We start from the raw sequence: 144,179 nt of genomic DNA on the forward strand, positions 1-144,179 counted from the left end.
AAAGAAGTTGTGTCATGGGCTGGATTAAGCCCACAGATCTTAAGGGGTATATTTTTCTGTGAAAGAGATTAAGTCAATTATACTGATTGCCAGCTATTGTAATTATCAGAAATCAGTGATAGTACAAAACAGATGTGAATTATGTCCTTTTCCTTGACACGTTAAGGATGCCAGCTCTTCTCAGAGCTTGTATTACATACCAACAGTTAATTGTTGCACAAAAATGACAGCAAAACAAGGCCCATAAGCTTTAGCATGTACCACTGAATAAAACTTAGAGAATGAATAAAAACCTGGAAGAACTCATTATTTCTCCACTTGCAAGCAAAATAATAAAAGAAAATAAACAGGAAGATAGGAAGAATATGTTTTATTCCATCAAGTTTTAACAGCACTGTTATTTTGCTTGGCCCTTTATGGGCCAACATAAAATATTTTTAGGTGCTTATGTCAGGTAAGATCAATCATTAATTTATAATATGTGCTTTGTAAACATGCTCTCTTTTCCTAGCTATCAGTTACCTAAATTACTCCACAGTGATAAATCTATAAATATTATATGCCATCTCTTCAGGGTTCCAATGATGTTTTTAACTATTAATCAAGCTGCCCCATTTCTTGAGTTTTCTTGTCTGGCAATTAATTGTTTGTTTGGCATTAGGATATAAATACTAGGAATCACCAAATGACATCGATGCTAGCACTAATGCCTGGTTAGTACTAAACATGCATATCTAAACATGATAAACTTCGATTTTGACATGATAGAAGCTACAGAAATAATTTTGAAAACTAAATAAATACAATTAACTGTGAAGATGGCAATTAAAAAGATAAAAGCAAAGGGATCACAGCTCAGTAACATGTCAGAGGTCTGTCGGATTATTCCACACAAACCATGAAGGGACCTTTCTTCAGGGCTTTAAACTACAGAGGCAGCAAAAAGTCTGCAATTACTGTGTGTAAAAAAACATGAGTTCTCATATTGCAGGTGGAAACCCATGAGATCTCAGGTGGCTTCTATTTTTTTTCCTGCATAAAGCACATCTTTGCTGCTCAGCACTGATGAGTCCACCTGGGAAGACTGTGATGGCTTCTCTGGCCAGCTCTTCATGGCTTTATTTGGCAAGTATTTGTCTGCAGTTTTATTATCCACTCTTAAATGATCTGCTTTTCCAGATTTCTGATGGCAGTGTCCCAAATTTGTAGGAAGCAGCATCACACTTCTCTTAATATTTATTATGTCTTAAGCCATAAGAATGGCTATACTAATTGAAACAAAAGTTCAATCCAGACTTCTATACTGTTTCTGACAGTAAATGTTTAGGTTGGGATAAAATAACAGGTCAAGCAAGAAATCTTTCCCAGCCTCCAGTGATTTCTGTCTCATAAACTTTCTGAGCAAGGGTATTGTTTTCAGATACCTTCACTGTTTTATTATTCAGGTATATTGCCCAATACCACTTTAACCTACACAAATTCCCACAATATTTCTGTTGATATTTATAGTTCTTGTATCAGGAGAGAGAATTGATAATAATCTTTCCATATTCATTTTCTCTATTCCACTCATGATTTAAAGATCTCTAGCTCATCCCATTTCCTAAGCTTGAAATGCCATTCTGTGACTTCAGTGATCTTTCCTGCTCCTGCCATTCTGTGTTCCTTTTCTAGCTTCCTTTTTTTTTTTTTTTTTTTTTTTGATGTGGGGTATCAGAAAAACAAATAATATTCAAGATACAAGAACATTCTACATGTATTCAGCGCTATAACTACTCTTCCTGTATGCTTTTTTTTTTCTCACTGTCTGTTCATTTCATAAAAATTCTTAACATGATTTGATTTTTACTTTAATGAAGAAATTATATGAAGTTTTGATAAAGGTATATATTATAGCGTCTAAGTAGAAATATTTTAGAGTCCAATATTGAAGCTAGCACTCTTTTCTTAGTATGCTTCACATAATATTCATCAACGTTGAATTTCATAATTTCATCTACTATTTTATTATCTGTTAAGTTATTGTTCCTTCTGCAGCTTTTTTTTTTTTTTCTGAATAATTTAATATTACCAGCAAACTCCATCACATTACTGGTCAGTCTGTCCTCCAAATCACTAGCAACCATCTAAACAACACTCAGGTGTCTGAGGGACTCTGTTGATGACCTTCCTCCATTCAGAAATCTGGCCTTGTAAATCAGTCCTTCTTTCTTACTTTTTAAGCTACTGATAATAACCCATGTCAGGGCTTTTATCTACTGTCACTGGCAGCTGTTTCCTGAAGAGATTTGTGGAAGGGACTGAATTAGATGGGAAGATAGGACAGCAATGCCATATTTGATAAGTTCATCTGGAGAGGTGGCCTGTCTTCAGCAGCAGCCAACAGCGGAGGCCAAGGGCACACAGGGCAGACATGTAGCACTGCTTTCCTAGAGAATTTGTCTCCAGCCTCCAGCAGTCTATACATGTAGATAAGTTACTTGTTTTGTTGATGAAACCAGCCAGGAGACCTTGTCCATGCATTCAGTTGCACCTTCACAGAAATGTAGCACATCTCTCAAGTACAACATAGCTCTATTAAGCCATTTTGAGTATTCTATAACATTTTAGATTTACCCATGAAGTCACTCATTTTTTTTTCTTTGTTAGAGAGAGACAAGAAGTTGAATTCTAGGAAACAGTCATGGAGTTAACTATTAATTGTCGTCCTCACTAGCGTTCCCACTATTATTTCAGCATAACAATTAATTAAAAAAAAAAAAAAAGAAAGAATCAGGAAAAATCTCTTAAGTACAAATTGCAAATCTTTTTATTTTCCAAAATGGAGCTGCTAGAATTAATAGTTTTTCTATTAGTCTATCTCTGACATGCAGTGTTCACATTTAGTTAAGATTGCTGTTCAGAAATCACTATTTAGAGAACTTTAAAAACATTATAGCGAATGATCCAAAGCACTCTACTTGCTTCTTAAACATCTGAGTAATACTGTATAACAGCTGTACATTTCCCCAGACACTTCATTTCCTATTAAGACATTAAAAATATATTTTAAATGGGCATGAAATAGTGAATTGCTGAATTCTCATTTCACTTAATTTCAACAGAGCTTTGAAAGTAATGTACAGATCGTGTTTGCATGAATAACTGAAAGGCTGTGAAAATAACAGAGGTATCTGGAGAACCAATTAAACCTGCCATAAGATTATTATGCTGAAAGGAAACATTGTTATACACATTTTTTTTGCAAATTTACAAAAACTGAGGAGAGATACTGAAAGGGCTTAATGCCACCTGCTGAGTAACATCAATTGTAAAGCAGAAGATTGAAATGAGCGTCCTGCCATTTTCTGAAACTGTTTGATATTTAAAAGAAGAGAGAGATATTTACTTTTTTTTTTTTTTTTTTTCCCCTATCAGGATAAATGTAACAAAGTCAATTGCTTCAAATGAAAAATCTGTCACTATCTTTACAGGTATGAAAAAGCCACAGACAAAAAGTTTTACAAGGAAAACACAAGTCTGGTAACTGAAACTATCCACCTTTTGTGCTCTTCTCTTTAAAAATGCTTTGCTTTCTCTCTAGTACCTCTGGGGGTACATTTATGTTGCTCTGTAGATTGCACCCTTGTCTTTGGGGTGAAAGGAGATGCCTGCAGCTAGCCCATGGAGTGCATCATTTCATCTAAGATGTAATCAAGTGCCTGAATCTGGAGTATTTGTTGAGGTTTCCTGTGCTGAGGATGCTCTGCCTCTACCAGTTCCACCACATCAGGAGAAGGGGAAGGCAGGAGATCCTGCAAAATCCTTCAGAAGGTCCTTCAAAAGAAATCACAACTTCCTTTCAGATACAGCTGATCACCAATGCTAACATGATTCATCAGCTCTATCTTCCAAATACTTTTGTTCTTGGCCTGCCTCAGGGACCAGAATGGCTACTGTAGATTGCAGGGCACCATTACAAGCCCCAGCAGTATCCCATTTTCCTTTTTTCACCCTGAATATAATTCCAGGATCAGCTGCTAAAGTTACTGTTGCAGCATTTCACCAACTCTATCCTGCAGTCCTCTCAGCTGCCTGCCTTTGCACTGGGATCATGTTATTATTGCATGTCCATACCAGCCTGGGGAAAAAATAAATAAATAAATAAATAACTGATTCTTGATCTTAAGGGTTGGCTTGGGGAAACATATTTGTTTCATTTATTACAGTAGCTTAGTAAAGAACAGGAGAGAGAGATCTGCACCAGAAATGGAAAGAAGCCCAACACACTAGCATAGACTTTAATGAGAGTATTCCTTTCTTTACTGCAGGGACAAGTGTTAAAGCTGAAATGGGAATGCCTTGTGACTTTCAAGTCACAAATCCAGCTAGCATGAAGATATATACTGTGAGTTACAACAAAGCACTAGTGCTCTAAAGGAAACTTTGACACTTTGCAGATCCAATTAAAAATTTAAAAATAGATACATACCCACTTGCTTGTGGTATGATAATAACCTCCAAGGCAAGACCTCTGCTACCTTGCTCCCTAGCAAGGTAAGTCATGTCATAGTAGGTTATATGTTGTAACATCAAGAAAAACATCAGGATGCGTACCAGGTTGTTAATGAAAAGCTACCTTAGGTATTTGTACGTTATACTGAAGTAATGCTGGCTAATCTCTGGTAGTTACTGGTATTAGAAGCACTGCAAAGCTTTTTTACTTCAGGACTGTTGTTTCATACAACAATATAACTTTTGAATATAACTTTTTTAAGGTGTGGTCTCCAGTGTGAATATGCGAATATATTCATAATATAAAAGATTAAAGTGCCCTTTTTTTCTTTTTTTTTTTTTTTTTTTTTTCTCTCAGAATTTCCTTTGGGGGGAGAAGAAGAGGAACAAAAAATTTAATCACTGAGTCTCATTGTGGTGGGAAAGCTCCTTATCCCTGTAGAATTCAAGATATTGTTAAGAGCAATGACCGTACCACAGTTACTGCTTTGACCTAAGAGGGAACTAATGTCCAAAGCCTCAAAAATTCTCCTTCTGCAGTCATCACCTTTGCAGTTAGTCGCATTATATTAACATTGTGGTCTCATTTTAAGCAGCAGAGAATATGAACAATCTGATTACAACATAAGGGAATAAGTAATACCCACACAATAACATTGTAAATCTCTTTTCTACTTTATGCTAGTTGGACATATTCTAAACACTAGGGTAACTACTGCAGGCACACAGTATGCCTCATATAAAATACATGTAGCAAATGCTGTAGATAAATGTCTTTGGTGGCTTGCAAATTTCTCTACAATTATCTAAATTAAGATTTTAAGACAAGGTAAATTGCTGCATTAACCTTTCAAAAATACAATTTAATTATTCTCTACATGGTTTGCATTTATGCAAGCTTTTGGTCAGTATTAATATGTCATTCCTTTTAATTGCTTTAAATGTCACTAGGAGATCTGATTTCCACCTGCTCATCAACGTGTCAGTTGATTATTTTAAATATCATTTTTAAAAGGCTTTCCCATCACTACAATGCTTATGTCGATATTTTAAAGAAAATGTATCTAGAGTTGGAAGAGCATCACCTCTTGTAGTAACTACTGTTGGGAACAAAATGCTTACCAGTGCTGTATTTCTACTTTTCTTCGTGTTTATTTATTTGTCAATTCAGTGTCTCTGATCTTGCTCCCATTTCAGCAAACAATGACTTGTATGCCAGAAAGGAGTATATCTGCTCTTTGATAGGTATGACAGCAGATATGTGACATAAGACAGTCTTTCAATTGCATGTAAAATGCCTCCAGTTCTGTCTGCTACTAGTCCATAGACAACACCATAGACAACATTTTCCTCTAAATCATATCCTTTCTGATGTCTGCTTTTCTTTCCTTTTTTTAACTCTTTTTTTTTTTTTTTTTTTTTTTTTTTTCTGGTTATACTGAGAGTTCTTAGAGAATATACAAAAATACATCAAATACCATGTATGATAGTTATACAGTTAGTCAATAGAGTAAGTACAGGACTCAGGGGATGTGATCTCTTTTGTTGTTATCATTTTCAGATCAGACTATTTTCTATAAGAGAGCTACAGCTACAGAAGTATAATGACCATAAACACACAGAGATGATAGGTCAAAAACATCTGTTCATTCATTTTCACCACCAGTCTATAAACCAGTGCAACATTTTTCCTCTCCATTTCCCATCCTCAAGAATTTTAATATTACTTAGTGAAGAATCCCAAAAGACTGCCTAAAATATCTATCTTACAGTTAGGTCAGTTCTACCAGTATGTTATAACTTACTGTAAATGAGAAAGGTATCCCTTTGAGGATCTGATATATTGAAGTGTTTTCTCTCAGGCTTATTTTAGCCAAATATAATTCAATAGTTTTCTCTGACTGACTGGTCTTAATCCAGCAGAATGAAAAAGCACATCTTATTGTAAACATATTAGCCCTCTGCTGAGCACAAGATGCACTGTTTGGAGGATTTTGTCTGAATAAAAAATGCTGACCAAAACCTTTATTTAGTTTGTACCTGTCACAGTAACTCTATAATGTCAGGTCCATGAAAGAGCAGTTCTAGCCATTTTCTTGCAGTGAGAAGAAGTTTTAGGACAATGAGACATTGAAAAGAGTTATTCATGTTATTCACTGGTTTACATCCCTCCATTCTGCTGAGTAAATCTAGTGACAGGTGTATTTTCCCCTGTACAAAGTGTGCAGCTCATTTAAAATCTCCTACACTGTGATTCTCCTATCAGCTAAGAGAGGATAACAAGCCCATGTTTCTCCATTCAGCCTGCCTTCAGCAAGACCTGCAAGCAGTCCATCATGTATCAGAAAGGTGAAGGGCCTATACACATGGCTGCTTCTTCTGACATGCAGCTGGGTGATAAGGATTGGGTGTGGGTCAGCTCAACCAGCTAGGGCAAGCTGCTCCTTGTGCATAAGGTGCTCCTCCCTTAGCGAAGCAGCAGAGACCATCACAATCTCCATTCCCACTGCTGGAAACAAACAAAGCAGGAAGAACTTTTGCAAGGGTTGTTGCTGACCCAGCTCTAACCATCTGCTCCCATGAGCTGGATCTGCCTTTTTCCCTTGTGTCCTTCAATCTCAAGAGGTCAAAAGATTGGGGAGTGCTGCTGGCACAGGGTCCTGCACTGATGAGCCCAAGAGGTGAATAAAAGAGAAACTGTGGATGGGAAACAGATAAACTGGCCATGTCCCATTCCATTATCAAATCCCATTGTCTTCATGGAGTCATAGAATGGCTTGGGTTGGAAGGGACCATAAGGATGATCTGGTCCCAAGCCCCTTGTCATGAACAGGGACATCTCCCAATACATCAAGTTGCCCAGGGCCCCATCCAGCCTGGCCTTCTACACTCCCAGGGATGGGTCTTCTCCCTAAACTATTCTATCACTTTGGGTGGAATTTGCATAGTTCATTTACCTGCCACCAGCCAGTTCTGCCACTTCCCCTCCGTGGACTTTGCCTACTAAGGTGGCACTAAGGCTAAAGTAATAGCTAAAGTAATTGTCTTCAAAGAATGTGATGAATTATTTAATCTTGAAATCACCACCAAATTATCTTTTAAAGTCCTAACATAGTAGTTCTTGAAAAGTGTTGCTTCTGCAATATATATTTCATGGATGAACACTAAATTTTTTACTATTATCGGTTTCTTTATTTTGTCCCTTCCTCCTGTTTGCAGTTGTTTCTCATTTTAAAGAATTCATCCTGCAGTGCTACAGGGATTTTCATTCTACAAAAATATGTAGATGTTCATCTACATGTCATCGACATCCTTTTCCTCAATTATATGTATTCTTCTTGTACATGTGCCATGTACATGTGCCATGCTAAGATCCAACAATATTTGGCTATTAAACTCCTGATAGAAATTTCCAGCCCACTCTTGGAATGGTTATTCTGACTCCAGCCCCAGAAATGGTTGAGTTTAAAGTCAGGAAGAACAGTAAAATTACTCCATGTCTGACAATGATGATTCTTATTTTCAGGCTTCCCAAATCATAAGTTTTCTTCTGTTCAAAATGCCAGGCTGCCCTCTGGGAAGATGGCACATCTCTGAGATGCTGAACAGAGAGCCAAACAGCAAAGCTGAATCATGCCAGTGTTGGTTCTTTCTTGGGCATATTTAAAAATGAAAGGAAGCATTGGGTTGATTTAGCACTAGCAAAACCTTACAGGGTATACAGCAAAGTGACAAACAGAATAAGGTAGGAAATGACAGCTCCAGGAAAGCACAAGGTTTCCACACTAGATTGCTCTAATTATTACAGAAACCAGTTATCTTAATCTTCTGCAACAAACAGACATGACCATCTATCCACATTGATTGTGGTCACACAGCTTACATAATAAAATATATATTAGCACTTTTTGAACACTGTCAACACACCTTCAGGGTAGGAGAGGGGAGTGAAAAAAAATGAAAAAGGGGAAGTAAAGAAAAAGGGAGACAAGAGACCTTGGAATTCTGTTAGCTATAGAAAAACAGAATAAAAACTGACTGTGTATGACAAAATTGAAAGTCACTATTCTGCCATCTGGGGGAAAAGTCCTCCTATATCCTGACTGCTGATATCATGAGGTCATTAAATATCCTGCATCAGCTCACTGCCAGACATTATAGGTATCCTCTCTACAAAGCAATGAAGTTGCCTTTAAAACTTTTCTCAGAATTCCTTCTAGAGAACTATAGAAAAAAAAAAAAAAAAAAAAAAAGACTTTTCATACTCCTTACCTGACACTTTTTAAAGTGCTATCATAAAGGAACACTTTTTCATTTCTAACATGATTTAAAATGGGTGACCAATAATGAAAGAGCACACACAGGCACATATGCACATCTTTTATATTGACAAGTCTGTGTTTAAACCACTGCTCTTAACAACCATTGATCAAGGGAGCATTTCCTTCATGGAAGGGCACAATAGGCTTGACAAGGTGTCCTTAGGCTGGCACATCTTGTCATGCTTCAGATTAAACTGCAACAAGACATAATGATACCTTATGTGTAAAGTAACGTTTTTATGGTACTTTGCTTAGCTCAAGGCATGTCCTTGAAAAATTGATTTATCTATCAAAAAATATTCTCAGTAGCTCACAAGTCTGTCCTGTTGAGATAAGACATCACTGAATGGAGTTTAACCTATACATTATATAGCCCTCTATGACACATACATTAAACACACATAGAGAATTAATTCTGCCCTTCTGTGCAATTTCCAACCTAAATGCATTTTATCTCTCCAGCTTGCAGAGGACAGTAATAACTTTAATATATCAGCATCTTACTCAGAGGACTGAATAGTGGACATTGCTGGACTTTATAAATATAGGAACTTCTAGAGAGGCACATCGGTTTATGGTAAAAAGCTACAAAGATTTGCATTTGATTTGTTAGTTGTTTGTGCACCAGAATGTTAAGATTGCTGAAAGCCATATTTTCAAGAACTCAGCAACCTCCCTGTGCAGTGCAACACTTCTGTAAAAAATTCCCAGTATGCAATAGTTCTTATGGTAACCTGAAGTGCCAATTTCAACATAAATAATTTGTGGAGCAGTTTTATAAGCTTGTGACACAAAGAGTACAAGCATCTAATGAAGCTGCTTCTGTTGTTAGGGCTGCATAAGTTGTCTGTGGATTTTCTGGCATCTAATAAGGGCTGAGGTCACATTCTGCCTTTCATTCATGAAATTCTCACTTCTAGCTGTCACTGACTTTCACAAGACTTACAGAAAGTCAGTATTTTGGGGGTCTGTGCCCTGCTGTTGAATATGGTGGCACAAGAGCATTGGGTCTGAAGTTGACATTCTTCCTTAATGTAACGAGATGTGTGTGCTCATGTGGCCATGCATAGTGCAATCACATGTTGCTTTCTTAGGGTAAAAAAAAACTCTTATCAGAGTTGTAAACAACACTCCTTCTCAAATGCCCTCCCTGTGGGCAATCCCAGAATCATACAGCTTCCTTCAATTTTCAAAACACTTTCAGATTAAACAAACTTTCCTGCTGATACTCATCTTTTAAAAATAAATCAATAAATGACACTTTTTGAAATGGGAAGCATAAGTTCCGGTTGAGCAAGAAAATTGTTAGTTGGTTTCAAATTACTTAACAACAATACTTTCAGACTCTCATTTTTCTTGTTCAAGATGAGCAAACACAGATTTACAATAACATGTCATAGTATCTCAGTCTAATGAAAAGAGAGCAATATCAGCTGAATATAAAATAGATAGTCTTCTGATCCAGCTCACCTGGGTATGGCATGGAATAGAATTCCTCACCAGTTGTTTTTAAGACAGAAACTTTGAACAAGAAAATATGTGTTGTTTTTACTGGAATAGTACTTTATTTTAAATGGTGTATTCTTTGCAATGTAATGAAACCCAAGCTGTATTTCACTGGAATAGAAAGCCATCCTGCAGAAGAAATAGCAAAGTAGATATGTGAATCAACCCTATGTTTAAATAGAGTTGGAACTGTAATTAAACAAAAGAGTATCCAAGCAAGGGGAAATGTCTGCACTATAGATAACATTTTGCAGTCTTAAATACCTTTCTTGTAAATTTACTTTTTTTTCACGACACAGGAGAAACCAAAGCTATAAAAACATAATTTAACACTACGGTAAAAATAAATTGTAACACATTTACTCTCTATCATATTTATTATGAATGTTTCTGCTCAGCTGGATAGTTACAAATTAACATACTATAAGTCACTGAGTGAAACTTTAGAAGGCAAGAGGTGAATGTGTCGCTTGCCAATAGATCTAAATTTTAAGGGAAACCAGGCATGCTACTGTGATGTCTTACTACCAAAAATAGAAAAAATGTGGAAGTGCCAAATAGCTCCAACTCCTACCACTAAAGTCTATACAAACTTGGTTCTTCAATGCATACACCGTAGTTTTGGCTGATAGTGATAAATAAAACTGTCCTAGGAACTAACCCATACAAAGGACTTACTGACATAATCTGTTGTCTATCCTGAAGAAGACTGAAGCTGTTGAGCAGGACGTCAGAGCCCCAGGGGTCAGTGGTGTCAAGATTTCACCCATAACCTCCACCAAGATGGAAGGAAAATACAGAAATATCAACATCTGCAATTTGGGCTGTTAATGATGCTGACAGTAGAGCTAATGGAGAGGAATCAAAAATGAGAAATTTATTCTGTTGCATCACTTCTTTATCCTTGTGATATCATGAGAAATTAACTTCTTTTGGAGGGGATTATGTTTATCTTTCAGTCAGAAAAATTATTAGTTGGGTGTTTCATCTTGCTTGACTGACTTCTTTTTTCCCCAATTCTGTCAACATGGACCTCCACAGAAAGACTTTCAAGCACCCATGTCTAAGCTGACAAATTCTTTTGTCTCTTCACATATGTACAGAGATTCACATTTATGTACAGAAAAGAGAGTTGAATTCACATATAGGACATTTATGTACAGAGAGTTTAATTCTCTTGTGTTTGTTTGTTTGTTTTTCTCCTTCTGTAAAAAGGAAAACACATGAATACCCTCAGTAATGCTGCACCTAAAGAGTCTGCATAGTCCTTGGTTACTAAGGTCACTAAAGTTACTAAAGAGTTTAAGTGGTGCTCCTGCAAAGCAATGTTTTCCCATCTCTTAGTGCTGCAGATGTAAAATGAAGCCTCGGGATTGTAATCAAGTGTAATGGTCCCATACCCCACCTCTTGTAATAATCTTTGTTTCTAATCTTATATAGCCTTCAGGGAGCTCTTAGATGGATGAAAGCAGCTGTCCTCGCAAAACAGAGGAGCAGGGCCCCATATATGCTGTGGCTCCAGAAGCTGGTGCAACAGGGGCATCAGACAGCTCCAATCCAAGTTCACAGAGCTGCTCCCAGACCCAACAGTAGTGAGAAGTGCTGGGGAGCAACTCCAGGAGCTGCTAAGGAAGTAGTATTTTTGACAAAGAACAGGCTGAACAGGCAGGAGCAGTCCCTGCAGCCATCCCTTTGTGCACCCAGGGAAGTCTCTACTAGCTAATGGCATTCAGCTCATGGCTCCCTGAGGCATGCTGAGATGAACACAATAAATTCCATCCCAGAATTGCATTAAATATCATAAGCAATAGTGTACTGTTTGTGATGCTCACGCCTACAGGAAATAAATAAATAAAGATTTTATATATATATATATATATTTATATATATTTCCAGCTTGTTTTTACCATCCAATTCTTTTCATTTCACTAGAAATGTGAGCTTATGCCAGTTAGATATTTGCTTATAATAGAACATTAAAAAAAGTAGGGAAGTATTTTTATGAAAAAGATTTTGATTTCCCTTGAGAAAGAACAAAGTTATTTTAAATCACCTTCTTTGGCTATCTTTCTGGGAGGATGCTGGAGAAAGTATCAATCATTTACAAACTATATTGCTCAGAGCATTTAGTTTCTCCTACCTTCTTCTGACTTGCTGGGAAGAAAAAATACCTTCGAGTGCCTTCTGTCTTTCTTCAGTTCCAGGCACATCTTTTGTGCCTCTTCCATTTCTGCTTTTATTCATGAGCTGTCACTAAAGGAAGAAAACAAGTAGAAAGCAAAGCAAAACAAAACAACAGATACCTCACAGCACTTGACAGTAGGTTTTGCCTGAAGGCCACCAGTTCAAGCCCATCATAAATAAGCAGTAGTTCAAGTATCTGATGTCTAATGGTAGTCTGATGACCTTAGTGAAGTGTTTAGCCTGTTGGTTTCATATAGCAGATCTAGGCTGTCACAGCAAAGAAGCCTCTGCAGAAAGTGTGGAGTATACTCTTGCTGGGTAGGCGAACCTTCGGGTCAGTAATGAAGTTTATGATGCAGGTTGCAGGTTAGAAAACTTGGTATTGCCCTACAGATAAACAAGAAACCACTGTGTAGAGTTATTAATGAAAAGCCTTTATCAGAGCTAGATTTAACCTAAAAGAGAATAATTGCTTATGGAGTAAGGTTGGATATACAAATTAAAGAAAAATTAGACTCCTAAATGTTTTTTAATCGTAATTCAAGTGCTGTTGCTCTAAATGCCAGAAAATTATGCTATGAGTGGGGGAAAAAAATCAAACTGCTACTAGTAATTGGATAGAAGCTTTTAAATTAATGCTTCTGACTGCTCTTATGAACTAATATAAGACAGACTAAGTAGCATCCAGGAAAATGTAAGGAGTTAAAAGAGAAGGTGACCTAGTCCTTTTCTTCTGTACTGAAGTTGCTTCCTCTTTTTCTTAAGGAATAAAGAAATATTTTTTACTGAAGAAGTCTCTAGAATTGTATATAATTTTATTGAAAATCAGTTATCTTCCTTTCAAAAGATCCCTTATTGGAATTATTAAATTACTCTCATTGACATAGACTTAATTTATGCAAGAGGAAAATCCAGCTTCAGTACTGGTGCTCAGGGACAGGACAGGAAGACAACCTCCCTCCCTAAAGACACATGCAGCCCTTGTGCAGCTCACATAAAGATAAAGCACAGCATCACCTGGTGTGCGTTTTCAAGCTACAGTACTGTGTTCAGTCTGGGAGATTTTCTAGTTCTGAATGTAAATGCCCCTAATATTTGCACTGGATTGCTGCAGCTCAGCAGAGCTTTCCAGGCTTCTAAATTAGATACTCCATCTCCAACCAAATTAGATGCTTGACAGAAGAATTATATGAACTTTTCTGGCCGGGGTTATCTGGAGTGCAGATTAGACTGTCATAAAAAGTTCTTTCTGGTCTTGAAATCTATGGCAATATAAGGAGCACAATTAAGCTGCTTTACTGCTGTTTTGCTAGTAAGTTGATTACCAGGGCAACATTTGTTGATGATGTGCTTGCAAGGAGGAGATTTTTATTATAATTTCTGATTTAAATAATCTGACCATTTACAGTCATTAAAGAAAACGCCTGTACCCTCATTAAATCAATATTTTTGTTTTAAATGTATTTTTCTGTCAAATGCCATTATGGAGTACTGATAAAAGTGTATCTGATTATTAATTAACCACAAATGAACCCAGGGACACCTACATCTCATTTCTAATGGTTGCTTCAGAGGGCAGCAGTAATCAAACACACAAGTTATAAATCAATTAAATAACATTGTCATCATCATAAATAGTCCCATAGAATCAGTGACATGAGAACGCCTTCACAGTACTAAGGTTAAGTGTGGACACAGCAGTACTTTCTCCTGGCCATGACAATTTATTCATCAGCTTCTAGGAATCTCAGTGTGATTCACACAGTGGCATTTTCCCTACATCTCTCAAGGAGGGAAGTTTCTAGCATATAGGTCCTTGGTGCTATAAAGGGCTAATCTTTCAATCTTTGAGGCATAGTATGTGCTCATGAAAATACTGTTGCTGTGTTACAGTAGCACGACTGATCCCCTTAGCATCTTTTGACAGTATTCCTGTTACTGTTGGTATTATTCTGGAGGGAACTAAAGGGATGCTGGATCCCTGGTTTGAGACAGGAGAGAAATAAGCAAAAGTGGCCCAGATATCTTACTATTCAAAACAGGCAACCAACACATATGAGGTAGGAAACAGTATTGCTGCTGCTTAATGAAAAATGAGAAGCTACTGCATAGGAAGATGCAGCAATTTTGCCAAATCCATAAGAATGAAGAAATGAAGCAGGAACAAGGAATGAACTTGAATTTAACACGTTGCAATGCTTTACCACAGAGCTTTCACCTCCATCAAGTCACATCATATACAGGAAATGAATGAAAAATTGGCTCTCTAGCATTATTCTTGCCACAGGCTGGCTGGTGTGCCCCACTGAAGGGGGCTGAGTGCCCTGCTGAAGTCCCAGCTAAGGAAAGGATTCAGTGTTAATTTAAACTTTATTAAACGTCAGCAAACTCATACAGCTGCATGAGTGCTTACTTATCTGAAGTTCAGTTAGCGTTGCATACATGCTTAGGAGCCACTGAAGAAATCATTCTTCATGGGAAAAAAAAATAATAATTAAAAATAGTTAATTTCCTAGTTTCACTTCCCATCCATTTGAAAATAACCACCTGATGATGCAGATTTTAATCGTGTCAACTTTTTGTTGTGTTTTCTTTTGTTTATACCTGTTCTGGGAACCATGATCTTTAACATGCAGCAGGTTAATCTGTGAATGCATCCTAGGAAAGGCTGATGGTGTTCATCTGCTAATGGGATAATACCATAACTCAAGAACGGAAATTAACAGCAAGTTCACTACCTGCACATTCCGTAACATTATTACAGGTGATATGTAGCAGTAGCTCTGGATAAATAAGCATGCATTCCTTTTTTTCCAGGATAATTGGCTTTATCTTTTGCCTACCAGCTATAAGCCCTGCTTTTAATTTACTCTTTTTCTTATTCACTTTTTGATATAACAGTTCAACAAGGGTTTAAATTCCTTTTCCCATGCATCCTTTTTATCATGCTTCTAATTACCTAGCCTAATTGCTCCAAACTTGTATGAGTCCATGCATTTTTAAATGATTTTCTTTAATTACATTTCTCTACTGAAGAAAGTGTCACTGAAATACATCTCATTAAGCAAACAAAAAAAGAACAACCCACAAACAAACAAAAACAAACAACAAAAAAAATAAAACCACCACTAAAACACATCTTCCAACCTCTTGAAAACACAAACACATGATATTGAAGTTTAACATATGACAACTTCAGTCTCACCTTGTTCACAAAATCATGCAGCACAACATACATGTACAAAAGGCAGGCAAAAATAACCCAATTAAAATAAGATCAGAGTAAAAAGTAAATGGCAACATAAATATGTGAGTTGAGCATAAAGAGGATTAAACTAGCAGAAATACAAAATTCTGTGTCTGTTTGTAGAATATTCTCCAAATCTGTCAATTTTCTCACATGTTTATGGGATTGTCATTCCCTGGTAGGGGAACATTTTTTTTATTGTACCACAATATGTTCTAGAAAATGTATTAGAATCTATGGATGTCAGTTGGTGGTGAACAAAATATTCCACATTTCCAAAATGGGTACTAGAGATGAAAATTAATAACTGATTATTTTATGTATTTTAGATGAGCATAAGACATGTTTTTGTTTTGTTTTGCTTTGTTTTGTTTTTTTGAAATATTGTAAGAATTCTGAAACCAAATGGAAGCAAATAGAAATTCACAAACAGGAATAAGAAAACACAAATGTAATTTAAGCTGATGTTATAGAACTTGCCAGTAAGATATAGTTTACTGAGAAAAAAGATAATTTAAAAAATAAAAATAAAAAAAATTGAGTGTATGGCATTCAATAGAGTGCTTCAAAGACATAATCTTTTTCAAAATTTCCATAATTGCTAGATGTGTCCTGGAAATCTGATAATGCAAAACTGTTCACATTGACATTTTTATTATCTAAACACTTCTAAATAAATATATTATTTATTTAAATTTGGGAGCATACCAAAGTACTTTCTTTTTAAGCGACACATCATATTATCTGAGATTATTCCAATACAGATCACCAAAAGGGAACACTAATTTATTTGTTTAATGGTACAAGAAAGCAAAACTCTGACAACCAGTGCATCTTTATGTACATTTATTGGGTCATTTATTGCCTTGCAAGGCTTAGCTTCAAATTTTCTCTGTATTGTTTTCCATTAGCCACCAACACAACAAATAAAATAATTTCTATTTTCTAGGATATTTTTTTCTATCGGTGATCTGTATCACAGCTGCTGTATGACAGATGAATGCTACCCCTCATTGATACTCTTTACAATTTAATTAATTTCTCAGCAGTATGTTAGGCAACAAAAGTGGCATAGAACTCCAGTACATGTAAATGAGATTAAGAATTGATATTAACCAGCTTAACTCAGCAAAACAAAGTCATATATAAGAGGATATTGCCTGTTTATTATAAGAAACATCTGTTGTCTAGCTCTGAATTGCAAAAGGTAGCTCTGCAAATAGTACGTGGCCATCACTTGCAAGGTCACATTTCAAGTAACATCATCTTCAGTCTTCTGTAATGACCAGATCACATCCTGTTAATGGATGAATCTGAAAACTGTTGCTAGATGAGGATAGCCATAGACATGCTGAGAAGGAGTCTAATGGCTTCAGCGCTGCCATCCTTGCGAAGAATAGAAGTCACATCTTCCATAAAAGACAAACTCAGTCCAACTCAATCCACTCTGATGGAGATGGAGACTAAAATTATCCATTATCCATTGACAGGAATAACTCTTTCAAAGCAGTCCTGTTTTATTTTTAGGGAAAGAACAGGCTGAAAGGGGGTACAAGTCATTCCTGCCATGGCCATACATTCTGTGGAAATGTCTATTGACTCTGCTTTTATTGGCTCTTATTGAGACAGCGGCTGCAAACTGGACCTGGAACATCAAAATCCAGTTTGGAAAGGGACTCAACATGGAGCTACCAGAGAGATTCCTATGAAGGGCAATGAAGATGGTGAGAAGACTGCAGCATCTCTTCTGTGAGGAAAGGCTGACAAATCTGGGACAGTTCATCCTGGGGATGGCTGAGGAAGATCTCATCAATAGGTCTATAAATACCTAAAGGGAGGGTGTAAATAGGATGGAGCCAGGCTCTTTTCAGTTATGTGTGGTGCCAAGACAAGAGGCAATGGGCACAATTTGGAACACAGAATCTTCTCTCATACACTGCCTTGCTAAAACAATAAGCAACATAAAGATAAGTGGCTGAAGATATATCTGTTGTTAAACTTATAGTAGAACTGCAGAATAACTGAAGTTAAAAGTGACCATTGTCTGAACTTTCAAGACCTGGAAATTTAAGCCAGTCAAACAGAAAAGTACAATAATTAAATCTATAAGATGAAACAGCAATAATTAGGAAATTATCCTGATTCATAATGATTCAGAGTTATTTCCTAATTAGTCCCGGTGGTTTTGTCAGGTTCATTGGAATACTAGAAGTTTCAAGACTGTAAAAAAAAGCTAAAGAAAAAACTTAGTAGTACTCTTGGCATATGTGCAGTAAACACAGGTCATGAACACCTATTTTCAGCTAGTAATAAACTGTTTTGGTGGTTTATTCATCTTTAAAAGAAGCCTATGATGATATCTGATAATAAACCAAACCCAGACTTGATATCTGGGAATTAGTATAATAATGGTCAGAACTAGAACTAGTGACAGTAGTGTTTACAATGTACTCATAATGCTTCAATACTTCATTGAGGACATTGTCTGGCTAAGTGATGTACTTTTCAAAAAATAACAGAGAAGGCAGTCTTTGTTTCCAAAAGTTTCCAATCTAAGCAACAGCACATGTTGCCATGAGGACAAACCCACGTGGCTTCTCTAAACCCATGTGGCTTCTCTGAAAAATCAGAGCCCTATATTCTCTTAGGATTTTTTGAGAATAGCAACAAATAATGAATAAAGTTAGTCAGAATAATTTATGTGGATTTTCAAAAGCCTTTTGTCAAGTCCTCTAGAGAACATTAAACTAAGCAGTCTTGCAAGAAGTAAAATAGTAGAAATGAATGATTTACTTTAATCATTGAAAAAAGATAACACTTGGGAGCTGCATGATTTCCCTACTCAGGCAGAAATGTATAGACTTAATTTTTTTGACTAGGGGAGGAGCAGTAATGTGGCAAAGTTTGCCAGTTACTTGGATAAATTTAGATGAAAGGAGACACTGTGAAACAGTTGAAAGGAATCCAACAAAGCCCAAAGCTGGGTGAACTGGAGGAACAGTAGCACATACACAGTTACTGAATGATGGAATAAAGAGTTTGAACTATCCAAGCACACTCCTGATCCTACTTCTTTAAACACCACCAAAAAAAAGAACAGTGCTTTAGGGAAGGAACATTAAGAGACTGTTTTTGTGTGTTTTGTGTTTTTTTTTTTAAAAGGTGGATGTTGAGACTGAAAAGAAGAAGAAAAGGAGGAGGAGGAGGAGAAAGAGGAGGAGAAGGAGGAGAAAGAGGAGGAGAAGGAGGAGAAAGAGGAGGAGAAGGAGGAGAAAGAGGAGGAGAAGGAGGAGAAAGAGGAGGAGAAGGAGGAGAAAGAGGAAGAGGAGGAGGAGGAGAAAACTTGCCAGAATCATCACAAAAACACAGTTGTTTTATAGACCTAACAATATCATAAGAACTTTTGCTTTCAAAGTATGTATAGATTAATGATACCAGTCAAAATGCCTACAAAATAATAACAATTAAAAAAAAAAGTCATATGCAAAATTTGGTCCAGATCTAGGAGATGAGTATGACTAGTTCTCCTAATTCTCAGCAGTGAGTCACCCCTTCTCTTAGAATTGAATTTATTTATATATTTTTCCTGCCAGGGGTGGTTATATCTGAATTTGCTTTGGCAAGAACAGACCATTTAGATTTTCACTGTGGTGGAAAACTACCCTGAGCAGTTTGTCCAGTTGTCTTTGCTGTTCAACTCACTTGCTTGTTCACGTAACTGAGGTGTCATTCTGCACTCTTTATTCTGATGGTCAATATTTTAAAACATAATTTCTCTTATTGGCTGCCTTTAAATATATCATGATAACCTTTATACTGAAGATTCATAATGAATAATTTGATTTAACTCCAATATCCATGCATCTATCCGAGGGATGTGTTTGTTCCTAATCATAACCTCTCAAGGTTAGTGAAGCAGCAATACAAACAAGCATCTTTTGTGCAGCAAGGGGAAGTAATTTGTCTTTGCAGACCATTCAAGAGTGTGGTCTGAGCTCATAGCAGCACATAATTGATGGTTGCATTAAAGGAGCACAAAAATCATCACAATCATGTTTACCACTGAATTGATATTATGCTTTGTTAAATAAAATGCATTGAACTAATTATTTTAAACCAAGTTAGCAGAACCACGATTGATACATGATATCAAAACACACAGAGTACATACAGAGCTATTAAGCCACAGCCTTCTACTATTTCTGAACAATCAAGGTCCCTACTTTTCAAGGTTTAGTGTTTTGCATTTTTTCATCAAAATAGGCAGCCTTGATGGAGGTGTTTTCTAAGTTGAATGCTTGAAAAAATGTTTGCCATTCCTCTGCTGCCACCTGCCCTCAAAAATGTATATATGCAGACAGATTTGTTCTACATTTAGAATCTTTGAAAGGCACTGAGCCATAGGCTTAAAACCAAGAAACAAAATGTCTGAACAAGTCATAGCTGTGTTCATTCCCATATTCTAAAAGACTTAAAAAAAAAAAAAAAAAAAAAAAAAAAAAAAAAAGTTAATCTGTAACTAGAAAATAAAATGATGATATCTGAGAGAACCTTAATTTGGCACAACAGTTCTGACCATGCTCCGTCATTTTCCTCTAACACTTAGCCCCGTTCTCATTCCTTTTAAAAAGTGGGGAGAATTAGAGAATTACAAGGGGATACATTTTTTCCCCCTGTTTCTGCTTTCAAATTTTGACAAAGTATCAGTAGAGTTTTTCAAGCAAGCATGACATTTAGCTATTCATTAGTCCAAGTAGCAGCCAAGTGATTGGGGCAAAAAAAAGTGTTACAGTCTTGACATAAATCTAAACTCTAGGTCATGACCCCTCTATGTCTCCAGGCTCAGATCACTGAAAACTGGTGAGAGCAGGGTTTGCCAATATGCCCCACGCAAGAGTTTCTTGCCTTAAACTGAAAAGGGTAATCCCAGAGCAATGATTGCACTGGGATAAATACTGGGAGTTCAGTATGGAGAAAAATTATATAAAGATCTTAAAACCAGACATCACTGATCCTTTTCCTCGATGGCAGGTTGCACTCTGAGTAAAAGAGTCAGTTTATGTTCAATTACCAACTTTAATCCTCTCCTTATCACATGGTCCTTTGAAGCCATGTTCTAAACCAAGATCAATGAAAATAAGATCAATAGAAATAAAATCAATAAAAACTCCAAAGCATTTAAAAACCAATATAGAGTAATTCTTAATAGATACATTATTATTATACATATACAGCACAGAGCATTCAGGCCTCTGAAGGGCTGCAGCACTGGGCAATATGAAGTGCAGAATGCCTACATATGTATCTAACATCCTGAAAGCACCTGGCTAAGACTTTCCTTAGGACTACTTTTCTCCTTTTGTGCACTCAGTCACACTGACTTTGAATAAAAATAATTAGCAGTAATTAGAAATAATTAGTAATATCATTTAACACTGCATTCCCTGTTCACAAATCCCTGAAATCCCTGAAAAGTCCAATGTGTTTTCCACCAATGTCTCTTATTCCATACTTTTCTGAGTTTGAATTTTAAAAAATGCCTTACAACTTTATGAGAGTCAATATCAGTGTCAGAAATACAGTTTGAATACTACTTTTCAAGGTCTAATGGAAAAAAAAAAAAAAACACTAGTCCACAACAGTCCTCTTTGAGTTATTTCTCTAATAGTTATTTTCTTGTCTCTCCATATTTCACAGAACAAGAAACACAAAATAATGATATGGTGGATTAACTGACACATCAAAAATATTTATACTTTTTTTTTATTTTCCTGGTTATTTCTCTCCTCCATGAGCTCCTAGCATTGCAGCATGTTGCCAAAGAAATAAGAAAGAGGATTAGATATAATTCAGTTCACAGCTACCCTGATAAAAATCCAACAAACAAATCTAACTTATTTTTGATACTTTGTCACTCCTCATCCACCTATTGCTGCCAAAATCTACATTGCCAAAAGACTGATGGAAGATAAAAAAAAATAAAAATTAAAAAAAAAAAATCTGATCCAGAGAATACATGTCAGTGTTTGCACCATCTGTCATGCAGGTTCAGACATGCCCAGCTGAAGATGGGCTGCTGTTGATCCATCTGCAAAACATGCCCTAGACCAATTGTTTGACTTATGGTGAATTTGGATGGCTGTTCAGCAAAAGATATCTGAAAAAGCAGCTTCATATTTTCTCCAACCCATCCAATGCTTTTCTTTTTCTCTGTTTTTACAAGCATTGATCCTCCATTCATATGTACTAGTTCATGACCAACCCTGGTTCTGCATATAGTCTTGCCTATCCTTGATGCAGAACTGGATGAAATGATGAATTGGACAGTTTTGTTTAAACTGTTTTTTCATATTTTCCTCCCTTCAATTATTTTCCACAATACCTTGTTTTGTCTTCCATCTGAATAGACTAATGCAATTTCACTTTATTTTGGTAGTGGATGTGGGAAAAGAAATGGGAAGGAAGAATTGAAGGTCTTCAATGTTTACGCTTATTAGAGACTTCTCAAACACCCCAATGAATTGCTTTAAATCATATTAAAAAGCAATTATACATAATGATAAGCTACTTCCTTAGATGGGTTGCAGGTGTCACATCTGATACACAGTGGAGAAACATACAGTACATCTGTTATTTCCCCTGTCCAGAAATTACCTTCAAACAAAGTGATCAGAAGTATCATTGCTGTCACTGATCTCCTCTCTACATCTCTGGTTAATGGACATTGAAAATTTCCATTGCTAGAAAGACATTGATTTAAAAAAAAAAAAAAAAAAAAAAAAAAAGTAAAAACATTTAGAGTCATGCATTTTCAGAGAGATCTACAAGACGTTAAGTAAGTTTTTAAGTAATAGACAAGTTAAATTGAAAATGTAGGCTCTATTCCTATATAAAGCTGCTTCAGCAGCAGACTGACCTTACTGGATAATAACAGATTTTTATTATTATTTTTATTAGAATAAGGTACCAGATGGTAAAACCAAACAATATTCATCATCATGTGCAAATCCAGAACTGGTGTATCTATAATACAAAAAGATAACATACCATATGTGCTCCAAAAATTAACTAAAATAAAATGTAGCTAATTCATTTTATTTTCATTTAAATGGTTTCATCCTCTAAGCTTTAATTTGCAGGCAGTGAAGGTGAAACTCAAGCTGCTGATCTTAATCATTATGTACATACAAAGATTTATGGTTAAGAAAACCTGTTTCATAGAAACACAGGTGATCATTTAAAAAAAAAAAAAAAAAAAAAAACAATGAGTATAGCATTGACAATTACGCATAGGGAAATATTATAGCTAGAACAAGGAATAGAAAATCATTAGTCCTTGCTTTTGCCATTTGTACTGTGTTTGCAACAGGGTTTGGGGAAAAATACAAACAAATCTGCTGAAGACCTGACAGTTACTTAATTCTGTTGTGAAGCTATGGCTTGCAAAGGTATAGATACTATAATGACAATAATTAATATGGAACTAGCCGTTGTTATAAATGAAGTCTCAACTCAATCTGAATTTTGTAATATTTATAAAAGGAATATTTATAAAAGATATAAAAAGCAAGTAAACAGCGCTGGGTGTGCGGGGAGTCTAAGCTCCACCAACACGCACACACGAACATCAAACATTCTAAATATACAGAACATTGCTTTTACATACTTATGTATCCCGTTCTTCCCGGATCGAAGAAAAACATATCTATCCCCTTTTCAAGGCCAATAGGGCCTGGGTCAAAAGGCACGTCCAGGTCACCAGGGGGCAGAACAGCAAAAGCCTTCGATGGCTGTAGCAGCAGAGGGGCCCATGGCGTAGCAGTCGGATCAGTAAAGGAGCCCGCAGCTCCCTCACTGTCTGGCAAACCACACGTTTGTGACTGCGGTCCCACAGGGCTCTTTAAGGCCTCAGAGACTGCTTGTCAGATACCGAGCAATCCCACTGCAACCTTGTCGGTTTTAGTTGCAGAGTCCCACACCTTGACCTCAACTTGGTTCCATATTTCAGGATCATAAACTGTCTGATTGTTAACAAGGAGAATAAGCTGTAAGGTTAGCAGGACAATCTTTGTTCCTAAGGACATATGATTCCCCATAATGCGCAACTGCTTACCAGCGAGGGGCAGTTGTGTGCGCGGGTCCGCTTCTCTCAGCTTGAGCTTCTCTCCAGCTCCGGTGCGCCTGTTTCCAGTGACTTTCAGTACGAGCTTCTCTAAGCAGTTTGCTGAGTCTGGCCGAACCTATCTTCATGAGGCGATCAACGTGCCTGTTCCTGTCCTGGTCTCCATTCTGCCAGCCTGTTCCTCTTCACTCCTTTTTCCTGCTTCTTTATTGATGACATAACTTCATCGTGTTGCCTTTTTTTATCTTGAGGAAAGGCTCCCCTCTTACACCCTTCTCCCTACAGCAGTTCTTTTCAAAACAACTTTTTATTGGTCAAACAATTTTGCACATAACAACAGCAGCAAACACCCAGAAACTTCTATGCCTTAACGGCTGGAGAACAAACAACCCGAGGCTGCAAGGAGTCTCCTGAATCACCCTTCTTTGTTCCCCCTAAACTCTTTTACATTGCTGATGGCCTCATCGTTAAGAGTCTGATGCTATCATCAGCCACGGGGCTTTCCAACCCCCATGGCCACACTCCCAAATCTCCCCTTTCTTTATTAATATAAACCATTTTCTCGACACGAATTACCACTCCATATATAACACCGTGAATACAGTCAGAGTGAAAATTAGAGCAACAGAAAGAATAAGGTTTTCAAAGACTCTCCCAGAGTGCAGGACTGAACCAGGCTCACATTCGGCAGCATCATTTCCCTCACTGCCCCTTGCCTGCTTGCCATTCCCTGCTTGTGCCATCTTGCCAGGGCTGAGCTGCCAGAGTACCGGAGAACCTGCAGCCCAGAGCACACATGAGGGCGGAGCCCGAGGACTGGAGCCTCGTCCATGGGCTCATTTCTGCCTGTTCCAGTCCCGCAAAAGAGCAGCAGCGATTAAACTTCTCAGCTGCTTGCTCGTGAACAGATTTCCCCGATGTGAGTCAGTTGTATCAGACACCAAACCTGAGATTGCAGAGACAGAGTGGCTTAGTTAGAGCAACTTAACAGGAGACACCTGGCTCTCCTCTACCTGCCTGCCATTTCAATAAGGAGTTAGATCATGCCTGCATGTTAGCAAGTTTCCTGGGGATTATATAAAGAGGCTAGCAAATTGACCATCCCAGACAGACAGGGAGAGGGACTTGCTGTTCTTAAGTTCCAATGAGCTGTGGTTAATGCAGCATCTGCCTTGTCTGTCTTCTGACTGCCCATGTATTAATGCACAGCTCTCTGCCATTCTGTGTGGCTCTCAAGCATATAATAAATAGAGTTCCAACTCACTGGAACCTCCTGCAATAGCTGATATTATAAGTTGTTTTGCTGTGACTGCTCATTTGGAAGTTCCTGGTCTTGGCAGAGTGGCAGAAGTGCCCACAGTTGAAAACACACACTTTGGAAGGCACCGGCATTCAAACAATCTCCTATTAAATCCACAAACAGAAGCAATGGCCTCAGGACTGGCATGAGCTGCCCACACGAACCCTTCTGGAAGAGGAGATGTGCTGGAGGAGAGTCTCACATCCAAGTAAAAAGACTGGAAGACATAAGTACACACACAGGAAAAGGGTTATTTTTCTAGTAGTTTGCAATTTTCTGCCACTTAGAAGTGTAAAAGAACAAGGGAAAGTTCTTTTATTTCTTCTTCTCTTCACTACAATCAGAGGTTGCCTTTCTTTTGTTTCCCATTAATTCAGAAATCTTTTAGTAACATATTTTCCATGAAATAAAGAAAGTTTATGAAGCTCGTTATCAGTATTCCTGAAGCAAACTGCTCTAACCCCAGTCAGAAGGAAGCTGTAAATGACGCTGTTCCAACAGCAAGGCCATTTCTAGAGTTAATCTCTCAGGTTTTTTATTCATTATCCAGTAAAGAAAAAAAAGGAGAGAAAAAAGAAAAAAAAAAAAAGAGAGAGAGGAGAGAGAGACTGAACTGAATTTATGCTATATCTTCTGCTTAATGAAGAGACTAACATCTCATGTCTTTATCTAGTCACATGTTTCAAGGAGCTCTAAAGAAAGGCTACTGTGTTAATGATCTCTTAACCACTTTGCTGTGATTGAAATTGGCCCCTGGACTCTGAAGATACAGGAGGAGAAAGGGGAGACAGTCTGACAAACAGACAGACAGAGGATTCTGCCATCAGCTTTTTTTGTTAGGGCAACCAAAGCCAAAAAACTGAGAAACACACCCACCATAACAGGAAAAATAAAAAATAAATAAAAATAAAATAAAAATAAAAATGGTGCTAGTTTTTGTTTTGTTTTGTTTTTTAGCTAGTTCAAACTTGGATCATAGACAACATAATGTATGAATGCCAGATGCAACCTCCAGTGTCTACCAAGTATAGGATTAGACAAAAATAGAGGCTCCTTGATAAGAACGGGTAGCATTGCCACCTCCTCTCTGACTGCATATTTTAAGGTAAAAGAAAGAGCTTCATTGTGTTCTCCTGGGGAAAAACATGCCTGAAGCCTGCCCTATGGCCACTTCAGGGCTTTTCTCCCAGCACACTGATTGCCTTGGTATCTGCTATGAGGTTCGTTTAGACTCTCAGAGTGAATCATACTGAAGCTCAGCACTAGGAGTCGGGACCCTAAAAGCCAGGTCCTTCCATGCCTGACTTTCTAGTATCTAAATCCCTCATGGTCTTTAGAGCCCAGAGTTGAGGTTAAAAAGTCCGTTCCATCCAATCAGCCGCTGCCACGTGTCTCAGGAGGAAGAGAGATGGATACCTTCTCATATTGATCCCAAAGTTACTAAATACTGTAAAGGTTATGTTTAGCACATACACATTTTGGAAATTAGTCATGAACCTGATTGTGGGGTGATTACTCTTTGTAAAACTAACTCTTGCAATCACTGCTGGTGCTGTTTCTCTTCCTCTCTAGCAAGATAAACAGATCTGCTCTCTATGCAGTCAAACAAATACAAACGGCAAGACTATTCCCCCCACACTATAATCTACCATCTCGTTTTCAGCATCCTATGAGAGTTAAAGTAAAAATCCATAAGAGTAAATTCAGTGCAAATAAACCAAAGCTAAAAATCCATAAAAGTAAGTGTGACACCCAGAAGCCAAATGCAGTTGGCAGGCAGAAATGGCTGTACTCTGTCATTTTAACAATCCAAGTCATTCACTCCAAATCCGTGCTATGACAGGTAATCTCCTCTTTTACTCACTCCTCCTCTCCTCCAGAAAGAGACAATGAACAGAGTGGAAAACAGAGAGCTCCTGGCAATGTTCAACTTTTTTTTTTTTTTTTTTTTGGAGTGCAATTAATAGAAATATTCCTTCTGCAAAGAGTAACGCTGGTAAAAATACATGGCTCTGCTTTTAAACGCCATATATGACTTAAGTGCTTATTCAAGTGTTTCCTGCTGCGTTCTCCACTTCATATGTGTCTGGATCAGTGCACAGTATTGTGTGGCTGAGCTATGGTTTCCAGAGCTGTTTATTTTGGGATCTAGCATGCACAGTGTAGGAATAGAAATGTTGTTTTTGCAGAGTTACATTGTTTAGAAGGAAGGAATGTGGTACTGAGATATGCTTACAGTGATAAGAAAGCTTAAGTAGGTGACCTTGTAAAATGCAGACAACCAGACTCCTTAGGACAATTAGGTGAAAATCACGGTGTTAAGTCAGATAAGTGAAGAAACATTACCACTTCAAACAGTAAAAATGGCAAAAGGAAATTTAAATTTGACAGGCCGGCTACTGAAGGCCATGCATTGTTTGTGAAGCATCAGATAGATTGTGAACCTGGATTACCCACTCAATGGGGAAACAGGGGAGGGTCCTGCCATCAAAAGGTATATAAACTGTATTTTGGAACTAGTAGATGCGCTCTCTCCTGCTTGTGGGGCACCCGCCATTGCAATCGCGAATAAATTACTACTTCACTGAGATCCTCGCCTGAGCCTAAGTTATTGGCTATGGATTGTTTCTCACACACAATAGGCACAGCAAGAGCTGCCATTTCCCCAGTGAGTGAGAAAACCTCCAGGTAGCTTTTGATTCTTATGTATGATCACAGCAAAATGCATCTGGGATCCAGTGTTTGTATTTGACAAATTTCCTCATATCAACAATCTTTGCATTGCAAATACAATATATGTGTAGATACGTCAAAGATCAAAGTTTCTAAAGCAGAGGCTTAAATTTGAGACCTGCTATATTTTCCTACCTCAGGCCTTTTAACAAGGGCTCAGAGAATATAGTCAGGGGCTCCTTGCACAGTTTAAAGGAAAGTGAACATCACTGAAGCCATTGTAAAGTCTGTTATCTCCTTCTCAACCAGGGCTATCATCACCTAAAAGCTTTTCAAGCTAAAATAAAAGTAGCTTGGAAGAAGTTGCGAGACTGCTGTGAGAAAGCAGCTTGAAAATAGATTCTAGCTGAAAGAAAAATCTCTCCCGGGAAACTTTCATCTGCTGATCTCAAACAAATCCAGAGAGTTTGCTTTCAATACCTGCTGAGATCTTAAAGGCATTGCAGGTGCTAATGACTCTGTCACACAAACATGCTGATGTTGCAAAATAAACCCGGACCACTCCCCTACTACCATCTTTTCAGCAGCAGAAAAGATGACAGGTGAGGACAGCCCCGCACTACAACTAAATCCCAGTGGCAGGTGCCCAAGTGGGGAGGTGTCTTTTCATAACCCCCTCCTCCTGCCACCAGTCTCACAGTGTTTGAGGGCTTACGAGCCCCAAATTCCTATTTACTGCCATAAAACTCAGTTGAGCCAAGCCCAGTTCTCCCCTCTAATCTTTCTACCCTAGGGCTGCTTTTTGGGATCTGTGTTTCCTTCTCCTCACACATTGTGGTCAAATTATCCCCCCATATATAACCCATTAACCCCCACCTGTCAGCTTCATCTCAAGCTCCTTCACTGGCTGCTACTCCTTATCTCCTCCAAACCTAGCCACACCAAACCAGCTGCTGTTCCATCTTCTCTCCGTGCTTCTGCTGGCCACCAGCTTGTGCTTAAAACCTTCAGGTGTATCTTGAAGGTTGAAAAAAAAAAAAAAAAAAAAAAAAGAGGTACCAACTTAATCTGTTAGAAACCTGCATGGATGGGGGGGCCTGAAATGATACATAGGAAGCCTTTTGCAAGTAACTACCAGCAGCACTCACAGTGCTTTCACGTGAAGATCACATTAAGTTAAAACAACATCACAACTATCGCACTTGGAGCAGTGCAGAGGTAAAAAGCCAGACAGGCCCATACTTTTTGCCCATTTGCTTCTCTTCCCTATTCTTCAGCCCTGCTGTATATCGAACGGCACTGAGATGAGTTTTACTGGAGGAAAATTAGAGCTTCTCAAGGAGCTCATGTCGGAGCAAAAGCCACCAAGCTCTGAAAGAGCACAGAAGTTTGAGCAAGAAAAGCACTTACTTCTCAAGCAATTTATTTCCCTGTCCCTTCAATGTTACCTTATTTCATATGTGTTTGACACCTCCTATTCCTCTGCAGAAGGTGCAAAAAGTGTCAGGGCAGAAAAAAAAGAAACAATTTGTTCCAACTTAGAGCCTGTAAGTGTCACTTACTGCATGGAAAATAATTGAAACAGGACTGTGTTAGAAATGTGGACGTGGGATTCATTGCTTAGCTACAAGTTCACATGTCATTGCTGCCATGCATATAGTGCCCTTCTGCTACTTCAGGTAACGTATCACTTCTGCAGTCATTTGTACAGCACTTTCTTTTTTTTTTAATATTCTCTTACAAACAAGGCTCTGCAAAACATGAAAGCAAAATAACTGTGATTCAATTCTTCTTACATTTTTGCCATGTGAAAATCTATATGTGGCTTAATTACTGAACCTGGCAGCATTATGTTTTTTGTCAATACATATGAAATCAATTACACAACTATGTTGCTTCACCAGGCACAACACCATCAGCTTAACAACAGATCTTCCAAGTTCAGCCTACAAATAAGCTGAGTTTCATTAATTAGCCCCAAAGTCAATGTAAGATCACACGTAGGCACTGCAGATTGAAGAGCAAAGTCATGCAACTCCCTCCAGCAATAAAAGGTCTGCCAATCAAACCTATGTGAACAAATCATATGAACCTATGTGTGTTGTTTTTTGTTGCTGTTGTTTTTCTTGGACAAGGGTTGTTGTCCCTTCCTTCAGACAATCTGCATTCACACCACTACTCTGGCAGCTATCCATCAAAAAAAAACACATCTCTTGCCACTACCCAAGACCCACCGGCTTCTGCAGCCCAGCCAGTCAGGCAGAACAAATGCAGTTATTTCCCAAAGGACTCTCATCCCTGCAACCTGTGTGGATAAGGGTGGGTAATTTCAACCATGGGCTCCCATGGGAATGGCAGAGCCCAGTAAGCCTGATTACTTCCTGCTCTAAGTGAAAGTCCTGTTTCTTTAATTCCCTGAAAAAGAGCCTTTCCTTGAATGTGTTCTTTTCCATTGAGAAAGTGTCAAGGATGACACCTATGGCAGCTATTGCTCATATTGCTCGGTGCATAAGCAAGTGCCTGCTCTGCAGGCACTTGAATAAACAGTGTGGCAAACAAAGAGTTACAAAGTGCTGGCACGTGATGTTTTGGAGGACTAACATGTTCAGCAGAAATTTGTCCAGCACATTGTCTGTAGTAATCTGCAAAAAAAATATGAAGGAGGTTCTGCAGCGTGATCAGTGTTTATGTATAGAAAGAGGAAAGATACTTTAAAAATATTCCCCCTCCCCAACCCCTTCCCAATTTTTTAACTTTTCAACCTGAAAAGGAAAATATATTTCTTAAAAAAAAAAAAAAAAAAAAAAAAAAAAAGGTCAAAATTTCATGTGGGAGGGATATTATTCCCATAGGACATATCTGTTAATTAAATATCATGTTTTCCTCTCAGAAAATCTAAGTTTTGACCACTGATTTCTTAACAGTATCTAATGGTCTCTGACCATGAAATGACTGTCATGGGATGGCTGCAAGTACAGAGGGACAAGAGTTTGAAAGGTGGTCCCTTCCCTCTTCACTGCATAAAAGGGAAAAATTGATGCTGAGAACGATTGCATTGTCTCTTGTTTTCTGTCTGTTTGCGTTTGCGGTGTGTACACACAAAACAAACCCTGACAAAAGGGTCTCAAGAAGTCTTTGGACAGCAAATGAACCAACAGGGCATATTAGAGGCTTTCCAATGAGCTCGGGAGGCCAGGGCTTGCTGCATGAGCTTCTCATTGACCATCTCTCCCCAGTTCCACTGGGGCAGCATCACCCCAAGCTGCAGGAGCCCTGGCTGTAAGGTACAGCCTGCCAAGTGCTGGATCCTGCTCCAGATCCACTGTGATCCTATGAGTTACACCAGATCCTATGAGATCTTCTGTGGAGCAGGAGGAGACATCACTATGGACTTTTCTCAACCTTGTTTTATTGTTTACTTCAGGATTTTTTTTTTCTTTTTCTTTTTCTTCCTCTTCCCACCTCTCCCCTCCCCTTTCCTTCTCTCCCTCCCCCTCCCCAGAAAATCTTTCTTTTTGGAGTGATTTAAAAGTATTTATAATAACTTCACACAAAGTCCAGGGCCAAATTTCATTTATCTTTGAGATATAAAAAGAGGTTGTTTATTCTTTCACTTGAATCAAATATGCACAGTTTCTATAGCAACTCCAACACTTCATAGCTCTAACTGTTGCACAGACAGAAAGTGTTTAACCCTTTGAAGTGCACAATCTGAATTTTTCAGAATCAATACCAAAATAATTGCCCTTCATGACATTGACAGACTGCATCTCTTAGCAAAGGATGGGACAGATTTTTTGATTTATTTTGTGAAAAATAACCTGCCTAAGTATGTAGCTTATTAACTCATGTGAACAAGAAAAGCAAAGAGCCATGACTAATGGCTGAATTCAGGTAATGACTGAATTTATGACCAGTGTGGTGCATCAGTGAAAAAGAACGTTTCAGCATTGAGAGTTTGCTGTGATAAGCCTCTAAATATAAGAATTTCATGTTTATGTGTGGGATTCTTAGCAATAGATATAAAACCCATCAGGATAACTTCTTTTTTAGAATACCTTGATATAACACAAATTCCAGGTTTGATACTGCAATATGTGGAAATGCTGACCCAGCACTTTATTCATCCTTTACCAAGTATTTATACTACAATAACATCTTCTTAAAACAACACTCCTTTCTTATTTCTCCTATCTTCATCTGCATAACCCCATTCTTCCAAAGCAGGATCAGAAGCACTTCATGGCAAATTCCATTTCCCTCTGGTTAAACCTTTCCTTATAACCCCAGCTGGGTAGTACAGGTGTAAATAACTTCCAAAAAAGATATTTAAATTTTCTTACCTTTTAGGATAGTTGTGTTCTGGATTTAAATGCTGTGATTAAAGAAATGGCTCAAATGTGCAGTATCATACAATATGTAGTGATGAGAAATTCAAGGCCAATCAATCTGAGACTTATGATGCTGTCTTCATAGTCAGAATTACCTGCTCTAGAAATCAACCTCATTACTATCCTTGATTTAAAACTGAAGGTCTGATGAAGTGGGAAATTTGCAATGTTTCTGTATATACCACTTTATAATTTCAAGAGCAAGGGTTTCCGTCTACTCAGACTTTACTTTGCATGAATTGGGAACATTTTTTTGTGAGACATTACTAGAAAAATGCTTTAGTAAGAGCATGAAGTGAAAAAAGAATAAAGAAAATCATTTAAAAAAAAAAAAGTTAAAGCAAGCTGTTATATATAACATAACAGCAAGAGTGAGTCATGAAGAGCCCTTTTGTTTCTGAGCTAGGCTAAATGTGTGTGTAAATACACTTGAAAATAGTTTCTCCCATAAAAGATGTGTGTTTCACAGGATATTTTGTACAAAACAGATTTTTTTTTAAAAAATATTAATATCTTGTCACTCATGTATTATTATTATTATTATTATTATTATTATTATTATTATTATTATTATTATTATTATTATTATTATTATTATTATTATTATTATTATTATTATTATTATTATTATTTAATTGCATCCAGATCTAGGACTCAGAAAAGTTGTTGAAGTTACTAACAGTCCAATTCAATTCATGGCTAATATGTGAGATGCCAGAAAAGAAAGTATCAGTAAAAACCTATGTGGATTATAAATGTTATGTCCACATCTTCTGCTATGTTCATACATACAATACAACTACAGTTCGCTCCACAAGATGTTCACAGAATCACACAGAATTTCTAGGTTGGAAGAGACCTCAAGATCATCGAGTCCAACCTCTGACCTAACGCTAACAGTCCCCACTAGACAAGTTCTCACCAAAGCAAACTCAAAATGGTCCTCAGCACAGATTTATCAAGGACTCGTGCCACAGGCAAGAGACTATGTAGTCATATCATCAGTCTTGTTCAAGATACAATCCTGTTTGGTCTCCAGTACTCATTGGTTTAAAGCTAAACAAATACGGATGGGTCCACCTGGCAGGCTCCACTTTTGCTTCTGTCAGCCACATGCCCATACCCCAGTAACTGTCCTACTCAGGTCCAGGAGACTATGTTGCTGCCTTCCCACATCAATAGGCACGTTTTGGAGACTGATCAAATCATAATCTGAAGGTGAAAATAATAATAATAAAAATGACAACAACAACAAAAACAGAACAACATGTTTGCTGCAAAGAAAAAAACATTATGATGAAAGTGAATGGGTTTTGGTTCAGCCTTTCCCAACTCTTTAGTCACAGTTTGAAGCTTCTAGTGTAAGCTGTTGTGCAGAGGGAGAAAATGCTGCAGAAACCACCAAGGACATGGCCTCTCTTATACTGATTTATAGCAGGAGCTATGAAAGGCAGCTTACGGATCTTTTCTATGAGGTTTGCAGAGGTTTCCATGATATTTTTTTCTACAGGTCTATAGGTAGATGGCCAGAAGCCATAATATTCATTGACCTAGTTTTCCCTTGTGTAAAACATGCCATACGCTGTACCTCACTAATTTCAGCTTAATTTCAGTTACTGCTCTGCTAAGGAAAATATAATTTTCTCAAAGCTAGACATATTTGGGGACATATGACTTGGGGAAATGATTTGCTTCCTTCAAAATTACTGGGAAAAAAAACTTCATTGAGAGGGTCAAGGAAGAAAAAAAAAAAAAAACAAACATGAAATAGTGACAGTACGCTCGATAGGAGCTTTGCGATCTGCTCTTTCAGCTCAGTTGTGTAATTTCTTACTCTTTATGCTCATAACTGGACTGATTTCAAACATATATATGTATATTTTACATGGCAACTGTGATGTTTTAAATACCTTATATTTCAGAAATAAAGTAACCAAGACAATGAGAACAGACATTCAATACATAAAAAACAAGCACTTCATGTCACAACATCCTGAATATATGTTCACATCATGAATATACCACAGAGCATAATTTTGATTATTAATTTTAATTAGCAGAGAAATCTCCCACTGAGAATCACAGCACCAGTTGTCAGGTATCCCTGTGGCTTTCTTTTCCAGCATTCAGGCTGAGAAAGAGTTGAAACATATAAATTACACTTAGCAGGCCTAGCAGAAGGGTTCAGTACATCAGTGAGTGACCCTTCTTCAGATTGCAATGCAGAGTTCGTGGCCAAGCACTGCCATGAATGTGAGGATTCAATCAACGTGCAGAACAGAATGATTCTGGATTTTGATTGCACCAGGCAGGGGTCATGATGAGAAACAGTGGTTGTTCACCCATGAGAAATTTGAGAAAAGCATCCTGTCCACACACCATATCTGAACCCATCTTATTAGCATTCACAGGAAAGCTTACAGGGAAAAGGGGAGAAAATGAAAGTAAAATGAATGTGTAAGTAGCTGCAAAGCCCAACAATGTATGCCTTTTTATGTAGTAAAAGTGAAACTGCATGTGGGTGCAGAGGTATTCATGAAGCATCCTTCACTTTCCTTGCCAGCAAAGAAATCAATGTGAGACAAATAAGGTGTCAGAGATTTAAATAAAGAAGATATTACTACCAGGCATCCTTAAAAGCTAACTAACTAAATAGATAAACAAATAAATGAAAAGCAATACACATACAAGCAGTAAAGTCACAATGCTAACACCCAAACAACAAAACAAAATTGCTTTCATCAGTAAAAGTAGACTTGAATGTTGTGATCCTTAAGGATAATAAGATACATATAAAATGAAGCTGGCAAGTCATAGTCATATTAATATAGCATACCTATCTTTAAACAGTTTTCTGTATGAAAGTTTATCTCAACCAAAACCTGTGCAAAATATTAGATATATTGGTTCTCAGATAGGATCTATGCAAAATTTAGATATATTGGTTCTCAGATGTGATCCTTAAGATAGATTTGATTGTAATATTTATTTCTGTCAAGTTTAAAAAATAAATGGTTGTGTGCTAAGCACAGAGGTTTTATATTCTACCTCTGGGTTCATAAAAAAAAAAAAAAAAAAAGTCAATTTAATAAATAAATAAATAATGGTGTGTGACTAAAACATGTTGCTGCACTGCAATCTTTTCACTGAAACCAGACTTATTGAGCTTAACTATCTATATGCTAATTAAAGCATCCCTCATCCTGTCCATCTTATTCAGAATTACACTGCGAACTTAAAATGGGTTTCACAAGGCTAAGGCAGTGATATGCCTTAATATCATTTTATTATTTCTCAGGTATGAAGAAGATATTTCTTTGGCTGCTGCTGAGCAGCTCTAGGGACAAAGAATGCATTAAGAGTGGGAACATATCCTTGTAGCATCACTGCATCACTGTTTTTGCTCTGAAGTCTAACTGCAAAGCTTTTGACTATCACTCATGCAATGGAAAGATGTCCATAAATTTGTCTAGAAGCTGCCTTTATGCATTGTATCAATCTGCAGTGTATTTTGAGAGTTATGCAAGCAGCTAAGTGAATTACTGAAAGATCATACAAAGTGACATAAAAGAATGGTCAATTAAGTTTATTCATTACATGATCACTTGGAGCACAAATAGCAAACATGGTAATTTTTTATATCAATAGGAGCTTTCAGAAGGAGGTGGTGGTGACTCAAGCAGATCTACATGAATGACCCCTTCTGGCTATGGAAAGGTGGCTGTCAGTGGAGCCTCAGTAACAATACTCAAAGAGAGGAAGGAGAAACTCAGATAGAACAAAAAGAGCTTTGACATTTTCCTTTCAACTTCATCGTATTTTCACATTTGGCTGGTCTGCATTGTGGTAGCACCTCTACTCTGCACAGGATCTGAGCTGCTGGAGGAGGCAGAGGCCAGATTACATTGTTCCCAGTTCGGACTTTCTGGCATCTGTGGAGACCTTGCTTCATTTTCCACCACCTTGCTTCTCTTGTATCTGCAATAAGGAAGCAAGATTCAGTTTCTGTACGATCAGCTGAGAATATTGTTATATAAACACTAGACACTGACTATTAGAAATTTCATAAAGAATCACATTAAAAAAAAAAAAAAAAAAAAGTCTCATCAACTCCACTTCAGCTCCAAGTAAAGAATTGGAATATGACAACATCATATTATTTTCCACAATAATTTTGAAATTTGTTTTAATTAAAGCGTATGTTCTAGCTAGATTATCAAACAAGCACCTGGCAGTTACAGGGATAAGTAATTTCTGTCCATCTATATATATGAGATAAAAGTCCTGTGTTGATATTTATACAGTGTTGCATATAAGACACAATTTGGGTTCAGACAGTTGCTACTGGGATTTAATTGTTTTCTCTGCCAGGCCACTAGTTAAATCCAGATCAGTTCCCAGGGGACTCTAAGCAAGCTGTATAAAAGGAGTGATATTCAGAGACCAAAGCCTGATGCTTATAGAGTGATCCAAGACTGGATGGGTCTACAGAAATATTTCCCTTGAGGCTCTGCAAACCTGAACACATTTTTTTGGGGCCTGACATTAGTAAATACCAGAGTTTCTGAGATCCCTCTGTTTTTTCACTCTTTATGCTATTTTAATAACATTTCACCTATGAGTTTGTAAAGAGACATGTAAATGGTAGACCTGGACCTTCTGCATATTCTGCAAAATCCATTATAAGCGGTACTACAGTACAAGTGTCCAAACAACACAGCTCAACATCTTCAAAATTAGATGCCTCAGTTCTGTTGCATGAAGAGCAGCCTCAGGCCCTACTGCTGTATTTTTCCATAGGTATCCATCATGTTCCATAGCTGGTCTTTGTAGAGGAATGCTTACCAACTTCATGTGCACAAAACCATGCTCCAGTCATGCAGTTTGTTTGCTGGCACAAGTCATGCATTAAATTCACCCACCCCAGCAGTGAGCTACATGCAGCCAGGTGAAATCCATTTCCCCAAGAGCCCTCCAAGTGCTCTACACACACCTCTGATACACAGACATAATCTACAATCAGCCTTGCTCTGTCAGACTCAACACTACTGTGAATTGCAGAGATTTGCAGGAAAGAGAGGTCATCTTAAGCTGTACAGGCTTAATGCCAAACTAATCGTCTACAAAGAACTGTATTATAATTCCTGTGCAAGACAAAAGCCATACCTTTGTAACAGAGCCAGAAACAGACTGGCTCTCCCACGCTCTAGCTGAGCACTTCACCTATCTAGTCGTTTTCCCATCACATCCTGGAAATAAAACGGACGTTGGTATTTGACTCCAGATAAACACATATTATTATTATTCCCATAAAAGTAAATGAGGCAAAGGAATAACCACAGTTCTGTTGCCTATGGCATATGAATCACATTTTAAAATCCTTCCAGCTCATACTAAAGGCTCATCATGACTTAAAATGGTAGAAGATGCAGTCTTTAAAACTTTTAAATATTTGATTTGCATCTTTTTAAGTCCAATGCAAAGTTTGGATTGCAAGGTAGGATGAGGAAAGGGAATATTTTTGTTCTGGTAAACAGAAATCTAGCCTGTTTCTAATGAGTAGCAATCAAGAGGCACTGCAGGGACACAGAACATAAAATAAAACAGCGAGAGAATCCAATATGCTGCTATTCCTGGCAGTTCTAAAAATTAATTCAGAACTGCATCCATTACAAGAGTAATGGAAAAGTAGAGTCCCATGCCTGAAAATATTAGAACCATGGTTGATAGCTTCATTTCCTTCCCCATCCCAGTTAAATACAGCAGCTTATAGCTAAATTACACAATGTGGCCACAGTTTGTAAACAGAACAATCAACATTATAAATGTATCTACCTAATAAACAGATATACTGTTAAAATTATGCCCTTACAATAGCTGTTCACTTCCAAATAGGTATATCTCTCGTTTGATTATTAATTTCTCCATTCCCAGTGCAAAATGGTATAACAGAAAGAAGCCTTCTGCTGTAATGTCTTTTGCAAATCACACCCAAAATCTTAATAAAGTAGCTCCCAATGTGTTTCAAATCTAATCCTCTCAGACAATAGTATTTTGTCAGCCTGACCTGGATGCTTAAAATGCATTAATGTTTATGCTTTAAACTGGAAAAAATAATAATTGAGTACGATAATCCTGGAGTCAGCCTGTGCCCCATTGCACCTCAGTGGATTTGACTGCCTGATCTTTTCTCATCCTTGTGTAACCCCAGCATCCCTGGCTCATTTAATTCCTTAATCTTTAATTAAAAAATAGCAATGAAAGACAGCAAGACAAAGCAGCTGAAAATTCCTTTATAGCTTGCAGAACAACTAATATCACTTCAAGAAAATACAGCAAACACCACATTCAAATACAAAGGTAGCTTACTGAAATTTAATCTCTTCTGTTTTTTTTTTTTTTTGTTTGTTTGTTTGTTTTCCTGCTGAGGAATACTTTACAGAGCTGGTCTTTTTATTCATATTCTTGTAACAGGGGAAGAAATTTGTGCATCACATTTGCTTTTTTTTTTTTTTTTTTACCTTTTGCCTTCTCCTATCTTTGAATGGTGATGCAGCAGTCCATTTAATTTAGCACAGGAGAATAAGAACAAAATACTGCTAAGGATAAACATTTATAAAGCATGACGCCCCTGCCTCACTGAAGGCTGCAGGGAGACTGTCATAAAGCAGGAGAGAAAGGGTGCTGCAAGAAGTGGAAATGGAAGAACCATGCCAGGGGAAAGTTTCCAGAGTGACCAATGCTAGGAGAGCACAGCTGGCTATCATAATATAGGTGTATAAAGAGCAATGTGGATCAGCCAATAAACACCACCAGCAAATCTGGTGGTAGAGACTAAGACACCATGACCTAGGCATGTTACAAAGCCCTGTCTGCTACGGCCCCTTGTGCAAGAATCTCCTTTGACAAACCACTCATTAAGCCATTGCTAATGTGAGCTGGCCACAGAGGTTCGATGCCAAGAGGGTGATTTTGCTGAGAAAATTCAATGCTCCAGTCTCTCTGCAGCTTATTGTGAAAGACATGTGAAAGACATGCTTCCTTGTCTGAACAAAGCTGTCAGAGCCTGGAAGGACCAAAGCACAGCACTTGCTCTTTCAATAATCATCAGACCAAAGACGTTCACACACCCCTCATGAAACAGCAGCATACTCAGGTGCCAACCATTCCACCTGACACAAAGATGAACATCGGCACTTACATTGTATGCTCCAGTTCAGCTGTTGTATACCTTTATTTAAAGCTCCAGGAGCCGGAGGAGACACTTTGATCATGCTCTCAGGGGTTTTCATTGTTTCAGCTGAAGCAGTGATCTCTAAAGGTGGGCAAGGAATGTTTTTCTCCATTTCAGGAGCCTTTTGATGATTTTAGAATTTGTCTTTTTATCTAATCAGACAGATATATTTTTATCATCTGTAAGTTCTCTTTCCAACTAACTTTAGGCCAAGTGAAAGGTTTTGTTTTAGTGTGAACCTTCTTTCATATACTTCTCGTACATGAACTAAAATGAGCTTATACTTTAGAACAAAAGCATAAGTGAATCAGGAAGATGTGTGTTATTTTTTTCAAATATTTTCAAGTGATTCTGAAATGTAAAACAATATCATTAAAGATATTCAAAAGCAGATTTTGCCACAGAAAGTCTATTTTGATGAACTGGCATATTTGGATGAGAATATATAATATAAATAGCACCAAACAATTTCAGGATCTTTTTTTAAACATATATGATATTACTCAGTGTGATCCTGAATTTCAAATAAATAAATAAATAAATAAATTGTATTGTAAGCCTTTTTGGAAGCCATGATCTCCTTACCCACTAGGACCATTAGGACTAATCCTGTCTAATACATTAGAATCATAGAATCATTGAATCATCTGGTCCAACCATCACCCTACCACCAATGTCAACCTTTACACCATGTCCCTAAGCACAACATCCAACCTTTCCTTGAACACCCCCAGATCCACCACCTCCCTGGGCAACCTGTTCTGATGCCTGACTTTTCTTTCTGAAAAGAAATGTCTCCTCATTTCTAACCTAAACCTCTCCTGGCACAACTTGAGGCCATTTCCTCTAATCCTATCACTAGTTATCTGTGAGAAGAGGCTGACCTCCATCTCCCCACACCTTCCTTTCAGGCAGTTGTAGAAAGCAATTACGTCTTCTCTGAGCCTCCTCTTCTCCAGACTAAACAACCCCAGTTCCCTCAGCCACTCCTCAGAGGACTTGTGTTCCAGGCCCTTCACCTGCTTCATAGCCCTTCTCTGGACACGTTCCAGGGCTTCGATGTCCTTGTTGTAGTGAGGGGCCCAAAACTGAACACAGTACTCGAGGTGCAGCACCACCAGAGCTGAGTACAGGGGAACAATCACCTCCCTCATCCTGCTGGCTGCACTATTCCTGATACAAGCCAGGATGCTGTTGGCCTTCTTGACCACCTGGGCAGGTGAGCATCAACCAGCACCCCCAGATCCTTTTCCTCTGCACAGCTTTCCAGCCTCTCTACCTCAAGCCTGTAGCACTGCTGCATGGAGTTGTTGTGACCAAAGTGCAGGAGCTGGCACTTAGCCATGTTGAACCTCATCCCACTGGCCTCTGCCCATTGACCCATCCTGTCCAGGCCCCTCTGCAGGGCCTTCCTACCCTCCGGCAGATCAACACGTCCCCCCATCTTAGTGTTGTCTGCAAACTTACTGAGGGTGCACTCAATTCCCTCACCCAAGTCATCAATAAAGATATTAAAGAGAATGGGCCCCAACACTGACCGCTAGTGAATACCACTGGTGACCAGTAGCCAGCTGGATTTCACTCCATTCACCACTAGTCTCTGGGCCTAGCCATCCAGCCATTTTTTAACCCAGCAAAGAGTGGTTTAGGTAATAAACATCTTTTGCACAATTAGAATTAAGATCACCAAAGCCAGAACTACACATGAAGACACAGTCTTCACTGAAAAGTGAATAATATTTAATGTCAAAATAAGAGCCAAATAGAGGAGAAGACCCCAATGTCTTAAATATTGTCATGCAAGCACAACTATGGATTACATTGGTAGATTCTGACCTTTGACCTTCATTCCATTCAAATGTTAGCCTTTCCCAGAAATTGGTGGCCATGCCTTAGATCTCCTCTTCTGGTGGGATTTTAGCTTTAATGTGCTGACGTTGAAGTAAAGTATATTTCTGCATTGCATTTTTATAGAGTTGACTTCTTTAGTTCAGTAGTTTTACAGCTTTCAATTTGACTTTTTAAATACAAGTTTATAGTGTTTCACCTTTCTCTCAAATGGGTAAGCCTATAAGAACTTTGCTGTTTGATTAAGTTATCATGCATGAAGAACCAGAAAAATTTAAGACAATTGTTCATTTAAATGGCTGTTAATTACATCCTCCTGACATAGTTATTGTACTATAAGCACACTTTGGATAAAACTGCTATACTATCTAATTGAACTCAAAAATATTTCTGACATTTTAATGAACACACCAATTAGTTGTATTTTACAAGACTTTCAAATGAACCACAAAGGATTAGAAAATGACATTCAAGGTCTGCATATAATTAAATTGCATAACACAGAAGGGAGAAAAGTAGTGTAGAGAAAAAAAAAAAAAAGAAAGAAAAAAAAGAGGAAGAAGAGGGAAGCATTAGCATTCAGGATATGTTAGAGTAAATAAGGTCTTTGAGAAACAAAAGCAATTCACTCTTATTACCAAAGCTCAGAGAAGTCAATGTAATGACACAATGTTGTTGTCACCAGCCACAGAGTATGAGCCTGGGAACTCCAGGGCAGTTACCCTTTTCCTTCTCTGAGAGCCCATTTTGATTTCAGTTTTATTAAATATCAGATAATTATTTGCATAAGCCAAGTGGAACATCAAAATCCAGTAGAGTTACACTGTAATGAACTAGGCATGAAAAGACAAATAGCTGTCTGGACTTCAAAAATAATCATGAGAGGTGCGAGGGAGTATTTCTACATGAGACACTAACTGGATAGAAACAGAAATTGAAGACAGATAAACCAGTTAAATCAGACATATATTTCACAATTTTCCAAACCTCTGGATGCATTTGACTAATCCACTAAAGAGAAGGGCTAGATCACACATTTTCCATGGAAATAAAAAATTTGATATCAGGACCTCTCTCTACAGAAGTAAAATCACGTAAAAGGAAGGAGTAGATGTGCTTGAGCAGCTTGTTTTCTAATGATCAATAGCTCTGTAAAATAATAATAGGAATGAGGAAAGTAAATGTACTCAAGTGGATGTACACAATTTAGTATGCAGCAAATTCTGCACATATAAATCTTTCTTTTCTATAGTCAGCAGTTCTTCAAACTCTTTAAGCTTTCTGCTAAGCCTCTAGTCTCCCTAAGTGCTTTCCATGTCACAGACACTAACACCAAATGCATTACTCCAGATACACTCTGAATAAGTGAGACAGGAAAAAAAAAAAAAAAAAAGCATTGCTTTCCTGATCATAGAAGACATTCTTTGAATTTATCACAGACTGACTGGCATTTGCTTCCTTTATATGAGAATAACTAGCATGCTAATATGGAGTTCCATAGAGTTCCTTCACTGTATTAGTCTTGCTTTCACCATGACAGGTAGAGACAAAATAGGGAAGGGAAGGGAAGGGAAGGGAAGGGAAGGGAAGGGAAGGGAAGGGAAGGGAAGGGAAGGGAAGGGAAGGGAAGGGAAGGGAAGGGAAGGGAAGGGAAGGGAAGGGAAGGGAAGGGAAGGGAAGGGAAGGGAAGGGAAGGGAAGGGAAGGGAAGGGAAGGGAAGGGAAGGGAAGGGAAGGGAAGGGAAGGGAAGGGAAGGGAAGGGAAGGGAAGGGAAGGGAAGGGAAGGGAAGGGATATCTGTCCAAACAAAATTGTTTTCAGCAGCTTTTGTTTTGCATATTATAGGAAAAGAGATGAATGTTAAGTGATCTTTTAAAACTGTTTATCTACATAAAATTGGGATTAGAAAAATGAAAATTCAAATGGGGAAATATTGCCAATGTCAAAAAAAAGTCTTTTCACTTGAAGACAGAACTTCCAACTTTTGCCCAGTGAAAAATACAAGCTTTTGTTCATGAAGATATGATTTGTTTGCTTTAGACAGTGCCTCTTCACTTCCATCCCTGAAAATACAAAAGAAAGGGGAAAAATAAAAAACACAGCACTGCTATAATTTTATCTAATGGATGGATGGTTAATATTGTCTCTCTTTCAGGTCTCTTTTTCAGGTTTTAGGGCAATATCATAGCCCTTGAAAAATCTTAAAACTCTCACTCTCATCTGTCTGAACAAGAATTTAAAAATTAATAGAAATTTGTCCTTGAGGTAGTAGAGAGAATTTGGTATAAACCAGATAAGGTAAAATAAATCAATAGTTGAGTAATCAGAGAAACACAACTGATTTGATTTATCCAGAAATTAGGCATCTACTATCATCTTTAATTTCCCAAATCTGATACAAAAACAAAATAAAATTCAATAAAGCAAATTCATATCCTAATTCTGATAATTTTACATCATTATAACTATTGAGTTTTGTATCATTGCTCCCAGTCTCCCTCAAAAATTGGAAAACTAGATCCTCTATTTTAATAGTTATCTGCATTTACTTTCCTAAGTTGTTTGGTCATTTCCTGTGTGTGAAGGCAACTGTGTAAATTTAGAACTGAATCCTTATTCAATGTCAATCAAAATAGCACCACTGGGGGAGAAAAATTAAAAGTGTAAGACACCTTACTAAGGAAATCTCTCTCAGTAGGTGCATCGTAATGTCAAAGACTGCCAACAATGTACTTATTAACACCTAAAACAATTCAGAACTTAGTAAATATAACTGGTGCATGGAAAACTGCCTATAACTTTCAAGATTCAGCAAACCAAATATAAGTTTTCACTTTGGAAAAACCTAGCTGCAGCCAGAAACAACAGCATTTCTAAAAACATTTCCTAAACTTTAAAAGTTTCATTCTTTATGTGTGATGAAGAGATCAATATAGATTTTAAAGAATATTTGGAATTCACTGTACAGAACAAAGAAACACTAAAATTAGATAATGTCTTACCTATATCAGCATATGCATATTTAACTTTATTTGGTTGTGCTTTGGCATATTTTGTCATTTTATATGCAATGCAACATCAGTTGCCTAAAACTTAATGTCCCAAATACATTTGTGTTTATTTCTTACGGTTATTTCAACATCTGCAATGGAGTAGCAGAACATTTAGTCTACTAGCAACTTAACTGGACAATATGTATTTACCATATAAAGTCTATAAAATATTTCTTGACCCTTCTTACTCACTGCATAAAAGATGCTTATACCTTCCAAGAAAAGTCTATCTACAATCATATTCTTTTTACTTGGTTACCATGTAACTCTATATTGATTATAGAATTACCATGTAACTCTGTGTAACTCATCACCAGAGATCTACAAATGCAATCTTCTCTCACTCTTTTCTCTTTATGCTGAAGACAGTCTCTGAGAATAATCCCACCCCACCAGGTTGAATACTGCTGTCTTCATTTTCATCCTGAGAGGAAAAGTATGGGAGTGTCTGTACCATGTCATTACTCCAGACCCCTGCCCAGCTTCCACTGCCATTTAGGGTTCCTTTGCAGGCTATATTTCACAGATGCAGAACCTGAGGTCTTGCACGAGCTCCTCTTGCTCTGCACTTCAGGTGTTTAACAGTTCACACTGAGAAGGCTGACTTCACGTCTCACAGTAATGAAATCTGAGACTGACAGATTTTAGTTGGGTTCCATAGGGAAACAAGAGCAATTGCAAATTGCCAGAGGCTGCAAAAGTATCTTGGGAAATTGTCATTAAATGCTCTTTCTATTCTTACCTCCTTCCCCAGACGCCTGTTTTTGGCAGCAGTTGGAGGCAGGACACTGGGATAATTGAATCACTGATTTGATTGGAGTTAGCTGTTCTTATGAGATGGTCATGTTGTGCCTTGTGCCTTCCACTGCACCCGATTAGTGCTTGAACACTTTGCCTGACTTACTCTGGTTTTGATGGAAGGTTCTCAAGGTGAAGTTTCCAGTCATGTTTCATGCAGAACAAAAATAGGATTCTGAGGGAAAACAGCACATAAGTATGGTTATATGATATCGAAGACAACCAGACTCACACAGGGCACAGGCACACACCAAGCTGCCATTTTCCACACAGGTATTGGACTAACAAAGACACTCAAAAACCCAGCCATCACCAAGCTCCTGATCATTCTGCCTATGCTAGTGGTCATGAGATCTTACTGAGTCAAAAATGCCACTTGACATAGAATCATTGAATGGTTTGGGTTGGAAGGGACATTAAGGATCATCTGGGTACAAGCTCCCTGCCATGGGCAAGGACACCTCCCACCAGACCAGGTCGCACAAAGTCCCATCCAGCCTGGCCTTGAAAACTTCCAGGGATGGGGCATCAACAGCTTCTCTGGGCAGCCTGTGCCAGTGCCTCAGCATCCTCCTAACGAAGAATGTTTTCTGAATAGCTAATTGAAATCTAGTCTTTCTTAGATTAAAGCTGTTACCCCTTGTCCTGTCTCTACCCTTCCTGAGAAAAAATCCCTCCCCAACTTTCCTGTAAGTCCCCTTCAGGTATTGGAAGGCTGCTATAAGGTTTCCCTGGAGCATTCTCTTCTCCAGGCTGAACAACCCCAACTCCCTCAGCCTGTCTTTGTAGGAGAGGTGCTCCAGCTCTTTGATCATCCTTGTGGCCCTCCTCTGGACTTGCTCTAATACTTCCGTGTCCTTCTTCTGCTGAGGGCCCCAGGGATGAACACAGTGCTCCAGGTGGTGTCTGATGAGAGCAGAGCAGAGGGGGACAATCCCCTCCCTCACCCTGCTGGCTGTGCTGCTTCTGGTGCAGAACAGTATGTAGTTGGCTTTCTGGGCTGCAGGCACACCTTGCTGGCTCTTGTTGAGTTTCTTGTCAACCAACACCCTCAGGTCTTTCTCCTCAGGGCTTCTGTCAATCCATTTTCCACCAAGCCTGTTTCTGTCTTTGGGATTGCTCTGGTCCAGGTGCAAGGCCTTGTACTTGCCCTTGTTGAACCTCACGAGATTCATGCCATCCCCCCTCCCAAGCCTGTCCAGGTCCCTCTGGATTGCATCCCTTCTCTCCAGTGTGTCAGCCGCACCAGACAGCTTGGAGTCATCAGTAAATTTGCTGATGGTGCACTTGATCTCACTGTCCAGTTCACTGACAAAGATGCTGAACAGCGCCCAGCGCCCTATGACCCCAGAGGAACACCCATCGTCACTGATCGCCTGGACAGTGAGTTGCTGACTGCAACTCTTTGAGTGTGACCATTCAGATAATGGTTTACCCACCAAGTGGTTCACCCATTAAATAAATGTCTCTCCAATTTAGAGACAAGATATCATGGGGGGCATGGGGACAGTATCAAATGCTTTGTAAAAGTCCAGGCAGATGATATCAGTTGCTCTTCCCCCATTGACCAATCAGTATTGGCCCCTCTGTTGAAGGCCACCAGATTTATCAGGGATGATCTGCCCTTAGTGAAGCCATGTTGGCTGTCACCAATCACCTCCTTGTTTTCTGTGGGCCTTAGCAGAGTTTCAGGAGGATCTGCTCCATGATCTTGCCAGGTACAGAGATGAGACTGACTGACCTAACAGATGCACCCCACCTCCAGCTCATGGAGATGATCTTGGCCTCGGCACTTTCCCTCCTGACACATGGGAAGGGTCATGGCTGTGGACACAGACCGCTGCCCCTGAGGCCAAAGCTGTCAGCAAGAGCTAGAACAGCAAATTTGATTCACATATCTTCCAGGCACTCTGCCACAAGCCTGTTTCTTACCTTGTATAGCAACAGCCCAAGCTTTTGTAGAGAGGAAGGAGAAGCTGTGATGAGGACAAGCAAAAAAAAATATCAGAGAGGAGGAGGCAGCTATGCAATGCAGAAGCAGTGAAGGAAGGAATGGAGTCCTTCCAAAGGAATGTGTAATGTGCTCTATCTAGGTAATCTTGCTCAGCAGGCAGTTTGGACTAGATGATCTTCAGAGGTCCCTTCCAACCTCATCTATTCTGTGACTCTGTGATTCTATGAAAATTAGGCTGAATAGCTGGAGATTAGAAGGGTCAGGGAATAGGCTTCACCCATTTTCCTCCAACATCATCAGACCTTGGACACCTCCACACTCACCACTCACCACTTGTATACCATTTTCTCTCCCTTCTTGGCATTTTCCTAAGCTCCAGTGCTTTTTTTCCCAGCTTGATTCCCCTGTTCTGATGTGGCAGAGCCACAGTGACGTCACCCTTCCTGAAATCTGTCTCTCCTTCTCTGATATGCTGTAAAATTTAATTTTGACTATACTGCCAAGCAGCATTAAACTGTTGCTTCTAACAAGGCAATAAACCATCAGAAAGCAAGCCTCTTTTCTGATGCTCATAAAGCTATACATTCAGTAGAGAGCAGGAACAGAAGACAACAGCATGAAAAAATCTTGGCTCATTCAGTCCTCCTGAGTCAATCTCACAATTTTGAAGGGCTATGTCCATATAAAGATACCCAACTGTTACAGAGCAAAAAATCCAGAGACACACTGCTGTGAAACCTTGATAAGGAAAATAAAAATTGCCATAAAACTAAGTCACTGAATGCACACACAGCAATGTTGTAGCAACTCTGGCACTAAGGTTCAAAATAGCAAAAGACAATTTATGCACTCAGGCGATCCTCAAGGGACATTGTAAGAGATGGAGTATCATTAATATGATATGATATGGGTAATTTCCTGTTCCACACTCTCATCCTGCAAGATAGTAAGGTCCTCGAGATTTGCTGCCAACTGAAGATTAGATGAGTCTGAGTTTTGGAAGATAGCACTCACATTGGTGAAAAGAAAGGTTTTATTTAAATAAGTGATCAGTGGTATCTCTCTTCCTGCTAACCCACAAGAGAAGTCAGTTTAGCTTTAACTTCAGGCCAGAACATGATGGATATTAGTACCTGTGCTGAGCCCATGAATAGATGAATAAAAATACATATAAAAGGTCAACAGATGTATACTTGTCAAACACTCAAATTAATAATACAAGAAGAACCAGGAAAAAAATCCTAAACCATACAGTGTACATTGGCAAAGGGTGGGAGGATATCTGATTCTTGTCAAACAATCCCACAAAAAAAAGATTTATTTAAGAGACAAAATTTGGAGGGGAGAAGGGAGTGTGATTCAATTGCAAATGTACTGAAAATGGCAGTTTTTGAATACAGCCTTTAGTTAATGTTTAAGAAATCAAAGTTACTGTATTATTAATATGCCTTAAACAGCAGGTAAAATAGCAATTTATTCCTCTACAAGTACCTGGTTGTCCTCACAAAATAACATTCTATTTTGACGTCTTTGTTATTTGGCACAGGCTGTCAAGAAGAGGAGCTGACAACAAAGGGATTCTGGTGTGTCTTGCACAGCTGTTGTTGTGCAAAACAAAAAAACAACAACAACAACAACAAAACCTTCATCTTCATGGATGCTGCCACCTTTGTTGCAGCAGCTACGTGGGCTGTGGTTAGCACCACCCTCTGTTCTGTCTCTCTTTCAAAGGTACAAAGACCCCAAGTTAGCTACAGGAGTTGAAGAGGAGGGCAGGACCTTAAACCCTTAATCCCTGGCTGTGCATGTGTTCAGCAAAAAATAAAACACAGAAGCAGTGCACAGAGCAAGGACAACATCTCCTAACACAATAAAAGAGAATTTTAAAAACTAGGATGCAGACATGCAATATTTTTTTCATCCCCTCCAGCACACTGGTATATCAAGAGACCTCGGTTTTACAGGAATAAAGTACCTGGTACTGGTACTCTCCAGTTTGCAGAACATATATGTTTGCACCTTATCAATACCAGGAGATCCCTCAAGTCAGACAATCACCTGAGCACTTAAGTTCAGCACAGAGATTGCACCAACAACCACTGTCTTTGTGAGTCCAGATCAGCATCTTCAAAAATGAACTTTCTACTCTCAAGAATAATTCAGGATGCCATCTGAAAAAAATAAATAAATAAATAAGTATAGTAGTCTTTCTCAGAAAAAAAAAAAACCTCTTTATTATTTTTTCAAACAAATTTGCAGAAACCAGTGAGTTTCCCTAAATACTTCTCTGCTGGACAATACTGGATTCTCTATGAAAAGATTGTTCCTTCTGAGGATGTTAACCTAACCTTTCAAAGGCACATGAAAACATTTTCAGATACTATTGTATCTTCACCTTCTTTAAGCATCTAACTACACTTTGAAATCATAATTTTCTTCTTAAATAAAATAAAATAAAATAAAATCTACATACAATTACTTTTGTTTATATAAAAGCCTTTCAGAAATGGCTTCAGATGGGCATGTCAACTCACTAAGTGACAGCAAATTAGGCAATACAAATAACTGTCATGATGAAAGTTTTCCTTCCTTAGTGCTGAGAAATGCAACTATTAAATTAACAGGGGCTTTAACAAGGATACTTTTCAAATGCACCTGCATTTAATTCTATTAATGCATTACAAAAGTATAGTCAGGCTAAACTAATATGAATTGTGCAGTGAATTGCTCACTGTCCTCTGGCACAGAAGTAGTTACAATAATAAGAAAATTCAGAGGAGTTTTCAATTAAAGACACAAAAAAATAATTGTTTCAGTTAGTGGCAATACACACATTGAGATTTATCCTACAAGAGGCACCTTTCATTTTAACAATATACTTCTCCATTTGTACTACTACAGGAGAAGTGTGTTTTGATGCTTGAATTTGGTCAGCATGTTCCAACCCCTGCAGTGGCTGAAGGGTTGTGCAAAATGTACAATTTGAAGCCTTCAAGGATGTTATTCTTCCCTTTATTACTCACTTGGATTCAAATGCTAAAAAAAAAATTAAAAAAAATCCATGATCCTAAGAAATCAACTTTTTCTTTGGTGAAGTAGCTGCCTTGCCTTCAAAATGGAAAGTTTTATGGGGGAAAAGAGAAGATGCCATAAACTGAAAATTTAGCTGAAAAAGTTTTCTCAAGAAGAAATGTTTTCTAATTTCTACACCAAAAGTAGAATCAGGAGAAGAGGTGTGGAGAGTCAGCAGGAATGTATTGTGAAAAAAAAAAAAATGGAACCTGGGCAGTTTCAACAGGTCCATTTCTACTATTTACTCAGATTATAATGCTTGTTCCTGAGAGTCAGATTCCTTTTTCAATTCATCACATCTAATTGTTACACTCCAAACAAGTGAAAGTACAGTAGTTTCTTCTTCCCTTTTCTTTCATATTCCCCTTTCATCTCTGCAACATTTTTTTCTATCTATATTCCTTTAATTGGAAACATTCATTTTTATTTTGATTTGCACAGGAACAACAGTTTGTCTTTAATTATGATGGGACAGCCTCCAATAAAGCCTGTAGAGTGAAAATATACAAAGCCTAAAAAAATTTCTCTTATCTGAATCCCTTTTCAGTCACTCATCACCTAGAAATTTGGAACTGTAGGACTGTGGAACATCGGATGAAGATAGATGGTTGAATTTTTAATAAGCAGTCAATATTTACTTGGTTAAAGACAGTGGATACCTTATCTTGCCTGCCGTAACAAATATGTTCCTCCTGCCAACTCAACTTCTTGTATTTAACACTACTTTGACAAATGTACATCTTCCCCTTTTGTGGTAAATATGGACGTATTTTTAAGGACACAGGTCTTGCTTTTTTTCTTTTTTACTTTTAATTTTGTAAATGCAGTGCTTATCCTAGAGCCAAAGACAACTCTTGCAATTTAAATTTAAATCGCCACTTCAAAGTCATGTCAATACTCTCCCTATAAACTCAGGTTCATGTACTGCTCAACTGTATAAGTCAATTGAAAATAAAGATCAACACAAAGGTCCTGAAGGCAGGAAATAAGGACGAGCTTCTCACCCAGCCTTGCAATCCAAATTATATTTGTCACTATAATGATGAGGAAAAAATGTGCTTTCCTTATGTATTGGGTGTATCGAAGGGTTTCTCTATCACATTCCTCAGCACCATCTTCCTTGTAGACCCCTCCTAAAATGACCTGAAAGGGCTAAGAATATGTAAGAATGGTAAAGGAAAAAGAGAGATGTCCTCACTTTACTTCCTGTTCTCCCAGAAAGATTCTTCTTCCTAGTGTAGTGTGTTACATGACCTGGAGTAGCTTGGTCATACAGATGTGGCTGCAAGAAAGGACAACAGGAAGTGTTCTCTGCTTTTTTGAGACATCTGGACAGTGATGGAAGGGCATCACATTTCTTGGTTTATCTCCCAATATTTCACATGGATGTTACTGACCAAGTTAATAATTAGAGTGGAATCAGTGAACAATGTTTTCTCCTTTAGAAATCCATCTTAAGATCATAATACAATCTTCATGTCAAGAGAAAATTCTTAAATTATGGAAAAGTCACAAATGACATAATAATGTATATGGGAGATGGCAGAAGAAGGAAAGGATCTGGTATAGGTTTTGTGGATGAGAGACATTGACAGAGAGAACAAATATAGTGGGGGAGTCACAGTGAAGCCAGGTAATAGTGTGTTTGCTTGTACCCAGCTGGCTCTGTTTTGCTAGCAGATCACACAAAAATGTATAGATATTCACTTCTTCAATATTCTGACAGCAGTGATAATATAAAAACATATCTATGAGTATTCCATTTTCCCTCAGTCAAAGTCCAGCCAGATTCACTATTTATCATCATTTATTCCAGTAAATAGAAACCACACCCAGGGCAATTATCTCACTGTCACAGGTTGTAAATGGTGTTTTGGTATCATGGGATTACAGTACCAGAGCTTTGTTTTGATTTTGAGACGTCTAATCTTTATCAGATATTACACACTACTCATCACTGTCAATATCCAAAGCAGCATCAGCATCTGTGGCATTGCTAAGAGGACCATCTTCAGCATGTGAATCATCCTGCAGCTTATGCTCTGGATTCACATTCACCCCCAAAATCAACTCTGAATGGCTCTTCAAGCTCCTTTGCAGCTGTTCACTACCCTCCACAGAATATAAGAGCCAGGAACAGTTTTATGAGTAATAAAAGTAATTACTGAGATGGCTTTAAAAGGTTTTCATAGCAACAGCATTGAGTGTGGCCCAACAAACTCTAAACATAGTCAATATGCAGAGTGCAATTCCTGCTTATTCATGAAAGAAACATATGACAGTTTTGGAAATATGCCATAATGAAAACTCCTACTACATGTCATAGATTTAGATGCAGGGTGGGAAGTAACCACCATGACTGGCAAGCTCTCACCTTGCAAAGTAATGATCTCCCACACAGTTCAAATGCACTGAATATACAGTTCTGCTTTGCAAGGCAAATTACAGTGTACAATTCAAAGTCTAAAAGCCTTCATACATCCCGCTTCAATAAAATAAAACTCGATGTAAATGACTCCTTGCAAACATTTGATGCAAATACATGCCAATTTCCAAACCACCTTTCTTTGTTTCTGGCCATCCCTTAGGCTTTATTTCTGCATCAAAATAAAACTGCTTTATTAAAAAATAAGTGATAATTACAGCAGTGCCAAAGACTGCTGAAGCACAAAAAACGTGAGATTAAGGTGACTGCTGGCAGAAGGTATTTTCTGTATAAGAAATAAATCTACTTCAGATTTTAAAAAATGAAAATAATAAAAAAAAAAATCTGTCAATAAGCATTTTTCACTTTAATATCCTTTAGTAAATGAGCAAAATTTACTCAATGAATAAGATCTACTTATTTACTCAAAACAGGTGAGGGAAGGGAAGGGGAAGGGAGGGGAGAGGAGGGAAGGAGGGAAAAGTCCCAGGTTGAAAAGAAAATGATAAAATATATTTTCAGTTCGAAAAATATAAGCCCATAATTCTTGCCTTGGATTTAACAGGTTAACTTTTCCCCATCTTTTTCTCACTACAAGAAATACCAATGGCCAGATAAAGTCTCCAGGATGACAAATAAGTTTTAAAGTAGCACCTTAAATTGACAGATTCTTCACTGATTATATGAGATTTTCAACTGCAAAAGTGTCTATGAATTATATAAAAGAGAAACAATACAACATAGACCCCTTGGGCTTTTATTTCTATAGTATTTTTCCTCTTGATAGTGCATTATGATTGCTTAATTTGATCCTATTATCACATGTAGAGTAGACCTGAATGCAAATAAGCAGCAATTTCATATGAGTAAAACCTATGTACTGACTCAAATCACCATTAAACAAAACTGAGCCTGAGATGTCTGCTATAATTAGATCAAATTGGAGGGTGATATTGAAGGTACACAGCATGGCAGTCCCAGGCATTATCACTTTAAACTACCTAAATGTAGCACCAAAGTAACTGTTCAGTAGTGAACCACAATTTATACTTCGCCATTGTATTACCAACACAGATTGGGTTTGTAGGATTGCCAAAATGGCTCCCTAAATTACAAGCTTTCTCATGTCTGATTGTAAAGCACTAGTCAATGGAAGAATGTTAAGATAATGTTTTCCAGCCATATTTAGTTTATGCAAATTTTGTAGAAACATAGCTCTATTTCTCATCCTTCTCTTGTGGCAATGCAATTCCTGAATCTAATTTCCACTGCCTGCCTAATACCGGGTACCCTTATTTCAGATGAAACTTTTCCAAGCTATCTTTCCAAGTGGAAACTTCCAGTCCTTGTCCTACCTCTCCTTCTTTCAAAGCTAGAAAGTTCTGTTTGTGTAGCATAGAGGAACATTGCCCTTCTAAATCACCTAAGGTGGCCAGTGCATACAGGCAGTTCTTCTTCACCTAACACCTCTTGAAGGACCTCTCCTTTTGGTCACTGTCATCTGACCAGTGAAAGTGTCTCCAGTTTGCTGATGCTCCACTGATATTCACACTCATGTACAGGTGCATGGATGATTATTTGTTGGATAATTACATCATCTTTTATGGACATCTTACACAACTAGAAGTAAGAGGACAATGTAAGGGAGGCTGTAGATTTTATGGGGTATAATGGACCATATAATGAATCCTCTTTGCTAGCAATTAGCAGTGCAGCATTGAGGCCAAATAACTAAGTCTGCTCAGCTACACAACTTGTAGGGCTATCCTGATCTCCCAGAAGTGTTAGCCTCTCTGCAGCATGCACTTTTACAGGTGCCAGCTCATGTTCCCTCAAAGCACAAAACAGAAGGTGCTGCCAAATAATCAAAAAGATTTTAAAAAAGGCTTAAAAAAAAAAAAAAAGAGCAATTCTCCAAATTCGCCACAGGTAGGAGGAAATCAAAATAAGAAATATTTTGGTGGTCAAAAAAAATTCAATCATTTCATAAAATTTTTAGAGTCGGGGACAAAAACCCTTGTGTGTAACAGCTGTGCAAGAAATTACTGATTGTGGGAAGACAACAAGGTTCACCAAGAGAAGGAAAACTGTTAAACAGTTGCTCTGCAGAAAATTGATAGGATGCTTTGTTCTCTCCCACTCTTGATGTCTTCTAATTTAACTCTTCTAAACTCTCCTGGCTGCAAGGACATGGGGGAGCTCACGATAACCTGTAGCTCACAGTGTCACGGCCATCAGGATAGAAACAATTGTCTTTTGATCCCATCAGTTTGGCCAAGGAGGAGCCCTTCATCTTTCACCCACAAGAGAGATGATCTCAAGACACACAGCTGCAATTTATATTTCAGTCACATCAAACTGTACATTTTCACATTAGAAATATGAACTATGGAAGAGGTTTTTAGTGCCATTATTTATTAGACAAGTTCTCTAGATTTTTATCATCCATAACTCATACCTTTGAATGGATTTGCTACTGATTCCCCTAAGTCATGTACAGAAGGTCCTGACGTACAGTATTTCTGAAATACCATTTTTAAATTTTCACATTTACATGCATTCCATCTGCACACTGAGAACATTAAATATCATAAATGTAGAGTTAATGTCTCATTTTTTTAAATGATGTAGTTTTGTAATTACATTAAATGAGCAGATACTGACTTTTAGAAACTAAATTCCAAGTCTCTTTCTATTGCCAAAGCAGTCAGGAAAATCTTTAAATAATTTTATGCTATAGGGACCCTTTAATGATCCATCTGCTGAAACTAGAAAGAAAAGAAAAAAAGTAGCAGAATCATAAGAAATGAAACTTCAATTCACCATACATTAATAAGAAGCTCGGCTATTGATAATCTGCAAGACTCTAATGAACTTTTTCAAAGTTATATCCATGTACACTCAAGAACAGGCTTCCTATAATTCTATTTGACACAAAAAGAGAATTAAATATATGAACTAATAATTTCTTACACAAGTCTATCATTCATGCCTCTTGTCTAGAAAGCCAAAAAAAAAATAACAGAAAGCATTTTTTTTGTGATTTACATTAATTATTTTTCAGTTTTCACCTAATCGTATTAATTTTCACAGACACTAAGACTGCATGGATACCTGTGCTTGACTGATTTTACTTAGCTTCATTTTTCCTGACTTTATATGTATCTACTGAATTTACAGTAAACCACCAACTGTAAATTGCTTATCTCTTGAAATCTTCAAGAAAAATCTGGATACAATGCAAGTATGTAAGATTTAGCTAAAATCCAGTTATTGGAGTTAGTGCAAGGGTAATTGGTGGAAGTCTGTAGATGATCTTAGAGTTATTCAGAGACTGCCATACATAGTCCACTTTAATGCTGCAGCATAATTTTTATGCAGAGTTTATTCCCCGGGTTAAATATAGTTCATGCTAGATATGCAGGTTTGTACTAGATATGTACTATATAGATAGGTACTGGTTATGTACTATGTACTAGATATGTACTAGATATGTACTTCATGCTGCTGTATGAACTGTTCCCACTCATTCTTCAAAATAAAGCTTCACTACAAGGTAAATGTTATCTCACAACTGTGGGAAGATTTACAAAGCAGCAGTTTCCCCTGTTTCTCTACCTAAATATATTCTCAGACCAAAAAGGAAAAAAAAAAAAGTTCATGCCATTTAGCAATGCTGCCATGACAAAACAACACAGTTGACTAAAAGAGAAATAGTGACAATCAGTTTTGATAGTGAAGCAACGGCTGATGGTGTCTTAGCAATCTCATTGCGATGCCACTGCTTTTTGTATTACTAAGAATGCAAGTTACAACCATCAAAGATGAGGAAGATTGAAAGGTAATTCAGAAGGTTAACAGCTACCATGAGTTGTCAAGTTGTCAAGCAACCTTACTTAATTGGTAGTCATATGTCTTTCACATGGATGTGTATACATTCGTGTGTGCATGCATGTCAATGCCAGCTAGAAGAAACAGACATTTCAGCTGAGCTGTATTTACCAACTATAGACATTACATCCCCAAAAGTTCACTGTTCTGCTGAAAGAATCACGTGTTGTAGCCACTCTGTAGGTAGATACCTAGCAAGGCCAACAAAAGCAGTAACAACCAATTCCAAATACTACAAATATATTGAGCAAGATAATGGAATTAATGCTGAAAATGTTTGAGTTGCATTTGGACAAAAGGCCTGGATTTCTATGCCAGAGCTAATACAAGTCTAATATTTAATGCACTGTAAACAAAAACTAGGCTACAATCGCTGAACTGTATGTCAAAACAAACAAACAAACAAACTAACAAATAAATCAAAAAAAAACAACAAATAAAAAAATAAAGGTTTTGTTGTGTGTACCTCCCATTTCCCTGTCCTTACTGTTGAGGGATTTCTTGAAACAGCAAAAATCCCATGGCTTGCTGTAGCTGAGCAAACCAAGCTACCAGGGCAACTATGAGAAGTTCCCATGACAGTGTTCCCACATCGCCCAATTGAGGAACTCAGAAAAATATTGTTACCAGTAGCTGGCTTCAAGGACAAGGTCTATGTGACTGCTAATCACAAGGGGTTGTTTTCTTGCAGGTGGGGTTGTTTTCTTGCAGTTGTTTGTCTGAGTGCTTTTGACCAATAATCTTGTGTGAAACACTGTCCACCCCTGTTAAGTTCTGTATAAAAGTTAGGCTATTCGGGCAATAAAATGGAGGAGCATGATCTGACTCTACTGTGTGTCTGTCGTGCTTTCGGCCGTGCTTCCTGCAACATATGGCGCCCGAACAGGCTGAGACCTGAACAGGGCCTGAACAGGACATCGCAGCGGGAGACCTGAACAGGACCTGAACAGACATCGCACCGGAGCAGGACATCGCAGCACCGGAGCAGACATCGCAGCCGAGCACGGACATCGCAGCGGCGCCGGGGCAAACATCGCAGCGCAGCGGGACACCAGCGCAGCGGGACACCAGCGGCGCCGGCACATCCGAACGCAGGTAGACCAGGAGACCAGCGGCGCCGGGACCGGCGGCGCCGGGACCAGCGGCGCCGCGATCTCGCCGCGCCGTCGGGACTTCGGAGCGCCCATCCGACCGGCGCTTGAGCAGACCGGACACCGGCCCGGACACACGGTACACAGGCCTCACGGTGAGACGCGGTACTCCCGCTGAGAGACGCGGAAAACGGTGGGACACGGGGTTTTGCGGCGGGACGTGGAATTGCGGAGGGCCGCGGGGAATAGAGTTGCGGCGAGACGAGGAATTGCGGAGGGCCGCGGGTAAACGGAGTTGCGGCGAGACGTGGAATTGCGGAGGGCCGCGGGAAAAAGAGTTGCGGCGAGACGTGGAATTGCGGAGGGCCGCGGGTAAACGGAGTTGCGGCGAGACGTGGAATTGCGGAGGGCCGCGGGAAAAAGAGTTGCGGCGAGACGTGGAATTGCGGAGGGCCGCGGGGAATAGAGTTGCGGCGAGACGTGGAATTGCGGAGGGCCGCGGGTAAACGGAGTTGCGGCGAGACGTGGAATTGCGGAGGGCCGCGGGGAATAGAGTTGCGGCGGGACGTGGAATTGCGGAGGGCCGCGGGGAATAGAGTTGCGGCGGGACGTGGAATTGCGGAGGGCCGCGGGAAATTGACGTGATCACGGTGCGATGCGGGACATCCGAGATCGAGCTGCTACGGGAGACCAGAGGCATCAGTGGACAACGGCAGCCGACCCTCACCGTGTGGCGAGTCGGCACAGAGCAGAGGGGCGGACATCAGGACCCTGCAGCCTGTCTGACGTAACCATGGAGGCAGCGGCGGCTGTGCTGCTTCTCTTTGTCATTCTTTTTATAAGAGGTTTATCTTGCAATGCAAAAAAGACTATTCGTCCCCAGATCGGTGTTATAACTATGTTTCTGGATAACATTCCGTGGGGTTGCCTCAGTCTACGGACTATTAATGACTATTTAGCTCTATTGCAGGGCAGGAGTGCAGAGACGCGGATTACACTGCCACATGACCACCGGCAGGCTCGTTCACAAACAGCTTCTAGGATTGCAGCTGGCACTGCCTGCAGCCGTATAGCAGACGTTACACTCTCTTTCCTAACTAGTAATCATGTGTCTTATCCATTTGTGGTGAATGGTCAGTGGCAAAAAGAAAAGGGGGAGAGTAAGGGGCGGCAAAGACAGAAACGGTACCAGGAGGATGCCACTGACACTACTAGCACGGGTAATAGGAGTAGTATAAGTGACATAGGTGCAGGGCGGCGGCAGGCACTGCCGCGCTGTGGGGCATTCTGCCTGCTGCTCGCCCTCACCTGCCTGTGCACTGCTGCCGACAGTGCTAGAGCAAAATGTGAAGACTGCTCAGACGGCAGTGATGAGAGTGCTTGTGTGAAGAAGACGTGTGCTGAATCTGACTTTGTGTGCAACAGTGGTCAGTGTGTGCCAAACAGATGGCAGTGTGATGGGGATCCGGACTGTGAAAATGGGTCTGATGAGAGTGCTGATCTGTGTTATATGAGAACATGCCAGGTAAATGAAATCAGCTGTGGTCCTCAGTCAACCCAGTGTATCCTGGTGTCCTGGAAGTGTGATGGTGAAAAAGACTGTAACAGAGATCCTGATTGCAAGGATGGAAGTGATGAAATTAACTGCCCTTCTCAGACCTGCAGGCCAGACCAGTTCAGATGTGAAGATGGGAACTGTGTCCATGGGAGGAGGCAGTGCAGTGGTGTGAGAGACTGTCTGGATGGCACTGATGAAGCAAACTGTAACAATGTTATTCAGTGCTCTGGACCTGGCAAATTCAAGTGCAGAAGTGGAGAATGCATAGATATCAACAAAGTGTGTAACCAGCAGAGAGACTGCAAGGACTGGGGTGCTGAGCCCCTGAAGGAATGCAACATACATGAATGTGACTGTCCAGCTGGGTTTGAGTTTGTAGACAAGAGAAACTGTGGAGATATTGATGAATGTCAAAACCCTGGTATCTGTAGTCAAATCTGTATCAACCTGAAAGGTGGCTACAAATGTGAACGTAGCCGTGGCTATCAGGTGAATCCTGCTACAGGATCCGGGAAAGGGCCATACTGGTACAAAAACACAAATAACACCTGTGATTACAATGACGCTGCTAAGCAGGGTTTAGGGGTTTGTAGCATGGAGACAAGGGGTAACAACTACAGTGTTTGGAACAATTGTGCAGCTTTGGCCTTACCTCCTGATGTGCTTCTGATTTGTGGGGATGGGGCCTGGCAAGGTATCCCTGCAAATGCTATCAGATGTCCATGTTACTTAGATAAACTCATTGTATTTGCTCCTAGCTTGCTACAGTTGCGTGAGATCACCAGACATAAATGGGCATTGCTTGCATCGGATTGCAATGATAATGTTGAATTGTGTGGGGTTGCAGCTAGAGCGGCATTAGCAATTTCAGTGCCCGGAGTGGCATCTGCGGCCGCACGTAACAACTTAGAAAAATTGGTATGCTGGGCCAAGAGGCAAGCCTATGCCACGACAGAGATACTTGAGGAGATGTTACCAGATCAAAATAGTCTGCGACATCTGCTTTTACAGGATCAAGCTGCTATTGACATCTTGCTTTTGGCTCAAAGGAATGGGTGTGAGGACTTAAAGGGAATGTACTGTTTAAACCTTTCTGATCATAATGAGTCAATTCACAAATCCATTACTTTCCTGAAAGAGCATATGAGAAAGATTCAGTATGGTATCAATCCTTTCAATCAATGGTTCACTGACTTGTCTGAAACAAGGTGTAGATGGTTGCTGGGTTTAGTCACAAGGGGATTAAGGATTTGGTTTATGGTGGTGGTAATCATCGTTGTGTGTTGTAAGTATAGCTAAAGAGTCACTTGTAAAACTGCTGTGTCGGGCTTGGTTTGCTCAAAAGAAGAAGGGGGAATTGTTGAGGGATTTCTTGAAACAGCAAAAATCCCATGGCTTGCTGTAGCTGAGCAAACCAAGCTACCAGGGCAACTATGAGAAGTTCCCATGACAGTGTTCCCACATCGCCCAATTGAGGAACTCAGAAAAATATTGTTACCAGTAGCTGGCTTCAAGGACAAGGTCTATGTGACTGCTAATCACAAGGGGTTGTTTTCTTGCAGGTGGGGTTGTTTTCTTGCAGTTGTTTGTCTGAGTGCTTTTGACCAATAATCTTGTGTGAAACACTGTCCACCCCTGTTAAGTTCTGTATAAAAGTTAGGCTATTCGGGCAATAAAATGGAGGAGCATGATCTGACTCTACTGTGTGTCTGTCGTGCTTTCGGCCGTGCTTCCTGCAACACTTACAATCAACCAAAGTCCTTAACATCACTTTTCCAGCTCTTGCTGTTTTGTTTTTCTCAGTGCTGCTGCCAACATTACCAGGAATATTACCTACAATTAAAGGATGGAAAATACACAAACTGGAAGTTAAGATTAAGATAATGCTTTTCAGTTAAGAGTAATTAAGAAAACATCACTTGTTACCATAGACAGATGAATAGAAAAATACAACAATAAAACAGAAAAAGTTAATTTTACCGAAGAGCAAAAAATGTAGTGTGCAAGGACAAGAGAGGACTGTGCTTTTATGATAAACAAAAGCAATTTCATTATTTTTAATGAAGACATTCTCATTCCTTTTTTTTTTTTTTGCGTGTCACACAAAATGGTGCACACTGAAATTATAATTTTGTCAGGTCTATGCCTGGAATGTGCTGTGCCATAAAGAGTGCTTTTAAAAGAGTAAAGAAAGATTTTTTTTATTTATTTTATTATTATTTTTTTTTAACAGGGAGAAATGAAAGTTTCGTAGCCATTTTTCTAAGATGTTTCGTATCTGCAGCTCTCACTGAAGTCAAACAGCAGCAGGTACCTACCACCTGAGGAAAGACAGGAATGGAGACAAAGCCCCCCGAAACCAAAGGGGGCCTTTCCACAAACTTCAATGGCCCCACATCAGGCAAGTTCTTTGAGTGTGAACAGTTGATGATCTGCCATTGAAACAAAGGTTTGTCCCATTTTGAGATGCACTAAATATACAGTGTCAGCAGTACACTGTAATCTTTCCAAATGGCCCCAAAGCTCAAAGGCCTGCACAGACAAAGGAAGCTGTCTTTTCTGTTCTCAAAAGTTTTGCTGTTAGAGACTATTGCAAAAGCACCGCTCTAGGCTAGTTTGTTCACATCTGTCTTATGTTTTTGACTCGGATTCCCCAAAAGTGAGGCCCACACTTTTAGTGTAGCACTGAAGCTGGTACAGGAGAAGCATTAAATTATTTGCTTCAGGTTTTTCACTGAGTAGATGGCATGGTCAGGACCTGGCAGGATAAGACTTGTATAGAGCTACAGGATGTTTTGCATATTGTTTCCAGGCACTGAATAATAAAATAGGCCACTTTAATTATATTGCTTAGTCTGTAATACATAAACAGCCAAGATCTGATCCAGACTGACAGTAAACCACCATACAATTATCATTCAGGTTACTTTATACTAATGCTCCACCTCTGGTCTTTTGGTTTGTTAGTTTGTTTCTGTTAGATCATTTCTTTTGAGAAAGAAGCCTTCTTTCCCACTCTACGTTCCTTTCCATATGCAAAACTCATCTCACAACCCTTTCCTAGTCTTTTTAAATATTTTGTTGATTTTAAGTTCATAAAGGAGCCCAAATCATAAAACCTGTCTGAATTAGCTTATTTTGTTAAATACCACAACACTACAGTTAAGTGGACAGGAAAAATAAAAAATAATAAATCCACCTTTGGAATAAATATTTCATCTGTTGTTGAATCTACCAATATCAGTAATGTCTTCCAATGATTAATAAACCTGCCCATGAAAATAAATAAATTTAAAAAAAAAAAAAAAAAGCCACCCAGAGACTATAGCTATTTATAGTGTACATTGGTTATTTAGCTTCAACTTTGTGACATCAGTGACTGGTATATGTCATCAGTGAAACAAAACTCTTTAAAATTGCTCTTTTGTGTTGCAGGTCACAGTTCACAGACTACACCAGTTAGAGAGAAGTGGCTCTTGGCTTTATTTCTGTTTTACAACAACAAAAGACTTTTTATTATTTTTGCATGTTACATATTATTAGAGTCCTTCTTTTCTAAGGCATTCATGAAATTCATGGCTCTTCTTTCAACTCTCCCGTTTTGCTGCTGCACCTTGAAATGCCAGCACTAGATCTAGCCATCAGGAGCAGACGCTGATGTAATGCCACTTCCTCACCTCCTCACCTTTCTCTAAGTATTGCCTCCCAATGCTCAGACCTTTCGCAAAGTCACTGCTTCCCAGAACAGACATCACCTACATTTTTTATTGCTAGATGCAAGACCTTTCTTTTGGATGTGTTAAAATGCATATTGTTTGCAGTTGCTCAGCCAACTAAAAAATTAAGGTTACATTTTTTATCAGCTATCAGTCATCTTAAGTACATAATGCCCTTTTCTCCATTACTCTTTGTATTATGCGCCAGTTTTTTTCATTTACCAATCCAGGCCTCTCTTCCAAGTAGTTGATAAAAGTAATTAATTACTGTCACAAATTGAAGCTTCCCTGAAAGCAGCACTCAGATACCTGAGACCTTGGCTACAACTGCTCAGCTCAAAACTCATTAGCTGATTCTGGAAGCAAAAGCACAGATAATTTTCATGGGAAAGCACTACCCAAAAGCTCTGGGGCACATTTGCCTTGTTCTAATGATTCAGGTAGGTGTCAGCAATTTTACACCCTCCTAACACGTAATGTGGGGGAGGTTAGAGGGTGACAGTCACCCAAATAATAGCAACTAATTCTCTTTATGTGGGAAAGGAAATCAAAGAACTTGGCCCAGGTCAATGTGGTTAATATTACCACTACCAGTTTGCACCAGTCATCTGAGCTATAAAGGACTAAACAGGACAGACAGCAATCTCTCTGTGAGAATATCTATACAGAGGCATCCAAAACCATGAAGAAATCCAAGCCCATGGTGGGACCATTACGCACAAGGACAAGGCTGCCAGCCAGGCCAGGCCAGGACACGCTGAGTCATCAGATGTGAGTGTCTTGGCCCCTTGGCCTGTGGTGTTGATTCTCACTCGAGCACAGGGTAGGGCCAGGGTAGGGAGTGTGAAGTCTGAGACTGTCAGAGAACAAAGATCATACAGCAAAACGCTTAGCACAGTAATCACTAACCACCCACTACATATATCCTACCTAATAAATGGTAAATATAATGTCCCTGAGTGGCGTGGTTCTGTTCTTTGGGCTGTCTCAACCCTAAATTCCCTCAAAACACCAAGAGAGATCAAAATGCAATCCACTTCATGCCCTGTTCAAATATGGCCATTCTGCAATAAGCCTGTTTGTTTGCAATTTTAAAAGTTATTTGCAATAAGCCTGTATGTTGTGGATGCTTTGCTTTCTTTGTGTTGCCTTCAGCTCCTTTTTCTCAAACTGAGACTGAATCAGTAGAAGGTGAAAAAACAAGCAAACAAACAAAACAACAACAACTATTCCTAGGAATATTTTTAACTGATTCCAAGTATAAAGAGCTAATATAAAGTATCCTTTAGGATTTTCAACTTTAGTCAACTACAAATAGCATGCATGATGCAAAATAAATAAATAAATAGCCAAGTGTAAAAGACATTTATCTGAACAGCTAGACTACATATGGCACTGAAAGAAAATCACCTGTGAATTCAATTGCCAAAATTCTTTCCTGTTTTTTTTTTTTGTTTGTTTGTTTGTTTGTTTGTTTTTCACAGCCCTAGTGTGAAAGCAGGAAAGATTGTGTCAGATACTAACTCGGTTCAGCACATCTGTCTTCAGAAGTTTTTGTAGCAATGACAAGATTGCTACAGTTAGTTGTCCATTGTCCCAAAAAATAAGATGCAGTATGCAATACAGAGAGCCCTTAGAAATGTGCTACCTTTGTTTTAGATAAATGTCCAGACATTTGCTGTATGACCTCGCTTCCTTATATTACAACAAGAGGAACATTTAGGAGTACTGCAAATGAAGTGCTGAGTTATCCAAGGTGTTACCTACAGCAATTATGAAGACTTTAAGGCCAAGTGCTACATAATTCTTAAAGCTGAGAAAGGTGTTTCCATGAGATAAAATGGCATAGTTCAAAACATCAGAGGTTATCACACAACTGGGTGTTAAATCACTAGAACTGTTTTTAACATCTTACATTAGCTGTACCTAGAGACAGCAAAGCAGTTTTTATTGATTTAAAGTAGTGCTGTGTGGGACTAGAGAGCTTGTTTCTTGTTTTGCCAATACCCTGTTCCAGGTCCTTACACCAATCACTTGACCTTCACATATCTATTTTTTCTCAAGCATTCGGTGACATCACCAACTTCAAAATCATTAAGACAAGGACCAACTATCTTTTCTACTTCTGAAAATCCTACACATGGTGATCTCAGTGTCTAGGGCCTGCCTGTAGTTCCTGCTGCTATATAAATAAAGGCACACTAAGCACCAAGCAGAAATTTCTCTTCAGACTGGGGTTGTTGTGCTTTATTTGTTTTCCAGAGAAGTTGTGGAAAGAGGTGGCAGGGAGGGCACTGTGGTCATCAAACATTTCAATTTGAAGTGGAATACTTGTTTTAGAGATACTTTAACCTGCCAGGATAGTCAATTAACATGAGTGGATGGCATTTTAAAAGCATCTATTTCCTTTTTAAGGTAGGAAAGCCATGTGAATTGTTACCATCTGGATGCAGCTAACCTCCTGGAGAATACATCAAGTCATGGGTATATGCATATAGACTCCATTTGTTCTTTTTAATCAGGTATCCTAATTTTATTTCATTTCCCATTTGACCTGTCTTGACTAGCAGCTAAAAATTTCATTTTAAACAAATGCTTGAGATTCATTCACTGGAATTCATAAGCAGAAATAGCATTCTGATTAACAGTGAGGTTCTCACCCTCCAAGGAATAGAGAAAAATCAGTTCTGAAGAATATGAATATGTATACAATATCAAACTTGTTATACAAGAACCATACTATTTATTTAAGTTACCTTCAGTAATTTATTATGCTTTTAAAAACTTCAACAGTTTACAAGAGAAGGCAAGCTTGCACAAAGTGCTGGTGTCAGGCAGATAGCAGATTTTATGCATACTTGGTAATGCACTTAGCTAGTTTACAAGGTTGCCATTCTACTGTTCGTATTCACCTTAACCAGACGTGGTGGTTATGTCTAATACTAGCATCTCTGTGGTGGACATTTTTCTAGCACATGTTGGCGGTTTCAGATTTTACTATGGGGTATGCAAAATAAGTTAGAGATCAGGAAAGGTGTCACTCTAGACTTCAGAAGTTCTTCTTTAGAAATTTACATTGTCCAGCCACTAATGAGTGATTTTGTTTTAAGTCAGAGCTCTGATTTATAGCCCTCTGTAATATTTTAATTTACTAGTCATCAAAAATATACATATGTATAAACTGCATTAAAAATAGGTAGATGAACTCAGAATGGAAATCAAAACCAACAGCAGGGCAGGCTCCAAGCAAGTTGTTTCTAGCTGAATCTTTTTTCCTTCCCCTTTCCTCCAGTGGCCTGCTTTTACAAACATGTTATTCCTGACATTTCTTTGAAGTTGTTGTGATAAAAATAATTTATATAACACCAGGTGTATCTCTGTCTGCCCATGTACCTCAAGCCCCCTTTGTTCTCCTGGGAGTTTCCCACCTTGATATCTGAAACTATTGAAGTGAGTGATGTCTTTGAGCAAGGTAAATTATAGAAAGAAGATAAAACTGAAATCACAATACAGCAGTTTAATTATGTTCAGGCTATAAAAAATAATTTTCAGTTTGGAAATACTGCTATTCATGTCGAATTCTTACATCACATGAATACATATATTCATATAAAAAGCTTGCAAGGCATTATATGTTATTGGTAGTACTGAATACATTTTCATATTGGAATTTTATTTTGTCCAACAAAATAACATTTACTAAAACAGACATTAAAAGGCTCTAGCTGACAAACGCAATCCTGTAATATTAAGACTGATATTGATTAAATGTTATTATGAAAATTGGTTATGTTCCTGTTTAAAAAAAAAAAAAACCTCCAGCCCATTTCCAACGCAGAGTGACTGCACAGTGACCTGAACAAATAGCACCAACTTGAGCTGCCACCAGAGCAATGTTTGTGTTACTCAGCCTCACAATACCTCCTTCAGCAGCGTTCATTCCCCTTCTTGTTTGCTAGCTATAGGCATTCAAGCAAACAACCTGTTTGCACAATTGCATGGCCTCAGCCATTTATACAAATATCTGTATCCCCATGCAAACATGGTTGTACCTGCACAGACTGTGGTTCAATAATCATTATTTTCTATTCACTGTTTGCTATTTGTTGTTTTAATTATCTCTGGCTATAATCATTTCAACTGTCTGACTGGGGAGCAGTCAAGTCACTAAGGAGACCACATGCCCGGAATGACAAACACTCCACACAGCCTGGAGGCTGATGTGACCATTGTGACCAACAATGCAAATAAACACATTGGGGAAAAATAAATAAATAAATAAATAAAAAGTGACCTTCAAAATGTGTGAAATCCAGATTAAAATACATTTGACTAACTAGCACACCTACGTCCGCACCACACATCTACAGCTATTCCAGGTTTAATTAAACAAGAAAAAAAAAAAAAAAAAAGTTCCGTACTTTTTCTTTATGATTGTAAAATATTTAGACAAAAGATTAAGAAGCATTTTGAATAGTGCTGGAGCCAGCTTTCCAGCTGTCAGCACCATAGAAAAGTCTTTGATTTAACTACTTTTCCTCACTTCCAGTTTCTTACAGTTGTGAATATCTTTAAATCTCTGCATGCAAAGGAATGAATTTTGTCTGTTATTTATTTATTTTGTTTTGTTTCTTTGCATGTTTAGTTGTTTGTTTTTGTACTTGTTCACTTGTTCTTTAAAAAAACAAACAAACAAACAAACAAAAAAAAAAAAACACCATTTTTCATAAGACTGCTAGACAGTTGCTCCCTAGGAAATACAGAGCTAGACTAATGCCTCAAACACAGCATCTATTTTTAGTTTAGCTGTAGAAGTCTAAAGGACCAGAATGACTAAATCATGAAAAGGATGTCCTGAAAGAAATATCAAAATATTGTCCCAGCCAAACCAATGTGCGTGGTCATGTTCTCTGATCTAGAAATCCAGCCTTGCCCTCGCTTTCTCCTGCAGCCTTGAGTAATGCCAGCAGGAAAAGGATGTAGCAGAGCTGCCTCAAGTTCATTCTTTTCCATACTCACAGTAATTGGTGTATCCACATTTAGAAGTACAACATTAAATCACAGTTAGAAATACTACATTAAATACTGCCAGACAATTGCTTGCAATTGATTCTCAAGGTTTCTCACTGTTCTCACTGTTATTAAATCAACTATTTTTATTTTGGGGGAGATTAAGATTGAAGCCTATTTGGTGCCAATGCATATTCAGTACCACTTAAACACCATAAATTAGATCTACTTCTTTGAGGAAGTGAAAAGTAAGGAATTGCAGGTGTCTGCATATGTAATTACAGGGAAACACATGAATTTATTCAACTTTAATCTCTTGCAGGTGAAACTGAAAGTATGTAATCAGCTCGATGAGCTGTCTGTTAAGTGCATTTGTCTTCTTAATGAATGTTTTTCCTGAGGTAGTCTGAACAATTCATGTGCCTGAGCTCATTATCAGAAACCTTAAAAAATAAAAGTTAATATTTGGGGAAAAGATAAAATCTTTACACAGCTATGTAGGGAAACTTAAATATGAAAATCTCTGTAGTGACACTTGCTAACTGATGACTGGGCATGTTTGACATATTGTTATTTAAATAGGATTGAGCAAACAGAGGAAGTGATAGGAGTGCATTTAAAAGTTCCCTTAAGCAGGAAAATTCCTCAATATTTTCACGTGTTAAATCATTCTGATGCTTCATCTGACTGTTGCAGATCAGCTCCTGCAGTCCAAATACACTAACAAGACAACTCACAGGGACAAGGGTACAGAGTTGAGTTTCATGTCACTTGGCAAAGCAAGTGCAAATTACATTCACAGGACCATCTGCTGAGATAGCAATTCCTCTTTGTCAAAGAAAGAGCACAAAGCTTGAAGTTCTGTTAATACAGTGTGCTTTTTAAATAAATCACTCTATGCATACGCAGATCATGTTGTGATATTTTTTGTTTAGGATGATGTTTCTCTGAGGGCACTGAAGTAATATAAATTTTGCAACCATATGGAGTATAGGGCTGTTTGCCCCATTAATCAGCAGACAATGAAAAGTGTATCTGCTAATAAAGCCTTCACATTATACAGACAAGTGTCTTGTGTTTCTATACCTTCTCCTTGTAAGAAGCAATCTGTCCTGATGGATAGAAAAATAAATAAAAGACAGATCTGAGAAGGAGGCTGGAGTTTTAACTTGGCTAGACAGTGACATGCTGCATGCCTTCCTGATGTTCTGCCAGCCAACAACATTTCCATCTTAACAGTCTTCCCTTAAAAAGCAGTGATTCAATGGAAGAACAGCATTTTGTAAGAGTGTGTCAAGTATGTCAAGACATTTGACAGGATGAGGCAGATTATTTTATCTGCTAATCTTTTCCTTTTCCCATGAAAGAAATGCTTCCAGCTCAGGGATCAGATGAAGGAACTCAAATTCCTGCAGTTCTGCGTGTCCACATAGAGGGCTGCGTCATTTTTAGCACCGACCCTATTACATGTGGGTTGCCAGAGAAGTGGGACTGCACTATCTGGGATCTGTTCTTCTATCATTTTAAACCAAATTCTACAATGGGCTCTGATTGCCCTCCCGCCTTCACGAAGTTGTAAGATCAGAGACTGGGTGACCTTATGATATGCTGTACTGGAACAATTTCTCATGCACCTTTGCCTGTAGAGCCGAGGATATGAGTCACCAAGGCTCTCCTGCTGTGCGTGAATCAGAGACACAAATGTTAAAGCAACAAAAGACGTCTAGAATAACTTCCCTACTCATAAAACTGCATATTGAGGGCACTTCCAGTCAGAAGCAAGTGAGACACAATGGAAAACAAGGAAGGCCCAAAGAACTAGTCCATTTCATTTAAGGGTAGCGAGGTAAATATTCATAATATTCATACTTGGAAAGAGTGATAGTAGATAGTCATTTTTATTTATTTATTTTTAAGAGTCAGCAAAATCCAAAAACAATATCTGACAGACATTACTCAACCTTTGCATCTCGGGAAAAGAATTAATAGCTTGGATAGATTGTTGCTGTTATGATAGGTATTTTTCCTTAAATAAATGTTTGTTTGTTTGCTTGTTTGTTTTATATTCACAGCCTAGATAAAAGTAGTTATTTCACTGTTCCCCTCCAGTCTCCTTTGCTGATATTTGACAGCTTTTGTTTATCAGCTGGTTGTATTACCAACTCTAACATGCTCCAGTAGTCTCAGTGATCTGAGAGCACTGAAAAAATAAACCTTAAGAATGACAATGCTGGCAGCTTAGTGGAACAGAGCAGCCAACAAGCTACATTTTAAAATGGCAATCAATATTAACTTACATCTCACTTTAGAAACAAAATAGATTTGACAAATGGTATCAAAAACCTACCTCCAACTGACATTTGTAAAGGAATGTTTCTCTTATATCCCATTTATGTTTCTAGAGGTTATTGAAGTTTTTTAATAATGTTTTCTTGTCATCAGAGAATTTGTTACTGCTGAGTTGTTTTTTTTTTTTTTTTTTTCTTTTTTCCTTGGAGAAAGAAAACTTTGTGAAAAAAAGACGAGGATTTAGAAAAGGTATTCTAAATAGCTTAATAACCTATGAGTAACCAGAAGACATGAACAAATTATTTGCTTTTATCATAAGATAAGATTTGTTTGTGCAAGTTAAATTATTTATTATTTGTATAAAATTCTTTTCTATCAAGACAGCAACACAGAAACATATGTGTGCTTGATTCTTTACTAAATCTGCATGTCATTACTTTATCATGGTAGTACAATAATACAGTGTGCAAACAGAAAAGGCCAAAGCCCTCCACCAAGAATGTGAAATCCAGTTTCTCCATCTTTCACAGGCAGCTGGACAGGTGAATTCCTATGCCTAGGACAAACCTTTATGAAAATATCACAGAGAACATTTTTTAACTGAAAGGATCTCTCAGCTAAGTTTATGAAGCACAAAGAAAAGCTACACATCAAAACTGAAGAGAGAGAGAGTCAAAATACACATTATTTTTGTGTGTACAAAGAGGTATGTATTGGTTGAAGAATGAGATGTGTGGAAGCCCTAAATAAGGGCTGCAAAATCATTGCCCTAAGCCAAGGAAGACCACTTGCACCTCTGCCGCATTTCTCTGATATATATGTCTTGGCCTTAAAAATGTGCAGTGACAGAGAATATATAACCTTTTCAGATGATCTGTTCCAGTGCCTATTTCAAACTATTAGAAATCATTAGTCTTATGATTAGCCTAAATTTCCCTAGCTGCAATCTAAGCCAATTAACTTTTTGCCCTGGCATGGAGAACATACTACTCAGCAGCACTTGACATCCTGGAAGATTGGACTATCATGCCTCCCTGATGTCTTTTCTCCTTGAAAGTTAACTAATACAATTAACTCAGTCTCTTCTCGTAGGTCAGGATTTCTAGACCTGTAGTCTTGTTCTCTGCCTATGGACTCCCTCTGACTGGTTCTCAACATTCTTAAAGCATGGTGCTCAACAACTGCCACTAAAAGTGAAGACTTATTCCACTTATCTCATGAATAATTCTCCTGTTTCCACATCTTCCTATAATGTTTGTAAAAATAAATAAATAAATAAATAAATGATCCACTGCAATTCCCAGCTCCCTTTCTGAAGAACTGCTGCTAGTTTGCTTGATCAACCTGAAGCAATACCGTTGACCACTCCTAGTAAAGAACAGACTTTTTCAGTGTCTTTAATGAGTGAAAAATTCTTGCTCAGAAGAGGGACACTGTGTGCAAGATATGTACAGGCCACAGGCAGTGACAAAAGATTAGCAAACAGAAATCAGAAATGACAATGAACTTATATGAATTGCAGCAGTCAGAGACTGGTTGACCTCGGGGCTTTGCATATTTTGTGAACTTCTCCAGCAAAAAAACAACTGAATTAGCTCCTTTGATCATCATGCACAACATCAGCACAAGCTGTGGTTACCTGCTGCTAAATCCAGGGACAACATGTGCACTGGCTCAGTTCATGTTTTGGCCGGGATCGGCTTTTGCGTCATGCAGATAAACTCCAAGTGTCCTTATTTACAGACCTCCACCTGTCCCACTCCATTTCTTGGCTCCAGCTTCAGTCAGCACCTCCAACAATTTTGTTACCTGCCAGCCAGGAGCCTTGCTGCCCTAAAGATACAATATTAATGAGCAATCAGGCACAGCAGGCCTTAATGCTGCATACCCTATGGAGTCGAGCAAGAGTGCCTCTATTTCTGCTTGGTGCTTTCAGAAGACACAACCACTGTGCCAGCAAAGAGACAGACATTAATTGAACAGCATAGTTATGCAAAGAGGTGAATACCTGGCAGTGATGTACAATATGGAGGTATTTTTTGTTCAGGAGACAGAGACAAAGCTGCAGAAAGAAATAGCATGCGGTCTTTTTCTTTCAGGACCCTTCCCACCTCTTCTCTCAGTATAAAAAGCCTATAAAAATGTAAAGAGCACTTATTATTATTATCCTTGCACTGTAAAAGGTAGAACAGGGTTTGTTCACCAGGGATAACTATTCTCTTTACTTTGCTTTTCTTTTCCAGTTAAATACTGTTTCACATGTTTCTCAGAACAGCACTTGAATTGTATTTATCATAACAATTTTAGTCCAAATTCTTATATTTTCCTTGTTAATTAAAATGTTATTTTGCTGAGTTAGAATAAAATAATACTGGTAGCATCTATTACAGACAAATGTGGCTCTGGATCTACTAGTATTTTTCTTATAGTCAGCAGCTGTTGTAGATTCATTGCTCTCCTTCATCCAGGGTTGGAGAGGTTACAAAAGGCTACCTAAAACCATGCATGTCATGTCCTGGCATAAATTTTTGAGACTTTGTTACTGGATTTTCATGTGCCTGAGATAAACTAGCAAAGCTAGAGCCTAATTTTGGTTCCTGTTAGCTGGTTACAAACCAGAAGAGGAACTGAGTGGGATATAACTGAGAGACAGGGATATAACAGCTGGGTGAGACTGGTGGGGATTCAGATTCAAGCAGTCAATCTAGTTTATGAATGACAGAAAATGAATCAGTAGATAGATAAATAAATAAATAAATAAATAAATAACTGCAGAGGTCTATCCTGGCTTTCAGTTATTACATTTCAAACAGCAAATATGGATGGGGCAGCCAGCATCCCATATAGGGTGGGAAGCAGCATCACCTGTAGAGCAGTAATTAGCTCTTCAGCCCCTTCTCTTCTGCCACAGAGTCCCTGGCTCATCCAATTTTGTCACTTCTCATGGCAAATCCCACAAAACACTCCATCCACAAAATCTCTAACGCATCCCAGGGGGGAAAAAAAAAAAAAGTATATATTATATATATATATATATATATATATATATATATATTGTTCCTCAAATGCTTCCTGACATTCATCTTGCTCTAGACTCCCCCCTATGCAAATGTGTCTCTCAGAGCCCTGAGCTTTCCTGTGTCTCCTGGCACAGTTATCCGAGTGGAACCCTGTAGGCAAGGGAGGAAAGAATATCTTTTATACAGTCCAGATAGATGGTAGCCACGATTTCACAGCAGAACTTCAATCTAGGTTGTCAGCAAGTAGCACCCATAAATTACAGTACCTCTTTTTTTTCAGTGAAATTCAGGAGAAATGAAACATACATTGGTGAATAATGCTTTCTATTATTCATCTTTCCCAAAGAAGAGTGACCAAGAAAGACTCCCCTATACTTCCCACGTGCATTATACTATTTTATTCATATATGTCTTCACTATCATCTAGCAAAATTAGCAGAGGATCTTCCTTCCTAAGAAGACAGCTGAGTGCAGCCTCTGCCATGACACTTCTTGCTGCTTGCCACAGGAGTCATATGCCCAAGGCTTGTAGCTGTGCCTGGGAAGTTACACTGCCTGCAAGCTGTGTTATCTGCATAATGCACTGTCACATGATTCAAACTCACATCGTAACTGAAAGCCATTCTGTAATAGAGCACTCCTGTTAACAGGCAGGGCTAGAAGTGATTGCAGGTCTTGTTGATCCTCTGTACACACCAAGTATTCCAGTTTTGTTTGTTTTTTCTCATTCAACACCCATCTCATCTACAGGAATCTGTGCTGCAGGCAGAAAGCACTTACTTCCTGCCTATAAAAGCTTGCTCTGGGCATATTACCTTCTGCTCAGGAATGTGCTGGCCTTTTTCTTTTGTTCACCTACCATCACAGGTGGGACTCATCCTGCTTTAGATAACATGTACTTACAGTGGGTTTTTGCTCCTCTTCTCACATTTTTGGGCTTTTGTTTAAAGCTTATAAGCATTAAGGGGGCTCTTTCACTGCCCAGAGCAAACAGTTGTCCTAGTGTAGCCCCAAAGATTTTTAAACTGAGTTTCAGAACTTGCTAGGACACCTGGGGATATTCATTTGGCCTGATGGAGTTCAGGTCAAGACACTATTAGTGCCTCAAGTTGTGAGTTTCTAGGTCTCAGCCAAGAGTGGTTTCTTGGTGAAGCACAGAAGCAACGAGACTATTTAATTAACCTCAAATCTCCCACTGGCACAAAATTAAAGTTCTTTTGCCAGAATCATTAGTAATTTGCAAGCTCTGTTCAGCAGGAGAGTAACAGATATTTGATCAAATGTGCCCTTTCCAGGAAATGACAGCCGTTATGATGAAGGGGGAAAATAAAAGCACTTCAAAATTCATTCAATGAAGTAGAGTAATTTGGAATACATCATGCTCAGAAGTCTGTTAACCCTCACTTTTATTTCACAGAACATGTTGGAGGATGAAGATACTGCCCTCTCTTCCTGTTCCCCCTAAACTTGACATAGAGCTTGATTTAAAATTTTTTTAATACACACACCTAACCTCCACTCAGAGGCAGTTGTCAGGAAGGAAAAGAAGTGGTTCCCTTGCCATCATCCTTGACTAGGGCATGCTCTAAACCAAGAAAAAAGCTATTTTATACAGCATATATAATTTATATCAGGTTTAGACAGTTTTTAGGTGGTACATTTTTGTTTCTTTGGGTTCATGTTATTGTACAGTTAACATGTCAGATAATTGCACTCTTTGTACATTTGAGCAGTCATTATTTTATCATATTGCTAGGGAAAGGAAAGGATGTTGGTAAAGCCCCAAGGATACTTGTGTGAGCTGCTGCTTTTGTCAGGCTACGTTAAGCTTCTCTATGGGAATGAGAGCAACACTCACAATACAGCTGATGTGTCCTAGGGAATCTCTGTAGAGGAGTGTACAACAAAGGTAACAGACCATGGAGCTGTGCACAGGAAGCACAGACCGCAGGGAAGGAGCTAAGTATCTACAGACACAGCAGAGGCAGCCCAGGAAACATGACCCAAAGGAAAAAGCTAAACAAAGGAGGGTTTATCTGCACAGCACTGGCTGCAAGAGACAGTCTGGTGAGCAAAAAGTACTGTCTCTTGCTGTTTTATTCTACCCGTGTTCAAAGACAGAACATTTTGTATCATCCTCATAAATAAACGGGATTACATCATAGTATCTGTTATCCAAACAGCTCCAGTGCTGCTGCAAAATGGATAACTACCTCAGTCAGAAACAGCAACAACGTTGTTCTTGTTTCACTGAAAATAAAAAATTGGAGATTACCGAAGTGGATACTTTGATAATTGCAAGCTGTAATTTTCAAGCCTTTCATTTCTATAGCAGAATATAATGTTTGCTTTTGTCTCCCTTTAAAAAAATAAAAAATAAAAATAGTGGTCAACATGCTGGCACTCTCTGCAGAACAGAAATTCTTTTTTAGAAGGGGAAATTTCTGAAATTAGGGAGCAAAAAGACCTCTGGGGATGCAACTCAGAATGATAGGAGAGGAGAGGAGAGGAGAGGAGAGGAGAGGAGAGGAGAGGAGAGGAGAGGAGAGGAGAGGAGAGGAGAGGAGAGGAGAGGAGAGGAGAGGAGAGGAGAGGAGAGGAGAGGAGAGGAGAGGAAATCATTTTGATTAACTTGCCCAGAGTATCTTGAAGTAATATAAAATATAAATGTGTCTGTTTGAAACCTGTAATGTCTTAAGCACATTGTCAAGACAAAGAAAGATGTGGATGAGCTGCCAAAAGACAATATTTGTCCTGTAGTTTTACATAGACCAGGAGTTTCCAGTTAACTGGAGCTTAAGATAATTGAATTAAAAACCTATATAAATGACAGATCTGTAATTTGAAGAGGAAAAAATGGGCTGAGCTAAAGATCATTCATGCAGATTTTTTTCCCTGTAATTTCACTTTGCTCATATGGACAATTTTAAATAGAAAGCAGACTGCTTTTCAGTTTCTGACAGCTCCCTGCTAGGATGAGTATGTTCACGTGCATCTGGCAGCAGACTAGAAAAGGCATCCCAATGTGATTGCAATAGCTCCTGACTTCAGGAGATTCTCCCTGTCGGATCAGGTCACCACAGCAATGTAGAGACAACCGCTGGATTCACAGGCATATCAGAACCAATGCTATCTATATATCTGCTCATCTCTAATAAATAAGTGGCATACGTAGCTGTCTGATTATAAGGGAAATTATTATTTTTAATCTGAAACAAATTTTATCACGGGTTTGTTTTGTGGTGGTGGTTTTTTTCTTTGTTTTGTTTTTTTTTTTTGGTATTGTATTTTTTTATTTTTTTTCTGTATATCTTTCAACTTGAGCAATTAAATTAAATTAAAATCAACTTCTCTTTCAGTATTCGGACCATTTTTTCATAAAGATCATAGGATAACTTAGGCTAGAAGAGACCCCAGGATATCTCTGGTCCATCCTCTTACTCAAAGCAGGGGCAGCTCAGGGCTTGATTTGGTGAGGACTTGAAAACCTCCAAAGATGGAGCTGACAACCTCTCTGGGCAACCTGTGTCACTGCTGGAGCATCCTCAGACAGAAAAAGCCATTTGGACATCCCGTCCAAATCCTAGGTCCCAAGGGCTTTTCTGCAGAGACATCCCCAGCTAGACAAGCCCAACCTGGGTGCTTCTGGGGCTCTGCCTGCGTATAGCAGGGCTTTGCACTCATAAAGACTTCTACTATTCCCACCTGCATCTTCTAAAAACCCACAAGGTTTCCCCTTTACAGAACAAACAGCTAAAGCCCAAATTCTCCCAGGTATGGTGCATAACTCCTACTAACTTTGTGTAACTAGGGCAGAGAGATTTACAGTCTGTCCAAACCTGGAGATAATATCAGGTTCATCTTAAAATGAAGGAGGGTGGCAGCTTCAGCCTGGTCTTCACAATCTTCATGTGCAAAGAACTTAAATCCTTAACAGTGGCTGAAGAAATGGTCTGCATAACCTGGGCAGCCTCAAGTGTTTCTATGCTAGATCATCCCTGTTATCTAGAGATTTTCTCTTCCAAAGTTACACTTGGGAGGTTTGGAGTGACAGCCAAGTAGGGAACCAGCAGTACAGCAGGAGCCCTCACAGACCCACTTGCCACTCCACAAAGTAGATATGGCTGAATTCTGGATCAGAAGAAGGTCCTCAACCAGTTTGCTTTGGGCCATAGTAATGCAGTAATTATCCAATTATTTGTCCACACAGCTTTTCTTCCATAACATGTACCTGTCCAATGTTTGAGTTGTAAAGCAGAAAGCTGATGCTCCAAACCACCATTCAATATTGTGTTGGTACATTTTTTCCATTGACACTTTTTTCAGGCCAAAACTTAGATCTCAGTTCAATGAAAATTCCCTCAGAAAAATGTTTTAACTCTGGCACAATTATAAGAAAAAACATACCTATTTACTTTCAGACAATAAAAGAAACAGATCTGTTTTTACTACTTTTGATCACAAATTACAATTTCAGATATTTTTAAATGTGAATTCTTTCTTCTATTTTCCTCCTTCCCATTCTGTGCCCTCCATTTTTAGATGGTCTAATAGGGATTCCACATCACCAATTTTAACCTTACTACTTCTTTCAATGTGCTGTACAATATAGTCTACAGTCTAATGGATACAGTTCCAGAAGAAAACATTTCTCTTTTCAATTTTTGCTCCTCTCCCTTTCTTTCTAAATTCTGTACTTTTCAATAGATTTTATTTTTTTTTTAATTTGTATACAAGCAGGGAACAACATCAGCCTCCTGAGAAAAGGAATATATCCAGTACTGTAGTTTTTCCTGTAACTTGCTCTTTATTCAAAATGTTGCTTCTTTCAGTAAAGTAGCATTAAAATTGTATTAAAAATATATATATATATTTATATATATATGTATATATATATATATTATATATTTTATATATATATATATTATATATATTATATATATATATATATATAAATAAAAAAAAAAGTAAAAAAAATAAAAAATCTCTCTGACTTTATAATATACTGAGATAGAGATGCAGGCACAGCTTTGAGGCATATACTTCACCTATCCCAGAACTGCATACTTAGTCCAGTTTCACCCCATTATCTATTTTCACCCACATTTAGTTAATAATAGTAAATATATATATAAAGTACTTTTCAGTTTGACTGCAAAATCTATCTCTATTTTTTTCCATTTTTCTTTGTTTGTTTTTTTTCCCAACCTAGCCTTCTTTCGACACAAATGTAATTGAGTACCTCATTATCTAACTTTGTAACAGGTTGTGGTCTTTACTAAAGAGAAGACCCAACAAAACCGAAAAAAAAAAAAAAAAGTAATTATTTTTTAATAGACAAAAATTAATATTATATCTTATATATTTGAAAATAGGCATTATATTTGTTTCACTGACTGAATGTGGGGACATGACATTAGTACAAGAGATAAAAAAGGATACTTTTATGCATATGTTATGAAATTTATGTATGTACCTTTGCTCACATTGTTCCAAAGGGAAAATTTTTCACAGTAAGCATCAGTTGCTTAATTAGCATAGAATAATTAAAACTTACTGCTGGGAAAATTCCATAGTCCCACAGCAATTATATAGGGAGAGTTCTTGGCTATTGCATGTACAATTCAAAAATAACTTTTAGGTAGGTTACCAAAAAAACACCAGCTATTCAAAATTGCCTTGTAACAGAAAGACTCCTCAAGCAATCAAGAAAATTAAACCATAAAAATAGAAACAAAAATAAAGAGAGAGAGAGAGAAAGAGAGAGAGAAGGATTTGTAACCATAGTGGCCATCAGTAAGATCCAATCAAACTACCTTCACTTCATTTTTTAGGATTGTTTTTGTCTATTGGTCATATTGATTTATGTAGATTCCTGGACCTTGAGAAACTCATTTAGAATAATTTGACAGCAATTCAACATCAATGTTCATTACTAATTATGAAACAGTTCATTCATTACCAACAAGAACTTGTTTACAATATGCTTTTTTTCAGTATTCATAAACATATGCCTATCAAATTTCAACAGATCTTAGACTTTTAAAATTAATTTAATACCCTTGTAAAATAGAATAAGGTCTCTTGTTTGATCCAGAGAAGGTCAAAATTCTCTATGTGAAAATATTTTTAGAAGGAGAATTGGACATATTTTAACAAAAAGTGACTGAAAACACTAGTGACAAATTTCAATTAGAAATTTATTGGTGAAATTTTAAAAATGTGTCAAAATGAACCACTTATTTTAATCTGTTTCCCATTTTATTTTGGTGGAAATATTCTGATAAGAGCTTTCCTTTTCATTTTGTTTTATCCTTAGTATTTCACTCCCTCTCCTATACTGTGTCAACCTGATACTTTTCTGTAAATTCTTTCTTTTGTATGGTGCCCATTAACTCCAATTGCTTTCATATGGCCAATTCCCTCTCACTTGAAAACTATCCTCTTCTCATGACTGAAAATCTGGTAGATGCAGTGCCAACTACCTCATTACTGAAAGAAATACAGTAAGCCATTATGCTGTTTGTGCAGAGGTCTGAACTGATATATCTACGTCGCTTATGCAGCTGCATGTAGCACATGTTGCTGCATCCAAATTCATCTTTCTCACTCCTCTTTACTCAGAAAGGTATTATCTGAGTGATTTTTTAAGACTGCATCAGGCTCAGCTCAAAAGAAGGTAGAGAGGGACCTTCAGTTATCTAAATGACATGGACTTGCAAGTGGATTTAGCACCAGAGCCAGTGTCTTGTCTATGTAGCTAATACTGCTATATTTTGTGTGATGCTTAATCCATCAGAACACAGCAGAGGTAATTTAAGAAGAACTTTGTGGGTAGGACATAAAAACTTTTCTTTTCATCTTCTTATATGTCCCAACATGTATGGCCTTGATGTTCTGTATGGGTCACGATGACAAAAAGAGTTGCAGAGATTTTTTGGTGGAGAAGCTGCCATAAAAGCAAATGAAATCTCTGCTTTAGGAATGTTAATAGTGAACCATCAGGAAAATGCCACAAAACTGCATAGTCTGCAGGTGACTGTCCTGGTTTCAGTTGGGATAGAGTTAACTTTTCTCCTAATAGCTGGTATGGTGTAGTATTTAGATTTAGGATGAGATTAATGTTCATAACATGCTGCTGTTTTAGTTGTTGCAGAGCAGTGCTTACACTAAGCCAAGAACTTTTCAGTTTCTTACACCATCCCACAGTGAAGTATCTGGGGCTGCATGAGCAGCTGGGAGGTGACAGAACCAGGACAGCTGAGCCCAACTGACCAAAGTCCATACCATATGGCATCATGCTGAGCAATTAATATGGGGTGGCTGGTCAAGGTAGGGGGGCAGGACTGCTGCTTGGAGGCAAGCTGGGCATCAGTCAGCAGGTGGTGTGAAATTGCCCTGTGCATCACTTGCTTTGTACATATTACTATTATTACTATTATTATTTCTTTATTTTCTGTCCTATTAAACTGTCTTTATCTCAACCCATGAGCTTTTACTTTTTTTTTCTTGATTCTCCTCCCATCCCACTGGGCAGGGGGTGGAGGGTGGAGGTGGGGGTGCTGAGCTGCTGGCTGGGTTGAACCACAACAGCAGCAGAGAACATTTCATACATGTTGTTTTGAGAACAATCAAGTTCAATAAAATAAATGTTTGATGAAGACCAGGAAGTATTGATTCCATTGCTAAATTGGTTTCAGGAGCTTAGAAAAAGAGGAAAAAAACAAAAGCAGAAGAAATAGAAAGCATTAAGCAAAACTGAGTTGTGTGTGCTGCAGTCATGACAGCTATATAAACCCTGTACATGTTTATATTCCAGCAGAAGGTGGGAAAAGGTGGAGGGAAGGTTAACAAAACAAAACAAAACAAAACAAAAAGTAGATCATTCACCTCTTCACCTCGTCTTCTCCACTGAGGTCTTTGTCGACCTTTCATAAAGATGTCCCTCTGCATCTCAAAAAAAAAAAAAAAAAAAAAAAAAAAAGAGCCTCACTCTGTGGTCAGGGCTTGTGGTCCTAAAAATTAACTTAATCCAGATAGATCAGTTAGGCTGACTGCATTTTCATGCAGATAAAACATCAGAAAAAAAAAAAAAAAAAAAAAAAAGCATTAAAAAGTCCTATTCATGTTATTTATGAATGACAGCCACATTACACTCCTGTCATGCTAGAGTAAATTAATAACTACACAAGGTACTATACAATGGAGATTCTGCCTGCTGCAAACATAACATAGAGAACTTGCTTTATTAACTCCTGAGGAGCTTTCAGAGAGTTGAAATGGGAAACAAATCTCCTTTTTGTGTCACTTAAGCCAATTTATACAGTACAAAATTACATCAAGACACCATAAACAGATTTGAACAGGTGTAAGCAAAATAGAACCTGTTTTACTGTGACATTTTAAAACTCAATTAAATGACTGAAAAATTTCTTTAATATGAGCCACCAGGATTGGGTATATTACGCTGTGGAATGTATTTGTTGCTGTATGTAGAGATTGCTGCAATACATAATCCATCCGCAAGTGTGATAGATCATAGGCAGAGACTCTTTCCACTGGTCTGGTTTCATTAGCTGACATGGAATTGCTCCTGCTTACACCACAGTTATTGAGACCTAGACAACACTTTAATTCTGAATATGTTCTCCTCTGAGAATTCAGGATCCTTAAAATGACTTTCCTGTACATTTTATTAAGTACTATAGTAATGACTTGGGAGACATAGGGAAAGTAATGACAGAGAGATTTGCAGACACACTAAAAAGAGAAGTGGGAGTAAGAGCAGAGTTCAGTCAAGGAAAATGCCAAGATGATATACAGTGAAGATAAAGAGAAATTCTGATAGAATAGAAAAGTTAAAACTACTGGAATAAATCTTCTACCATAGAATAAAGTAGGAGCATAATGATGAATGAGTATGATCTCTATCCCTGAATGTGACAATTTGACCCACCCCAGACCTATCTTTGGATTATTTAGTATCACACTCAACATCTTTTAAGTGGAAAAGCTGTGATCATTTTGTCAGCTTCACTTATTTTGTATATGGCATTCCCAAGTCTACATCCAAGTCCTATTTTGCAGACCATTCTATGAACATATGTGAAGCCATCCATAGTGATCAGTAAAAATTAATCTTCTACTCTTTGTATTTCCACAGCCACTAAAACCAGCAGTCCAAAGAAAGACAGACCTATCAACTCTTACAGAATGATCAGTTCTGGTCTTGGTCTGGTAAGTCACCCATCAGATTAAAACCTATAAGCTTATACAAGTGTGCTGATGCATACATAATTTGTCTGTAAACCATGTTGAGAAGATTTTCAAAGGTAAATCTTCATAAAGCACACAAATTCCCACTCACTGTCAATGGAATGTGCCTAACTTGCATTCCAGCCTTAAAAAATTGAGTCTTTTTTGGCTCTGAAAGTATGAGGTAGTTACCATAAATGAAGGTGCGATATTTCCTATCTTTATAAAATAAATCTTTCTAAAATCCAGAATAAATCTGTCCTGAAAGAATAAATTGCTGGACCTCAGCACTCCACCGAAAAAGAAGCATCCCATATCACACCAACCATAACCAGGTTGTCTGCTTGAGACCACAATCTGTGTTGCCTAAGACAGAGCAAGTAGTTATACAGGTAACTCTGAATACATTTATCTATTTTTTGGCCATTCTGTTTTTTTTTTTGTTTGTTATTTTTTTCTCTCCACCTCATTTATACAAAGAAACGGGTAACAGTTTCCAGAGATGATAGTATCAATGATGCAAAGGGCAGAAATAGGCTTCCCTCTTCCCCATGGCTGACCATGACTTGAAGATATCACACAGCAATGTCTGTGAGGGAAAAACACTAGTGTTAGGCTCTGCCAGAAACACATGGGTAGTAGTGAGTGACAGGAATGACACTAAATTAGGATTTCCACAGAAGTGATTAATTTTAACAATTTAATGACTTGTGACAAGAAGTGTCCTGTGTCCTATCAGGCTGAACCATGGTCACTCATCCCAAAAGTGGAATCTGTAACTCCTACATCAGGCACTGAATAATAGTGCCTGATAGATAATAGATAACAGAAGCCAGATATAGTCCCCTAGATCTCATCCCAAGAGTCAATCCCCAAGTCAGTGAAATTGACTACGTTCCTAGTATCAGGTCTTTAAGCATATGTAATTTCAGTGATGCCAGCAGTTCGATTAGCTTCAACAGATATTATCCATATGCTTAAGGGTTTTACTAGATTGCAGTCCAAGCTATTAGCAGCAATATCATTTGCTGACTGAAATAGTTTTTTACATTATAAATATTGACAGATGGAAGGCCTCAGCTTGGTTTTGAGCAGGAGAAACATTGGCAAGGAGAACAAGATACATATTCCACAGCAGTTATTCTATATGGCATTATGCAAAAGAAAACAACCCATGTATAATATAACAAAGCCCTAGTTGTCTCATACTGAAGTAGCTGGATGGTTAATTAAGCCTTTATCAAATACATAAGCATACTATAAGCAATATATTGTGGTAAGTAAACTCTCATTATGACATCTCCCAGCCAAATTTCTGTCCAGTATCTTAGGGGAAATAGTGTCTCTTAAGCAAATGTGCCTTTCTAGCTATGAGCATATTTTTTTTAATTATAAACGTATTTGCAATAAGTAGAAGCTTCAACAAAATATATTCAGGAATAAGGAGAGGAAGGGTAGATAGAGGTTAGTTTTTAATTTTAAAAATACTTAAAATACTTTTTATTAAAAAAAAAAAAAGTCTGCTTAATTCTGAAATAGAAAACAGTAAACTGTGATTACCACTTTCTAAATATCACTTCAATTTAAAATATGTTTGTTGGCTGGCTAAATGACTGGAGGAGAAATATTTCAAAATATTATGGACTGACCTAAATTGAAACATTGTTTTCTTTGTTTCTTTGTTTCACTGGGAACAAAAAATCTAGATTTCTCTGCAAAATTTCAACGTTGTGAGAGATTCACAAATTTTGGCTCCAGTGGTAATCCTTTATATCTGATGTGCATAACAGAAATAAAGGTACCAAATTCCCTATTAACATGAAATAAATCTATTAAAAATAATAATAATAATAATAAAAAACAACAGCCATGTCATAAAGAACAACTGCATGCACCTAGCATGACTTTCCATACAACACAAGCTTTCTGCTTTTAATCTAGAGGATACTTTTAGGAGTCTCAAAAACAAAACCTAAAAGTATACCAAGTCTTGATTCAGGCTATGACAGAATCAGGGAAAATGCCATAACCCTTGATATGCAATTCCTATACTATTAAATATATACATGCATATGCCTGTCTCCAGTGTGAGTTTATTTGGTTCACAGAGGGAAGAATTAGATGCGGTCATGCCTTTCTTAATTTCCTATTTAGAGGAAACATTAGTAAACAGTGCTATAAAACACAAGTGAAAGACTTCCCATCTGATCTGGCCTCCAAAAATTGAACTTGCACCTTAGCTGAACACAGACAGAACATCTTTTAAACATCCCTGTTCTCTAGCAAAGGTTGTTAAAAATGTCCCCATAAAGCATATGTTCAAGACTATTAACTGTATTGCAGGAAATGAAATCTCAGCAATGACTCCATTACACAGAAGCCCCAGATGTTTCTCCAAAGATACTGTTTTCACCCATTGCTGGTTGGTGTAACTACCCAAAGGAGTAAGGTGCAGGAGGAAAGCCTTTGTATTATGTATTCACTGAGGCAGGAGATTTCACCAGCTGAGTGATGGGTTAGTTTGAAGACTACTGTGGTAAGGAAGGTTTCTGTAAGACAAAGAAGCTGAAGGTGGTCATTCCCTAGTAATAGGGAAACCCATGTATGAGTCAGGGAGTATAGTTTGTGTTTGTATGGCTGCATGTTACCATTCCAGACATCAGGTCAGATATTGGTTCATTTGGTATTTGTAATTATTAACAATAGTGGTTGTAATATTGATTTAAGTAATCAAAATAATGTAATACAATCATTGGTGTCATCAGTCCCTAATCCAGAGCTTTGGCTACTCTGCAACACAGCCAGTATATCTTTTAAAGACCAGGCTAGTGAAAGTAGTACTAGCAACATGCTTTCACCAGTACCCAGACCTGGCTTCCATACACACACAAGAGCAGAGGAAGAGCCCTGCAAAGAACTGAACAGGATGAGCTGGGATAGGCTGCACCACAATTCAAACTGCTGCCTTGCCAGATGGTAAGAAGAGTTGTGACAGATTATCACCTCCTTCTGCTGAGCTAGGCTTGCTTCCAGATGTATTCAATAAGAAAAGAGCCACAGAGACGCTTTTGCATCACACAGTTAGGAGCAAGTGCAGCGACCCTCCCAGTAATACTAGAGTTAGGGGTTGTTGCATCCAAATTAGTATCCACTAAATCCACACCTGGCTCTGTGCTCAGTATGGAGCTTTTTTTTTTTTTTTTTTTTTAAGCTTAAAAGGCACTGAATCTTATACTTTAGCACTGAAAGCAAGATCATGCATATTTGGAAATGGGAAGAGACAGAAGAGGAACCGGAAGCACAACTACTAGAAAGGTCTGTGTAACAAAACAAGCAAGACACTGTAATCAGCAACAGATAGGATTACAATGTACTGGGAAAAGATCAATTTTAATAATAGGCTAAGTGTAGATTACCGATACATTATTTGAGAAATACATGACCTGGAGAACATGTGGGCTGGAAACAGGATTGAGATGTGTTTTGGGTGGTTATTCCAGTCCTGTAGTGTATGTGGTCAGTGTACCCAAGTGGGAGCTTTGAGGGATCAAATGACGCTTGTCAGTAGGGATCTTCATACAAGGCATCTTCCACTGCACAGATACAAAGCAAGAGGGATATGGAACCACCATTAAAGACAACAAAAGGGAAGGCACAGGTTTTGTGTGCACAGAGCCTGAAGGCAATGAGAGCTTTACTCAAAAAGGCCTTATCTTTTTGGAGTATTTTTAAATGACTCCATATCTTTTAAAAATATGGAGTCTTCTCAATACATTAGGCATGCTCTGAGAACAAAACGTTTAAAAAAAAAAAAAAAAAAGGAGAGAGAAAGAGGACAAAATCTCCCTACAGCTAAAGTTTAGTCGCATAGTTAGATTATTTCATTTAAGTTCACATGCTGGAATGGTTATATTAACTTACATAGCAGCTGAATTAGCATTTATTCTTGTTATAAAATTGTGTTTGTTCTGCCTCTTTCTTGGACTTTCTGATAAATATGACATAAAGTTCTAAAGTGCAGAAGTGGCAGAAAATAAGTGCACTGACTTTCTGAAAATATGTGGCTTTCTAATTGCAGATTTTTCCTTCTCAAATCAGAGCTGATGGATACAGCTGGATAAATACTGCAATGATTACCCTTGCTATATTTATATATTTCAATAACAACCACAATACTTGATCCCCATGGATGGTTTTACAATGACCATGGATTATGCTGAGAAAATGCAGTTCCTAATTTTATTCTTAATGGAGTGTGAAAGTCTTGTTATGTGGTAGAGACTAATTGTGACTTTAAATGTAATTTGCATCACTCAAAGAACATGTATGCTTCATGATATTAATTATAATATACTGCAAAATGTTTGGTTGACAAAAAATGGTGGATTTCACACTTCAGGCCAAATGAAGCAGTTATTTCACTAGAAAAGTTCATATTATCATTTAACAAAAGCTCATTTTATCATAGATAGCACGTGGCCACGAATGAGCATGTCTGGGTTTCAGAACATTTGGTATCTGCATAATTAAACTAACTAATCAATTGCAGAGCAGTAGTCAAAAGTCAAATCTTAATGAACTGGAAAAAAATGATTCTTCATTTTTTTGTTTCAAATACACAAATTAACATAATAAACACAACATATTTCTAATAAGCAAAAAAAAAAGGAAAAAAAAAAACACAAAAACAACAAAACAGTATCTTTTCTTATTCTTAGGTGGTTATTGTGTATTAAAGACATTAATTGCAGTGGTTTTTCAATCATCAGCTATTTTTGCCTAACAATAAAAATAACATAAATACACTACACGAACAATAAATAAATAAAAATCAGAATCACAGAATCATCTAGTTTGGAAGAGACCTCCAAATTCACCGAGTCCAACCTCTGACCTAACACTAACAAGTCCTCCACTAAACCATAACACTAAGCTTTACATCTAAAAGTCTTTTAAAGACCTCCAAGGATGGTGACTGAACCACTTCCCTGGACAGCCTATTCCAATGCCTAACAACCCTTTCAGTAAAGAAGTTCTTCCTAATACCCAACCTAAACCTCCCCTGGCACAACCTTAGCCCATTCCCTCTCATCCTGTCACCAGGCACGTGGGAGAACAGACCAACCCCCACCTTGCTACAGCCTCCTTTAAGGTAACCTGTAGAGTGTGATAAGATCGCCCCTGAGCTTTCTCTTTTCCAGGCTGAACAATCCCAAATCCCTCAGCTGCCCCTCATAAGACTTGTTCTCCAGATCCCTCACCAGCTTCGTTGCCCTTCTCTGGACTCACTCAAGCACCTTGGTCTTGTCCTTTTCTGCATGATGTTGGTTTTTGATGAAAATATTTTCTTCAAAATTATTATAAAACTCCATTTATGCTGAAATGTAGGTATTGCATATGTATGCATATTACCCAATGGTTAGGTACCTACTGGGAGAGAATAAGTATTTTCACAAAATCCAGTTACCTCTAGAGAGGCAGCTGCAGAGCTGACTGGTTGAGGTCAGAAGCAGCTTTTCATTCCCTTTGACTCCATCCTTAACGTATTGAGAGTGATTTGACTGAGATCAGTATACCGATAAACCTAACAACAATCAATATTATTCTCCATCCTACGGTCACGTATATCAGCAGTCAAAATCCAAGCCCCATTTCACAAGACTCTAACTAGCATGCATGTCCCAACCTCAAGAGGGCTGACAGAAACAATTAAAATTGATTTTTAACCTTATCTTACTTATCAGAAAATGAGACATATCCGTTATACTAAGATATAACGGAGGTCAGGGATATCATGAGAATCTGTACTTGGGCATCCCAAGTTCCAGTGCCTTGTCTGAAATTGCAAAAGCATGGAAAGAAAAACATGAACCAAAACTGCTACCACAAAACAACAAAGTATTTTTTATTTCTTTCTGAAACATTCAGCCAGCTCATCAGCATAATTTGTTACATATAACTATCAAAGGTACTTTAATTCAGTCAAGAGAAGGTATTAGCTAATGAAAGGGTGATGGTGGGGAAGTATCCTAAACCAATTTTTTGGGACAGATTCATACATGATTGTCTTCCAGTCCATGAACATGTGAAAGAGTGAATATTACCATTAGTTCCCAACAATAAACCTAATCCATATTTTACCGTTGCCCTACCTCATTTTAGCACTGCAAAATAGCCAAAGCTTTAGAGAATAGATCAGCCATCTGTGCCTGCAGGTGTTTACAATATAGAATAAATTAAGAAGTGACAAGGCATTGAGAAGGTTACAGTTGAATAATTACCATGGAAAACTCAAAATCTTATGCACCATTTCAACTACTGAAGATGAAGTATCTTTTTCTGTCTTTTTAAAATCAGTTCCCATTCTTGTTTAATTTGCCCTTCTGTCTGAAGGACATCTCCTTTCTTCAAACACAAAACACTTGCAGCAATTAAGCCATGTCAATACTTGTGCTAACAAGGAGTTTTTTTCCTTTTGATTTAATTGATGAAACAAATTCAGTTACCAACATTGAGCGCCAAGACCTCTACTTTCCTATTTCCATTTAAGATAGACTGCCTTGTGAGGAATCTTCTTTCTCTAGCTATTTTATTTCCTCTCTGAAAAATTAAAATAAAATAAAATAAAATAAAATAAAATAAAATAAAATAAAATAAAATAAAATAAAATAAAATAAAATAAAATAGTTCAGACAAGGTAAAAAGAAATATGTTGAAATATATGGATTCAAAGATTACTATCCTGTTTCATGGAAAGCATTGGCATTTTGCATCAGCTTCTTTGAACTGAATATCAGCCTCAAGTTTACATACACATTATACGTCTTCAACATGGAAGCTGCAGATGTATTAGATGTACTGTTGTAATAGGAACACAAAGACCTTAGATCTCATTAGAACTTTAAAAATTATATATATATTTTTTTAATCCATAAAATTAATAAAATATTGCTATAATTGTTGAACACTGAAACAAAAGAAATGATTCAAACAATGAAGTTTTCCCAATTTTGAAAACTGGGAGTTTCTTAATATTTTGTTTCTAAATATCATGTATGATAAATTCTTAATAAGTGCAAGGAAAAATAGCTACAGAATTTTATTACAGAAAATATTGTGGGTTATTTTTAGGGCTAGAGAAAGGTTTCGCCTTTTCTAAAATTGTTTATGATTTTAAAAAGAAATAAAAAATAAGTTTAAAAAAAAGTTATAGCATATTAATAAGGAGAGAACTATCAGAAACTTTTACTGAATGTCTCTTATACTGAACTCTGTCTTGCTATAGCAATAACATATTTCAGGATCTTTAGAGGCAAGCTATGCACAAGAATAAACAAATATAAATAATTAAAAATGTTAGTATCTTCTTCATGTGGAATAAACTGTTTTGATATTCACAGAAGACTTTGAACAGATACGGTCACAAACAGCTCAGATGCAAATACATCTTCCAGGATTTTCAGTCTAAGTAACAGTGTTTGCTCCCAGATGTAATTTTTCCTCTTTGACTGTCTGGAAAGAAAGAAATAAGACAAAGAGCAACTGAGAGTTTATGGATAAGGATTAAAGGGCAGGCTACCATGGCTGACACTGTTGTGGGTGTTTGCTACAAGACACCTGATCAAGAAGAGGAGGTAGACAAAGCCTTCTTAAGACAGCTCCAAATAACCTCTCAGTCACAAGCCCTGGTTCTCATGGGGGATTTCAACCACCCTAATATCTACTGGGAAGACCACAGAGATTGCACAGTCCAGGAGGTTCCTGCAGCACACTGATGACAACTTTTTGGCACAGGTGGAGGAGAAGCCAACAAAGATGGGTGTGCTGCTGGACCTTGTACTAACAAATGCAGAAGGACTAGTTGGAAATGTTAGGGTCAGAGGCAGCCTTGACTGTAGTGACCATGATATAGTGGAGTTCAAGATCTTGCAAGGAGGAAGCAGGGCAAAAATTAGGATTGTGACCCTGGGCTTCATGAGAGCAAATTTTGGTCTCTTCAGGGATCTACTTGAAAGAATCCCATGCATTAGGGCCTTGGAAGAAAGGGAGGTCCGAGACAGCTGATCAGTATTCAAGTATCACTTCCTCCAAGCTCAAGATTGGTGCATCCCTAAGAGCAAAAAGGCAAGCAAAAGGGGCAGGAGACCTGTACAGATGAGCAGGGAGCTCCTGGCGAAGCTCAGACAGAAGAAGGAAGTTAATAGCATGTGGAAAAAGGGACAGGCCACTTGGGAGGAATATAGGAACACTGTCAAGAGTATGCAGGGATATGACAAGGAAGACCAAGGCCCAGTTGGAATTAAATCTGGCAAGGGATGTCAAGGACAACAAGAAGGAATTCTTAAAGTATATCAGAGAAAAATGAAGACTGGGGAAAATGTCAGCCTGCTGTTGAATGGGGCAGGTGCCCTGGAGACAAACAATATGGAGAAGGCAGAGTTGTTGGAAGCCTTTTTTGCTTCAGTGTTTACTGCTAAGATCAGCCCTCAGGGATATCAGACTCTGGAGACAAGAGAGAAAGTCTGGAAAAAGGAGGACTTTCCCTTGGTCAAAGAGCATAAGATCAGAGAACATCTAAGCAAACTAGACATCCACAAATCCATGGGCCCCAAAGGAATGCACCCATGGGTGCTGAGGGAGCAGGCCAGTGTTATTGCTAGGCTACTCTCCATCATCTTTGAAAGGTCGTTGAGAACAGGAGAAGTACCTGAGGACTAGGAGAGAATCAATATCATGCCAGTCTTCAAAAAGGACAAGAAGGAGGACCCAGAAAACTACAAAACAGCAAAACAGTCTGCCTAACCTCCATCCCTGGAAAGGTGATGTAACAGCTCATTATGGAGGCCAAGTACATGTATGTGGAGGATAAGAAGGTGTTCAGGAATAGTCAGCATGGATTCATGAAGGGGAAGTTATGTTTGATGAATCTGCTATCCTGCTATGATGAGATGACTGACTAGATAGATGAGGAGAGAGTGGTGGTTGTGTATCTTGACTTTGGCAAGGCTTCTGACACTGTCTCCCATAAAATCCTCATAGACAAGCTCAGAAATTGTGTCCTAGATGAATGGATGTTGAGGTGGGTTGGCAATTGGCTGGATGGCAGAGCTCAGAAGGTTGTGTTTAGTGGTGCGGAACCTAGTTGGAGGCCAGCAAAATCTAGTTGAGTCAGCCATGTGCCCTTGTGGCCAAGAAGGCCAACAGTATCCTGGGCTGCATTCCGGAGAGTGTTGCCAGCAAATCAAGGGAGGTGATCCTCACCCTCTGCTCAGCCCTGGTGAGGCCACACCTGGAGTATTGTGTCCAGTTCTGGGCTCACCAGTACAAGAGGGACATGGAACTACTGGAGTGAGTTCAGAGGAGGGCTACTGAGATGATTAGAGGACTGGAGCACCTGTCATATGAGAACAGGCTGAGCGAACTGGGCCTGTTTATCCTGGACAAGAGAAGACTGAGGGCAGATGTCATTAATGTATATAAATCTCTGAGAGGAGGGTGTCAAGAGTATGGAGACGGACTCTTTTCGGTTGTGCCCAGCAGCAGGACAAGAAACAATGGGCACAGACTGAAGCGCAGAAGGTTCCTGCTGAATATGAGAGGGCATTTCTTTACTGTGAGGGTGGCAAAGCACTGGAACAGGTTGCCCAGAGAGGTTGTGGAGTCTCCTTCTCTGGAGATATTCAAAAGCTGCCTGGATACCATCCTGTGCAATGTGCTCTAGGTGATCCTGCCCAACAGGGGGATGGACTAGCTGATCTTCAGCAGTCAACCTTCCAACCTCTGCCATTCTGTTGTTCTGCAATTCTTTGAAAAAAGATAGAGAATGCTCTTCACGCTGCTTGCCACAGTGGCCCTAAGAAACATGCAATGTTGCTAAGCTGGCAGCAATGTGTTATTATTTCATAGTCTGAGCAGTACTCATACACTAAGAAAAATCTTGTGGAGACAATTGGCTCCGAGGGCAGACACGTTCTGCAGTGGAGGGCAGGATCAAGGTGGGCATCGAGGTCACTCAATGCAGCCAAGGGAGCCGCCAGGACCCGCAGCCCTTGAGATGGAGGCTGATGAGGCATAGGCAGAGCCAGCAGCACCCCCTCTCCTGGCATTCAAAGGCAGCCCCTAGGGAGCATGGCGACCAGGGTGGGCAAACAGGCCATGGCACGGCAGTTTGTGCAGCAGTTTGCATGGGCAGGGCATACTCAGACAGGGCAGAGCATCTCTCTTCAGTCAGGAGAACAGCTCATCTACCGGCTATCTACCTAGCTAAACCACCATGGCCTCCACTAGGCAGAAAGCTCTTTCTAGAAATTCCTGATGGGGGATTTCAACCACCCAGATATCTGCTGGGGTAGCAGCACAGTGGGTTCCAGGCAATCCAGGAGATTCCTGGAGTCTGCTGAGGATAACTTCCTAGCCCAGGTAATAGACAGACCCACCCGAGGTGAAGCCTTACTAGACCTGGTGTTCACCAATGTGGAAGAGAGCATTAGACAGGTTAAGACTGGAGGCTGCCTGGACTGTAAGGACCGTGCCCTGGTGGAGTTTGTGATCTTGAGGAATATTGGTCTGGCAAAAAGCAGTCAGGATCCTGAACTTAAGGAGAGCAAATTTCCTGCTGCTCAAGGAATTACTGGATGGGATCCCCTGCGAAACTGTTCTTAAGGGCATAGGAATGGAACAGAGCTGGCATCTCTTTAAGGACACCCTTCTGAGAGCACAAGAGCTCTCCATCCCCCAGCGAAGAAATTGAGCAGAGGAGGCAGGCAACTGGTCTGGCTGAGCAAGGGCCTGCAGCTTAAACCGAGGGACAAGAGGGAAATGTACAGGAAGTGGAAGCAGGGTTGTGTAGCCAGGGAGGAATAGAGGGGTGTCGTCCGGATGTGTAGAGATGGCATCAGGAAAGCCAAGGCACAGATCGAGCTGAACTTGGCAAGGGATGTGAGGAATAACAAAAAGGGGTTCTACAGATACATACGCAGGAGTAGACAGGCCAAGGAGTGTGTTTCCCCTCTGATAAATGAGACAGGAGAATTGGCTTCCTCAGACATAGAAAAAACCGAAGTACTCAATAAGTGCTTTGCCTTAGTCTTAGACTGGTGGTCAAGTTTCCTATGTCTGTCAGGACCCTGAACCTCGAGAAGAGGGAGAGAAGTGGATTCTGTCCCACTGTGACAGTGGAACAAGTCTGGGACTGCCTAAGGAAATTGGATGTGTAAAAGTCCATGGGGCCAGACGGTATACATCCCAAGGTGCTGAGAGAGATGGCTGACGTGGTTGCCGAGACACTTCCCATCATATTTGAAAAATCATGGCTATCGGGTAAAGTCCCCAATGTCTGAAAAAAGGGAAACATTACTCCCATTTTTGAGAAAGGGAGAAAGGAAAATCCGGGGAAATACAGGCCGGTAAGATCATGGAGCAGATCCTCTTGGAAGACATGTTAAGTCATGCACAAGATAAAGAGGTGATATGAGACAGCCAGCATGGCTTCACCAAAGGCAGATCTTGCCTAACCAGTCGGTGGCCTTCTATGATGGAGTGATGGCACCGGTGGACAAGGGAAGGGCGATAGATATCATCTACCTGGACTTGAGCAAAGCCTTTGGTATGGTCCATTAAACCACATTCTTCTCTCTAAATTGGAGAGTTATGGATTTGAAGGATGGACTGCTAGGTGAATAAAGAACTGGTTGGTTGGTCACAGACAAACAGTTGTGGTCAACGGTTCTATGACTGGGTGAAGGCATGTCACAAGTGGTGTCCCTCCAGGGAGAGGGAGATGATTGTCCCCCTCTACTCTTGTGAGACCCTACCTGGAATACTGCATGCAGGCCTGGGGCCCCCAGCACAAGAAGGATATAGCGCTCTTGGAACGGGTCCAGAGGAGGGCCACTAAGATGATCAAAGGCTGGAGCACCTCTCCTATGAAGAAAGGTTGAGGAAACTGGGCTTGTTAAGCTTGGAGAAGGCTCTAGGGAGACCTCATTGTGGCCTTCCAGTACTTGAAAGGAGTGTATAATCCAGAGGGGGAACACCTGTTTACATGTGTTGATAGTGATAGGACAAGGGGGAATGGTTTTAAACTAGGACGGGAGATTTCAGTTAGATGTTAGGAGAGTTTTTCATTTAGAGGGTGGTGAGGCAGTGGAACAGGTTGCCTAGAGACGTTGTGGATGCCCCATCCCTGGAAGCATTCAAGGCCAGGCTGGATGCAGCTCTGGGCAGCCTGCTCTAGTGGTTGGCAACCCTGTCCAGAGCAGGGGGGTTGAAACTAGATGATCTTTAAGGTCCTTTTCAACCCAGGCCATTCTATGAAAAATAATTACCAGAAGTGTAGAAGAATTACATTTACTGCCAGTTGTAGATTGGTCCATGGCAGCAAGCAGTGCAAGCTACAGTGTCTTGCAGACACAAAAGATGAGACTATTCGCTGCCAAAATTTCAGAAACCTCTCTAAGAGATAGAATAAAAACCCTTGGGCTTGTAATGTTATAAATCGGTGGTGTTGCAACTGAAGAAAAGCCGTATGTCATCCGCAGAAGAGGGAAAAGATCTATAGGGTCACACAAGATTCTGCAGAGATGCAGACTCATTCCCTGGGTTTGAGGCACTGAATCAGGAGTTACAGCATGTCCAAGCTTCCCACTCCTTTATCCCAGAATCATTAAGTCCATATTTTGCTCAGACATAAAAAAAACAAACAAACAAACAAACAACAAAAAAAAAGTGTCACATTTTTGTAGTACTTAAAAAAAAAAAAAAAAAAAAGATTAAAAAAGATAGGCTTCTGACTGGGATAGCTAATGGCTAATAAGATTTAGTTAGGTTAGTAGCACAAGACATGCAAGCAGCAGAAGAGGTTGCCTTCCAAAATAGCTAGAAAAATCGATAAATAAATAAAATAATAATACTAAGAATCAAATGTATAGCAGCACAAAAATAGCAGCAAACCTAGACACAGGTAATCTCTGTAGAGCAGACATTATTCATATGTCATATACTGGCTGGTGTGCAGAGAAACTAATAAAATGATTTACAGCTCTAATTATTCTTATTTTACTATATGGAATGAATTATACTAAGATGCAAATCTACTAGCCTACTCTGAATATTCCTAATAAAGGAATTTAATATTGACTTTGAGCAAGACTGATGTGTCAGGGCTGGCATACAGAAGGATACTTTTTAATAAGATTTTACATTCTCCTACCCATGAAGCATTCAGTTAGTAGCGGTTGCTGAATCTGGTGGCACAATAGATGTGACACTGCTGTGGCTTTGTGTCCTCAGCTTCAGCAGGTAGCGAGACTAAGCAGACACACACATATACACTCAGTGATACATATTTATATATACATATACATATATATTAATTAGCAACACTTGCTTATTTGACTCACTGCTCTGTAGCTTTTGGTGGACAACAACCATTGAGCAAAATCCAAAAAACATGGATCTAACAGCAGATTTTATCATCACTTTTTTTTTTTTTTTTTTTTTTTTTTTTTGTAATTTTAACAGAGTTTAGCCAGTTTTACCATCAGGTATCAGGTTAATATGCTAGAAAAGCAAAAGATACTTTTACTATATATATTCTGTTTTTAGGTTTTGAAGTGCAGTTTTGTTTTCTGAACAAATCCAAGCAGAGTAGGTCAGCTACTCATTTTATTATCACTCCTAGGCAAGACTGATTTGGGGGTAACTTCCTGTTTTGATATTTCTCAATATTTCTAACCTGGTAATCTAGACCTTACCACAGGAGCAATCTCTACAGTGAGTAGCAAAAGACACCTCCTTCTTGTAAACGTTTAGTGGTCCGAGTGCAGAACTATCTCCTCTTCCAGACTAGTTAAACAAACTAATCAGCTCTAGCTGGGACTTTGCTGATGCATCTTCTTATCCTCAAAGCCATCTCCTCCAAACAAACATTTCCTCCCCAACTCCATCTAGCTTCACCCACAGTATGGGAGACAGGTAAAAGCCAAGACATGTTTCAGAGCTGGAATGAAAAAAAAATCAATGACAGGAAAATGTACTACAGACATACAGAGACAAATTTTCATTCGCTTGCCCAACTGCTAGGCCAAGGGTCCTACAGACTATTTTAATACTTTTGAATCATACATACTTGAGCAAAATTGAGCATTTGTAGGATTATCTAATTAAAATGTTAGCAAGCAAAATGGACAGCATAGAATTACTCCACAGAAAATGACAGAAGAAGTTTTTTTAATGTAATATACTCATCTGTTCAAAGGCAGATTGTTTTTTCCTTCCATTTTAATTTTTAAAAAGCTTTTGATTTAAGCTTGATTTTTTTTGAAAACTGAAAAATGAATTTTTACCCAATGCTTTTCCTCCTTTCAGTAGTTTTCACTAAAAATAGGTGGGTGAGGGAGGCAGTGTGAGAAGAGAGAAACCTCACTTTTAGACTATTTTTACAATTGCACAGAAGTCAGGAAGCTAAGAGCATATAGGATATTGAGGAAGAATTGGAAACATGACAGTTTAGCAGTGATAATAAGTAAAAAGTGGGGACAAAGTTTCCTTGCAGTGAGTGTTGAAACAGTCACAACCAACACCCAGCACAAAGCCACAAACATTCCCAAGGAGCACATGTCAGCACACACTGTCCACAAAAAGTGAGGGCAGATGTTGATAAAACAACTCATATCCAACACTTGTGGACAAACTAGAAACTCGATTATCAAATTTGACAGACAGACTAGCTGGAACTCAGGAAGATCTTGCACTCTTTGACATAGGTGCTGGAGAATATGAGTGAAAATTAACACTATTGTCACATTTAATTACATTCAAGAGCTTTATCCCACTGCAGAGCAGCTCTGTATAAGATGTCACAAATATTTACTGCCAGTATTTTGCAAATAATTTTAGCAATTAACCTTTTGTTCACGGTTACTGGAAAACACTAACTAGGGCAACAAAGACTTGCAGCAGGCTTTCAACTTTTTGAAAGCCTGGCTGTTGATATTTTAGCAGTAGGCGATAAAGTTTACCTGGGTGAAAGGGGTTAAATGGAAACAATCATTTATTTTTGCAGCACAAAGATGTACAATTTATGTGAAAAGCAAAATACACATTTTCAGGTTTGCTGCTCACTACTATGAGTTGGGAGGCATGAATACCTCTGCATGAAAAAGTTTTCATATTCTCTCATGCTGGTGATTTCGACTGCCTGCTTCATCATCACTTTAGCTTGCCTTGCTCATCTCAGATCAACATAAGCTTGAAATTATTGCGAAGTACATGTGAAATTTAAAGAAGGATTGTGAAGAAGGTATACTGAGGAATGGGGTGTAGGGACAAATCTTGTGGTATACTCTGGCCTGGCACAGTGTATTTTAAATGTCACCATCACAGAGCATTCTGAAAACAAATAAAGCAAAAAAGAAAAATTTTTGTGCTTTCTGGCACTTTGAAATTTTTACATTTCATATTTCACTGCAGCACAAAACATACAGGCATTCCTAACTGAACTTTCTAACTGAAATATAACTGGATTTGGCCAGTTTACTCCAGTTTTACACAAATTAAACCATTAAAATGTAGAATCATGTATTCACTTACATTTAGATCTTGGAGGGAAGACATGTCAGAATTATTCATCTCACATACCAACCAGCTTTCTACTCAGAAATAGCCTAGTTCAGTGAGATACTGTTCAGCAAGAACAAAGATATTGGAATTTTGCACTTAAACATTTAGCTCATGAATCAAAGATCTGTGGGTTTGCTATTGACTCCCTGGGTTAGCAGAGCACTAGAATGAAACACAGGAAGACTGATGTCTGTCCTCTGATCTGCTGTCACTCTGGAGGGGTCACACTGGTCTCATTGTGCCTGCTCCCTGAAAATTAAAGAGAGATAAAATGTTATTTACCACCATAGCTACTATAAATACAAGAGAAAGTAGTACACTATGCACATAATTACTGTCTTGTGGTTCTAAGGCACCATATTTTTTTTTTTTTCACAGATAGAAGAGGAATAAAAGTCTATATTCTTGCAAGAGATCAAACAAAGAACAGATCTATGGCAGAGAAAGGAATGCACACAAATAATTGGACTTAGCAGAAATGTGGTATCTCAAACAGATACAGGACGGAAATTGTGAAAAATAAATGAAATGGAGACACTGACACAAACCAAAAATAAATAAATAAATAAATAAATAAATAAACAAAAATACATGGCCTAAATCTAACAGGCTTACACCTACCTAAAATTCTATGTATTGAAAAATAGTGATTTTTTTACATTTAGAACTGTAGGGCTTACACTTTTCAAATCATAGTCTTGCAGATCCACACTGAAGTTACACTATAACCATAGGCACTAGAAGATTTGGTTACAGGGTTTAGTGATACTAAAACTTGGACTTGCTTTATTGGATTGCTTTGGGGCTGTTTTGAGCACAATAATTTCAGGTTGTGCTATCACAGCACCCAAAAAGTGCATAGTGAAAATGAACTCAGATCTCCAAAATTTTTAAATCTTGTGTGAAGGATTATGTACAGTAAGAATACACAAAGCTTAGGAACAGAAAGAGAAAAAAAGCATAGCAATAATGCATTCGGTAGTTTGCTTTACGAAAAACAACAACAAAACAAAACACATGGATAACAGGCCTATTTGTAGAACCTTAAAATGCAGGAATATTACAAACAAGATTCTAAAATACACTCGTAAAAAAAAAAAAAAATAGTTCATGTTTCTTTTCCTTCTGATTCTGGGAAGGATAAATGTTTGCAAATGGTATCGGCCTCTAGACAGTTGATCTTGGAGATTGTCTTCATTAGGTAAAAAATGACACCAAAGAATAAATAAATAAATGACTAAAATCATCTGTTAAAGAGGATGGGCTCATTTATTTCTCGCACAAAACAGTGAGAAATAACCAGCAGCCATTCAGGCAGATCATGCTGCTTTTGCAGATCTGTTGTCCAGGCCTCCTCAAGGAACTCACGTAGGATCTGGTACCCAGCTACCTTGCTCCTCATGTTCTTTTTGAACCTACGTAGATATCTTCCGTCTGTCCTTATCTGTTCAGCTCAGGTATAACTTACATCCTGCAAATGTCTGTGAGGTGCAGAGTCGGTGACAATCCCCAGCCCACCAGCTCCTGGGTTTGTCATTCATTAAACTCCCTACAGATATGTTTGCAGCAAACCAGTTTTGCTAAGTTTCGGCTGTCTTGCTGCTTGATGAGAGCACCGTCTGGTCTGGCACAGACTACTTACAGTCTCTGTCAAACAAATGACAGATTCTGCTTTTGCACAGAAATATTTTCCAACACAGCAGTGTTCATGATAACAATCTCATAATGTTCAGAGGCAGATGCTCTAAATTAGCCCTGCTCTACAAATAGGAACAGCAATGGGGTAGGGGGAAGGCAAAGAGGATGAGAAAGACCAAAGCATTTTGCCAAAGGTCACATTTCAAACAATTTAATATAACTTAGTTTTAGAAGGAAGGCTTCTTGCCACAAGACTGCAAGACTCTTTTCTCTCTCTTTTTTTTTTTCTTTCTTTGTTTTTTAGCATATCAGGGAAATGGAAACATCAATAGGTAGGCACTTTAGCTTATCATTTTAGCTCTTCTCTATTTTCTTTCTTTTCAGTGAGAACAAGAAAAAAGAAAACACTTGAAATGAGGCAAATCTTTTGACATCAGCCCCGAGAAGAAGACTGCTTGAACTCTAAAAGCATTTAGTTTGTTTAGTTCTTTTGCACAGCAGAAAGCACCACTTCTTTCAAACTATTTTTGTATAATTTTGCTGATATAATTCACTGGTGCTGCTATAATTACACTGATAATAAAGTCCTTCTATCTCCACAATTAGCTGACAGAGGAATTAAGGGGACAGAAGGATTTAACATGCCTAAATTTTGTCACAGGAAACATTGCCACAATCAATGAACACTATGTAAAGTTTTTAAACAAGATGGTGAACTATTGAGAACAGAAGCAAACACATCTGAGAAGTGCTTTCCTCTTTAATATGGAAAAAGAAAGACTGTACAACAAAGGAAATGCCTGCAAATCCTAACTCAGTTTGCTCTGTCATTTCAAAATGTTTCCCTTACACTTCTTTTCCAGTTTGTATGTATCATGAACTGAATTCAGTCTAACTAAAAATGAAAGATTTTTAATGGGAAAGTCAACAGAAATTATTTTTCTAAAATTTCAATACATTTTGTAAGTTTTTTGATGAAAGATTAACTGAAATTAATTCTCCAAGCAATTTTGTTTTACTGAAAATATATCCTGATTAAAAAGAAATCTGAATTATTGGCATCTAATTTAAAATAGATAAAATAAATAAATAAATAAATAAATCCAGTTTTAATAAGGGTGTTCCCAGGAAAGTGGAACAATTTTCAAGTAGTACTAGTATAAATGAAGAGGCACAAAGTCAACATCCTTTTAGCTAGTGTGAACATGGTCTTCTACTAAGAGAAAGTAGATACCTCTTAAATATGAAACTGAGAAAAATAAGATGTTTCTAAAATGACAGATGGGTGTTGAGAAGAGTCTGGATGGAAGGAAGTAGGGGATGCACATCATGCACGTTTAAAAAATTGATATAAAGATTGATACCCTGTTACAAAGAGACAGCTAGCTTTCACTTCCAATGCATAAGATGTTATTTACTTCTAAGACTCTGTGGTTATAAGACAGAGGAGAAGTAACTGCAACTACACTGAAACACATAAAACACCTCTCCACTTTAGGCAAGCATTACTCAGCTAAAGTAACACACGGTCTTTACGAAAAAAAAAAAAAAGAAAAAAAAAAAAAGAGTTTTCAGATATTACAATAGACACCTTTTGTTATTCTTGTGATGCTTAGCATGTTTTCTCTACATCTTTCAATTGCTAAGTAAAGCTGACGGTTGCCAGGTGAAATCCTTTAGTTTACACAATATGCGGTGGAAATCAAAGCAGTTTGCAAGTGAACTTAGTGCGACAATTGCAAGCCCCCCAGTGGGGCAAAATGCCAGTGACAACAGATATATTCCCCCTGGTCTAGAGCCTGTGTATCTTTCTGTGTGATAAATTAGTGTTATAAATGAAGTCTCAGCTCAATCTGAATTTAGTAATATTTAAAAGGAATATTTATAAAACGTATAAAAGGCAAGTAAACAACGCTGGGTGCGCAGGGAGTCTATGCTCTACCAACACACAGACACGAGCATCAAGCATTCTAAATATACAGAACATTGCTTTTACATACGAAACCCGAGTATGCCTATACATACGTACAATCAGAAAAGGTAACAAACAGTCCTTTAAGTTCCATGACTTAACAGTCTCCATTTTCCATTCCTTTTCTTGATTACAAACAAGTCTCCATTTTCCATTCCTTTTGAACAATATCATAGAATCATAGAATATCCTGAGTTGGAAGGGACCCTTAAGGATCATCAAGTCCAACTCTTGACACCGCACAGGTCTACCCAAAAGCTCAGACCATGTGACTAAGTGCACAGTCCAATCTCTTCTTAAATTCAGACAGGCTCGGTGCAGTGACCACTTCCCTGGGGAGCCTGTTCCAGTGTGCAACCACTCTCTCTGTGAAGAACCCCCTCCTGATGTCAAGCCTAAATTTCCCCTGCCTCAGCTTAACCCCGTTCCCGCGGGTCCTGTCACTGATAATATGTCTTGCTTAAAGTTGTTAAGCAACTCGGTCTTCAGGCCTTATGTATCCCGTTCTTCCCGGATCGAAGAAAAGCATATCCATCTCCTTTTCAAGGCCAATAGGGCCTGTGTCAAAAGGCACGTCCAGGTCACCAGGGGGCGGAACAGCAAAAGCCTTCGATGGCTGTAGCAGCAGAGGGGCCCATGGCGTAGCAGTCGGATCAGTAAAGGAGCCCGCAGCTCCCTCACTGTCTGGCAAACCACACGTTTGTGACTGCGGTCCCACATGGCTGCTCGTCAGGTGCCGAGCAATCCCACTGCAACCTTGTCGTTTTTAGTTGCAGCGTCCCACACCTTGACATCAGTTTGGTCCCGTGTTTCAGGCTCATAAACTGTCTGTTAACAAGGAGAATAAGCTGTAAGGTTACCAGGACAGTCTTTGTTCCTAAGGACGTATGGTTCCCCATAATGCCCGGCTGCTTACCAGCGAGGGGCAGTTGTGTGCGCGGGTCCGCTTCTCTCAGCTTGAGCTTCTCTCCAGCTCCGGTGCGCCTATTTCCCAGCGACTTTCTGTACGAGCTTCTCTGAGCGGTTTGCTGAGTTTGGCCGAACCTATCTTCATGAGGCGATCAATGTGTCTGTTCCCATTCTGGTCTCCGTTCTGCTAGCCTGTTCCTTTTCATTCCTTCTTTCTACTTCTTTATTGATGACGTAACTTCATCGTTTTGCCTTTTTTTATCTCGAGGACAGGCTCCCCTCTTATACCCTTCTCCCTACAGCAGTTCTTTTCAAAAACAGCTTTTCATTGGTCAAACAACTTTGCATGTAACAGCAACAGCAAACACCCAGAAACTTCCATGCCTTAATTGCCGGAGAACAAACAACCCGAGGCTGCATGGAGTCTCCTTAATCACCCTTCTTTGTTCCCTCTAAACTCTCTTACATTCCTGATAGCCTCATCGTTAAGAGTCTGATGTTACCACCAAACACGGGGTTTGCCGACCCCCATGGCCACACTCCCACATCTCCCTCTTCTTTTTTAATATTCTCGACATATTTTCTCGACACAAATTACCACTCCATATATAACATTAGTAATTTGTTACTCACTACTTCCTTTAAGAATCGGTCTTAGAAGCTAGTCAACGCCATCCAGTTTGGGCTGTGCTCATGATTTTATTTCACCTGAGCAAATAAAAATAAAAATAAAAATGAGACTTTAGTTTAAAACCTGTAAAGGCTTTCTCTCATGTTAAAATACTTCAGAAATCTTCATTGAGAACTGAAAATCAATAGTGTTTTTCTTTTTCCTAGAAATTATTGTTATTTCACAGCAAAATTCTGGTGCTAGAAAATAAAGTTGTGGGAAGTACATACACATCTATCACATGGATTCATGAGGGTATTGTCTTTGGCTTCCATTTACACAGCATCAAATCCTGCTGTGTTGACTTTGAGTTTGACACACTACTAAATCTTAAGTCCCAAAGCAGAACCCTCTCAAAATCATGGTGTTTCACTATCTGTCTCAGATCACAAGTGTCACCTTCATTTGAAATTATCTTGTCCCAAGTGTGCTTAAAACGTCTGCATACTTTCTGATAAGCTTGGGTCCAGTTCCAAGGCAAAGCCAAAATCCCAGAAACTCCTTCCTTCCTTCCTTCCTTCCTTCCTTCCTTCCTTCCTTCCTTCCTTCCTTCCTTCCTTCCTTCCTTCCTTCCTTCCTTCCTTCCTTCCTTCCTTCCTTCCCTCCTTCCCTCCTTCCCTCCTTCCCTCCTTCCCTCCTTCCCTCCTTCCTTCCCTCCTTCCCTCCTTCCCTCCTTCCCTCCTTCCTTCTTCTTTTTCCTTTTTTGCAGCTTTCATAAGCGCCCTTTACAGGACTGTTCAATCTCAAAGTAGGTCTGCCAATAAGCAAAAGCAATTTAACATGATATGAGTGAGAGGATCCATACAGGTGTTCATGGCTTTTAATTAATACATTCACTTCACACTTTTAATTAGCTTGTCGTAACATTCGCAAGTGTCACAATGCAAAGAAAGACGATTTTGCCAACCAAGTCTCAGCAGAAAGGTGTTCAGGATGAAGAATGCTAATAAAGTATTACAGGCCTTTTAACGTAGACAAGTCTAAACCAATGCTTAATGCTCAGACCAGAATGCCTTTTTTGGTTCAGGAAGCAAGAGTGACCATATACCTCCCTGTAGTGTAAAAATAAATAAATAAATAATGTGTGCAAATCAAATTAATAGGAATGCTACAATTAAAAAAAAAAAAAAAAAAAAAAAAAGAGAGAGAGAAGAAAAGAAAAGAATTTAAATGATGCCTAAAAGCAAGTATGAATCCTATAATACTAATGAACCACTTCTGCTAGATTTCTACAAGTTAATCTGGTAGACTACGGTATTTGGATAATGAATGAGAGGCTTATTTTTCTTTTATAAATCAACAGGGTTACTTTACATATTCTGCATCAAAACATGTTTAATCTATTCAGTTTACTCTACCATAAAGTATACTCAGTAAACTTTCTTAGCTGTATGTCAGCATTTGTCTACATCGCACAAACATGTGATTTGCTGACACAGTGAATCGGAAGCTGGTTAATTGCATCAAATTTCTCACTGAAAAGGCTTTTTAACTACCCTCAAATATCATCGAGGCTGAGACTAAATACATGTTTGAATATTTTCTTCAGTTCTCTGGTGACAAAACTGCTGATCTAGTTGTTCTTATATCTATGATTGATCCAAAAAAAAAAAAAAAAAAAAAAAAGAAAAGAAAAGAAAAAGTTTTATTCCTAATGTAAACACACAGATGAGAGATGCTCCGTAGAAGGCAGTTCTGTAAAGCACTGATTTCCATAAAGATTTTCAAGCATTTCATATTTCATGAATGTTTTCTCCTTAATACCAGACTAAATTGAGGTCTCTCTTACCAATATAATTTGATATTATTTTGGTGGGTTTTGACCATATTTAACCTTGTAATTTGTTCTCAGTTGTTCACTTCAAGATATTTTTCCTCTGTGTGATATCAAACTTTTGCTTCTTATTTTGCTGTGGTACCTTCTGCCAGCATTATTTTAGGCCATTTTGATTACCTTTAGTTACAGCTCACTTGGTCCATCCTTTCCTCTTTTCAAGCCTTCCAATAAAAGATTACATTTCATTGAATCAACAGAAGAGAACCAAATTTTATACAGAAAAAAATTCCCAGAGAGATCATCAGGGCACACTCCTTTAAGGGCATAAATTCAAATGCACTTAAAGCAGCCAAACTAAAGCAATATTTCCATTGTCCCTGGTTATGTTGTGCATTACTACTTGCAATTTCTTACATGAGGGTTTTGAGAGGATCTCAAAACAGTCAGACACTCAGCTTCAGTCATAGACATTACTCCTTATTTCCTTCATTTTCTTATAACATTACAGACTTCTGGTGAATAAATCAAGGTCTAATTAACACTACTGCTGGAACTTGATACACCCCAGATTATTAGCTACACCAACAGGTAGCTTGATAGATATAAGAGCTGTGCCTGACATAAAGCACATAAAAGGCAACTCAGAAGGGCAAGGTTGAGTTTAAAATGATGTAGTTTAGACTGGAGTACATAATAATAGTGAATGAGAGTCCAAAGAGAGGAAGATGAGGTGAAGGACATGGAACATAGGCCAAGTCCCCATAGTAGCTGGAGAGGAAGTAGACCCATGGATGAAGAGAGGAGAAGAGCAAATTGAGAGCAAAAAATTAATCTGTAATCATTTTATAGGCTTAGATTGATGGCGATAACTGGAACATAGAATTAGAAGTGAAAGAGACAAAGAATGAAGATGAAAATTGAGATGGCTGAAGATAATGAGGGGTAGTATGTCACAACAGATGTAGGTGACAAATCAAATAGACAATAGACAGGATGGGGTGGAAGCAGTGCAGGACTGGAAAAAAAACTGTTGGGTGAGAAAAGGTGTGGATCAGGAGTCTTTAGGATGGAAATTCAGGAGTCTTTATTGAGGGAAATGAGACAGAGAGGTTTTAGGAGATAAGATTAAAAGAATCAAGGAATCCTGGACAGTACGATCTGCTAAATTTACTGTGCCATTCTCATTCCTTTACTACCCTTTGCCCATCAAAAACCAACCAACCAAACAAAGAACCAACCAAAAAAACAGTGAAGACACATTTATGCCATAAATTTAAGCTACTTTTCATCTTCTAATGTCATCAAGCAGACTTAGTTTATCACATCTTTATTATTTCTTTCACATTATTCAATGATCCTTTTCTTTTTTATTTCTCTTTTCCTTTATTTCCATTTACAATTTTTTCTCATTTCTTTGACCCAAAGCCAAAATTTTTTTACAGTCCATCAGTATTCAGCAATCCAAACTCACATTGGAGCAGCAAAGTGTGATTATCACATAAGTCACGTGGTTGTTGTTGTTCTGTTCCCTTCATGGCTGAGTGTAACTTATAATTAGTAATTGAAGCATCCACTAGGGCTTTGAATCTCAGTGGAAAAGATAGCAGAGAAACATGCTTGTTCTGATTTATTCTCTCTGGAAAAATCTGTTAGCTAAGGCTCATCACACATTCTCTTCATTATTAACCTTTCTAGCATAAGCTAGAAAGCAAAATGTCAGTGGGGGAGAATGCCACAGAGATTCTTAGGAAGGGAGGGAGAAAACACGCACAGCAGAATATTTGACTATTTTCACATCTAAAACAAGAGAGGGAAAGGCTGACACAGATTTTACTAAAACTCAAGAGAAAAATACTGACATTTACAAGTATAAAAGCCTTAAGAGGAAAAAGAAAAAAAAAAAAAAAAAAGGGTGTGCAACTCAGTAAGGTCAAAGATATTGGGTTATCCTTAGGAGGAAGCAAGCCCAGTATTTTCCCATTATGGGGTAAAAAGAATAACAATCAACCTAATTACAAGAAAAATATATAACATATGTATTAGCCCAAGAGTAATTTTAATTACTCATAGATTATGTATTTTGTGGATCATTCCCCACAGAGACTCTCTGCACACAGAACAAGATGCCCAAGAAAAAGTGGGTAAGTAGAGGGAGAGTCAGAAGGTTTCCCTTTGTATTGTATTGACGGAGTGAGTTTCACCTGCTGAAAAAGTAAAAAGATACTTCCTATATTGTAGAAATATGTGAGAAAAAAAAAAAAAAAAGAAAAAGTTTAAATATTTTTTTTGCATGTTATGAAAGAACTAGGATACAGGACCTTGGGGACAACCAAATATATCATTTTAATTAACACGTAATTGTTCTTGACACCTGAAATTCTGTTAAGTTTCTCTCATGCCAGACCCAATATATGAAGGGTGTCTGTGCATCGCTGGATCAACACACAGCAACCAAGAATTTCTTCCATGTTCAGGATGCAACTTCTTTACCTTATTTGCCTGTCGAAAAAGCACAGCATTTTGTTTTTCAAAACTAAAATCAATAAGACATAAGACTAGATTTTCAGGTAGTGAAAACCAGCATTGATTTCCATGGATGTGAAATTTTATATTTTGTGGCTAGAACAATTGAAAAGTTATGTGTAGGTAAAATCAATCTTTGGTTTAACAATATATATGCACCACTATTCTCCTCTGTGGTGAGGAATTAAAAAATACTAAACCATTTAAAAAATTATATGTAAATATAACCTTGAGATTATGGAGCAAAACCTACACCAACAGTAGAAAGCGTAAGGAAGATTTAATTATATGTTTTCAGAGAGGTATAACATTAGCATTGTCCCACCCTATATTGTTCTACTTGTATCATTAGCTTTTATTAGCACACTAGATGCATCACATACTGGTTTATGACATGCTGTAATGTAAATCAATGCAGTACCTCCCAAATGACTAATATAAGCTAGCTAGCTCAACTATAAAAGAATGACTTGACAGATGGGAAGCCAACAGAATATAGCAGAAGGCTGTTAAACTTATTTTTCACCGTTTTATATCACAGTATACAGCTGGAAATGACAGTGTTTTTATAGGTTAAATATCAGTGAAAGAGAACTCCTAGGGAACACTGCAAGCTACCCATCACCTGAGCTCCCTGAGAGAGTCATCACCCAAAAATCACATCACTTTAATAGAACTTCTGTCCACAAAATACTAGTTTCCCATGCATGTTGTTGAACAACTAGTGTCCCATGCTATGAAGAACCATGATATTCATATAGTTTATTGCCCAACAGAAAAAGGATTAAAGCAATAATCCCATATTCTCTATTGGAAGCAGCTGATGCTCACTGCCTCCATGCCAGAGGTCACTCCTGCTCTAACTGGGTTGACAGCATGCAGGTCAGCTCCCTGACAAAGTGGAATTGAGCCAATGTCCCTATGTCTTCTACTACCGAGAGGGGCTACAGGCACCCACTGTTCATTATGGCCATTTTGCCAAAGGTCTTTGGCCTTCAGAGTTTCCAGCTCATGTTCCTGCCATATTCTTTCTTTGCAATTGATTGGATGAACCAGGATGTTTTAGACAGCAGGAAAAAATCAGACTCACTAATCTCTGCAGATTGCCTGCATTTTGAGTCTCACATGTACCTCTCTCAAAAAGAGAAAGAAGAAAGCAAGACAAAAGGCATAAAATGGCAGAGCTACCACAGCTCCAGCACAAGACTTTTTTTATCCAACAAATACTCTGGGCAGGGAAGCCAACAACAACTTCTCAGGAAAAGTAATGATGTGTCAGCTGTGAGGGGACAAAGGTGCAAACTCTTTAAAATGGTTTTGCCACTTAAAATTGTAGGTGGCAGCCTGAGTTTAACTTAATTACATTAATCAGGCTGACAATTTGAAAGGAAATGATGGTTAGCAACTCTGTAACAGAGGGGGATGTTAGCAAGGATAGCAGCAATAAAAACAAATTCCCTCATGTTTAGAGAGATGTAAGTAATTATCAGAGGAGAGCTGAGGTGTTGGCTGGCTGTGGGTCATGTGAAAAGTTATTGTGCTGCAAAGCTAAATCTCTCTACTTGGATCATATTTTATGTTTCAACAAAAATGAATATTTTATCAATCAAATTCTCTTGAAGTTATTTTACAGGACTTCCTTTTTCAAATCAGAACCCCTTTACAATAGTATTCTCCTACCAGGTATTTCTATTCCTATATTTTTTTCCAAAACTAGCATTCTTTCTGATCTAGGGATTATTTAAATATAACATTCTTAAGAGATTAAGTAAAAAGCCAAAGGAATAACAGTCTGAATTTCATCTGTGATGAATTCACTAACAATCTAAATGAGATTCTTGATGGTATTTGAAATAAACAGGCAATTCCTTGATAATGCTTAAGCCTAGTTAATAGAAATCTTGTTACATACCTCCTGAGTAATATTCAAAATGGAGAAGTGGTTCTTGGGACGTATTGTCTTTTGCAGTTACCTATCACTAAGTTCTGTTTAGAAACAACTGTTAAATTAGAAATAAATGGATAAACACATCAATATAACTAATCTAGTTAAAAGACCAGTTTCCTAAATTGGTACAGCCCCCTAATGCTTGGACACTTAAATCATTATGGACCTCATTGAAATGGATTAGCTTTATTTCAGTGCATTACAGGCTCTTACTTAGGCACAGGTACAGTCCCTCTTCAAAGTTGTTCAAAGTGATTTCTCAAGGCAGTTCACTAGCTGAACACACTTTTCTAAGATGGACAAGACAGCAAGGCACTCAGACCTTCTAAATGCTTGTAAGCCTGCTAGCTAGCACCTGGGAAAACTAATTACAGAATATGAAAGATTTTGAGAAAGTTATCAGGCTGATGAAGAATATGAAACACTAAAATATACATTTTATCACAGCTGCTTTCCTAGTTAGAAAATCTGCCAGGAAGCTGTTTCGGTCTCCCCCCATGCCTAATACAGCCCCTGAAACACTCCACATGTACAGTGAATAAGGAATCCTCTGAGGCCTTGCATTGTTCTGGTTATGGTGAACAGTGATATAATGGGTCTTATGCTGCCAGTGTTATGCATGACTTAAGTTCCATGGGTTTACTTAAATTATTTAAATAAATTAATTCTTTACAGAAAATGTGTTTTCCCACATCCTAGTCTTTAGATGACATTTTTTTAATAGCTTTACATTCTCACCATTTATGTTTTCTTTAAAATATATTCAATAAGAAAAATAGTGTTTTGTTGTTGTTGTTTGTTTGTTTTGTTTTGTTTTGTTTTTAACAGTTCTAACAATTCTTATTTATTCCATTCAAATACAGGCATATGCAAAACTTTCATCAGTATAGACTTCCAAATTATTGTATTTCAACAGTTAAAACTTCACCTAAAGTTATAGAGAGAAATTAAGGAAATATAGCTATAAATGCCATTATCATTTATGTATAAATATAAATTTCTGAATAACTCAGTTGTGGAAAAAAAAAAAAAAAAAAAAAAAAAGGCTTAACATGAAAGAAGAAAGCAGACTCTCAATTAGGACCAGGCAGGTAAGGATTAGCCATTCTGTATGGAAGAAGTGTGAAAAAGTCTCAGAGTTTTATCTGGCATTCAGTGACAGAGGAAGCTGATTCCCAGATGAAAAGCAGCTGGATTTTTACCACAAAATATAATGAAAATTCAGCAGAAAGTCTCAATTGATTGGAGCTTTTTCCCACTCTACAGTGAAGTCCTGAAATGGGATGGTGTTTTTCTGTTCAAGAAAATGTTGTAGACTTGGGTTTGTTGTTTTCTTCTGGAAGTGAGAAAAAAACAAAACAAAACAAAAAAACTTGAAACAGAAGCCAAACTGACAGGAAAAAAAATATAGCCTCCAAAAATATATAATTTAGAACATCTGCTGCTATCTCTACAGTGAAATGATCAATGTAACCTGGGGAGAGTCTCATGTTAGAGCATTATTAAATAGAGCATGGTAAAAACAGATCACCAGCGACAAGAATATCTGAGTTTGAGAAGAAATTCTATCTTGATTTGGGACAAAAAGCTGAAGTTGAGATATTCCAGGCTTAAAATTCCCTCATGTGGATTGGATCTTCTAAAACATTTAATTTTAACAAATGCAAAAATATTTTGTTTTACTTTTTTTTTTTTTTCTCACTGAAAATGAATTTTAATATTTGGAACTTGAAATTTTGAGAGGTGACCATTTGCCAAACAAATCAAACAGCCCTGAACATTAGGAAAGTTTATCAAAAGCAGCTCTTACTTAACAATTTCAATTTTAAACAAGTTTGTATTTTCTGATAGAAGACCAATGATCAGCTTTAAACATAAACAAGTTTCCTAAGGACATATGGTAAGCCCAGAGCATCTGTTTTGTATTATAATAAAGCTTCAATGCCCATCTTTTGTATGTGTAGAATCCAAGATGAAAGCCTCTAGCTTCGATGTATTTTCTATTTTTTTTTTTTTTTGGCAAAACAGAGGACAAAAAAAAAAAACAATCTCTAGAGTTCAGGAGGCCCCCTGGATACCTCAGATCTATTAAAACACAGATTATTAAAACTCATATGTCTACTTCATACATAATCTTTCTGAGAAAGAATTAATTCTCATGCAAATTATGTCTAAATTACAGCAAATCAAGTGCATTTTACAACCACTGTTGGATAAGACTCTGTGTTTTGTTCTAATAAATCAGTTTGAGGGATATAGTGCTCCAAAATATCTTTGTTATTTGCCAGTTTGAGGAAAGTAATGCTCTCTCCTAGAAATGGAGGAGACAGTTCTTGAAGGGGTTACCTAGTCCAAGACAGTAAATCATTGGAGTTAGATGCTACTGCAATATATCAAAGTCTTCTTGCATACTAGCTGCCCAAAAAGCACTCAGTTGAGGTCAGGCTCTAACCATATCCTAAAATTACACTGCAGAAGCCACCTGTCTTTTCCTTACATCTGGTGGGTTTCCTATCCAACTGCACAGTAGGAATTCCTGATTTGAAATCTCAGTGTGAGTTTCCCACATGCAGAAAAGTACTTCTTAGTTCTTAGTCTGACGCTGTGGTATAACGACTCTCCAGGATCCCTGCAATCACAAGCATTATTATGTTTCATTTATATTCTTGATAACGATAAACACATGGAGGATTGTCATATGATACTTAATTCAAAATTCCCATGCTAAGAACAAGGAGAGGGTAGGATAAAAGAATGACACCTCTAGAAGGTACACAGCTTCACAATGACTGAGGATCCCTTAAACTGAATATCAGAAAGTAATGCTGGCAAATATCATTTGCTATTATATGGAAAGGAGCTAAGGAGCTTAAATGCCCAGCTGAGACAATGACAGGGGATACATAAAAGAAAAGTCAGTGAAATACCTTATTTTTTTCAATAAGTGGATCAAGTCTTTTGGTAAGAAATCTGAAGTCAAACTTGATGACTTAGAAAGAAGAAAACATCTCATTCTAGAAGCTTTTATAAAAACATTTTTTTAATATATATATAAGCCTTATTCAAATTCTTGCAAACTTATAAAAAAAAAGCAGAAAAAAGTCTACGTAAGTAGGAAAATAATGAACACAAGGAGATAATTAGGATGTTAGGCACCAATCTGTTCCTGGGACTGATTAAAAATACTCTGGAAAGCATTGTTCCATCACTATATCTTCCTAGTTTGCGTGGGCAAGTCTTATTTGGACATTGATTTTGGAAGCATTTTGTAAAATGTGTATGTTTTTTTCCAGTATTTCATTAAGGGGAAAAAAAAAAAAAAAGAAAGAAAAAAAAAAGAGAGAGAGAGAAGACCATTACAGGATTGCTTTAATGTTTAATTACTGTACTATTTTTTTCAGTATCTATAAATACGCAGCATAAAACATCAAAGGAAACACAAAGCAACTAGACTTATTCACTATGACTTTATTCAAAGTAAGTGTAATTTTGAAAATATATTTAAATGGTAATAAAAAAGGAATTTGACATGTCAAGGTTTCTCCATGTCTATTTTTTTTTTAAATCTCTAGATGTTACAAGTAACAGTGCTGGTTATTTTAGAAGCCGGACAGCACTAAGTGTTACAGTTAGCATTATGCAATAAGAGTAATTATGTGCTGGACTTGCATGTTTCACGTTACTTTTCACAGTTTGGGATCCATGAGACAAACCATTATACAAGTCACTAAAATCTAATTTCCTCTGTGCCAAATGTCTTCAATGTGCAGGTCCAAGATTAGCATTAAATGAAAATTATATTGTTCAACTGGAGCTTTAGAGATTTAAAATTACTATTTCAAAACAGAGTGAATATTCTTAGATAAATGGTGGTTTTAATTAAATACGTATGTATTAAGTTATTTCCTTAATTACAGTATCTTCATTGCCTCATATTGTTTTCAATACAGTTTCTTACATTATTATATTATAGGACCAAACTGGTAATTGTCATTTTTCCTTTCTTTGTGTTTGTCTAAGCTTGCAGTATAAGTCTCACTTCATTTGTCTTTTTCAACAGCAAAACAGTAATGAAAGCCTTATGAAGGAACCTCAGGTCTAACCATGGCTTCCTGCCCACATTCCAAGCTAGCAGGGAACCCAGAAACCAAGAGAGTTTGTGCCATATCCCCAGAGTCCAAAGACACTCTTGATGTAGAAGCAGAAAAATAAATCTTGGGTTCTGGGTCTCCTGTTTTCTGCATTGTGCTGGGAATGGAGAGGGACTAAAAGCCACCACCGAGCAAAGAAGCCCAAGAAGCTGAGCTCCAGCCTACAGTTCATGCCAGGCTGAATTTCATGATTATTTCTAAGCTTTTTTTTTTCCTTTTTTTTCCCCAAGTTTTCTCTTCCTCAGGAAGATCACAGAACTTCAGTTTTTCATTCCCAAATGAAAGAATTAAATCACTGATGTTACAAGGAATAGAAAATCTAATCTGTGACCCACTCTACCTCAGACAAAGCCAAAGTTAACAAAACAGAGATTCATCTGGATGAAATATAAAATATTTAAAAATGTGGGGAAGTTATAGTTTTATTTTGCTGGGCAACTCAAAGGAGGCCCATTGACATTCGTTGAATCCATCATTTATCTTCCATAATAAATAAGCCAATCATTTCAACATTCATTCGTGTCAGTGTCCTCCATATGTCCATATACCTAAAGAAACTTCTCACCCCATCTCTCCAGTGAAACTCCTTAGAAGCCCTCACAAGAGTGAACTGGCATTTTTCTGTACTTGAACGGTAAATCCAACTTCTCAGGAGATACTTGCCTTGATTGTATGTCAAATATTACATGATACATTCAAGGCCCAATGTGCAGACTCCCCTATTTGTGGGCCTTGTGTCCAATCCATATGGCTGCTGAAACTGTGCACCCCTTCATCTGGCAAAAGTCTTGGCATGGCTCCCAGGTGATCCAAGCTCAAATATAAGGGAGACCTCTGGCTTTCTAGGTACCTTCAGCAAATTGGTCAGAATGACTGAGATTTTGCTACTCCTCCCTAGATAGACAAAGGGAAAATTACTCTAATTTTAACATCTACTGACCAGTAATTCTGTCATCTTACAATAGCACAGCAGGCCTAACAGCAGGAGACACTTATCTCTGCTCTGGTTGTTACATATAAAAAAACAGTTAAGGAATCTACAGTAGCCAAAAGAAGAGCACTCAGCAATGCACTGAGCCTGTGTTAATGCCTGCAGGGTGAAAGTCTCCAGATTAGATGCTGTCCTTCCCTTCATCTGGATAATGACGCACTTAATAACACAGAGCTTGCGTGAAGGGATGTCTCTCTGCTATAATCCTACTTAACAGATAATAAACTTGATATGAACAATACTGACAGGTGGTGCTCGAAAAAAAAAAAAAATCCATCTGACAACTTGTGTAGAATGGCTGCAATCTCTCCAACATCAGTGTAGGCACTCCCACTTGTCAAAGTGGTTCTAGTGGTTATTTCAAGAGCATAAAAATTCATTATGTTCAAACAGAAAAACTGAACTTCTTACAAGAGTTGAATCTGATACATAACCTGTTGATGGAACAAGGAAAACATTTTTTTTACTTGTTAACTTACAAATCAGGAAATTAGAGAGAAAAAAGTGAGCTATTGTTCTACTTGTTTTGATAATTTTAATCACATATTTATGTGAATTTTACATGAATTTTCTAGAGCATTTTTTCTTTTTTTTCTTCCTTTTTTTTTTTTTTATTTTTTAATTATTTCTCTAGAAAATGAAGTGGTAGCAAATAATAAAGAATCTAAATGTGTTAATGTCTTTCCTTCATCAAACAACCATGAATATATATGACCATAATCTTTTGCTATTTCCAGCTACTTTGATTTATGTTATGGATAAAATGTTTACATAAAGCTAATCTCCACAAGAAGTGACAAAAGAGACTTAAAGACACCTAAATCAAACTAATCTCTAAAGTAAGCCAGACAAAAACTGATGAAAGCACCCAGGATTTTATTACGATTTTTTTTTTTTTATCAAGATTTGTGATTCATGACTTGTGAACATGATTCATAAAGATAAGCAGACAAAACATTAGTAAGGGGTGAATTCTTCAAGTCATGATGAAAGTAATTAAGCTGCCCAGCCTAGGAAAACTGATCCAACATCCTGTTATTGGTGTTTATCACTTTTGTTTTCATGTGAATGATTCCCAGTCACATACACAAAAAATTAATTTAATCTACAGCAAGCTGTTTTCAGCATGATGGAAATGCAACTGAACAAATTTCTGCTCATACAGCTTCCATAATAAATGCCTTTTGATTGTGGCTGGATTTTTTTTTCTTTCTCTTTGTTCTGTTTTATGCAGTGAGATTTCTCTGATCCCAGGCAGCCATTGATCCTGATTTCTGGCAAGTCTACTAAAATTGCTCCCAGCTCAAACTGTCCAAAATGGTCCAAAATCTAAAGATTTTGGGGGTGGTTCGGTGCTTACTTCAGACAACAGTTCAATTCTTCCATATGGCTCAGTGATCCCCCAGACAGTATTGTTAGAGTTATCTAATGATCCTTAATCCTAATGATTAACAGACAACTAGAGACTCCCAAGCATTCAAGCATGAAGTATATCAGCTATATTTTGTCCATTGTACTGGGCATTTTCCTGGTGCTTCTTAGTCTTACAATATACTAAAAATTGATATAGCATAATTAAGCACAATTCCAGTCTGAAATTTTAAGCCTTGTCTACCTGTCTCTTCTACAGGTACAGACTGACAAAAAAAAAAAAAAAAAAAGAGGAAAGGGGATTGGGAATAGTCAGCAGTGCAGTGAGATATATACTCAGACAAATCTCATGAGGTTCCCCTGCTGTATGCTCACCAACCTATCTTATTCTTGAAAGATATATATGTTTTAAGACACCTCAGTCTGAAAACAAATCCAGCCACCAGTCCAGTATAGTCCAGTAAACGGCATAAGCTTCTCAGGGATTGACGTGAAACTGGATACTCTTTCTTGTTTCTCTTGAAGACAGCTGGAATTTTTACCCAATTACAATCATAGAAATCTCTTCCCATTCCACTGCCTCTGCTCCCCCAGACAAATAGATAAATGCCTTCATCCCCCACAGGAGAAAGGGTCCAGTCATTTTTATTTTATTTTATTTATTTTTATTTTTACTTTCAATTTTTAGCTTCATACATATTCTTGGTAAAGACTCAGCTGACCTTGATGCCTCCCCTGATGGGACATCATCTTCCTTGCCTGTTTCCATCACCCTGTACCTGCAGACCCCATGACTATGCAATTGCAGTACCATGGCCAAAGAAGGGGCATTTGTAGTTCCATTGGAAGTGACGAGTGTCCACCCTCCCTATCTTGGGATTTTCCAACCATTGCTCTGTTGAGCATTGTCTCTCTTTCCTTCAAACATGGGATTCTGTTGTATGGTTCTATAGGATCTCTATGAATAGCTTATGGATCTCCATGTTGTCCTGCTTGAAGGCCAATAGTCTGCTCATTTCATTTTGCTTGTGACTCAGCATCTCAAGCAGAGCATCCCTTCCACAGATGAGAGACCACCACTGGCCATATCAGAAGCACACAGTGCTCCTGTCCACAGAAAACTGGGCAGCCCCATCCTCCCTCAGGAGCTCTGCCTTGGTCAAGGTCTCTGATGTGCTGTTATCTCCACCCAGTGTCAGAAATCATACCCACACAAGATCCAGGGCCATTTTGCATTCCTGCAGCTCTTGCCTATAGGTTGTATAGCTTCTCCCATGTGCGTTGGTGCCTACATAACCAACAGGCAGTAATAAACCACTAGACTGGGTACTCCTAAACAGGGAATGGCCAAGAAAAGTCAATTTAGAGTGGACAGAAAAAAAACCTCCAGGAGCTTTGAGAAGCCAACCCTCACTGGTGTTGGCACATCACCAGGAAGGATCCAAAAAAAGGTGAGTGCTGAAGAAGCAAGCTGGGACATGCTGACTGTGTTACTGTGCTCACTAATTCATAGAATCATAGAATCATAGAATATCCTGAGTTGGAAGGTACCTATAAGGATCATTGAGTCAAACTCCTGGCACCACACAGTTCTAGACCAACAATTCAGACCATATGACTTAGAGCTTAGTCCAAACACTTCTTGAACTCCAACAGGCTTGGTACGGTGACTACTTCCCTGGGGAGCCTGTTCCAGTGTGCGACAACCCTCTCAGTAAAGAACCTCTTCCTGATGTCTAGCCTAAACCTCCCTTGCCTCAGCTTGACACCATTCCTGCAGGTCCTATCATTGGTGATTAAGGAGAATAGATCTACACCTGCCCCTCCACTCCCCCTTGTGACAAAGCTGTAGACCGCGATGAGGTCTCCCCTCAGCCTCATTTTTTCCAGGCTGAACAGGCCAAGTGACCTCAGCCACTCCTCATACATCTTCCCCTCTAGGCCCTTCACTGTCTTTTCAGCCCTTCTCTGGACACTCTCCAACAGTTTTATGTCCTTTTCATACTGTGGTGCCCAGAATCAGAGTAGTGAATAATACTATGATTCCAGGAAGATGCCCACTGGCTCTTCAGAGAAAAAAAAAAAAAAAAAAAAAAAAAAAAAAAAAAAAGAGTACTATTTGGTGGTTTTGTGTGCAAGTAAAAAACAGAAACTTTGCCTTTAAACTGTCCCTTAACTGAGGCCTGTGGCTTGTCAAGATTTATCTGCATTGTTGATATATATATATATACATATATTAAAATACAGAAAACAAAATTATTGCTATAATTATTCACTGACAGAATCTTCACCAGACAGCTCATAGTCATTAATGTGATAATATCTACCTTTTACTATTTTTCTGCCAAACCCTAAGTAAATCATGAAATGTAGCCTTCTTTTTTCAGTACAATATATACTTTATTTATTTTATGGTTGTTCTGTATATGTGAAATGCACTCTGTTCAAAGAATTGCATTGCTGTTATTAGAAATAATGATCTAAACATATTCCAGGACATAATCTATAATTCCCTGAATGTTTTATTATCTGCAGCAGGTAGAGCAAAAGGTCTTTAAGATATTTTTGAGTAACTACATTACTGTCTGTACAGACTTTTTTTTTAAGCAGGTCTTGTTATCAAAATTTTCATTTATATTTTTACTGTATTTATGTGCTCTGTTTTAATGCTGCTTTACTTAATTTGGAGATCAGCATGTGGAGGAAGAGACATTTCTTCTGACCCATGCTCAGTGAAACAAAGAAAAATGTTAAAAATACATATGCAGTATGTATTAATATTTCAGTGCACAAAGAACAAAATCTAATTTGCAAATTCTTCAGAAATGAACTGTGTAGAAATATGGATTCAGACCTGATGGCCATACAAAAAAAGCAATTTAGAATTGATCTGACTGTGAGGATGTTTCTGTTCATCTAAGTATGTATATTATTGAAGAGAAACTAAGTAACTTAAAAAAGAAAAAAAAAAAAACAACAACAACAACAACAACAAAAAAACAATACAATATCATTCTAGAAATCTCTCTTCATGAGCTTATAAAGCTCTTCATGAGCTTTCTGAGGCATGAATGGGAGACAAAAGTCCCTTTCCTATTCAATCTACAAAAATGGTGCTGCTTTTTCCTCCCAGATCTTCTAAATATCTTAGCTGAATCCTCTCAATATTCCTTGGGTATGTTCTTCAATAAAACTGAACCTCTGTGAACAACACACACAGTTCCCTCATGGCATACCAATAGCTCTGTAAAATGAAGTATAAACTATTATTAATATTTGCAGGTCTGACACATAAATCCTAATTATCAGGCCTACTTTTACTGAATAGGCTGTTTGTTTTGTTTTGTTTTGTTTTGTTTGGTTTGGTTTGGTTTGGTTTGGTTTTGTTTTGTTTGTTTGTTTGCTTGTTTTTGAACTTATTTACTTCCTACAGCAAGTAATGCAAAAGGATAATAGTCTATAGAGAGAAATAAAATAGAAGAGGAAAAGGAAGAGGGAAAGAAGGCAAGGCAAGGCAAGGCAAGGCAAGGCAAGGCAAGGCAAGGCAAGGCAAGGCAAGGCAAGGCAAGGCAAGGCAAGGCAAGGCAAGGCAAGGCAAGGCAAGGCAAGGCAAGGCAAGGAAAGGAAAGGAAAGGAAAGGAAAGGAAAGGAAAGGAAAGGAAAGGAAAGGAAAGGAAAGGAAAGGAAAGGAAAGGAAAGGAAAGGAAAGGAAAGGAAAGGAAAGGAAAGGAAAGGATGTGAGGGCAGTAATACCCACTTCTCTCCATTCCACACTGCTATTGAACTGTCAAGACACTTCTCCCAGCCTTGCATCTGGAGACCTACTTAACAATGTAAGAAACAGCCACCTTGAGGCAGACCAGAAGTCTATTAAATCCAACCTTTTGTGCTTAGTGGTAGCTATTTAGGGAATGAGCATTAGGAAAAGACAGAAAAAAAGCGTTCCTTTCCCTATTATTCCCTGCCAGCTTTTGCCAATCTTTAGTTTAGGGACTTCCTGAACAGAAATTTAAATGGCAGCATCATGTTAAACCACCCTCAAAAGGCCTTTCTTCCTGAATTCTAACCCACTTATTCCTTGCTTTTGCTACAGCTCTGGGTAATGTTAAGATTTTTTCCTTTTTCATTTCTTTGGTATCCACTGAGAAAGAGTCCCTTTCCTTCTTCAATTGCTGCTGGCTCTGGATTCATGTTTAAGATTTTATCAGTTCCAGCACTAAAGGAACTTAGTGAATGAAAATGTGCTTTTGTTCACATTTTACACCTTTACATTAGAGAGGAAAAAAAATGTGCTTGTCTAGGTGACAGAAACTAAGTGGTTATATCTGCTGTAGCCTGCTTCCTTATCTGCTGTTTTCTATTGTTTCAAGAAAAACCTTTCTAATGGGGGAGGAACAAGATGTAAAGTGTAGAATAAGAAAATAACTGATTCAAACGGACATTTTTCTCTCCCTGGCTGTTAAAGCTATGACCCTGTTTGTGAACAATGATATGTGAATGAGATCTAAGGCTGTTCAGTGAGTCACTATTGTGCAGAGAATATCCATAATCTTTTCAGATATCCTGAGAGATAGGAGACACAGGAACACTCTCTGCTTCATAAAGACAGTAGAAGACACTGAATCTTCAATTTTCATATGTGAAATCCCTAACACCCATGCTGAAATCACTATTTCTTCCCCTGTCATCTCCCCATTGCTGCAGTTCTTTCACATTTGAACTTTTTCTGCTCTTGCAGGGAGCCTCCCCTACCCTGATGTGGTCAGCAGGAACATAAAATAACCTGAATGTAAAGATTGCAGGCTGAAAGATGTGCTTATTCAGTGTTGCTTATTCAGTGTCTATGTGCTTCAGTGACTTATTCATGTCAAGTAGTTTATGCCTAGTACAACAAACAAATGAAATCTGGAAGAAAAAGGAGTTGTATTTGGGGAAGGGAGGGGGACTGGGAGTCACTCCAGAGGCCTAACAGATATTCATTCTCTGTTATAGGTACTAAATTTGTTCTAGTGGATCTACAATCAACTTCAGTACCAGCCAAAAATGTCATATAAAAAATTCAGGTTCTTCAGAACAGCCTGTTGACCCTAAACACTGCCTGCAGCATGTGTTGCACCACCAACGGCTGTGTGACTTCAACCATGGTGTGTAGATAAACACAACAAACAGACAAACAAGACATGTCAACAATGTGACAACAAACAAGACAAGAATGTCTAAGGCCAAGGGTCTCCAGTTAATCCTGGTCTGTGCAATCAGGGCACCCAGATGCCCTTTGGGGCAGGGAACCAAACCTCTCCAAAGCCAAATCTTCCTCAAAGTGCCATAAATTCATTTTCCCCTCTATTTTTGTTAAGGTGTAGCACTATGTGGACACTGGAAACTTTATGCAGCTGTTAATAATCAGCGGATTATGCTTGGGGTGGGTGAGCATAATGCACTATGTTGGTGCCAACATCTGAAATTACAAATGAAACCAGACTTCTAGCACTGACTGCTTACATGCAAATGCATTTCTCAAGTTTGATAATATACAAATAATAGAACAAAACAAAACAAAGCAAAACAAATGATGGTTCTAACTGACAGTTCCTATTGTACTTCAAAATGAAAGCATATTTCACTAAAGAGATTTTGCTGTGAGACAACATCTTTCAAAAATAGCTATTGGAAAAGAACTTTCCATTTGAAATAATAATCACATATATACTTGTGACTAAACTGAGAATGAAAGGGAAGGCATTGAGATAGTCATAAGCCTAAGACAGATTAATTTGTCTGGATATGATACTGTTTTCCTACACTGCCCTTGCAAGACTGAATTATGCATCAGGTGGTTACATTTCATTTATCAGATTACTTCCCTTGCTCTGCCATCCATGAGCAGCATTAACTACAGCAGTACTAGCACAATGCCACAAGAGCTTCTCATTGTCTAAATTGCAGTAGATTTTCAGCCTGACAGAAAGTACACAATGGATTTTCTTATCATGCCACTCACTGTTCCAAATCTAAAAAGGACTTGGTTCCCCACTTATTTCTTACTGCTTTCCCTGTTTTTCTGTTGCAGCTTTGCTCTATGTCTAGCTTTTTGTCATGCTGAGCAATAGACAATCACTGTATCACAAGGTTTCGCAATTGCAAATAGCAGGTCAACCATATATTTTAGTTTTTGCTAATCTTATTTTCCAGAGACCCTGAATTCTTACAAAAATGAGAAACTCAATCTGCCTGCTTATATTTTTTAATAGTTTTCTTCAGTGACAGAGATTCTGTTGTGCCATGCTGTGCTGTGCAGAAAGACACAAGCAGTGGCAATGTGGATTTAAATTAGCAGGTACCCCCATGGCCCATGAACCCGTAGAGGGTACAGGGACATGCTCTTTCCTAATAGCAGTGCAGCAGCTAGTACTTTGGCTTAAATGCAAATAATAGTTCAGTTCCTTTCTCCTCCCTCCTCTTCCAAAACCCCCCTCAGTCAACCAGAGAGACTTTAACAGAGGGTATAGCCATAGCAAAGAGTGATGAACAAACGCTTTTATTGAAACCATGCATCACTAAGTCCCTCTTCTGCTTTGCTCCATTGTGTTGCTGGACACACAACCAGCCCAAAGGAGGGTACAGAGAGCCATTAAAACAAAAGGAAGGATGTGGTAGCCGAGTCCCCAGCACATGGTACAGTCTGGGGTCTATTACACTGGGATGGGAGGTGGCATGTGTAAGGTCAGAAAATATTTAAGTGCCAGCTTCCTACAGGCATCATTCAAAGCACAATGACAATTTCAGTGGGTTTGGACTAGGTCCAAACTGCACCAATGAGGCCCAAGTGTATTGTTGGTAGTTACTGTCTTTCATCATGTTTCTTTGACAAAGTATCTGAACCCAAACCTGCAACTTAGGTACTTTTCTACCTAATGGTGCCTATTGAACAAAGAGCATTGCTCATTGCTCAACAAACACCAAAAGACATTGCAGATGTGGTAAAGAATTTTCAATTAAATAACATTAAAAAAAAAAAAAGTAAAGGTTTTAAAAAATAAAAAATAATAAAGTTCAATAAACATATTTAAAGCCCAGATATGTCCTTCTGAACGCATCCTGCTACAGATGGATAGAAAGCAGTGTTCAGTCTCCTTCAGCTGAGGGGGATCATTTTAAATTGTTCAACAATAACTTAAAGCTTAAATGAAAACTAAAAGGGTCACTAGAGGCCATTTCTTATAGTCCTAAAATACTGCCAGAGGAAAGACAAACATCATGGAAGACTTTGAAATAAAGGCCTGATTAAAGCAATCTTTATTCCACTGAAGTAGCTGCTCCTGTTGGCTGTCAGTGACATTTGGCTCAGGCCTGGGCACAGCAAGAGCACTGGAGACTCATCTCAAGCATCCCAGATGGCTGCCCACAGATTTACTCATTCCATAATTGCAGTGCAGTGGTCCTTTAATAAACTGTGTGATAACAAAGAATACAATAATCTGCATTGGCCTTCATCATGACAGTTTATTTAGACTCAGTAAAAGCTACTGTTTTGGTAGAGGGGCAGTAGAAATCACTCAGTCTGCCTTGGCTCTTTCCAGGTAAGAAGAGTTATCAAGACAAAGATGCTGGCCTTTCTCTTCTGTCTGAAGAAGGATGGGATGAAGTCATAACCAGGAAAACACACGAGTACTCTGGCAGTATCTGTCTCCTGAAAAATAAAGACTTTCGTGACTCCATTGGAATTATGATAAGGACAAAATGAATTTGATGGCATCAGCATTGTACATATATATTATATTCCTTACAAATAAACGTCTTAATTAAGAAAGCCTTCTGCAAGTGTTTGTAGGAATACTTATATTTTTTTCACAATAAATGCAAGGAATTGCAAGAAGTACCTTTTCCCTCTCTAACATACCCAAATATGTATCTGTAGAAAGAAAGAAAGAGAGAGAGAGAGAGAGAAGGGGAAAAAAAAGAACATTCAGAATGAAAAAGTTCAATGTAAGTTCAGTTAATAACACGTTAAAAGTGAACATCTGCATATTTATCTCATTTACAATAAGAGACGACATTGGGAATATTCTAAAATCCTGTAAAAAATTGAAGGTCTTTGCAGTCATTTGGAGTTTACAAGAAAAGTAACAAAAAGTATCAATGCATAACTTCTGGACCTTTCATGAAATTTTGTACCTGAAATGCAAATTTCTTGCAGAAATATGCACAATATTTTTTCAATCACATCAAACATGAAAAAAATATATGATTTCAAATTGAAAGTATGTAAAATTCAGACACACCAACATTTTCATTCTGGTACTATTAAAAGGAACAGGAGACTGAGAAGATTGAATTTTTACTTTTGATATATAATTTGCTCTTTTTTTTTGACTATAAATGAAACACCCTTTAAAATATTACAAGACATTTAGTAAGTTATCTAAAATGATTATAAACATTTTTTTTAAAAAAAAGGAGAAGCATTTCCAGTGAAGTGCTTATTAGCATTGATTTTCTCATCAAATTTAATATGAAATAGCTAATGAGAGCAACTCAGCCCCACTAACACAGTTCAAGATGCAAACTTAAGTTTCAAAATACTCCCTCCATTTTTAATATGGTGATGATTACAAGAAAAGCAATGCTCCAATATGTTAATTTCATGTCTGTTTTTCTGCTGATGTTACTCTCCATTTGAAGATTACTGTCAACTTCTATTCCACAGGAGATCAAAGTGAAGCATCCAGTTTGTACCAGATGCCATCATACAAAATTACATTTAAGAGATCTCAACATAATTAAAAATCATAAACCATCTCAAAGAGAAAGACTTACTGTACTATTTTTTCACTCTTTAAACATCTAAAGGGAAGGTGCCAAAATGTGACTAGAAACACGGTAAATATACCATCCTTTTCTTTTGAAGTTCTTATTAATTATTTCACCTGGAAACCACTATAAAGAGGAGAGTGCAGGTTGGCTTTTGAATGTTGAGACATCTGGGTTCATTGTCCCTCTGTAAGTGTCCCACTGATGCACAGAAGACCATGGCAAGCTGCAGTAAGTTTTCAGACCTTGGAAAAAGAAATACAGAATATAGAATATGTCCCCAGTACTGAGCTTATGGTGGGAATATACCCTTTCAGGAAAGGCTCACCTGTGTCGTGTAATCAGCTGGAGTCATGCAACAGGGCTTACTGCCTCGTTGCACCATCCTGACCCCATAGGGCAGTCCTGTCAGAAGTGTGGCCTTTGTCACCCACTGGAGCACTGTGAATGGGAAAATGCCAAAGGCCAGAGGAGGAAAGATAAAGATGGCCCATATTCAGTTTTCAAAATCCAGGACATAATAGCACGAAGAAGAAACAACAATGCTAGGGGGGGAAATAAATAAATAAATAAAAATCAGGACTGAACCTAGTTTAATTTAGCTCATAGAATCCTTGTAGTTTTAAATGTCATGTTTTTTTTCTACCTGTTTATTGTAGTTTTTGAACAAAAGCATTGATGACTGGTATCAAAGCTCAATGGTCATGCATGGAGTAAGACACATACCTATTCCAGTCAGACCACACCAACATACACCAGATAGTATAGACTGCTCCAGGCCTCAGAGTCAAGCCATCATCCTTCCCTTCCCTCTCCAGAATTACTCAAAAATCATCCCCTTTATCACCCAGGAAAGAAAAAAGAGATGCAGCTAGCCCTGGGACTACAACTGAAAAACAACAGTTTCACAGTACATAAACTGTCACCCACTTCCAGCATCACCACTTCCTTCCACATAGCTGTCAAGAATTACCTACTAAGGCAAGGCTGTTTCCCACTGACTTTTTTGTATTAAACAGTTCACAAAGGTATTGTATGGATTTAGTACCACAAAAGATACTAATTGAAATGCATCCAGCTGATGATGATGCCAAGAATATGACTATAAGCAGTTTCAACTGTTTATAGACTTGAAAAAGATGGAAACATCTGGTCTGGCATGAAAAGGGGCTGCCAAATCCATCCTGCACAGCAAATAACAAAGTTGGTTATTAACCCTTCTCTGTTTGCTTCTTTAATAAAATGAGATACATCTTGGTCCAAACTACCAATGAGATTTTATTTTTTTAATGATAAACAAATGGAAAATAGAAGGTACTTGGCAAAGTATTCCATTGAGTACCTTGGCAGCTTGTCATTGATAATGGAATTGTTGTCTTATCTTCAGTCATTTCTAATTTAATTTACCCCCAAAACGTACCACTTCTTGCAAATATTTCTCCACAATGTGCCTATTTACCTTCCCAAACCAGGAAGAAATACATTAGATGATTTAAAGGGTAGCCTTTAATGCAATTTAAAGCCTTGCAAATTGATTTTCCTTAATGAACTTTATATCCTGACATCCTGTCGTTTTTCCTCTAGTACATTCAATTAGGCTATAATCAGTTATTAAGGGTTAGATAATGGAAACGTGACATCATCCACACAAGGCAGAAATTTTTGCAAGAGATTAATTAAAATCTAATTTTCATGCAAGATTAGACTATCTGAGCCAAGAGGTGCCTATAATAATTGAAAAAAAAAATCTAGAAAACCATGGTGGGTGAAATGGAGAACACCCAGCTTGGGTAGATAGATTTTCAGACAAAAAGGAATGACAACACTTTCCTCTTGGGCTTGCATGAGACAGAACATTTACATGTTCATTTAAGAAATGAATTTGCTGCATTCACACAGCAGGACAAACATGAATCAAAGCACTTCCATTCATTCCTGTAAAAGAGCTGAAAACATTTATGTGTGGATAAAAAACAATAGTCGTTCATGCTATACTTTCAGATAGACACACACACATTAATAGTACTAGTAGCCCTACTTAAAGCAGAGATTTTTTATTTTTTTTTAAATATTAAGTTCTGATAAAGAGGAGCTTGGGGCTGAAAGTATGTGTCTAATCTTAACAGAGAACACAGCTCAGCAATTCTATTTCCCCCTCGTATCAAAGAAGAAAAAATGTTGTTATTCTGCCAGGAAAATTGATCTATTTATCTGATGTAACATTCACTGTCAGCATTTCTGTACAGCTCTTCCCACTCAATATCACTATGGGATATCTGTAGAGAATTCACACCTTCTGAGGTCAGTATGTCAGGTTCATTTTTCCTTCCCTCATTCCCTCATTCCCTTTCTTTCTTTCTCTCTTTCTCTCTTTCTCTCTCTCTCTCTTTCTTTTTCTCTCTCTTTCTTTCTTTCTTTCTTTCTTTTCCTTTCTTCCTTTCTTCCTATCCTTCTTTCTTTCCTTCTTTCTTTCCTTCTTCTTTCATTTACTCTAGCTATTCTTGAAACAAACTGAAATATAATGGTAATATTAACAAATAATAACTTTGTAAACATAGTATCAACATTGCTGCAGCAATTTCAGAAACCCTTATATTTCAGGAAAAAAAAAAAAAAAAAAAAGCTAACAGAGCATATGTTACTTGTTATTAATTTTTGCTTCTCAAAACAGCATCTCCTAAGCATGCTAACCTATGAGCAATCTGGGGGCCATTACCTCAAAGGGAGGTGTTAGAGGTAAAAAAGGTTCAAAGCCAACAGTCCCTCCTCATCTAGTTAGCCCTCAGCTGACACACTTTGTGATGGTCTTACCAGCACCATCTATTGATTTTCTTGGATTTTGTCTCCGTTTATGTTCAGGAAAACAAGAATCAAGCCTGAGGGTCACAACGTTCCACAATGATCTCTTTGTGGGATCTGGGATTTGAGTTGGTTCTTTTTCAGTCTTTCAACTCTTTGCTGTCTCTTTTTTCTTGTTTGATCAAAAGTAAAACCTGAACTTTTCAGGTTTTCACTTATTAGATAGTTTTGAATTGCTGGATATCTCTTTTTCTCAAAACAATTTACTGAAGTTATAGCTTTCATTTAATTTTTAAAAATATGTGCTCAACATTGCATTTTTTTCCTTGAACTTTCTAGACTTTTTTTTTTTTCCACAAACTCTCCAAGCATCCCAGTAACCATCTATAACCATAGTCTTAATTAAGAACAAAATTGTTTTGGATCATTAGTCTAGGTCTGTTTGGAAAAATTGTTACAAAACTGTAACGGAGGTTCTCAATGACTATATTTCTTCCCCAGAGATAAGGCAATTAAAGTCATTTTACATAAAATCAACCTTTTCCCCATTGCCTCAGTGTAGGTGTGCAGAAGTAAGAACAAATCAATACACGAATCTATTCACAAAGAAAAAGGAACAAATATATCTTTATAATTACAATATGTAACGCATTCCACAGCTGCATGCCTCTTGTGAATAGTTCTGATCTGAATGAAAATACATGCTTTATGCTGAGAATAATTTAAAAGAGGAAATAGGAACACACACAGAACAAGCCAGGGCTTTATATCTGGTTTTAAATATATGAGCCAAGTTAGTCATATTTCCTTTGCAGTCCCATGATATACTGAACAGTACCCTATGTTATAATATATGGTGCATTGGAAATATAAAATAAGAACCCGTTACCTCACCAAGTACCTGCAATCTCTCTTTAGTTCCACACTGTTTATAGGCCTACCAATTTAATTATTACTTAGTTGAGATAGAGAATATATCAGATATGGAAGATGTCTAGATTTAAAATGAGGTTGATCAAAGAATTAGAGACCAAAGATGAAGATTTCTTTACTGACTTCACAAGCTCGAATGATTCTGAAATGCAACTATGATTCCTCTTCCCATTGCCTGGATGTACAATGATTAACACACGAAAGTCACCTAATGCATTTTGTGGAAAAAATAAATCATATAAATAAATCATATTACTGACAGGACAGAGCTAGGTATTTGACTAAGTCCTGAAGTCCTTTTAGGAAAATGTTCTTTTAGTTACATTCTCAATGAAGCCATATTATTCTGATTTTGCCAATTTGCAATGGTCTCAGAGGTATTGGATAAGTATTTGGAGCTGTAGGGCCCACAGGGTTCAACCTTGAAAGACAATGGGATTGGGGTGGCTTGGGACATGGAGACCACTAGGACAAGTCTGAAAAACTTACTCGGATTTGTTCAATATTTGCTCAGGTGGGCAAATATTGCCCATAACCATTCCCTTAAAACTGAATTCCTCCATTCCATGAAAACACAAAATGAACAAAAGCAGACTTTTCTGTTTTTCAGTTTGCTTGCTTGGGACTTCTGTAATTTGCTTATCCTCTTATTTTTACTGCTCTGAAGCCACACCAGCACTGGTTCATGGAAAACTTCACTGACACAGTGTTTCATGCTTGTCAGCTGGAAAGGACATGCCCAGTGGACAGGGTAGGGTTGTTGGAAGAACAAAAGTGAGTGGAATATCCCCAGACCAAATCACAAGTCATTCCATTTCATATACAGAAAAAGTAGCTATGGAAAACTTATGCAAGGCACTGAATGCTTTCAGAGAAATTTCTGTTCTTCATAATTGTTTTTTAATTTAGGCTCTGCTGGATGAGAACTGGAGCTCTTCTTGTCTCCTAGTCAGCACAAACTTTGAATTTCTTGATCTGCATCTGAGGCTTACTGAAAAATGAATATGTTGATTACAACTTACGCCCTCCCCTGCTCAGCCCCAGCTGGTCTCTTCATGCAGTTCCAACAGCTAAAGTGCAAAACTATTTTTTTAATATATATAATTTACAAGAGTTCTCATCTCCTTTTTCTGCTCCCTGAATGTTTCTGAAATGAGCAAGCACTACACTTTTAGTTAAGAGCCAAGCTGCACCCTAAGGCATGTGCAGGACCATGGGAAGGCAGGTCAACGAGGCAGTGCCACCTCAATCTAACAACAATAACAAAACCCAGAGCCCCAACATTTATAGTTCTTCACTCCCACTTCTCTCTGAGAGTCTTAAAGTTATTAGAATCTGTGAGGGAAAGAAGTTGGGGATGGGGAAGTAACAGACAACAACTGTTCTGTGTGTTCTCAGCAACCCTAATCCTTTGCAAAGAAATGCTATCTTGGGTGAGACATACTTAAAAGGAGTAAGGCCTCCTCAGTGTATTCCTGATTGCTTTCCATAGGTCTCCCAAAAGGAACTCAGCTACATACATGATTTGCCTGGCAAACTACTCCCATATTTTTCTTTCCAGTCAACACATTGTGATCTTCTCTCTCTTTATTCACAAGAAGGTAGATCTTATCGTGTTCTTGATTTCTTGGATTGAAATAAAAACAGAAAAAACAAACAAAAAAAAAATCCAGAATGGAATTTTGTTCTTCCCCTTATTACCTTTCCTCTCAATTTATTCTGATAACCCTGAAACTTTATGAGAGCATCTGGATCACAAATAAGCATAGAAATAGCAGAACAATTACTTGATGGAAAAATCTATTTCAAATAACGTGTTTTTGTTTGTTCGTTTTTTTTTTTTTTTTTTTTTTTTCCCACAGAAAATTTACATTTTGGGTGTTAGTAAGAGCAACTCCCTGCCCACTGATGTTTCATCTTCAGTAAGTTTTGTACATTAGAAAGCATCAGCCAAGAGGCTTTTCCAATAGCAAAACTCACCAGCTTGTGGTTCACTCAGCAATGGATTAACTAAAGATGGTGCTTCAATGATATTCTTCCAATTGCCATCTCTCCACCCCCAGAACACATCAGAAGTTTACAGTCTTCAATAAAAACACTACACCCATATCAAGAAGTCTTACCTAGTCTCCCACTGATCAGCTTTGCATTTATGTAGAAACCTTCTGTTGCTTTTTCAGTGTCAATTCTCTTCTTAAAGGAAGTTACTTCCTACAGCATTGATCTCCGGTAGATATTTTAGTTGCACAGATTCCCAGTTTACCTGGGTGTTGTTTCAAGACTCAGCAGGATGTCTGATTTTTAATCAGCCTAGCAAGTCACTTGGGTCTCTTCCGGCCTAACAGTGATTTACCTTAGGATTTTCAGTTTTGATGAAAATACAAGTGGGAAGGAGCAAAGCTTCCACTCCCTTTGTAATTAATCACAAGTTAAAGTGCTATATGAATTATACAGAACTCAGGAGAGATCACTTTTTGAATTTTCAGCAAAGCTCACAACTTAAGACATATATTGCTTTGTGTATTTGTCTCATAAAAGCATTAGTCACTGAGCTGAAGATTTATCTTTTTTTTTTTTTTAAGTTTGGAAGCAACCTTGATAATATATATGATTTGCTAACTTGAGCTCTACCTGCAGTGCATAGTTTGTGAACTGTAGATAATTTGGTACTCTATAAATTTATATATCAAGGAAACCTGGTATAGTACAACAGAAAATTCAAATACTTTTTTTTTTTTTTAAAAAAAAAAAGCACTTGGATTTATTTTTTATTTTTGGCAAAGGAGGGGTAGAAGGAAAAGTCACTCAGTATGTTAATTTGCAGTAAAGGATGTGGGTGAGAGTAGCAATACAGTCAACAGCAATTCTTGCAAATTTATCAAGTACCACTGCAGCTTTTAACATCTTTCCCTGCTATGCCTCCAGACCCATCTCATTGTTCACACCACAGTAAGAAACAATTGGTTAAAAAATATCACTATCATAAGCAATCCTTCATAATGTGTTAGATCTCCCCATATGTGCCATTTTCACAGATCTTTGGATTAATTCTGTTTTACTTCTTGTGAAATACTTTCAAGTTCAGAGAAAAAATCTCTGCTAAAAAAAAAAAAAGACATTTAAAGATAAATTCACTTAAATAGATTAAATGAATTCACTTAATCTATTTCATTATAAGTAAATAGAAACAAAGCTAGAATAATTAAACCTTAGAATATTGTCTGCTACAACAGTTAAGGCTTTCCCTGTGCTGCTGGCAAATGCAGTCGTGCCATGGACTGCACTACCAAAAATAGAATCTGCATGGAAACAGATACATCAGTGCTTGAAACATCTCTTAAGAAGGAAAGAACAGCTGTGAAGTGGTCAGTAAAGGTTATCCCCAAGTTGTGTAAATCAAAATATAAAATGCCAATAAACATAATTTTTGGTAGCTGAATAAAGTCAAAACAACCCAGCCCTTTTTTTTCACCTTTGCATGCAGCCAGGTAGACGAGCCTTCATTCTATTTCTCTTGAGTATCAACAGCAAAACATATCCCTTTAGGGAATTTAAGGTGCACAACTATATTCCAACTATATTGCTCTGTGGTAGGATATATTATTTACCCTCTGGCTTATTCAAAAATGCCAATCGGAATAAATGTCGAGACTCCTATCAGCCAATTTGTTTTCACATATATTCAAGAGCCATTTTACAATATCCAGTTGCTAGAAAAAAAATAAATCTGATTGTGTGACTGGAGATTTAAATATATGAATTAAAAACTCTTGAGAATATAAAACTTTTTGAAAACTGTTCAGGGAGAGAAAAAGTCCCTACTGTGACTTATGTGTTATGCTTCTATTAACAGTGCAGAACAACTGTCCTTTCGTATCACTAACAGCTTTTTTCTTTATTTAGAATTTCTTAAGATGTTTTAAAACACAAAAAATATACAAATGCTGAAAATAATATATGAACAGAATTTCAAATAGTAAGGAATTAAATGGAAAAATGCTGAAATATGGAAATATTTTGTCTTTCTATTGCCTCTAACAAAATGCTACTTTTTCTGTAGATTGGTTAATGTAAGGTTTCCAAAAGAAATTCAGGAGGTAATCTTACTTCAGTATTACTAGGGCAGTTCTGCATGGCTTTAAGGTCATTTAATAAGGTTAAATACTAGGGAGCATAAAACAACTGTTGCCACATCTGGAATTTCTAGGTAGCTCCAGACATGCCTAATGGAAGAACTTGGGCCTCAGTGAATATCAGCAGGTGTATTTTATTTTTTAAGACTTGAGTAACATTAAAAAAATATCAATCACAATTTTCTGAACAGAGTGTTTCAGGGTGACAATTATGTCTCATTGGATCTTAGTACAACTTGGATGAGGTTTCAGAGACTGATTGAAGTTGTTACTTAGGGGCAAGAAAGGCTATCTATATAGCATTAAAATCTAAGATTTCAAATCAATTTGTTTTGGACAAGTAAAATAATAAGATATCCTTATTTTAAAGCTTAACCTTATATCTTCTGCAAATTCTATTAGAATCAACTACAATTTTCTTAAAAAAAAATTAAGTTCATGTGTTGTTTTTTTTTTTTTTTTAATTTATAGAAATGTTACAGAATGATAGAAAATTCCAGTTTTGACACTTTCTATTATGTTTTCAAAAAAGAAAAAAAAAATAGGAAGAATCAGTAAGACCAGCTTTTCTAGCAGAAAGGTTGATCTTCAAAAAATCAGCATCAGTAATGGATATGAGAAAATAAGTCACCATCTTCAAAATGTATTTTTACTTCTCACATTGCTGTGGCACCAAAACCAGTTGCAGAATCTTCATGTCTTAGTAATTACAAATTTCCTATTGCTCTCATCTAATACCCTCTCTGCCCTAAAGTTAGCTGAGCTGTCAAGGGAGGATCTTGCATGGATAAACTGTTATACGATTTGTTTCCTGGGCTCAGAGAAGTTTTAATAACCTAAGGAAGTACGCTCCCCTTTTCAAGTGCTCATCATAACGGCATGTTTGGACTATGTTCTTCATATACATTTCCTGACTGCGACCTATTCTCATAGGCTGATGCTATCAGTGTATCCAAGTGTGAGGTGTGGGTGTGCTTATCTCCTTCTCACCAAAATCTAACAGTGAAAATTTCTTCACCTTGTGAGAAAAGAAAAAAAACACACCAAGCAAACGAACAAACAAACAAACAAAAATATTAGGAAAGTTCCCTTTAGAGATGTGTGGTTATCACAATTCTCGGATTATTTGCTTTTCATATGTGCCCCATCTACCTATTTATATTTATCTTCTGTGATGAACATTTGAAAACTCCTTGCCTGCAAGACTTACAGAGACAAGAATTTATTTCCAATTCACTTCCATGTATGGCATAGAGTTATCTGCTGAATTGAACAGCTTTATTTCAATTTGTCTTCTTTCTCTTTTGAAAACCTAAAATCAATTTGTTGCTCCATGCATTCTTGAAAAGGCATGAACTGTGCAAACTACGTCCTGGAGTTTCCAGCAAGGCCAAACCAGATTTCAAGCTAATTTTTCAATGCTCAGGCAGAGGATAGGGCATGGGAATAACGCTATTTTAAGGATGTGAGAGAGGCCATCTCCAGCCCTAGGCTGGAAAACCCAAGCCACAGAGAGCTCCACTGATTCTCCAGATAACAGTGGGTTATCTGTCTTTCTTTCCATGTAGATATTACATGGAATCGTAATTATTATATAATCCCTCATAATTATTAGGACATGGTGCAGAAGCATGGCTGCAGGCCATGAATGCAGGCTGGCCTCTTCAGTGCTTACCCAAAGTTTCGGGAAGTATTTGCAGCCTGTGGTGAATTCCAGGTTAGCTAATAATAAAGCTAATTTGTTTAGATCTTTACGAGAACAAATACTGCCAGACTATGTTTTAGACACACCCTGAGTCTCATTGGATGCCATTTACATGAAGGTTAATGAAGGTTATTTTATGACTAATGCTTCTGGGCCACACCTAGCCAAATGACTACGGCAAGTGGTGGTGGTCATGTTGCAAATGCAGTGACTGTGTTTTGCTCATTTTGTTGTGGGAAGTTCCATGCATGGTTACATTTTACGAGTGTCTTTTTTTTCCAGAAAGAATAAATGAGACATTTCTGGTTTTATTCCCTCCCTAGCATTTGCCAGTAAACAGTGATGCCAGGGCAATGATGTCTCAGATTCAAAACTTCAGCTAGAAGCCACAGCTATTTTCCTTTACCCATGGAGGGGCTGAATCCAAGTCCTTCTGGTACTGCTAGCCCATCTCCCAAGGGCCACAGGTGAGTCATCTCTTTCCTAAGGACTGGTAGGAAAACAGTTTGGGACTGATTCATTTCAAAGGGAGTTCATAAAAATGCAGGTTGTCTTCCAAGTTTTTCCAATACCACCCATCTGCTTGTATGCCCAGATAAATGAGATATTTTCTGCTATACATTTCCAGTACAACAGAAAACCTAGACTTCATACCTACCAGAGTAATGCAAATAAACAGAATTCATAAGAGTGTGTTTTAATGTGATAGGATGACCAGAAAGATTAAAAAAGCCAAATATCCCAACAAGATAAATTAGCATTTATCTTCTGGTATAACTCAGAGTATTTTTCCACAGGCAAGTCTATAAAATTTGCTCTAATCCTTTTTCTTTTTTAGGAGATGCTCTTTTCCACCTGCTTCCATTTTAATGTATCCTCAATATCAGTTATTTTTGCTTCAACTCTAAGAGGCAAATAACTAGGATGAACAATACCTCTTCCTTTTACAAGCCAAAATATGATATTGCTAGTAGAAGAAAATATAGAAAATTGCCGTGGAAATAAAATCTCAGCAAGCATTTTCATTTGTCAGATTTGCTCAGCAAGAAGGTCCTCAGTAAAGAAAATACAATACATAAAACCAGCATCAATTATCACAGACTGTAGGCACTAGACTGCATTTGTTCTTAATTTTTGCATATCGGAAAATGATGATTACACACACTCTATCAATGGGAGAGCTATGAATTCATAGAAATGGCAAGAATCCACATCCGTTGCTGGGCATTCTGGAAGTCTATGAAAATCTGCAAACTTGTAAACCTGTGAGCTGAAACTAAACTGGATTAATTCAGATCACTGACTCACTAGCAATGGAACATGATGTTTCAGAAAAACATGAGGAAAAAGTAAGATACCTGCATTCATTCTTGGCAAAGATAAGCCCTTCATGACCTTTCATCCCCTAATGGATTTACACTTTGAAATGTACACTTATCTTTGTCCTTGTCTTGAGCCTTTTTATGCAAACATTGTTACAGATGCTGCATTTGTTCTCCTAAAATGAGTATATCAACCAGGACTAATAAGAAAGAAAATGTATGTAAAATGCCTATTTTGAATCCTAGATTTCTCTCACTGGCTGCTTAAAGCCACATTCTTGACCTCACATCCATAGAACAAGGTAAGAATAAGAGCTAAAAATATTAGGTGCTTTAGCTATAACCAACAGTCGAGTAGGCCTTCATCTTTCATGTCCATCCATTACCCCCCTCCTTCCCTCCACTTTCCTTACTGTCATCGTTGCAGTGCTGAGCTCAGCCTCATTCTTAAAATACACACACATCTTCTGAAGTGTCATCACGCAAATGCTGGAAGCCAGTCCACTTACTCTAAAATAGATGCAGAATACTTAAAATGGGCAGGTGGGACCATGAAAAGCGATTCAGAGTTATTTCAAACATCCATTTGGAGGCGCAAGGTACTGTTGAAATACTAAACCTTATAGGATGCATCATATGATGAAATATACCAATGCCAACATTTCCAAAAGAGGTTTACTAATGAACTAGAAATGAGCAGTATGCTCAGTGCTGTCCTCAACTGTGGTAATCCACTACACACTGACCTTCAGATCCAATTAATTTGCAGTTAATGGAATGTTATGTTCAAAGGAATTCTGAGTATTACTTGAAATTCCCAAATGATGCTGTTAGCCAACTATCTTGGAAGGACTGATAAGCAGCACATGCACAGAGGCTACTGGTGGTGCATAATTGAGTTTTATTTCTAACATATGCTGCTTGTATTTTGCACACAAATTGTATTTTAAGTGTCTTAAAAGGTTGTTGTATTTTTTTTCCCGTGGTACAAAGGCCTCTGTGACACCGCTTAATGTAAAATGGTCCCAAGAGAGTGCATTCGTTTGACCCTCAAATCACCCTGAACATCTTAATTGCTTCAGACCCAACTTCTCCTCTGAGTTTGCAGAGACAGTTGTGAGGTCAGCGATCATTGCTATGCAACAAGTAGGCTTCCTCAACACTTACTTGGTGTTATAGATGCAAGTAGTTACAAAAATAGTTTTTGTTATAGTTACAAACGTTACTTTGTGTTATAGATGCATTACTTCCTCCAGCTGCATGGTTTTGGCCAGCTTCTCAGCGTGGTCATCTCACTTTGTGGCAAGGATCTCAAGGCAAAGATTAAGTCTGCTTTTTCCTGGCTGTGGCTGTCAGCCTTCTTCTTGGACTCTCTAAGGGGGTATATGATGTTACATGGGATAACTCAGTAAGATATCAGAGTCTTCATCAAACATTGTAACCTGAGGGTGTAAGTCACAAGAAGAAAATGAGAATTACAGTCATGGTGCAGCTGGGCATCCGGGCTGTGCCTGCGTGCACACCCAGTACACTTGGTCTTTAACTCCCTGGGAGGACTAGGACTTCCTAAGACAGTCTCTGCACTGATGAAGCAACTTGAGATGAGGCAAATTTGAGTCAAAGGACCAAACTGAGTCGATAGACTGACCTCTTAACCAGTTTCACGGGGAAGCACTTGAATGTGTCCAAGGAGCTCTCCAGGAGGTGATTTTGGACTGTCCTAGGTATTTCCCCAGACAGCTCCAGTTGTGCATAGACCAATCAATAGGAACAATGTGTATGCTAAGTGACTTGATTAGTACCATGGGTGGAGAATGTGCAGTCCCAGCATCGACCCCAGCCTGCAGAATACTGCAGAATCAACCAAACCATACCTAGATTGGACTCTTTTAATTACTAAAAGCTGTACCTGTAGAGTCAGGAGTGAACAGTTACACAGAACAGCCTTTTTATATAGCTAAAACTGGTGGGAAGTGTTTTGTATAAAGCTTAAAATAATAAATATTCTTGAATTTTATGTGTATGTGATTGGTCACAAAGTCCACAGGCCAGCCAAATAAGTGGAACTCACTAGAACATGTTAGAGTAGTCTAGTCTGATCCTGTTGGTGATACTGTTGCAACGGCCCTCACAGCCAACTCTGTTACGATCTAGACAATACATGTAGATTGGCCATCCTGTTTGACAGACACAGCTTCCTACATAAGTATTAGCTTATTCAAAGGATTCAGCAATTTTTTTTTTTTTTTGCTTGTTTGCCTGTTTTTTGACAAAGATTTGTCAATGTCTGTACAACATTGCAGAGTATCCACAGCAAAAACTGTGGTGCAAGGGCAGTTGCAGAGCTCCTAATACGCTATACTCTCTCATTCAGAAGCCCATAAGAGCAAATCCTCTCTTTAGAAAAGGAAGTAGCTATGGGGCTGCACTGCACAGAGCCATCTTCTGTATTCTGGTGCTCACACAGACCTCAGCTAAGCCCGTGTTCAGGAGATGTGAAGCCCGTGTTCAGGAGATGTGAAGCTTCTATGACATGCTCAGTATTAACCATTCACATTTTTTTTTCCTTTTTTTTTTTTTAATGAAAGGGAAGAGGTGTTTTATCTTCTAGTGTAAGATTTACCCAAAGGAAAACTTTTACTGAATATGAAGCACTACAATTCTGTAGCTGCATATTTTAAACCTAGTTCTGAAGTATTCAAGTCATTATAAATCCACTGACTTCAGCAGAGCTGTGCAGAGTTATGCCAGCTATGAATCTAGCTGTTCTATATTTAAGTACTTTCCAGGCATTAAAATTCTTTTAAAAGTAAGTTATCCAGGTCATGTTTGCCCACATATAAATCAATTAAGACATGAAAGGTTATATGCATGCATAGGGATAAGAAGGGAACAAGGAACATGGGGGGAAGAGGAAGGGATATTTCCCTTTTTAATTTTCTAGTTTGTTTTTGTTTTTCTCCAGCATGTCCTGTCTTCAACCCACTTTGCTCTGTATGCCCAGAGCTACCCATTTTCTAACACTCACACTGTCATTAAAGGTTCATCAGGATTTATAGTATACATACTTAAGGTCATATTAATACTATACTGCTTCAAGAAATGGGAGCTTTGCAACCTGAGGTACTTATATGATGAAAGCCTTTTGGTAGAAATACAATTACGAATAACCTCTGCATAGTCTTCCTAATGAAGTGACTGCTTTTTTGTGTGTGTGTGTTTTGTTTTCTGAAACAGGCTATCATTTAAAGGTATTATCCTTTAAAATATAATATCTACATTCTTATACATCAGTCATGTGTGTCCTCCATACAGGTGCTTAAAAATGAATCTTCTCTGAAATTTTGGTTGCCAAGTGATCACTGAATTGTAGATATTTTTTCTTCTTTGGGCCAAACCTCAAAATAAGAAGCTGTTGTCGTTCTACAGTTAATGTCAGGCTGAAGGTGGCACTATCAAAGGCTTAAATGTTTCTCAGTTGGAGAATAAACTGTGCTTTTAAACACATGGAACCCTTACAATTTTGGGGGGCATCATCAAGATTCATTTCTTCAATGTGAAATAGTCTTAGTGAGAAATATACCAGGTATGTGCTAAACAAACTAACACTTAACAGCGTTAACTTTGGGTCACATATTGACATGTCCAATTGCCTGTAGTGTCAGAGCTGATCACTCCCTTCACTGTAAAAACAAAGGGGCAGGTTTTAAGCCCCACCTGACATTGAAATGTCATTTTAAATGTGGATTAAAGGATTAATACTTTTTTTTTTCTTTTTTTTTTCTTTTTTAGCAGTGCAACTCATTTGATAAGTAGCACTTACCAGTGATTCCACAGGCGAGGGAGCAACATGGCCAGGGTTAGCCAAGAACCGGGATCACTGGTCCAAGAACATGTGGCTGCTCCATATCAGAGCTGTCACTAGCACAGGCAGCCTGACCCATATGATAGGAAGATCATTTCTGATCTTGGTTTGTACAGTGTGCTTCAGGACATATCTTCAGGTCATATCTTCTAAGATTTGAAACCTCAACAGTGCAGCAACAGGAGTCAAATATCACTGTCTCAAGAGATTAGAAAGTCCAACAAACCATATAAATCTCAGTTAAGATCTCTAGGCATAGCAAAATCTCTGTGTTGGTCATCTTTCAAGAGGAGATATAATGCTAGTAATTCCTGAAAATTATCAGGCCTTTTTATAGAGCTATTTACAAGTAAAAAACAGTGGTTTTACTTTATTTTTTTCTTGTTTTAATATAAAATCAGAAAAAAAAAGAAAGAAATTAAAGGGCTATCTTAGAACTGTTACTATTATTAACCCCAAAACAATTGCAAAGACTAAAATTTCATAACAAATCAGACTCTGAAAATGCACTGAAATGAAGAGAAATCTGATTGTAAGAATTAAGCAGCTGAACATCTGAGTTGAGTAGTGGCATCCAGAGTTTCATAAGAAGGCAATATTCCTTCAGCTAAGCAACTCCTTACTCTGACCCTAAATCAGGAAAACAGGATCCCAAAACCTAATTTATAAAGAAACCCTTATGTTCCAAAGAGTGTTAAGGAGGTCCACTTGGTTGAGATATAGGCAAAATGGAAGGACTGTGCAGCCTAACAAAACAGGTGTGGTGAAATCATCACAAAGTAAACAGATCAAAAAATAAGACAGCTTAACTGAAAGTAGATGGAAGAAAAAGTGAGAAGCAAACCATAAAACTGAACCAAGAATCCTGATCAAATGCAGCCAATCATAATGGCTTTAAATGGGAATAAATACTCTTTACATGTCATATAAATCTGCACTGGTTTATAGCAATTTTATTGACAACAAGAGAAGAAGTGAAATTTTCCATTATTCTTTGCTTTTATTTTACTTATCCATTATAAATTGGCTACTGAGAGCATAATTTTTTCTGATAATAATATTTTTTCATTAAATATTCTCCTGAGATTGTGTTTGGTGAAATATCATACACAAACCGTACACAGAAGACAAGAAAAACAACAATAATATCACTAGGGAAAAGTAACATTGCACTCAAGAAAAGCATTTAATTAGAAGTTAGAGAGTTCTTTGCTGAGTTTGCAACCCTAAAACTGCACCCACAGATTAATGACTGAAAACTCAGAGAGTCTTTAAATATATTGCAAATTGAAATTTCCTTACTTTCTCTACCTGGCACCTTAAAAATGAGTATAAGAACATAAGGAACATGAAAAAAGATGAATGAGAAATTATGAAAGTATTTTTGTTTTAGAGACATTTAAATCACAAATGAAGACTTCTGCTTTTTCTCGGTTATACTTTTAACCTGATTCTGAGTAACTTGAGACAAGTTAAAGGAGGATTTGATAAAAGAGGAAAAATTCTCTGAGGTTTCAGATTTATCTTGCAGAGAACTTGCTGAACCAAAAAACAAACAAACAAACAAACAACAACAACAACAACAACAACAACAACAAAACAGACGAATAAAATCACAATCCTTAGCTACATGCCCTTTATATTGATTCAGCTCACAGGAATCTGCAGTTAACTCCTCCATTCCTCTGCAGTGTTGGCCCTGCCAAGCTCTTTCGTGACAGCTGGCTCTTAAAGCTTTCATTTCAAGAATTTTGTGAATGTGTGAATAGATCAGTCTTGTTTTTACAAAATGGCCTTGCAAACCCTGATAGCTGCAAAGAAAAGCTTCAAAATGTGACCCAAGTGAATTCTAAAGTGTTCAGAATCTAATAATAAATAAGGCAGCATGGCATCTTTATTAGATTCCATCATTCTTCAATATTTGGGTTCAGCAATACCATCAACATAAAAACAGCACTTACAGAGCTTATATAAAAAAGAAGGGAGGTTGTTTAATGAAAACATAAGGAAGTTCAGCTCCCACCTTTTCCTCAACTTCCTTCATATCCTGGACCATGTCCCTTGCACATGATTTTAGTCAGGTACCTGGTCCAATTCTGTCCACATGAGCCCAACACAGGGACAGCAGAGTGTAACTTGACATCACAGACTGCTTTACCCCAGCCCTCAATCCTAATATGTGAACAACATTCCTGATGATTATGACAGTCTCAAGACTCTTTCACTGGTTTATGAATCATGTATCAGGAACAGTATTCATTGTCCATGCAGATTATCAAATCCAACCTTTGATTTCCTCAGACCTCTTCAAAAAGACATAGTACTTCTGCTAAGCATAACTTGCTGGTTAGAATGGCAAACCTCACGTTTAAAATGCTGTCTCCTTTTCCTTTTCTCCACTATTCATAAATTCATATCTGGGAGCAAACCTCCTGGCGAAGGGCTGGTTTTTATTGCACCCATAACATGTGCAATGGAGCCCAAAGGGTGATGAGCACCTCTAAGTGCTTTTGTAAAGCAGCATATGATTAATACCAAGTAAAGAGCCATTCTGCCCCTCAGAAATAACATTGATTCTGTGTAACAAGTCTTGCCTGTTTATTTATGTACTATCACAGAATCACAGAATTGTTTAGGTTGGAAGAGACCTCAGGATCATTGAGTCCAACCTCTGACCTAACACTAAACCATATTGCTAAGTTCAACATCTAAACATCTTTTAAAGACCTCCAGGGATGGTGACTCCACCACTTCCCTGGGCAACCCATTCCAATGCCTCACAACCCTCTCAGTAAAGAAGTTCTTCCTAAGATCCAACCTAAAACACCCCGGTGCAACTTTAGCCCGTTCCCCCTTGTCCTGTCACCAGGCACATGGGATAATAGACCAATCCCCACCTCTCTACAGCCTCCTTTAATGTACTTATAAAGAGCGATAAGGTCGCCCCTGAGCCTCCTCTTCTCTAGGAAGAACAATCCCAGCTCCCTCAGCCACTCCTCGTAGGACTTGCTCTCCAGACCCCTCACCAGCTTCGTCGTCCTTCTCTGGACTCTCTCAAGCACCTCGATGTCCTTCTTGTAGCGAGGGGCCCAAAACTGAACACAGTACTCGAGGTGCAGCCTCACCAGAACCGAGTACAGGGGGACAATCACTTCCCTAGACCTGCTGGCCACACTGCTTCTTATGCAAGCCAGGATGCTGTTGGCCTTCTTGGCCACCTGAGCACACTGCTGGCTCATATTCAGCCTACTATCCACCAATACTCCCAGGTCCTTCTCTGCCTGGCAGTTTTCCGACCACTTACCTCCCAGCCTGTAGCTTTGGGGTTTATTGCGCCCCAGGTGGAGGACCCGGCACTTGGCCTTGTTGAACTTCATACAATTGGCCTCAGCCCATGGGTCCAGCCTACCCAGATCCTCCTGCAGAGCCTTCCTACCCTCGAGCAGATCGACACACGCACCTAACTTGGTGTCATCTGCGAACTTACTGAGGGTGCAGTCAATCCTCTCATCCAGATCATCAATAAAGTTATTAAAGAGGACCAGCCCCAGTACTGAGCCCTGGGGAATGCCACTAGTGACTGGCCTCCATCTGGATTTAACTCCATTCACCATGACTCTTTGGGCCCGGATATCCAGCCAGTTTTTAACCCAACAAAGTGTATGCCAGTCCAAGCCATGAGCAGACAGTTTCTTGAGGAGAATGCTGTGGGAAACAGTGTCAAAAGCCTTGCTGAAGTCAAGGTAGACCACATTCACAGCCTTTCTCTCATCCACCAAGCGCATCACTTTGTCATAGAAGGAGATCAGGTTTGTCAAGCAGGACCTGCCTTTCATAAACACATGCTGGCTGGACCTGATCGCCTGCTTGCCCTGTATGTGCAGTGTAATGACACTCAAGATAATCTGCTCCATGAGTTTCCCTGGCACTGACGTCAAACTGACAGGCCTATAGTTTCCTGGGTCTGCCCTCCAGCCCTTCTTGTAGATGGGCGTCATGTTTGCTAGCCCCCAGTCGACTGGAACCTCCCCTGATAGCCAGGACTGTTGATAAATGATGGTAAGTGGCTTGGCCAGCTCCTCCACCAGTTCTCTCAGTATCCTCCGGTGGATCCCATCTGGCCCCATCAACTTGCGTACATCCAAGTGCTGTAGCAGGTCACCAGCCATTTCCTCATGGATAGTGAGGGCCACATACTGCTCCCCATCCCCTTCCACCAGTTCAGGGTACTGGATATCCAGAGAGCAACTGGTTTTGCTTCTAAAGACTGAGGCAAAGAAGGCATTAAGCACCTCTGCCTTTTCCTCATCTTCTGTAACTAAGTTCCCCCCCATATCCAGTAAAGGCTGGAGATTCTCCTTAGTCCTCTGTTTTGCATTAATGTATTTGTAAAAACATTTTTGGTGTCTTTGACTGCAGCAGCCAGATGGAGCTCCAGATGAGCTTCGGCCTTTCTAATTTTGTCCCTGTACTGCCTCACAACATCCCTACAGTCCTCCCGAGTGGCCTGCCCTCTTTTCCAAAGATTATAAACCCTCTTTTTCCTCCTAAGCTCAAGCCACAACTCTCTGCTCAGCCACGCCGATCT

General features: G+C 38.2%; 2 long non-coding RNA genes across 4 annotated transcripts; one reads left to right on the plus strand and one right to left on the minus strand.

The window, feature by feature from the left end:
• Window positions 1-35,810: 35,810 nt before the first annotated feature.
• On the minus strand, window positions 35,811-112,926 carry LOC106015673 (uncharacterized). 2 transcript variants are annotated; one of them, XR_011810882.1, is made up of 7 exons: window positions 112,008-112,926; window positions 110,713-110,846; window positions 98,044-98,322; window positions 49,184-49,296; window positions 45,116-45,346; window positions 37,406-37,488; window positions 35,811-36,217 (listed from the first exon to the last, which is right to left on the minus strand). It is a non-coding gene; the product is annotated as an uncharacterized lncRNA (long non-coding RNA). The 2 variants fall into 2 exon arrangements; XR_001187868.5 differs by lacking the exons at window positions 98,044-98,322; window positions 110,713-110,846; window positions 112,008-112,926 and adding an exon at window positions 67,898-68,446.
• On the plus strand, window positions 56,866-84,049 carry LOC140003006 (uncharacterized). Of its 2 annotated transcripts, XR_011810883.1 has the most exons (4): window positions 56,866-57,759; window positions 61,396-61,567; window positions 65,298-65,400; window positions 70,708-73,852. It is a non-coding gene; the product is annotated as an uncharacterized lncRNA (long non-coding RNA). The 2 variants fall into 2 exon arrangements; XR_011810884.1 differs by lacking the exons at window positions 61,396-61,567; window positions 65,298-65,400; window positions 70,708-73,852 and adding exons at window positions 82,361-82,434; window positions 82,702-84,049 and having other exon boundaries at window positions 56,876-57,759.
• Window positions 112,927-144,179: the final 31,253 nt, after the last annotated feature.

This window comes from Anas platyrhynchos, chromosome 8, assembly GCF_047663525.1.
Source record: "Anas platyrhynchos isolate ZD024472 breed Pekin duck chromosome 8, IASCAAS_PekinDuck_T2T, whole genome shotgun sequence".
In the NCBI taxonomy this organism is placed as follows: Eukaryota; Metazoa; Chordata; class Aves; order Anseriformes; family Anatidae; genus Anas; species Anas platyrhynchos.